This window comes from Indicator indicator, chromosome 10 (assembly GCF_027791375.1).
Source record: "Indicator indicator isolate 239-I01 chromosome 10, UM_Iind_1.1, whole genome shotgun sequence".
Classification (NCBI taxonomy): domain Eukaryota; kingdom Metazoa; phylum Chordata; class Aves; order Piciformes; family Indicatoridae; genus Indicator; species Indicator indicator.
This window is the reverse complement of record NC_072019.1, coordinates 19559469-19703647: the sequence shown is the minus strand read 5'-3', so window position 1 is coordinate 19703647 and position 144179 is coordinate 19559469. Positions and strand designations below refer to the sequence as shown.

The 144179-nt window shown below is 41.6% G+C and overlaps 2 protein-coding genes across 4 annotated transcripts; one reads left to right on the top strand and one right to left on the bottom strand.

The window, feature by feature from the left end:
* Positions 1-37233: 37233 nt before the first annotated feature.
* On the bottom strand, positions 37234-53980 carry NTMT2 (N-terminal Xaa-Pro-Lys N-methyltransferase 2). The gene is made up of 4 exons (XM_054384538.1): positions 53827-53980; positions 46244-46419; positions 40087-40336; positions 37234-37508 (listed from the first exon to the last, which is right to left on the bottom strand). The coding sequence occupies exons 1-4, from the start codon at positions 53978-53980 to the stop codon at positions 37234-37236; spliced, it is 855 nt and encodes a 284-aa protein (XP_054240513.1).
* Positions 53981-71014: 17034 nt separating this feature from the next.
* On the top strand, positions 71015-142314 carry KIFAP3 (kinesin associated protein 3). 3 transcript variants are annotated; one of them, XM_054384096.1, is made up of 21 exons: positions 71015-71046; positions 75640-75771; positions 76922-77076; positions 77351-77353; positions 78273-78328; positions 78883-79024; positions 81274-81373; positions 82111-82235; positions 82690-82788; positions 83557-83735; positions 86042-86204; positions 100543-100643; positions 105097-105205; positions 106503-106615; positions 107560-107725; positions 107954-108079; positions 108459-108557; positions 109708-109793; positions 118636-118825; positions 122945-123044; positions 142167-142314. In XM_054384096.1, the coding sequence occupies exons 1-21, from the start codon at positions 71015-71017 to the stop codon at positions 142273-142275; spliced, it is 2385 nt and encodes a 794-aa protein (XP_054240071.1). In that variant the 3' UTR covers positions 142276-142314. The 3 variants fall into 3 exon arrangements, with proteins under 3 accessions (XP_054240071.1, XP_054240070.1, XP_054240072.1); XM_054384095.1 differs by lacking the exon at positions 77351-77353; XM_054384097.1 differs by lacking the exons at positions 75640-75771; positions 77351-77353.
* Positions 142315-144179: the final 1865 nt, after the last annotated feature.

The window sequence follows — 144179 nt, the reverse complement described above, 5'->3', positions numbered from 1 at the left end:
TTCTGTCTGATCTGTGCAGCCTGGACCCACTGCAGTGATAAAAAGGACATGGAAGCCAACAGGGGAGGAAAGAGAGCCATGGAAAAATTAGAAGCCTTTCTGTGCAAGCCCAGAAGTTAACAGCTATGAGCTAAGGGAACAGGGATATGAGCTGCAGTGATGCAGCTTCCACTCTCTGCTGCTGACTCTAGCACAGCAGTGGCTTTGGGGAGCCAACACAGCACTGCTCTGTTCACTTGACCCTGCATCCCCAGATCAGGGAGCAGAGCCAAGGCTGCAGGCACATTCCCCATGATGATGCTGCCAGTGGCAGCACAGATCCAGGATGGGAATTCTGCTCCAGCAGCTGCAGTGTTAATGCATGGCACAGAAAAAATAATCTTCCTTTTCAATTATTGCTTTGCAGAGGGTGGAGGCCTGGGGGGAGGGTGTCATTGTGCTGGCTCTCGCTTGGCAGGGAAAAGAAGTCTCTGGGCCACAGCTTCCTAGAAAAGTTGAAGCCAAGGTATTATCCAGTGTATCTGACCTCTCCTCCTTTCATGAAAGCCCACTCCCTTCAGTTAATTTGAGTCCTGGAAACTCTTGCCTTCCACTCTGATTTCCCAGCCCCTGGCAAAGTGTCTGACTCAACTCACATCTCTTTCACCACGTCTCTTCTTCTTTACCAGGATGAGTGATTCTTGTTAGCCAGGGAGGACTTTCAGACAGCCTTGTCCTTGCCTCTGCGTTTTTGTGTTTTCATGTGCTTTTGTGCTTTCATGTGCTTTTGTGCTGAGCTGGCACCAAGAGGAGAAGTGGCCTGAAGCTGCAGTTTTTTCTGATTCATCAGACCACTTGGAAATCCAAAATCATCTGAAAGGTCAGAATTAGACACATGATTCCTGGTGCTGCCCCTGGAGCACCAATGGTACAACCTGATAAAATTAGGATCCATTCACAAAACTTCAGCTATCACCTGCTTAGGTTGAGTTCGTCATGGGCTTGGTGTCAAAAAGGGGGTGCAGGATGCCTACATCAGATGGGAATGGCTGCCCAAAACAGCCTTGCAATCACTAGACAGCTGGAGCAAGCACTGAGCTGGCTGGAACTAGCAGACCCACACCGGGCTGAGTGGCAACTCATGATGGCTGTACATAGTGGAGATGGTCTCTGCCTCTCCTGGGTGTTGATGCTCACTAAGGGGCTTCAACACCAAACCAAACCAAAGCTGAAATGGAGCAGGTGAAAGAGGGCTGGATGGGTTTTCAGGCCAGTTTCCTAAGGAAGCACCTCTCTTGCTTACCCTCTACCTGGGTTTTCTAGTCAGTTGGTAAGATTAGTATTGAATGGGTTGGTAAGTTTTCAAATCCACTTGGTCAAAGGGGCAGACACTGCAGAAAGCAGTAAATTAATGACAATATAGCACTCTTATGGGGGAGAGAGATCCAAGCTGGGGGCCTTGTTTGGCTGAGAAGCTGAATAACCTCATAACCTCACTTGTATTAGACACCAGGAGACAGAAAAGCTGGCTTCATCTATTTCACAGACTCATTTCTTTTATAGCTCTGCTTCAGTACAGAGAGGGCGGCTGAGTTTCCAAACTTAGCCATAATAGTAGGTGCAGATTTGGCATGTTGTACCACTCCTATTTTGACCCTAAGCTCATTAGAACAGGGGTCAGAGCTTCCTATGGGTCTGCCAAAAGTTATCTGAGTTGCACAGGAGATGGATCCCTTTCTGCCCTCCTGACAGCCACCCTAGAGTGGTGTGGGAATGTATGCACAAGCCCAAGGAGCAACTGTCCACTGAGGGCAGCTCTTGCTGCTGGGAGTCTTCAGTCCTCTAACTTTAGTTCTGCTCTGGGGTCTACAGTGCTTTCCAATTCAATCTCATTGACTCAGCACAAGCCTGATGAGCTAAACCAAATGGAAGGCAAAGACCCTACATGAGCAGAAGCCAATCGCGCCTACAGCGCATTAGGGTTTTGGTCTGAGGGATCTTTCCGCTTAGGCTTATTTTCCATTTCTCTTGATTGAATACTTGGGGAATTGATACTTGGGGTAGAAATCAGATTTTTAAGAGTTCTTGGTTTTCCTTTTCTATTCCTCAAAGGCCCCCCACTCTTCTGTCAAACTCATGACACCAAGAGCAGGTGGATTTCCTTCCACTTCATAAATCTCAGTGAAACTGATTTCCCAAGACCTGGACATGCCATGGTCTCCAGTTGTTCATCATCCACCCTAAGATTTACCCCCATCACCTTTGATGCCAAGCATATGGAAGATAATTGTGTTTTGGGCCATGATTGGGGAATGAAGACAGCTTCCTCTTTCTGTGCTCGTGACACATCACACCCACACTTACCAGCCCACGAGGTGCATACACCTGCAGTCAGACCCAGATGATGGCACCAGGTCTGTTAAGGGCAACATTCCGCCCTTTTATAAACCCCCTACTGAGAAAATCACAAAGCACTTTGCAAATGCTTGCTTATTAATCTCCACCATGATCCCAGGAAAAAAATAAGAGACACAGGGTAACCACCTCATTTGCTATGGAGAAGGGGCACTTTCTGGGGTGAAACAGAGGCATTTAGGAGTTGAGTGCTGCTCAACAGAACACAACAGCCAGAAATGAAATAAAAGGAATTAAAAACGTGGTGAATGAGGGGAACTTTAGTGTGATTAATCACACTGAAACTTGGCTAAGACAACAGTGAAAGGCGCCATGTGATTTTTATCAGGCTCTGTTAGTGTTTTGTTCATGTCAGTGTGACAGGTAACACAGCATCCCAGGGGAATGGGCTGGAGTGGCAGGATCAGTACTCAGCTTGGGAGAGAAACGGCTGGGCTAAACTTCCAAAAGCAATAGTGTGATCTGGGTTGTTGGACATGACCCACTGCTGCCCATCAGGCCAGATACCTGAGGGCAACACCTCTACTGATTCACTGTCTGTGAAGTTCATGCTCCTTATGACTGCAGGGACATGGGGCTCTCAGCCTACAACCCATGACAACTGCTGTTTGTGCCACATGTACACCTACCACCAGCACTGAGGTACTTTATGCCATTCTTACTATTCAATTAATGTCATTTCAGGCAGACAAGACAAAGTCATGCCTGTTCTTTACGTGCAGCTTTATTTTCTCATTAATCTCTGCACCTTGGACTGCCTGCTTCTCTTCAAACCTACCATTCCTTTAGAAAAGTCCTCAGCTCAGCCATAGCCTCCAGTAAGCTGCACAAAAGCAGAGGCACGCACAGCTGCATAAACCTCACTACTGAAGAATCTCAAGGTGGTTTAGAAATAACTCAGAAACTACATTCATCGAAGTGGGATTAGCTGAAAAACAAACTCTACAGAGTTGCAAGATGTACACTGCCTGGTCACCAATATAGAAAACATCCCAGGATGACAATACTGGCAAGGAAGAAAAGGTTAGTTTGAGCTAGTTTTCACTCCAAGATTTCATGAGACAAGACTTCTCCAATCCTTCCATTCCAGCAACTCATTTCAGAGCAGATTGTACAAGACTGAAGGACCCCAAACTGAACTGGGCACACAGTGTAAATGCAGATCATTTTGCAAATGCTATCAAATCAGCTCTAGGTGATGGCAGAGGTGCAGGATGAGCTTGTATAACTTGAATAGGGTCACAGTCTTTTTTTCTGGACACTAATAGCTCTAGTAATGATCAGTGCCAGCTCTGCCAGCCCTGTGCCTCCATCCAGGCTTTTGTATTCTTATTGCAATGAAGTATTTTAGCCTACTAGGGTTTATTATTCTTTTATAGACTGAAAGGCTTCAGCCTAATCTTTCAACAAACAAAAGGAATCTTTCAACATTTCAATGCTGTTGTAATTGGCTCCAAAAATAGCACCCTCAGAGCCACATTTCTTAAACTTCTCAAATCCTAGGATTAACCTTTATTCTGAAGAAAAATAATAATCCAAAGACCAACTTGTATAGTTTTGATATATCAAGTCAAATAAACAAAAGGCTAAAATTTGAAAGTTAATCTATAGTAGCTTTTATTTCCTCCCATTTTGTTTTCGTGCTTGCTTCTCTGTTGAAGGGGAGGAAAGAGGCTTTGCTATTGTTTCATGAGCCACTACTGCATGTTTTATAGACCACCAAAGGCCATGGATCACAGTCTGAGAAATACTGCTTTAGAGATAAACAGGCTTGTTGCAGGAGGCCCAGGCTCTCTGCTCTGCTTTATGGCTCATGCTGCAGCAGACTGCCACACTCTATCTTCAGCTCCTTTACGCTGCCCACCCAAAGGCACTAGCTGTCTCCTCTGGAGACCAGGTGCTCTGCACTGCTCAGTTCATGCTGCCCTGTCCTTGCAATTACTGTGCATTCCGTTCATACCCTGGATCCATGCCACGCTCCATGTACTCCACCCAGGTCAGCTCCACGGCAAAGTGCCATTGCCCAAGGGATGCAGAATAATGCAAGCTTGTTCTGTATCTTAAAAAAGATAGTATGTGTCCTTTTGGAGAAGATGAGTTGTCCCCACTGCTCCTCTCTTATCACCAGTGACCTTTCCTGCCAGGAAAACTGGCCTCAGTGCAACACCCTCTATGATCCCCACAGCTCTCTCCAAACTTTGCAAGCAGACACCTTGGCACCTCCAGTTGCCTTTAGACTCTGTTAGTGTTGGCTGGCTGGGACTGATAGCTTCCATCTTCTTTCTCCTTATTTCCTTAACTGTCACATTTTGATCTTCCCTGGAATGAAGCCCTACCAAAAGATTTGCTCTACTGTAGTGCTCCATTTCACATCATTACCTGAGAAAGCTGTGCAGCTGGTAACGACCAAGGTAAAGAAACACATTAGAGGCACTCAGGCTATGGCATTCACATATTGTACTTTCATAAAGGTATAGCAATGGAAACATTCCCTACTTTTGATTGTCCCAAAGCCACAGGAAAAAGAGAGTTAAGGGAATTGATATGTCTGGGATAGATGCCAGTTCTGATTTACTCACATTTTTTTACCCTGACCTGAAGTACCTTGGTCAGAGATGGAAAACTTTTATAGGAGACATGAACCAAATCAGACCCTGAAAGTGCTGGTGTCCAGCTAAGAGCTATCTCAGCTGGCAGAGTCTGAGAAACGTGAAAACAAAGGAACTGGGAATCAAATCAGCCACAGCAACTCTGTAAGAAATTTCTTCTCTTCCTACAGAGGGTTTGGACATTCCAGCGTCACCACAGCTAACACCCGCATTTGCAGTCTGCCTTCTGACCACAAAGTGCCTAAGGTACCAGAACACCATGAGTTAGGATATAGGGGTTGGCTTGGCTCCTGGAAAGAGGATGTGCTTTATCATCAAATCTCAGCATGATTTGGTATGGAGAGGCACAGTGGTCAAGGCAGAGTGGTGAGCCCAAAACAGGGTTGCCTTTGGAAGCAGTATAAAAAGAAAATATCCTTGCTAGCATAACCTTGCCTTCTAGTTCAACCTCCACGTTCCCTCAGAGAGTGCAAACATGCCCACACATATTTTAGGCACGGCAACTCACTTAGGAAGATTCAGATGTAGTGTAAGTCCAATTAAAGCAAAATGGAAAGGAAGTCTCAAATTATTTCAATGTGTCAGAGCAAGAAGTTTGCAAATCCACCAGTTACTGCAAAGTTGTGCTGGGAAAAATAACTTCTGCATGGATTCCACCCTAGTTTGCTGAACTCCGTGGAAGTTCACAGGATCACAGGATGTTAGGGGTTGGAAAGGACCTCTGGAGATCATCGAGTCCAATCCCCCTGCCAGAACAGGACCATAAAATCTAGTGTAGGTCATACAGGAATGCATTAGTTTCAATGGGAGAAGGACCAACACATATAAGCATCAATTAATTGTGCTTCATGTCAAACACATTTGCATTTATGCCCAAATCCTGCAATGGATTTCCTGTAGGAAGATTTTTGTCCCTGCAGTGGTGTCTTGTGAACTTGAACCAGCAAGGTCCAGAAGCCCATAGGAACAGGTATCTACATTAATCTTGCTGAGAGCAACATGAGTTCAATCAAGAGCAGAATTTGAGGAAAATATCATATTACATATCAGGTTGGAAGTTAGATAAAAGTCTTTTTTTAGCCCATGAATAAAGCAAAACAGAAATAGCACAGCTGAGGAAGTAGCTTCTTTGTGATAGCTCCATTCTTTGGGAAGGTGAGTGCAGACACCACCAAGTCATTACTGCTAAAATAACCAAACCAAAACACAAACTTGGGCAAATCTTTAATGCAGAATATCACCCAGAATTGTTTCTCTCATTAAAATTCCCAAACACCAGACAGTAAGGAGAACATGTTCTGCCCGCCCACATCACTCATCTCCAACCTCTGTTCAGAGCAAGGGAAAATAGTGAAAGTCTTTTTTGATTTATGAAGTGTGGGATTTTTTTTTTTGCATGTATTTGAATATCAACAAGACCCCTAAAACTTCTGGTGGTGTAAACTAGATTTATGCTCCAAGAATGCATCCATAATTCCTCTGAGGTTGTGCTCTGCAGCTGAGCTCTCTGCTCTCTGTGGCTTTGTAGCGCAGTTACCAAAGGGTAGATACTGGCATGTTTTGTTAAACTTGCTAGAAAGCCATTTGCTCCCTTAAATGTAATTCATGTAATTCAGCTAGAAAGTTTGCTTTCGATGCAAAATACTTTTTAATCACCTCTGTTAAGTCTTTCTACTTCATCTCATCTGGTTCCTATGGAAATCGCAAGTCTTCCAGAACTGCAAATTCTGTTTCCCAGCCAATGATAGGAACACTGATTTTTTTTACCCACTACCTTCTGGGACAGTATTTGCATATAAATACTGTTCACATCTCAGAAAATACACTTGAAATTATTCTTATTATTCATTCTACTGGAGACCTTCCATGTTTCCACAAGCAGCTGTTTTATTTTTCCCCCCTTTCCACGTAAGCAAAAAAAAGATCTCCTGTTTGCTTTTGCATTCATCCTCTGCTCCTCTTCTTTTTTTACATGAAGTTCTTCTTCACCAGAATTCTTTTTATATTAAAAACCAAAACAAAACAAAGAGAAAATAATAAGAATAGGCACATTTATAGCCAAACCAGCTCTTCCCACTCTTGATCCATGTATGGCTGGTGAGGTTATAAAAGAGCTGGGGAACCAACTATTCTTAAAAACTCTCTATTCAAAGTTGAACAATAAAAGTGTAAGTGTTCCAAAAGGCATAAAGAAGGTTGACAGGGTTCTTTGTCATGGTTTGGGAACCTCTATGTTAATCGAGAGAGAAAGAGCATGGAGCTGCATGACTTTTCTACATATGACAAGCTACAGAGAGCAGAACAAGTGACAGATTTTCTTGCCAGGGTGAACATCTCATATGCTAATGACAGGTAAAAGAGCCCTGCTGTTTGAGTCAGAATCAGTAAGGGTCCCCTCTGCTACATACTACACATTTCACAAGCACACATTGTTAGTCCTGCTTATTTACTTACTGAACTTCCTGGGCTTGCTGCTGGTGTTTCCTTACTGCTGTCCCTGGTCCTCATTTGGGGGTTTCACTTCACTGCTGTCTACCTACTTAGGATAGCACTTTCAGGTGTTAAACAAGCCTGAAACATGGGAAGAAACAACACTATCAATTAGGCACTGCAACAGTAGGGCATGACTGCAGATGCATAACTGAACATCAATGAAAGCAATGTGCTTCCAAGTCTTGTGAAGAACCATTCTTCACCCGTACTTGGGAGAAGGATCCAGAAGGGGAGGTGTAGTACAGTCTGATCAGGCTGGGCAAGGGGGAAAACATGCACAGTCTTGCACTCCCCTATACAGATAATTGGTGAAAATCCCACTTCTCCTAAACACTGGCCCAGGCAAGGAGCAGGCAGAACACAGCACCAGATGAGAGCCACATGCTCAGATCAAGTGGTGAAAACCTTTCGTGTGCATCTGCACCTCTCCTGCAGGGCACCTGAATACCCAAGATTTGTGAGACTGCAAAGGATTTACTTTCCCTACATGATCATTCTTGAGATTAGCATAGAAACTTAAGAGTAACATAAATTTCAGCTGTCCCCTTGCCATCTCCTCATGCACCTTGGGATTCTTCTGGAACTTCTCAGCTGTTCACAGAGCCCTTCCTTACCTTTATAAGAGCAGAAAAATACAGTTTGTTACTGTGCTCATGGGGTTGTGAGATACAAAGTATTGTTGAGAAGATCATCACCTTTATCCCTATAAAGGAAGTATAGCACTAGCCAAGATCCGATATCTTTTCCTCTGCTTCGTTAGCTATATTTTGGAATTTTTCAGGGCTTATGCAGCTGGGAGATGGCTAACAGTGCAAAGAAGGGCTGTGAGTCTCTGGTTTTTGCAGCCACAGCACCCATGGAAAGAAGACCTGCTACAGATGCTGGCAGTCATGGGTGAACCTTCTTTCCAAGGAAATGGAGACACACTGGGAACTTCCCAAGACAGCAAAAGAATGCTTCCAGACAGTCAGGTGGAGCAGCCTGCTGGCTCCATCAACCTGATGGACTTGGCAGGTTCTCCTGCTCCAGCTGGCCATGATCCTGAAGTCAGCAAAGCCAAAGGCAGAATTACTGAATTATTGGGAGAAAATAGATAGCTGCATGAGTTTATAAACATTGATGCACACATACATAGATATGTATATATACACCCACACACATACATTTGTACACATCATGGAGTAAGCAGCACCTCCTTTAGCAAGCTTGCAGGATAGATGAGCTCCTAGAAGGACTTAAACCCCTATGCCTTATCCTATAATGACTAAGCTGTCTCTGTGTTGGGCACATTAACTCTGTAGGAGAGCTCTGACATCTTGCTGGAAGACATTAAAGATGTATTTTTATTAGCTTTTGCAGAAGAAACACTGACTAAAATTTCCTATCTGAAGCTTGCCCAACAGCCTCACACTCCCTGGGTTCCTCTAAGTCTGAGACTCAAAGTCTTTCTGTAGCAGAGGCCAAATCCCACTTCCAGCTCCAGTCTATGTGCCAGGCTTGCTTGCTAGGCTCTGACTTCTTCAGCCCAGAGCAGAGTTCCTGCTTACGTCAGCAGTAGTTGGCCAGGAGAAAAAGAGAACAATACAGCCTTTACAGATTAACAATATTTCAATTTAGTAGAAATTATGCAGTATATAACATGGCTCAGAGAAATAATTTGTCATTTTTTTGGACCCTTGTTTTTTTCTATCCTTTCTTATTCTTCTTTCTATTTGCCTCATTTCACTTCTCCCTTCTGTTTCTGTCTCTTTACTTCCTTTCCTCTCTCCTCTCTGTGCTTCCTCCCTTCCAACAAGTCCCACTGTTGCTCTGATGGCTCCACTCCACTCCCTACCTCTACATCATCTGCAAAAATCACTGACAACAGAACATGTGCTTGGAGATTCATTCCAGTGTCCTGGAAAGGAATGCATAGAACAAAGAGGACAGAACTTGAGGGACAGAAGGACAGGGATATGCAAGAAGAGTTACAGGATGGAAAGTCCTGGGGTACATACATTGGCACAGGCAAAGACGAGAGCTCACCTCCAGCACTGGCAGAGAGAATTCCCTAAGCATTTCTGCCTGGAACTGTCAGTCCAAGAAAAATTATATTTCATAGTCAGAAGGAGACAAATAAATAGAGAAGTGTTTCATCTTTGGAGCGTTGGATATTTGATCTTATCTGGAATGAGTGTTTGTGTACATGTGTGCATGCGTCACTGTTGTTATTTTATTACAGAGTGCCATTATGAACCTTCCCTTACCAGTTTTCATAAATCCTCATTTTCAGACATGTGGTCACTGGTTTATGAAATATTTACAGTTAAATGCTTCAGTTCCTGCAGACCCAACTTTTCTCAGTTTCAGTCTCAGGACTACTCAACATAACCAAAGCCTTTGCCACAGATATCCCAGACAGTGCTCTTTAAAAAATTATCCTGACCAAAATTGGTGCTTTGGCCTGTGTGAACTACTAAACATTTTCACAAAGCAGCAATTAGGTTGTAAGTTACTTACAATCTTTGCCTCTTCAAACCTTAATATTTAGATCACATGGAATAGTGTAGATATGGAAAAAAATGCACCACTCACAGGTTGCCATATTTGTTCAAACTCATCTTTGGTTCTTTTCCAAAAGCCAGCCTCCCAGCTGACAGTTGATGTGCTGCTCACCTTACCTGGATGCTTGCTCAAGGAAGAACTATCCATTCTCCATAGTAAGTACAAGCCTTGCTCAGTTCACTCCAGATCTTGAGCCTGCTACACGCAGGAGTCAAATAACTCCAGTGCTGAAAAGGCTCAAGTCCCAGTGAACTGGCCATCTGCACATGAAGGAGATGCCTCTCCCAGGCCAGGAGCCTGAAGATGCCATGCAACCTAATAAAACTTGACCAACCTAGCTACGTTCCTGTTTAGCTACCACAAGGTAGCTCTTGTCTTGTTAAGTTGTTGTCCTGCCAAGGTCACCTGACAAACAAAAACACTTTGAGAAAAGAAAACTTCCTTGAGCTCATTCTGTTCTTGTTACCAATGCCAGCACATTCTCCTTTGCTCTTTCCCAGTCACCAAGGACAATAGTTCTACACTCCCCATTATGCATATTGAAGTGCTTCCAGGTCCCAGAGGCAAGCACAAACACACAGAGACTTCCTAAAATTACAGGTATTCTGCAAAGCACAGAAAACTTTGAAGAGAGTCAGGAGAGATAGCAACAAGGTGAAACCCACACTCTGCAGTCCCAAGGCCTTGAGTGCACCAAAAATCTCTGCAGGCTCTCCCCTCTCCTTGGAATTTGGCCACCTGTGCCACAGGCCAGCTCTGACATGAATCAGCTGCAAGCTGGGATCAGATTGCTGTGAAAAACTATGAATCAGTGTTGGGCAGCCTCTGCATGCCCCTTCCCTGCTTGACTGAGGAGGTGCCTTTAAAATTGTCTTTGCCTCAACTACCTTGCAGGTCTAACTGTGCTCATACACCTTCTTGATCCTGATCCTGGATGTGGTTGAAGAGGTGTTCCCTATTGTCCCCCGAAGCAATCAAATCCAGGAGTTGGTTGCCAAGATCCTCCTTGCTGTGGTACACTAACCCTGCTTGCTGTACACCAGAATGGCTAATTTAAGCAGCTATGCTGGTCCTCATCATAAGCAGGTGATGATCATGTCTTTCAGGCCATCTTCTCAGATTGGAACTGACCCCACATAGAACTGTTCATGATGCAAGACACCTTTTGTCTTCTCCAGGACAGGTGCATGCTGAAGATCAGACCATTGTCTTTTAGAAGAAACAAACACGGAATCATGTCAAAGGGAATCACAGGGAACTTAATTCCACCCTCATTCTTCCTAAAATCACTAGGCTTTTTTTGCCAAAGTTTTATTTTGACATGAATTTTCCTTTCTTTACGTTTTTCTGTTCAGCATAAAGTGATAGGAGAGCACAGAATTCCACTATGAGGACTGGTGATAGTGAAAGCTCTCCTGGATCATCTGTTTCAGAGCAGGTCTCATATCTATCCCCCAGTTTTCACTTGCTGGAAGACTACCCAGCCATGTGTTTGCAATTAAAGTCTCCATTCCTTATGGGCTGATGGCAAATAGTCTGCTTCACCTGGGTCATATCTCTAAAGGGAATTCCCCCAGACAGGATTTGCAGGCCACATTCAGTGGCAGCTCTGACACAGGCATTAGCCAAAATGGAATCCATGTCAATTACGAGTCCATCCATTCGTTTTTCTATCCAGGCCTCCCACTCAAATTTCAGAGATCTCCTTCTAAAATGCAATTTGACCCATTTTGGAATGGAGAGAGTTCCTTAGTCACTCCATTTGAGACCAATTAGGCTGTTTGATTTGGGATCCTTTATCCCTCAGCGCTCTTAGCCTGTCTGTTCCAATAAGCACTGCAACAACTCCCAGGGTCTGAAATCCCTGCATGCTTCATGGACCATATTTCCTACCCAGTAACTGCGTTCCCTTTACTCCTCTTTCACTGACCTGAGTCAATCACAAACCCTGGGGTTACTTTGTGCATACCAGCTCCAGCTCCTTGAACTGCCCTTCAACTTTGAGCCTGTGGAGGCCTTGAGGATGAGGGGGTGGGATTGACTCATCATGCTTTCTCCTGGCTCTTTTGAGGTTAACATACAATGTGAACACTCTCTCAGAGTTCACTTTTAATCAGCTTCACTCCTTTGTTCGAAATATTGATCAAATCATAACTGCTTCCTTTCCAACCATCTACAGACAGTCCAGTCAGCTTGTGAGTTTGGGGAGAATTCCAGCTTTCAAACCAAGGAGCAATCACAGATTTCCAGTGATTACTGGAGTTCAAGGTTTTAATGTGTCATTCCCAGATGTTTCCAGCCCCTCATGTCCCTGTAGAACCAAGTCAATGGTGTGGATTCAAGGCTGATAATGGAAACAAGGTCACAGGCCATGAGAAGACATCTACCTGCTTTAACTCAACAGTCTTTAGAAGTTCTCCACATGTTCCAAACCATAAGAGTCTGCAAGGTTTGTGAAATGAGGGTGCACCCACAGTACAGAAATAATTAAAGCCTATAGAATGTAAACCTTGATTGAGGAATGAGCACATATTTAACTGTCATCACAAAGAGGATGGCTTTCCTCATTAGGGGCCCAGATGAATTGTTACAATAAATCCAAGACCTGTCAGAGGAGAAAGGCTGGAATCAGTTCTTCCCTCCTGAGGCTCTGGGAACGACCCTGAACGTTCAGTCAAGGAGGGTTTTTTTTCAGAATCCAAATCTGAACCTGACTCTGAAGTTGGCCGCTCGCCCCCTCTTGCACACAGCAGACCTAGCTCAGCTGAAGGCCTCCATGGCTTTGTGCTACCCCAGGAGTTCAAAATCCAGCTCTGGATTTTGCAGACTGGAATCATCTCTGACTTTCCCAGCCTCAGAAGTGCAATTCCATTTGCTTTATGTCACTTGTGCAATGCTTTGGGGGAAGAAAAAAAAATTTTAAACCCCCCCCAACCAGTAACATTCCAAAAGACAGCAATGCTGTCCCAGCAACATTCTTCCTCACAAAGCAAGGAAGAAGACAATTAAGCCCAGTAGTACCCACATCCTTAGTCCTTTGGGCCTCACAGCATTTTCTCCCTCTTTCCTCTGCCTTTGTTTTGGGAGTTTTATTTAAATTTTTATCACTTTAACTTGTGCTACCCTGAGCGGCAGAGACCTTGGTGGTGTCCTTGAAGTGTTTACTCAAGATTGGAGTACACCCAAGAGGTAGTTTTCAAGGCCCCTGAAAGCCTCTGAAACCCCACACTGTGTGTGTGTCTTGCAGAGGGGGATGGCTGCTGCTGGCTCTGCAGAACTGCCCTTGGGACAGGTTTGCCTGCCAGTGATGGAGAGCATGTCATCTTCATCCTCCTCCTTTTCTGGTTCCACTCTGGTATTCGGCTGTAGAGAAGTCACTTGCTGCAGACTGGGCTCTGCCCCTATTCTGGATGATCTCCAGACTGCCAGCAGCGCACAGGAATAATGCTCCTTAGGTTTCTTGAGCCTCAGTGCTACCTCTTTGGGGGCTCTCCCTGCACATCCTGAACCCAGGAGCTCTGATACCACCCCACGGAAATCAGACCTCAGTTCCTCTGAGTCTTGCTTATACTATTAATAAAAGAACATGTCTCCGTCCCTGCATCCTCTAAGTTAGGGATCATCTCTTCAGTGACACATGACCGTCAAAAATCGTGATGTGCAGGCTTTGCAAAATTGTTTAGCACTGTTACTTTTTATAGTAGGTTGCATACAACTTATAGACAGATCCAAACAAAGCAATGCAGAGTTCAGTGCACTTCCATCCTCCTCGACATCACCATTCTTGCACAACCTCTTGAACTTGGAGAAAGGCATGTGAACAAACCAGAATCATCATCCTGCACAAGACTTCTCCATACCAGGAAATCTATCCTGGTTCATCCTGCTTTCCTCCATTCTTAACCTGGGTGGTTCTTCACTGAACACCCTTTGTTTCCTTACCAAAGCCTTCTTCTCTGTTTCTCTTCGTTGTCACCTGCCTTCTTCTTTCTGGTCCTCCATCTCATGAGCTTTTTCAATTATTTTGAGTTCCTTTGCTCTTCCAGAGTGAGTAAAAACATTTTACACTGGCGATAGGATAATACTTTGAAAATAAACTTCTCATAGTTAAATGGTATTGATAGATATATATAAGCACACACGTCTCACTGACATCAATTTTCTAACTAAATATATTTCATATTGGAAAATAGGAAATGACCGAACACTCAAAAATCCATGGAGCCAGAACTTTCTTGCATTATAAAAATGTTTCATTTTGGGAAAGACTAGGGGTTTGGTTTGTTGGGTTTGTTTGCTTTTCTCTAGAAAAACCAACCAACCAACCAACCAACCAACCAAACTCAAAACAGGTACTTTTTAATGTTTGCACTAAACAAATAAAGAAACAAATAAATAACATGCCTTGTTTAAAAATCTTCCAATGGAAAATGTCCAGTAGGTCCCATAGCTGGGTTCATTCCATGGTCAGAATCCTTATTGATGGTGGTAAGGTTAGTTATGCTTGGTAAGAGATACAATGAAGAACTAACAAACATCCTGGCTGTTTTGCTTTGTCCTAGCTCTCTTTCACTGCAGGCCCCCTCCTGTGCTCTGATCTCTTGGTAGGAGGGAACGCATTATTTATTATTGGTTTCGCACCAGCCATGGAGTCTCATTTCTTACGCAGCCTCCCAGGACAACCCTGGGTTCTTATGAGCAAATGAAATATGGCTCTGTTGGTGCATGTCGACGGGCCCTCTCCATGGGCAGCTTGCAAGGAAACTCACCCGTGGCATTCTGGCACCATTCTGAGCCCATTACCTCTGCTCCTGCTGCTTCTGCTTCCTCTGGCATTTTCAGCGTTACCGTGGAATGAGGAGTGAGCCCCAGAAGAGACACACATGCCTGAAAACACAGCACTTGTCCCGCTGCTACTAATAACTACTGACACTTGGTTTTCCACACCTCCACATAGGTGAATTAAGCTTTCTTCGTTGCACAGAAATGCTCAAGCCCAACCATCACAGTGCACAGAAACTGAATTCTGGTGATATTTGGACTGGAGGCTGGAGCTGCACCTTTGATACTGCAGCTTAAACCCGTCTGCACAAACAATCTTGGCTCTCTTCCCACTGCAATTTTCTGTGCTGCCAAACTTCAGTATTGAATCAGGAGGCAGACACGAAAGGGAAGAGACAAAAGGAAAAGAGAGAAAAGAACAAGAATTGTGACACATTTTTACTGGATATCTGGTTTTTTTTAGGCTTTCTGGTGCAGTTTGTTCACTGCACTAGAAATGTTCCTGTAACCAGAAGGGCTAGGAATACAGCTCTTGAAAAGCAGAAAACCTGACAGGTTTGAATAATCACACACTACCAGTGTCTTGTGAGTAGCCCTGAGCCTGATAGTGCACCTCTAGTTAGTGACACCAGGATCTGTAATATTTCCTCATAGCATCACTGAAAAACGTTTCGTATTTGCAGAGCAAATTTGCATCCTTGAGGTAAAGAAGCACATCATAACACAAGGGTTGTGAAACATTTGTCAGCCACCTCTCTCTTAAACAGAAATCAGCATGCAGCAGCAAAGGCCATGACCATCTTTCTGAAAACCAAAATGATTACTGACACAATAGGTAATAAGTAAACAATTCTTATTGAAGAAGATTTTGAGGTATTCTTGACTTGGGTATGCTGTTGCCCAGTTGGATGGAAAATCTCTGAGAAGTTCTTTAATGATGCAGCAAGGTACAGGGAGGTCCTGGGCTTTGAATGAGTCTTTATGACTCTCTTGTAACCACAAAACATCACCAAAGTAATCACATCCCAGCAAGAGCTCCAATCTTTTGACCAGAAACACTAAAAATCCTGAGCACTGAGGGTTGAATTTCCGTAGTCACTTTGCATCAGCCAGACTCTGCTCCCACTGCAAGGTCAGGCACTGGCAGTAGGAAAAACAGCCTGTGCTTCTGAACATCCCCTCTCTTGGAGTCATTTCAGATTGCTATAAAATGCTCTTCAACTTGTCCATCAGCCTAAACATCCCTTCTTCAGAGATGGCTTTGTTCTTCATTCAAACTTTGCTTCTCAGCCATCAAATACATAGAAGCAAAGTCTTTGGTCATCCCAGCCAAGAGCTGGGTTCAGAGAAGATCCTTTGCTCCACCACAAGCCCCCAGCAATGTCATCTAACCAAGCCTGAGCTCCTGATCTCACTTACTGGTGCAAGTCATTGGGAGTCCACTGCTTTCCTTGGGGACAGGATTTCACACATTGTATTTAAGCTACTACTGAGTTCAAAGGCACTTCCTCTCGATGTAGGGACTATGGAAACCATGAGTGGCACTAAGGAAATTCAGAACTCTCAGCCTTTGCAAAACAAGTGGAAGATTTTTTGCCTAGCAACAAACGCCACAGTATCTTTTGTTTTGGAAAGTATGAAAATGTTTCCATATAAGTTTTTCCAAAATGCAGCCCTCAGGATTCTCATGTTGCCCTGATGCTGAGAAGTCTCACCCCAGAAAAGAAAAGAAAAAGGAGGACACATGGAGTGTCTGAAAGATGGCAGCATCCTCAAACATCCCTAGCCTTGGGGTAGAAAGCTAAGACTTGTTATCCCTGTTTTGATCCCAGGTTCCCAGGGCTTCTTGCCAGGTTGTTGGGGGTCTGGCATCTCTGGGGGAGAGGGTTGTCTGGATTCTGGGGCAAGACTCTGGGTGTCTGTGGGCTTCCCATCCCACAGCAGGATTGAACAGAGCACAGGGGCCCCAAGCCCTGGAAAACAGTGCAGTGGGCTGGCAGGAGAGCAGGCTGCGGCTCCCGCAGACTCGTGGCTGGAGCTGGGCTCACCATAACAGAACCGCTCTCAAGAGGGATTTCAGCAATGACGAAGGATGAGTTCCTGACAATGAGGAAAGCTTTCAGTTAGAAACGTCCCAGACAGACCCAGTCCAAAAGCAGCATGGTGCTCTGGTGAGATGGTAAAGTCCTCTGTGAAGCCCAGCAGACACACCATGAAAGCACAAGGCTCAAGAGCTTGCCCCAGGTCTGCCACTGGGCAGACTGACACCTTTCCAACCAGCTTAATGCCTACCAAAATTCTGTGGTTAGTTATCAAATTATTCTGGCTCCCTCCATAACTTCTACAGAGATGCTCCTTCCTAGGACATGAGTTACACCTTACCAAAAAGCTGAGAAACCCTCTAGAGGTGCCTGTCTGTGTGTTGACTCAGAAGAAGGAGACTGCCTGTGTCTGGCAACACTAGATGCTTTAACCATGGGCTGCTGGGGTAAGAGGCTTACGCTGTGCTGACCCCAGGTGATCACCTGGTGCCTATCACTGGGTGCCTGGCCCATCCAGTTTTTTTCCCACCTGCCTGTTTGCCTGCACCTCAGCATGTTGCTCACACATAAACAGCACGGATGGGTGGGTCCCCCAATTACAAACAGGGACAGACTCACAGTTTGAGCTCATCACAGATGGCCTCCATGCTCTCCTAAAAACAAGGAGAGCATGTGGGTGGCAGCCACCACATAGGGAAGGGAGTTTGCTTCACAAACCCCATAGCTATCCAACAGCACTTATGCATCCATGAATCCAAGCCTGGGCCTCCAATCCCCAGCTAGAGTAAGAACTTTTTTCTATGTGAAGTCCTAATGTCCATGTCACAAAGCTCTTCTGCACCATACGGTGGGCTCTGCACAATGCCTGACAGAAAGGAATGGTACAAAATCTGTTGATAGATCATCTGTGGAAGGCCTGAACTGCATCCAAGACAGATAAAAATAAAAGAAATTAAAATAGTTGTGTGTGTGTTTTATGAAGGGAACATTTATATTTTTAAACTAGGAGTAATTGTATTCTGTATCTGAAATGGCATCTGAAAGTGATTTAGTGGAACAATGTGGTTTCTGATTGGTGCTTGAACTAGTTCCAGAACATTTTTTATAATAAGCATCATAAAGATCCCAATTATCTGATCCTTTTTCCTAACATGGTCAGAGAGGATGTTTCCAAAGAAACGGCTTTTGGGTTGTTTTCGTCTTCCCTTTGTGGCACTGATCCTGCAAACATTTACATACACACTTAATTTTGTGAGTAGCCTTCAAGAAGTGAACCAAGGCAGCCCTCAGCAGCAAAGCTAATCGGAGAGTAAACTACTAACGTTCAGATTTGATAATCAGGGCAATCCATAGACGTTGAGGGAAAGGTCTGCTTGTTATTCTGAGAGCTGTTCAGGATGCATTTACGATTCAATAAAGGAGGCCCCAGCATTACCAAAATAATTACTTACTCAAACAAGCCTGTAAAACTCAAGGACTGCCCCAAATAAAAGGAGGCTTCCCCCTCTCCAGTTTAATAACATAAATCTAGTGAAATGCATCTTGCTGCCGTAAAATCAGTTCTACATGCCTTAGAAATCACTGATTTACTAAGTGGGCAGGGAGGTCAGATCCTGCTAGAGTCTCAGAGACCTGAACATATAGAGAGAAGTTTTAAATCTGAAAGTTTTTTCCAACGGAAATGAAAAGCAATTTGTATCTTACCTTGTACCTTCACTCTCCAAAATGAGACACACAGAAAAAACAGGCAATGCTACAGATCAAAATGGAGCCATTTTGATGATCACTCAGTAAGGAGGCTAATAATGACCCTAAACCCCACTGTCTATCCCGGGGGGGGATTGTTCCTGCCTGAAAAACTGGCTTTACATTGCCAGTATCCATTCCCCTGGTGCTGCGACCCTGCGGGAGGGCTGACTGTCACATCCTGGGCACTGCCTTTCCCAGGCAGCCCTCACCAGGCTGCAGGCAGGATGCCAGCACCATGCTGTGCACCAGACCTCCTGCCATGAGCACCGCAGAGCAAGGCCAGCCGTGCATCAGGATGGCAGCAGTTACATAAGGCAGCAGGCTGGCAGGAGCAGCAACAGGGCCTGCTACAGAACAGATGATTTCTTCACGACAGAGACAAGAGTCTCTGCCTTCTTTGAAACATCTCTTCCACTTTTTACCCCACAATAAAGAGCCCTTCTTTCCTGAACTAACTGGCTTTGGCTAGGTCCTTCCTGCCACACACCACAACAGGGGAATCACAGGCCACTCTGGGAACCAAATACCTGTTCTCCTTTCAAGCACAACCTCAATTTCCCCATTTTGAGCAATACAGACTTTGATATGCTGCAGAGGACAGCTGATTGCCACCCCAATACCCACACATAGTGACTAAGGACCTTCAGAGGTTCTTGCATTAGAAAGGGCTGGAAATCCTCTCAGATTCCTTTCTCCATTTTGTTCTTGTCTGGAAGAAGAAGACTCTCCTTTATACAGAAAAGAAGAAATACCCAAGAAGAGAGTGAGAGAAATTGCCAGGCAGTTCAGTCTAGCTGTAGTTATGGGAAGGTGTGAGGGATTAAGCAGCCTGCTTAATTCTCACACAGCAGGGCAGCCAGAGCTCCAGCAGTGGGCTTGCACTTGTAGTCAAGAAGAATAGGAAAACAGATTTAAAAAATGCCATCTGACTGTGGCTATGGACTGATAAAGACCTTAAAACATTCCTCACAACACTGTTCCCTGCTCTCTTCAAACTCACGTGGAAGCCTACCGTGGTTTTGTAGCACTTCACCACTATCCCACATCCACCTCACCTATAAAGTGTTGTCAGAACAACCCTGGATGGTGCCCAACCCATGTAGCCCCCAGCACTATGCAAGGCTAATTAGCCTGAGTGTTTGGGTGGACCTGGAAGTGTCACCTAATGGCAGCAGCCACCTTGCTATCAGGCCGCCCCTGGTTGCTTGGATCATGTTCTGATGATGTGTGAACACAGAGGTGGCCAAAAATAAATAATAGAAGATGCCTTACTCTCCTGAGTGCTGAGGCTCCCATGCCAAGAAATATTCTTGCTTCTTGCTGCCTCTTTTTGTGGTGGTTTTCCTGAGACTGAAAATGCTCCTCCACTGTAGAAGATGCAAAAAAATTCCTGCTGACCTCAACATTGAATTTCATCTTTTTGAAGCTTTGTTGCGCCTCTAAGATAATTTATGAGGTGTCAGGATTTTCCGACCACAAATGCCTTGGACGAAAACCGTTTTTACACTACAGATGCCATGAAAGAGAAGCAATTTCAGTCTGTTTTTTCTACAGCACTGTCTGTGTCCACAATGAAGCACGGGTTCAGAGCTCCTGGAGATTATTTGTGTAAGAGCTGTTCGGGCCAGAGCTCCACTGAGACTCAGGCTGGGTCTGATTCCCCACCTTTGCCTCATTGCCCTGATCTTCTCTGTTGGGAGGGGAACTCCCATTTCCTGGTGCTGTGCCACGAAAACATGAGCTTGCCAAGTTATTCTCTCTATGTGTGTATGTGCGTATGTGTTGAACAAGCCAGAAGTACCAGAAGTAAAAAGATCTCTTTACAAACCACATTTTGCAACATCCACAAGGATCTCCAGCTTTTTTTTTTTTTTCTGTGGATTTCTCTTCCCCGTGCTTTAGATTTTCGAGGGGAAAAAGGAAACCAACAAAAACCCCCAAGAACCCATCTCAGCCACCTCTAATCCAGCATGCACCTCAGACTCCATGAAAGTGTTCTTGGGACGACAGCAGTATTTCCCTTGGCTGGGATGCCCAGCCTTCTGGCTCCTCTGCAGCTGCAGAGCTGTAGACATTCCACTGAATAGTTTGCAACCCTGCCTGCCAGGAAAACCCAATGTCTCCATGGAGAAATCTCAGCGGAGGAGTTTGATACTCAATCAGGGATGGAAAAGAAGGGAGTTTATGCCTCCCTGAGACTAAAAAAAGTGTAAAGCAAGAGGGGAAAAAAAAGAGGATCATATTCTTACAGACATGGTCCCAGATATGCCAGTAGCATTGGTGTACAGTGTATTGCTTCGTGTCAGGATGAGCCCAAGTCACAGAGACTTGGGCCAAATGTCTGTTTAGGTCAGTGGGAGACTATCAGCTTTGGATCAGGGCTAATGTTTGGATCTAGAGCTGAACTTCCAAAAGTCTGGGCATGATTGCATCTTCTGGTGTGGGGGACTTGGTTTGGCCTGGCTTTGAGATAGGAACCAGCTGCAAATGTAGGCCTCCAAACATGTTCTAGGAAAGAGGTTATAAAAGAACTCCTTCTTGCTCAACACATTTATTCCCTGTGGGCCAGGCTCCGACATCTTCATTAACACTGAGCAGAACCTTGCTTCAAGAGCAGCTATGTTGATTTGAATGGGACTATTCAAGGAGTTAGCAAGTACCTTATGTCAGCAAGGGTAGCACCATCTAAAGGTCACATCTGTTTGCTTCATTGACATAAATGAGTTTTTCTCTTTCCTGCTATTAGCACACACTGCTAGAGAAAAAGCACATTGGGTTCCCTTCTTCCTGGCACCTCTTCAGTAAAGTGCTGCTTGCAGGATATTCCTTACTGGTAATGTGGAAACAAGCAAAAAGTACAGGAGCTCAGCTTATAGATCCAAGAGCTTAGAAAAATCCTCCTGCTACAAAAGGTAGCTGTGATGGGCTCACAGTTCCTTCCTTCACATTGCTCTAATCACTTCTTTTCTGCTTGTTCTCCCAGACTGAAAAATAGTGCTTGCATGTAATGGCACAAGATGGGCACTACTGCCTACCTAGACCTTTGTGTAGCCATCCCTTCCTAGAGGTCATTCTCCTGCAAACCACAGTCAGTCACTTTAAAGTCGCATAGATGTTGTGCTAAGATGGCAAATTGCATCCTGGGCTGCAGCAAAAGAAGCATGGCCAGCAGATCAAAGTGATTCTGCCACTCTGCTCTGCTGAGACCTCACCTAGAGTGCTATGTCCAGCTCTGGGGCCCTCAACACAAGAAGGACAATGACCTGATCAAGCAGGCCTAGAGAAGGGCCTCGAAAATGACCAGAGGTCTGGAGCACCTCTTCTGCAAAGACAGTCTGAGAATGTTGGGGTTGTTCAGCCTGGAGAAAAGTAGGCCCTGGGAAGACCTTATAGTGGCCTTAAAGTACCTGAAGAAAGCTGCAGAGAGACTGCTTACAAGGGCATGTAGCAACAGAACGAGGGTAAATGGTTTTAAATTAGAGCAGGGTAGATTTAGATCGAACATTACATAGTTCTTTACCATAAGGGTGGTGGAACACTGGAAAAGGTTGCCCAGAGAGGTGGTGGAGATATCCCTGAAGACATTCAAGATCAGGCTTGATGGTGGCTCTGAGCAACCTGATCTAGTTAAAGATGTCTGTGCTTACTGCAGGGGGTTTGCACTAGGTGACCTTTAAAGGGCCCTTCCAATTCAATGCATTCTATGATTCTATGATTCTATGGTTTGGCACCAGATTTGGCGGAGTTAGATAATGGTTGGACTCCATGATCTTAACAGCCTTTTCTGACCAAAACAATTCTGAATACTAAGCTTGCTGTTTTGGATCACTTTGGCAGAACCAGATAAGGGATCACCCCTGTGGTAGCTGATAAAGGCAACCAGTCTTCTAGCATAGTGCCTTTGATGGGCAGGTTGTATCAGCCTCATGAACTGCTTGTCTTGCCACCCCAAGTTCTGAGAGATCTCCAAAAACTGATTCACATGACTTGGAAATTGTGCTCCTAACACACATACATGCTTTTGAAAACCTCATCCAAAAGACCCAACATTTGCACATTTGGTTTTCTTTCTTCCAGGACAGTGATCAGCTCTTGCCCCTAGTTGTTTCAGAGATAAGTAATTGCAAAATCCATCCCCTCTGGAGTCTCAATTTTTTCCATAATCTTATCAGGTTACCCAGTCATGTAACTAAGGTTTATCGCAGGTAGGCTTTCTTTTCTTTCTCCTTTTCCCAGGGAGGTAAGGGTATTTACACTGTGATATTAATATGAATCATCATAACTATCGGCATTATGCTTCCTATGAAACAAGGCTGCTGAAAAAGAGTGGCTGTGTCTGTAAGGACAGGCCAGCCAATGTCAAGGTCTCTTTTCAGTTCTGAAGAATGCTGAATGTGCAGCTCCTGGAGGCTAGCATTTGCAAAACAAATGCACATGATTTTGCTAGTGTCAGCAATGACCTGGTACCTGATAGTTATGTGCAATGCTGCAGTGAGCCCAAGCAATACAATCCATGTTCTCTTTACTGAAAACAAGGGAAAACATCTCCACATTTAATGGTAGTCAGCTTTTCTCATCACTTCCAGCAGTTCGTATGAGTCTTTTAACTCATTTTGTATGTTGGACTTATTCTGCACAGTGTTCTCAGATGTTACAAGCAGGTATACAAGAGTCAGCTGCTTTTCCAGCAGGCACTGCAGGATTTAATGTCTGCAGCAAATTCTCCATTTCCCTGATGTCCCTCAGAAAACTAACCTGACAGTGTAACAAGAGTAGGTGACACTGTTGTTTGTCAAGAAAGACCTTCTAGGAGAGGTCAAGAAGAGGATAACCTCTGGTTTTTTAGGATCAGCTCTGAATGGACAGATGAGCAAAGAACAGTTAGCAGTGCATGGAAGTAAAAGGTCTGAAAGAGGACAGATGAGTTCTGGAAAACTGCTAGCAGCAAACCTGAGATTACTAATTGGGAAGGAACGTAAGGGCAGGACATGGAAGCTGGTAGAATACTTTGTTTGCATACATTTCACATGCAAGGATGGTTTCTGCTTAAGACCCGAAATCTGCCCTGCTTTAGAGGATGTGAAGGGAGGGGATTATGGTGTTAACTCCTGTCCTGACCACTCCCAGAACCTAAAGGCTTTGTGATGTAAGTTCCAAGTGAGCTGAAGACTAATATAAGTAAACATAGGGAGAACTGAAGTGCTTTTGGAGTGCAGGTTAAGCTGTTTTGTAAGATACAGCTGATGAAAGACCATTGTTGCCCTGAGGAGAAAGGAAGGCAATTGTATTATTTATGTATTACAAATGTAAGGCATAAACAAAGCAACTTGCACAAAACCAGACAAAGGAGGCTGCTGCAGAGTCAGCAATTTCAACTCAGGTTTCCTGTGTCCCAAACTAGCACTTTAATCATCTTCCATCTCTGTGAGAGAGAAATGAGTATCAGAGAATGAAGCGAGTCTCCACATTCTTCCAGCCCAAGACAGAACTGTGTCCATTGTTGGGACTAGCCCCCTAGGAGGAATTATTTCTATTCAATTTGTGTGTGTCACAACCAGATAATGCACTGGGTGGTATTTCCCTCTCTTCCCCCAATCTTTCTCTTTTATGACCACATGACTTCACCCCCTCGTGTGAGTGACAGTACCCATTAGACTAGACTCTGATGCAAACCAGCTGTGTGGAGAGAAGGGGAGGAAGGGAGTGGGGAACAGCAATTTAGAAAACAATTAAGAACATCAATTCCAATTCATTTGCTTGGCCAGGATAAGTAATTTCTAAGAGGTAACTTGATCTGTAGCGGACTGAGATTAAAGGCGACCTCCATTATCTCTAGTTTACAGTCTGAAGGAATTTGTTTTAACTGGTTACCAAGGAGGCTGCATGAAAAAAAGAAAAAAAAAGAAAAAAAAAAAAAAGAAAAAAAGGAGAAAAACACCCCAAATTTTGCCTAAAAATGTCAGAAAAAAAATCTTCTTAATGTCTTCTTTTAAAGGGCATGCTTGGATTTATTAACTCTCTGAGAGTACAGTTGCAATGCAAGAGGAATAGTTCAGCTTTTGAAAACAGCATCCCTGCCTTCAAGAGCTTAGAGATGCAGTTTATCAAAGTCAGTTGTGCCAGTTTTATACAGCTGTTAAGATTTTGTTGTAAAGATAGACCAGAAACATGAGGCATGGGGGTCAGAAGCACATTCCACGTTCTGCAGAGGAAGCAGCAGGGTCTGGAGGAGAACTGTGAGCTGAGCACCAGGCAGCCCTAGGTTTTCTTCTGGCTTTGACACTGCTGCACTCCCTGGCTGTGAAAGGCGATCCCCTGCTTTGCGTTACCACTGCCATGAGTTAAACAGTGGTAAAGTACTCGGACATCTCTTAGAGGTGCTGTGGGAATCCATGAATAGATATTCCAGTGTCCCTTGGGATACTGAGTATTAACCCAGGCATGACACAGAGAGGACTTGTGACCTAACAGACACCAAGTTTTCTCCTGTATTCATGCTAGCATGTGAGATGACATCAAAAAGTGAGTAGGTGAGCCATTAATTCTCTGCTGTGGAAACCCCACACTCCAGAGCTCTCCCCTTCCACTTTCCTCAGCTCTCAACAGTTTGCCACAAACCTGTGTCTCAGTCTTTGCCCCAACTCCTGCAGGCCTTGATCATCCTTGTTTTGCAGAAGACTGTGCTGTCAAGAAGCCAAGATGCTCTGCAACTCCAGAGCATCCAAGTGCTTATCAGACCATTGGAGTTATCACTTGGAAAGCCCTGGTAATGATCCTGGGCATTTCTCCTGGGAAACCAGAAACAGCAGCCACTGGCCTTATAGGAACATAGAGGCTGTATGTGTCTCTGGACCTGATGTGAGGAGCCTGAGGGTGGGGTAAAAGCAAACATGGAAAAAAACATCCATGAGCTGGCTCGAAGTTTAGAGTTGGCCTTGGATCTGCATTTCTCTGGCTGGACCCAGACTTCCACCTCTCCTGTGCAACTTTGTGTTAGGGACAAACCACATTGCTGCCATCATGAAATGGCCAGCCTGCGCTTTACTCAGCTGCATCCCTGTTAGCTAGCTAAGGCTCTAGGGTGATGTAATTGCCTCAGTGGAAACAGGATCAGAAAAATGTGATGTGACTAATTTTCCCGGACCACCAAAGAAATTAAGAAGTAGGCTCATAGCCCAGAAAGGTTACCCTCCCAAATAAATACATGCCAGACTCCCTTCCCCACTCTCTTCCACACCAGGAAGCTGAGCTCCTCACAGACTCCATTACAGACCCAGAATGAACAGGTTCTTCCAGCCAGTCAGCATCTCCCATACAGTAATTGCTTTGGTATGGGCATCTGAGAACAAGACAGAACTGTATATACTAGAAATATTCGCTTTGCATAAACTTCTCAGTAGACTTACTTTTGTCTTGTTGCCAGGAAATATATTTGGGGCCTCTTGCTAACTTCACATTTCTTTGATTAGAGGGGCATGGGCAGTTTGTTCAGATAGTTACAGGGAAAGTAGTGAGGAGAAGAACTGAGAAACCAGAAAGCCCTCTAGAAGCACATCAGCTCTGTAACAGCACATGACCACCCTATGCCACACTTCCAAGGGCTGGAAAGAAGTGGGGTCAACCCATCATGAGAATGTGCTTCTCCAGAACAGTGAATGTCATGGTAGATAACTTTACAATCTGAGATCATTTAAGCAACACAATGCAGTGAGCTCCAAGGTGAAAGTGGGGCCATTCCACGACCACCCCCACCAAGCGATTAGTGGAATATCAACAAACAGCCAAAACTGGTTTGTTGGATGGGGCAGGAATTTTAAGAAACAGAGTCAGCCAAACTGGAGTGCAGCCAGGAAAAGTGAGTTAACACCTTTCCTTTGCCAAAGAACACCACTAGATCTGTAGTGACAGCGAAGGGCCAGAGCCTTCGCCTCACAATCTGCTCAAAAACCTGCAAGGTGAGGCATGTACATTCTGTGCCCAGTTCAGGTCATGATTACTGTGGCACCTAGTTTCTCCTGGCCTAAACTCATCTGTGTGCACAGCTCCCTAGGTTAGCACTTTCTCCCCTCCTGAGGGTCTAGTAACAGTTTGTTAAATGCCTGTTTCTCTTAAGAGACAAGGTGATCCAGACAGTGCAAAGTATTTCATTTTGTGTCTTGGAGAAACCAGCCTCCTTCAGAGTCTCACCTATTAAGACAGCAGCAATGGTAATCCAAGCTCCTTTGATGGAAAGGGTAAGTGAGGAGATTGCCAAAGGGAGGATTAGCTGATGGATGTCTTGAGCTGTGAGGGTGTCACACACAGATTTGTGTGGGATTTTCGCCTCAGCCACCCTGGCTGGAGCTCCTGTCCTACCGTACCAAGACACTCTCCTTGCAGACCCTGTTCAGCTTCTAGCAGCAGCAAGGCCCTGACTGAGGGCTGGTTTCTAGCTGTCATTCTCAGCTCCACCATGAAGGAAAAGTGCACACCACACCAAAGAAAACCGAGGCACAGTCTGTGAAAAACATACCTGTTGTACTCAGAGGGAAGTGGCAGCTTTGTCTGGAGACAGCATTGATTCAGGTGGGATTCCCAACTCGGCTACTCAGTTTTCCCAGGCCATTGTCTTCCTTTCTACAGCAGGGAAACTCCTCTCTGCACTGCACCCTTTGAGACCTATGAATGAAACTGCTGTCAGCTGCTTTGTGCTTTTAGGCCTAACTTTAAGTAAAGACATTCAGAAGGTACACTCCCAACACATATTCCTAGACTATGTGAGAGGCAACAAGTCTCTCACTAATGCCCTATCAAAAGGAGTAGCACAACCCCTGGTTTTCTCCAGTCTATGGCTCTGGCTCCTCCTCACTTTGCCTTAATCTTTGATTTCTGCCACTGTGTTTGTGTGGATACGTCACGCTATTTTTGGGCACTCATTGGTATAGGACAATCTGAAGCAGCAGCAGGTTAGACCCATTTCTACATTCTCTGTGCTTGTGTGAGATTTTTCATTTTGAAAGAACAACTTTCTAACTTTCATGGTACAGTTAAGCCTCAAAGGGTGTTAACTACAAACTCAAGATTACTATTTCCTAAAATGTCATTATTTGAAAGCCAGTCTCACAGTGGGTTGTCTGACAGTGAGAATACTCCAGCCTGTCAGCTCTCTTGCTGTCTCTGTCCTTTCCACCACAAGCTTTGCAACTCACACATGACCAGCACAAGGCAACAGCTTCTTTCTGGCTCCTGAAGCCAGGTGCTAGGTGCTGCTTTGTCAATTCTTGTCTGGCAAACAGGGCACAAGGCTGGAGGGGAGAAAAGCATTCTGTGCCTCTCTCTGTGTGCTGCCAGCTGCCCAGTACTGCTTTGCCACACAGGATCACAAAGCCATCTATGGGTGTGTGTCAGCTCTTCTGTCACAAGACAGAGTGGAGCAGGGCAAAAAACTGCTTGTAATGTTATTGTTTAGAGGTTCCCTTGGGCTGTTTTTAGCAGAAATTTGAGTTGCTTGTTTTCCAGCAGAGGATCAGTTACAAAAACAACACCAAGTAGAAAGGCATTTTTGAGAGAGAGGCCTCTGTTTACTATGTTAATTTCAGGGAAAGTTATTTGGCAGGAGGGAGGAAGTAGTTAAATCCTTGTTTACCATGCTGGAAACCCATATCCCCTCAATTTACACAAATAAGAGAGAAAATGGCTCAGTGGTATAAGCACATGGCTCTGACTAAGGCGAGCTGGACTGGTTCCCTGCTCTCTAAGGCCCTGCTTCCCTCAAAGTGAGATTCAACTCATTTTACATTAAGTATATGGTCCCAGCTGAAAACCAGATCACTAATCAGCAGGAACAGACAGGCTATTCCTAATGTCAGAGCATTCCTAATTGCCCAAGAATATCAGGTGGACTGTAAAGTCTTGCAGAGCTACTGGCCTTGCTTTCCTGATGATTAGGCAGTTGTAATAACCAGTTGGACTAAACAGGCAAAGTAAGGCAAGATGAATGTACTATGCTTTCTGGGGTTCCTATACATGCAATGAAGCTAACTATTCCTTCCCCACATGACAGTGGAGTGGAAAGGATCAGTGCACTAATTATTACAACATGCTCTGATGCTGAGATGTTAGAGGCCATACAAGCCTGATTGTAAATAGATCTGTCTGCCTGAGAAGGTAGTGACACAAAATAGCCCACTGGTTCCTTCAATCCTGCTTGTTCATTACATGCACCTGTGCTGGCTATTCCCTGGCTGGTTTATATCACCACAATTATATGCTCAGCCATCTTTCACATACACTAGGGCAAAGGTGGGGTTTGCTTTGTCCATTGAAATCAGAATTACTACATACTGCAAACTGAAAGTGCTATCAGACATCAGCTTGGGGACCTACAAGACTGAAGGGAACAAAATGACAGAGGCTGAAACCTACCTGAGCAGTAAAATGACTTAGTGTAGGGTGAGAACGTAGACATTTGCTGAGAGTCCCTCTGATCACAGGCAGGGAGTAACTCAGACAGCAGAGTGGCTCTACAGACAGTATCCAAACAGAAGCCTCTTCAATGGCCTATGTTTTGCCTTTGGTAAATGGTCAGGGCTGCCTCTCTCACCAAATCAAAGCAGTCCAAATATGGTTCCTTTGGGAACTTTAATGTTTCACTAAATCACTTGCTTCTCTTGACGACTGCTGCTTCAGAGTTTCAGTTCCTGGATCCCAGTGGGGATTTTCTTGATGGGGGTTTATTGACTTCTTGTTACCTTGAAGTTACTGCAGTGGCAGGAGTCACAGGTAACTCCTGGAGTCTGTTTATTTTATGGGTTGGATTTTTAAGAGTTTGCCAATGGTACTCTGATTTTAGGAGAAGCCACTTGTTGATTTAGCAGTGCACTCACATACTGATCCATAAATATAACTAGTGTGTTATTCAATAAGACCCAACAGATGGTCAGCCCTGGCTCATGGGTAAATCTCACTTAAACACCTAAGAATGACTTGTCTGAATGTAAGACTGTCCTGTAGGCTCCTTCTACAGATGAGTGTATGGGATGACCAATTCAGGAAGGAAGATGTTTTATGAGAGAAGCTGATCTCTCTCCAGTGACAATCACGGGAAGTCTTGACATTTACCATTACCTCAGATCAGTGTCTTTTGGACGTCCAAATTAGGTGAGAAGCATCTCATGCCTGGTGTGCCCTGTGATTATATGCAGCCACAGAGAAGGGAGCCACAAGGTCATGTCATCTTAGCCAGTCCTATGTACCACATTACAAAATCCTTGCATGACTAAGAAGCCTAAGATGCAAGCAATGTTAATTCAAAGAGGCTAGGGCAGATCTGAGTAGGTTTTACAAGTGAGACATGGCAGGTGTCACCCAAGAGATCCTGCCATGGAGTGCTGGGATAAAGCCAGGTTGAGCAGATGACATCCAATGCTGATCCAGCCTTGGCAAATGGTGCTGGACCATTTCTTTGTGTGGTTGGAGATCCAGATTACATAGCAGCTCCTGTTCCACTGCAGCAGATGCCTTGTGAAAAGCTGTCAAGGCAGACATATTCCAAGGACCACACAGGTCACCTTGGCCTATACAAGCTGTGTATCATACATAAGTATGTGTAGACATCTGTAAAACTGTTGACTCTGTCAGTACCCACAGGGAGAAACCTTCCAAAGATTTTGAAGCTAGATCTGTGATTTTTGACTTTCTGGGAATGTTGCTGCTGTATGTTTGCTGATCTGTTGTTGGAGGAGTGTGAGAGGATTTTCATGGTGGAAACTAGAAAATGCTGCCCCAGCAGCGGTGGCAGAAGGAACCAAAGCAGCTCCCAGCAGTTTCAGGCTGCATGTGCACACAGAAGGCTACACAAACAGCACTGCACACTGCTTCAGACAGGCTCAGCAGCCCTTGTGGCACGTGTGCCACTCTGGGAATCTCTGCTACAGATCTGGAAGAGACAGGATTTGACATTCACAGGGCATTGTCAGAGGTTAGGCAGCAGGCAAAAATCAGGCATAATGGGCCTACGAATTGGTTCAAGTCGCTGTGAAGTGGTACAGTTGAATGGAACTTTCAGAAGGACTTTGCTTGGATCTTTAATGCATTTGTTGAGAATGGGATGAATGCATAGGCCTGCCATGAATGTCTCCTGCATTGGCTAGATTTTTTCCACTGTCTGCAAAGAAAGCCTAGACAATTATTTCAGATGGGATATCTCTATTTAGGTCTCTCAAATCAAGTGAGATTATTTGTACATAAGATGTTTACATCTCCCTGAGGAGTTTACAAAGACATTCTGATGCCAAGCTTTGACTGAATTGGCTAAATGCTTTAGAAATCCCTCTAGATGGCCTACCTCCAGTGGCAGGCATTCAAACGCTTTCAAATCTGGTCTCCTAGGTAATTCTGAAAATGCAGTCTTGTGTGAAGCTGAGGTTCCTACAAGCCAAATCTTCACAGATTGACAGGCATCCAAAGACACCCACAGGTATCTGCTAAGCCACTCATAGGACTTCTGCATAGTCAGGAGCCTCGAAATACCACAACAGGTTGAAATGCCTGCAAATTCAATGCTTTTGGAAGAGACACACAGGGAAGAGAGACTTTCCAACAATTTTCTGTCTTTATTTGCTGCAGGCATACACCAGGCTGTTCTTCCAACACTTTGGAAGGAACAGAAGCTGTTTATATTCATGAACACTATGTTCAGCCTCAGTCCTCTTCTTGCAGGACCTATCAGCTTGGCCTAATAAGCAGGCTAACCACAACCATGCTGTTTCAATCTGCTCCAAGCATAACCAGAGTAAGTTTATGTCTGCCTGCAAAACACTCTGCAGCTCCTGTAAGCAGCCTGATTTGCGGAGGTGTTAATCACTCACAGCTACCATTTAGGTAAAGCTGTAATGCAGCCCAGATCACTCTTTGGTGCCTCAGTTTCCTTATCCCAAACACAACGATAAAGCATATTTCAAGGTCTAGGCATATATAGTACCATACAAATATTGTTATTTATGGTGATGATGAGAACCTGAGTGTTGTTTGGTATGAAGGTCTGGGAGTGCCTGCTTGGTGTCAATTGAAGGAGATGTGTATTAACCTGTATGTTTGAAATACAGCATGTTGTTATTGCTCTCAGATAAACAGAATTACCTTCTATTAAAAGCAAAGGTAATCTTTTTCCCTTCAGTAGTATGTGGTGATGACCACAGAGAAAAAAAATTGGCAAATGGAAGAGGGATTTTCTTGGCAAGTTGGAAGGAGCATCAAAGGAAGAGGAGAGGGATGAGATGCAACACAACTGGTTTTAATCACATGTAACAGTGAAGTTCCTCTGGACAGGCCTACTGTCTGATGTACCATTGTAAATGCTCTGGGGGCCCTGAATGAAGAGCATGGAAAAAGCAAGTGAATGGCATAAAGGTATTCAGGGCACTCAGTGGAATAACTGGCAAAGCTTCAGTCAGTTGGCACTGTGCAGTGATAAATTGCTCCCATTAATGTAGTGCCCTGGTACCATGACTCTGATTTTTAATGGTGGTTGTTTATCCAAATCCATTCCTTTTTCTGGTTTTGACAGTCACAGCTCCTCAGATCACACTGCACTTCTGTTTGACATTATCAGTGAAGATACTGAATTAATTACAAGGATGCACTTTCATTCCCATTGTACCCCTGCCAGGGAAAGGGGAGACTCTTATTTCAAAACCATTCAGCTCTGAGGTGGTCTGAATTGCTCTGGAGGAGCCAGTTTCTTCTTCTTGCCTGTCACAGAGCCTAAGGTGGCTGCTCCCTAGGTCAGGCACAGTGCGAGCTGCCTGAATGGATGGGATACATCTGGAGAAGGAATAAGTCTTGACAGGACTGTTCCTCTTGAAATGACTGCTCCTCTGGAAATTGCTGACTTGTTCCACTAAATCTGAGGGCAGGGAATGTACTGATTTTATTAGTGTATTTTACAGGAAACCGATGTTTCACTTGAGTTGAGCTATTATGATACTCCATAATGTATTATATCATCATCTCACATAACATGTCAGTTTAGACTAGATTATACAAACAACCAAACAAGAAAGTCAAACTAAAATTATGTAATATGATAATTACAGGATTTCTGAGACTCAACATTTTAGAACATCCATTCAGCAGTATGTTCCAAAGTGATGTCTCTCTCTTCCAATTAGGAATGAAAGGACATTTGTAATGTCTGAGCTGCCTTCAGAACATGAACAGCTTGAGCTTTGATGGTTGCTGGAGCTGCACAGTTGGGATCGTGGTTCAGACTGCTGCAATAATTGTTTCCTTACATTTTGTTTGGGTTGCAGTAGCATTTTGGGGCTTCTGACAGAGCTTGAGGATCTCTATTGCAAGGAACCTCACATTCATATAATAAAGATAATACTACTTGGCCTTCAGTCACACAGGATAGAAGCACTGGACCTGACATGGGGAAACCAAGCATTACCAAGAGCTTTGGTAGTGACATAACAGAAGTGGGCTTGACTGCACTTTGGCTAAGTTTTTACTTGAGTTGCTGGCTGCCTGAGGGAAATATCTGATTGAAGGACTAATTGTGTATTTCACTAATTATCTGTCAGTGATGAATGAAGGCCTAAGGCTGAAAGACCCTGAAGGTTCTGTGAACCTTGCCTTAGCCAGGTTTTAATCGTGGATTAAATTTCTGGCGGTGTTAAGAATCAGGAACATGTTTTAAATGAGCACTAAACTAATGGGATTCAAACTTCCCCTGCAATCTGATGAAGTAAGGACTTCTTTAAATGCATGGCTTAAATATACTTGAAAGCTGAGGCAGAGCAACTGAGCTGATTATCCAGTCACTGAATACCAAAGAGCAACTGATACATAGATGACTTCTAAACAAGAACTTCTGTTTGAAGTTTGTGAATCATTATTATTATTATTGTTACATACTATGGTAAAGTACAGAGAACCTGGAACTTTTAAGCCAAGAATGGCCCTTACCCGAATTCATCAAGTCTTAAGGGTGGCCTTCGCTGGCTGACTGGGAGTTCTTGAATTAAAATATACCTTGGAAAAGGAGGAAAGCAAAATATTATTCAATCTGCAGCAATCTTATGCATTTAAGGCCCCAGAGGGCTTGTGTTTCTTTACTCTTGAGGTTCGTTATGTCACCAGAAAAGCTTTAATATTTTACTGTGGAAGCAACATAGCCATGAAACATTAATTTCCAGGAATGTGGGAACCATGAAATACAAGTTTTTCTACAAAATTAAGATTTTACTTGTCTCTGTTCTCACATAGTTAAGGGAACCAATGTTCATTATATGTTTGCGTGTATGTATTCTGGAATTCAACTCAGAAAGATGCATTAAAGATGGGAAGAATATTTTTACCTTGAAAAAGAAAAATGCATTTCACTGCTACCAATACCAGTCATTTATATTTTACCTTTCATCCTAAAACACTTTGTATTCTACATCCACGTTGGAACCACTCCTCTCATTACTGAACTGCACCTACCCCAGTGTGTAAGTGAACAGCTGATACCTTCCGCCTTGTGAGATGTGGCAGCTGTCCAGATTTGTATAAAATTGCTGTCTGCCCTATTTCCACAATATTTCTCACCCCTGTAGCGACCAACACCATTCAGCCATGCCTGACCCAGACACAATGGCACTAGGATCTCCAGCAGTCCCCAGATATTCTGCACAATGGCAGGTGTCTCTGGCTGGAAGCAAAAATGGCAAAGGACAAATCGACTTGGGATACACAAAAACACCTTTCCAATGTTCTCCCCTGTTATTGCTAACCAGTGTTACTAACTACAGGACTGATGATGCCTCTGTCCTGTAAAACAAATGCCTTCCTGCACATACTCATATGCATCCAAAGACCACAGCAGCTTTTAGCAGCCTCAGCAGAATGAAAGCATTGTGGTGGCTTAAAGAAAATTTGAAGCACGTCGTTCTGGAGACAAATCCAGAATGCAAGTGTTCACCTAGGGACTCTAACAATGTGATATAGTAAATTTATGTCCATCACTCGTTGATTAGAACAGAAGAATTAGCCAAAACATTCCAGAAGCATCTGTGCCATGGGAACTATAGGTTCCTACGTTATATGACAAGCCAGAATATTCACCAAATCACCAGGGTTGTTTTCCTTAATGCTACAGTTAGCAACAACACATTAAGAGGACTGGGTAAGAATTGATGGCAGGAAGCCCTCTACCATGATTTAGAAATTCTCAACATATGCAACGATATTGCTAGAGGAGTTATGCAATTAAAACCAAAACTGGAGATTTGTTATCAAAGGATGGCAGTGTGTGCTACAATCCAGCTGAGAGGTGTCCCAATCTCCTTATCTTCAGGCTCCTGTGTGAGTTAATCTAACACAGCTGACAGTATCTGACACAGACAGTTGTGCCTACAGTCATGTGGAGGATGTTTTATAGAGCCAATTTCCATCAGAATGTGGGTTTTGTCATAATGCAACTCTTTAAAAAGTCTGATAAATCTTGCCAGAACTGCACTGCATGGGGACGAAACACAATAAAGATTCTGATGGATCCAGAAGTGCCCACTCTAACCTTACCACTGATTTGTAAAATTGCAAACAAGCCATATTTAATTTGCTTTTTACTGCATCTAATAACATTTCTAGTGCAAATTATTTTAGAAGTCCAACTCAAAAGAAACATTTGATTTTGACAGAATGAAAAATGTTAATCAACTTGGCAAAATCTATGGTTGTGTGGTTTTCCGTCATAAAAGAATTAAAAAATTCTCTCTTCTCGACCAAATGCAGAATGAAGCAAAACTTTAAAATCTGCCTTTTTTTTCCCCCTTTTTTCCCTGCAAGACAAACTTCTGTACTCCTACAGCACATTTTTTGTGCCTATATCACAGTATCACAGTATATCAGAGGTTGGAAGGGACCTCAAGAGACCATCAGGTCCAACCCCCCTGCCAGAGCAGGATCACTTAGGGTAGTCCACACAGGAATGCATCCAGGTGGGTTTTGAAAGTCTCTAGAGAAGGAGACTCCACAACCCCCCAGGGCAGCCTGTTCCAGTGCTCTGTCACCCTCACTGTAGTTTCTCCTCATGTTGAGGTGAAATCTTCTATGTTTTAGTTTGAACTCATTGTTCCTTGTCTTATCACTATCAACCACTGAAAAGAGCCTGGCCCCCTCCACTTGACACCCACCCCTCACATATCTATAGACAATGATCAGATCCCCTCTCAGTCTTCTCTTCTCAAGACTAAACAGCCTCAGGGATCTCAGTCTCTCTTCATAGGGGAGATGCTCAAGTCCCCTAACCATCCTCGTGGCTCTCCGTTGGATTCTGTCCAGCAGGTCTCTGTCTCTCTTGAATTGGGGAGCCCAAAACTGGACACAGTATTCCAGGTGTGGTCTCACCAGGGCAGAGTACAGAGGCAGAAGAACTTCCCTAGCCCTGCTGGACACACCTTTCTTGATCCATCCCAGGATCCCATTGGCTCTCTTGGCCACAAGAACACATTGTTGTTATATATGTTGTTGTATATGAAGAGGACAAGAAGCTTAATGTATAGTTTTGGTGAGCCTTAAGGAGATGATATGAGTGTTAGTATGCTCAAATCCAGGCTTATCCAGTTGCTGTTGGAATATAAATCATGGATGCTTTTGGGTTACACTAACACCCTCTGCAGTTTAGTACAGTTGTTAATCAATACAATACTGTATTAGTTCTTCTTACAGTCTTACTATTAACACCCCATGAAATCCCATTAGCTCTGCATATGGTGCCAGACTTGTTCTCAATGTGGGAAAGAAAGAAATTTACAGTGGTATGAATAATAAAGAGAAGCTTTCAAGTGGTTTCCACTGTGAACATTTTTAAAAAATATCTTCCAGAGTGTAATTTGTGGGGCAAGCTTTTTCCCAAAATTTCAATGGAAACATGCATGTATTTGTCAGTTAAGTTTTCCCCTGGAGTGCAAAATGCCTTATGCACCACTATTGTTCTATGGCAGAAACATAGGAAGATAAAGCAGTTCCCAAAAATGCAAAATGGACCACGTTGTCTGATTGTCCAAATTGACAGAAAAGAAAAAAAATAAATAAATAAACTGTGTAGCTGATGCCAACAACTAGATAAAACTTCTCTTGACACTTTTGGTTTAACTATTTTAAAGTACAGATAGTGATGACAGTAAAATTTGGTTTAGGTTTTCCAGAAGTTATCTGAATTTCCTGTTTCAGTGATCTGACAGATCCTTCTTAAATTCCAAAGAGATTAAGCACCATAGTGAAAAACAGGCTTACTTGTTAACATCTCATACAGAACACTCCAAAATGTATTAGCCACTACAGAAACTTCAGACCTAATTATTTTCTATTATTTGGCTTTTATCCAGTATGGACTCCTTAATGAAAGAGAGATCTGGCTAGGAGCTGTTAGAAATGCTTTTAAAAATGGAGAGAATGATGAAGCAGGTAGGATTCAGAAAAGATTTTTCCCTGGAGAAGCTGGATCAATTGTGATTCTCTCCTGATCTTTTAGGATTTGCTGTCCCAGAGGTGTAGTAGTAGTGGTGCATGGTTAGGAGGACTCTGATAGCTGTTTTTCTCCTTCCCATTCCTGCAGTTCATCCATAGTCCAGGCCTGCAGTGTCACTACACAATCAGAAATGGCCAGGGCCTTTCTGCATGGCCAGCATCCAGACTGGGACACACTGCTCAGGGAATCCTTCCTGCCTCTCCTCTCGTAGGATAGTGAGTCCACTCATTTCAATGAGGCTGTGGATGATATCCAGGTCTCGGATCACACTGCTATCCAGACAATCCAGGACACAGCCCTCCCTGGCTACATTGTCCTTGAGAATGATGACACCATTATCCCTCAAGCCATTCTGGCATCGGATGAGAAATTCCAGGAGATCTTTATCTGTCAGATATCCTACAGATGAAAAGATGGGAAATAGATCATTGTTAAGCATTCAAACAAACTCCTTCTGTACACATCAGAATGGTCCTTGATCCAAGACTCTATGTCCTGTTTACTGCAGGAGAAGATCTAGTCCTGATATTTAATTATAAAATCTTGGGTAAACCAACAAGACCAACAGTTACAAACAAATCAGTGTTTAGCATCCATATTAGTAGTAGCAACAGATGTGGACAGAAGTCAATGGGAATAGTGGAGAAAATACTGGGTGCTGAAGGGTTCTTTAATCTGGTGGTTAAAGTCGTAATAAGAATCAGTGGTAGGAAGCTGGAGCCAAACAAATTCATATTGGAAATAAGTGACAACTGTTTAACAGTGTAAGCAATTACCCATTGGGAACTACCAGCAGAAGTGCTGCTTACCACCTCTTGAAGTCCTCAAATCAAGCATAGTTGATTTGATTTCTCAAGATATGCTTCAATTGAACACAAACTACTGCTTCAGTGCAAGGGTAAAGGAATGAATATAACATCTTGTGATATAGAGTAGGTCAAACCAGATAATCTTAACTCTCCCTTCTGCCTTTCAATACTACAAATCTCTGTAACTTTATATAAAATGTTATGTACCCATCAAAGAAGTTCTGAACCAAAAATCCAGTGAGGAATGCAAGACCTTCCAAACAGCCAAATAAACTCTTTATTTTATTCCATACTATTGTGATTTCTGAAAAATAGTACTTTTTTCAATATGTTATTGAGATTGTGGTTTTCATCCTTCCTTCTCAATGATCAATACTTCTGTAATGTTGAGATCAGTAGAAATGAAAATTCTCCTATGTTAAACATCTCAAGTGAATTAGCAAGGACAGGTGGTCAGAAACGGAATAAAGAACTTGGAAAAAATTGTTTGTATTTTCTAGTCAAAATATTTAGTTTTCCTGATGGAAGATTTAAACTTTGATTAATGGAAGCTGTCATTTCAAAACCACATTTTGACATATCATGCCAGGTTTCTTTAACCAATGCTCCCCCCCAAAAAAAAAGAACAAGAAAGAAGCCCCAAAGCCTACATCTGAATCCCTTTCAAGCTGAAGGAAAACGGAATTTTTTTATATGAAATGTAAACATACAGTATTATTTTTTCATAAAATAACAGCCTGGGCTTAGAGACTTATGCTTACAAATCAAGATTGCATCAGCAAGATACATTGGAGCTTTGGAACACTTAATTTGGAAAGGAAGGTACTCTTAACTCTCTAGCTTTTAGCCTAGTTTCTTAAGAAAATGAGCTCTTCATAGTGTTGTTCTCTACCAGTCCTGCCCTTGCTTCACCAAAAAGCACTGAGTTTGTTGGCATGTTTCAGCCAAATTCAAAAGAGGGGTAGAATTTTGTTTAACACTTAAGATCACTACATATTTCATAGAAAGGAAGGAGATTCAGATCTGTGTCTATGCTAAAGAAAAGGCACATGTTCTCTTTGTGCAGCCATAGAGCTGATGAGCACAGCCCCTGACCAGTCTTAGCTCATTCAGTCTCATGTTGAGCTGAATTTGCTCAGAAGATGGTACTGCAGTGAGTGGAAATTCAAGAAAAGCAAAAATACAAAAGAAAATGATACCCTTCTGAAGCAATTTGCTGGCACAGTACAAAGATGTGTTCTAAGAAGCTTGTTTTTATTGCTTTTTTAAGACTATGCGTAGAGGACAAGTAAATGTTCCTGAGTAAAACCATCTCCTGTGCTAGTATCTCTGCCTTCATCTTCCCTTTTACCTAGCAAAACCTCTCCAGGGTTTTGGAAAGAAGTATTAGTTTGGGCCTTCTGTTTGCTTTTGATTAACAACTTCTGCACCATGGACACTTGGGTTCAGAGATTCAGAGAAAACCTCTGGAAGTTAGGCAGTTACGCACCACAGTAGGTTTCCTAGGGAAAAAAAATAACCTTTTTCTATTTTGTTTTGTTGGTTTTTTTTGTGAAGAGCACAGCCCACATTATCTGAGTGTCAGTCTTCTGCTCTTAACATTGCAGGGCATTCACTAGGGAGGCTGCAGAAGAAGCAGGTATTTCTTATATGAAGGGGTACTGTGGGATGTAGCTAAGTCAACCTGTTTGATAAGCAACAGTGCATGTATAAGACATGATTTGGTTTATAGGTAGTGGTGTTTTTTTTTTTTTCAGATTGTTTCCTGAAACACCCCCAAGTCTGAATAATCATCAGATTCAGAAATCCCTGCTCACAGGTGAGGCCAACCCTGTGTATCTGGCCACAGCACTGGCAACTAAGGAGGACTGCTGCTCAAGAAACCCCATCTATAAAGCCTACTTCTCAGCTGCACCTTAGCATGCAGGTTACTCTAGAAGAACATGAAACTTCCTCTAGTACATGGCCCGGAAAAAAAACAACTTCACTGGTACCCACTGTGGATGTGGCTTGGGAGAACTCCCAGAAGCCTCTTGTGACATTTTAGGAAGCAGTCCCAAAGAGCTGAGAACCTTCTTTTACAGCTGTATCATTCTTTTTACATAAATTTTAGCACAGGCTGCATAATTCTCTGAGATGTTTGGATGGATGAATCATGCTGAACTAACCTGAAACCCACTGAATCCAGATGACATCATATCTTTGTGGGGCTGGAGTGAATTCCTGGAGGCTTTTACAATAATACATCTCTACTCTGTCCTCCTTGCCCTGCAGGTAGTTTGGGACCTCAGCCAGAAAATTCTCCATCATATCCACCAGTTCCACGCTCTTGAAAACTGGCAACAGGACATGCTTGCTGATACGACCTATCCCAGAGCCGCAGTCCAGGGCACGGCTGGTGCCAGCTTTCCCCACTCCCTGTGGGGATACAAGAAAATAATTTGAAAGCTGAACAATACCACCTGAGAGATTATAGCAACTGTGTTACCCCTATGGCCTTTAGTCCATCAAGCTTAGTGTCTTGTCTCCTTATTTGTGCAGGGCAGGTGATTCTGCCAATTTACTCTGCTCTGGTGAGACCTCATCTGGAGTACTACGTCCAGCCCTGGAGCCCTCATTTCAGGAAGGACATGGACCTGATGGAGAGGGTCCAGAGAATGGCCATGAAAATGATCAGGGGTTGGAGCACCTCTCCTACGAAGAGAGGCTAAGGGAGCTGGCGTTGTTCAGCCTGGAGACAGGACTCCAGGAAGACCTATTAGCATCTTTCCAGTACCTGAAAGGAGCCTACAAGAAGGATAGAGAAAGACTGTTTACAAAGGCCTGCAGTGATAGGACAAGGGGCAATGGATAGAAATTAGAGAAGAGTAGATTTAGGTTGGATGTTGGGAAGAAGCTCTTTACTGTGAGAGTAGTGGAACGCTGGAGCAGGTTGCCCAGGGAGATGGTTGAGGCCCCATCCCTGGAGATATTCAAATTGAGGCTTTACAGGGCTCTAGGCAACCTGGTATAGTTGAGGATGCCCCTGCTGACTGCAGAGGGGGTTGGACTAGACGACCTTTGGAGGACCCTTCCAACCCAGACCATTCTATGATTCTATGAACTGTTCTGGACCTGGGACAGTATCAGTATAGCTTTAGGTACCTATGTGTGAGCTGAGCTCTCTGTTCCTAGGCTGTTGGTGATTCGACTTCCTCATTGCAGCCCTGCATTTATTGCTATAAGATACAATTTTTTTTCTTGGTATAAAAAAGGGACAATTCTTCATAAGCTCCTAGCTTTCTCAGAAGATCCACTGGTCTTTGTGAAGCCCTTGCAACTTCATCTGTTGAATATTCATGTCTCACAGCCTCACATGTTGCTAGATAAGCCTCATTCTGAGCTTTGTAAAACAGGCATGTAACAAATACCACATGCAAGAAGTAACTTCTGCAGCTCAGAACTCCCACGGTGTCCACAGACATCTCTGCAGGTACACAATATCCATGTTTGAAGGAAGATCTTGGAGTTGTAGGTAACTTATGACAAACTGCAGAAGTTTGGACCGGAACACATACAGAATTTTGGTTTTAGGCATAGAGACAGGAAAGATGGTTGAGTAGATTTTGCTTAACTTTCCTTTTTTTCTTCACAAATACCATCCCTGGACAGAGATCAGACATGAACAAACGTGGTACAAAGGCTACATCTATGAGAAAGTAATGAGTCACTGTAAAAGGAGCTTTATAATGACAGCTTTTTTTTCACCGCTGAAGCTTCCATTCTAGCTATAAAAAGGCTCTTAAGGCTGATGCTGTTCTGTAAAACAGAAATTCTAAATCTGTACATGCACTGACTGTGGGATTGGAGCTTCTGTGGCCAAAGTTATCTATTAAAGAAAGATATTAAAAGCAAATGTAAACACCTTTTCCCTGTCCCCTGGAAATGAGTAGTGAAGTGGATGCTATGGACCAAAGTTGCTGCCTCAGCTCTTAAAGGAAGTAAACCCAAGAAAAGCCTTGCTCTTCCTGCATATTGGGAGACTCCTTCTGTCATGGCCAAATATAAATCATGTAACTCACCACTTTTTTGGCCTTGCTTCAGTGAGTAATTCAGCAGATTATTAAGGTCAAAGGACAGCACTGTCAATGACATGACTATGAATAGCCTGGCGGAGCATCTGGTTACACGGAGTAACTATAGAAAGAGCACAAGGATCTCAACGGCTCTCACCAATCTCCAGGGCTGCTGGTCCCAATTTGTATACCTAGGAAGATTAATTTCCCAATGTGTGCAAGAGTCCACAAGCCTCCAACCCTATGGGACTCTGGAGACTACCTGCTTGTAGTTAGCCAGAAAATGTGAGCCATTCTTCATTCACGGGCTGCACTTAGGAGCATGTGGCTTTTACTGAGGACCAGAACAAGTTGTAACAAGGAGTTTGTGAAACGAGAAGGAACTGTGTCTTGGATCTCTACAAGGTGGATTTCCATACTGTTTGCTGGCAGATACATAGTCTACACTGATGTGATTAAATAAAAACATTTGAGGGAGCTAGTGAGCAAATCCAGGATGATCTACTGCAATAACTAACAGAATTCAACAAAAAGTCATATAACTTCTTTGACAGTTGTGTTTCAGAGAACCTATAGTCACAGTACCTCACTCCAAATAAGGAATTCATCTCCCATGATGTGTCATGGTAAGGACCTCTGATGACACATCTCCATTTGCCATCAAGAAGAAGGAAAGGAAACAATCATGGGAGATGAAGCTTGATCCCACACTTCACTGAACAGGAGCAAGAGCACCGAGCAGTCAGTTGAGAAGCCCTGTGAAGCACCACAGCTCCATTTGTAATGAAAATGTTGACATATTTCCATGTTCAGCTAATATATTTTCAGTTTGGAAGTGCTCAGAGCTTTGACAGAGTATTAACATTTTCTTTGGAAGGCAATCATTTTCCCAAAAGTCTGAGTTGAAAATCAAGCTCCTTATTAAAAAAAATAGTATAAGTGAACATTTTAAGCAAGAACAGGCTTTGAAATTTAAGATTGACTGCTCTTCTGATTACTCGCTTCCCATTTCTCAGAATCACTCTCTGTTATGACACATACACACCCAAAAATTCCTTAAGGAGGGCACTAACAAATTTCCTTAGGGATAAAAGAGATGTGGAATATGTTCTTGATGCTACTTTAGGTCTTGGAAGGGCAGGAAGGTAGTGTAGATATGTACGATAAAAAAGCAATCAGAGTTCAAGAAACATTAAAAATCACAGTGATTTTCTTTCTAAATTTAAAAATAAAATAATCAAGTTTTCAATAACATCTCTTCTACCCCTCTGATCAAGCAGGAGAAAAATTCCTTTTGAGATGCTTTTCATTCAGCAAGTAACCAACCAGGCAGGTGAAGCAAGGGCAAGGAAGGGAGAAAGCATTTAGAGGAAAAATGGAACTACAAAATTAATATAATCTCTGTCTGTATTATTTCATACACCTACAGCTCACAACTGCTCCTGAATTAATGGTTTCTTTGTTTCCTTTATTTCCTTTTTTACATCTTACCTCTGGATTAGGCACTTGAAAATATAGTGTCTGTGAACATAAAATCTTTAACTGGCATTAACACATTGCCATAAATATGCAGTGCTATTGCTCTGCTGATAACCCTTCAAATATGACTGTACCTAAGACAGTCTCTAGCTTGTCTGTACAGCTCTGTTGGCTCAGGTAATGTTGCTCTTGGTTTGAGTTCTGCCCACACACACATAAAACCTCTTAACTTGAGCACAGTGGCACTTTTAACTCAGTTTGACTTGCCTGGGAAGGAGACAGGCTAAAACATAAGTGAAGTCGTTAGTCCTTTCTCTAATTCCTTCCATGTGCCCAGGCAAGATAAATTCTCTAATGGTAAAGAAATCTGTAGCTCAGTTTACAGTGGTGCTAAGAATCATGCTAAGAAATGCCATACATGAAGGTATGCAACATCAGTCATGTAAGGAAAATGTCACTGTGTGGCATTTCCACACCAGCCAAACTAACTCCAGAGGGGTAACTTGAGTGAAACTGGGCAACTGTTTTTTAAGGAGCTTTAGTTTTGCCAGAAAATAAAGTTTTGGAAGAATGAAACTCTCTATGAAATTGATACTTCAAATCTAGAAAGCAGTTATACCCAAAAAACATGGGAAAGAATGTTGAAAATGTCAAGATACTCCTTTTCCACAACTCTCAAGGAAAAAAAGAAAAAGTCAACTTTTCATTTCTAAACAGCGTTTTTCATTTTGGAACTGGCTTGGACCCTTGAAAGCGAAGGGAGAAATTTTGAAGAGGGTAAAACAATTTTTAAAAATTATGTGAAATATATTCAGTTGATCTGAAACTAATTTTCCTACTTTTGGATTTCGTTAAGCTTCTCTTTAAAAATAAAGTGTAGTTTATACTAGGGTGAAATAATTTGCCTTCTTTTATCTTGAACATCCTATTACATCTATTACTTGTAAAGCCATAAATGGGGAAGACATAACTCAAATTAGCTGCACAATAAAGTCACTACTATAAGAAAGCCAGTAAATATCTGTATCTGGTTGAGTAGGATTCAAATTGCAGTGGTAAGAAAGGAAAATAAACCACAAATACTATAACCAATTGACTGTATCTCAACAGAGGACAAGCCAGAGCAAACTCAAAATGAGCAAACATGCAGATTTCTTTCTGTGCCTTTTTTTAATCTTGTTTGATCTCGGCCATTCAGAGTATCTTTTCTATCCCCAGCTATTAATAGGAGCAGGAACTCTGCTCTGGAGTATTTTGTATCTGTCATCACACCTGATGTATTGGGTATGATTTCTTTTTGGCATGTGAAATTCTGCCACTGACTGTACTTTCCTTCTGGGGTCTTGGAGATGAGAAAATGTAACAGTGTGATACAAATCTGCTGTTCAGGAAACTGAATCTATATGATGTCTAGGAAGTGTAAAATCTTTCCCTGAGCACACCCTTGTGTACCACTTGCATTCCACAAAAGTCCTTTAAACAAAACTCAAGTCACATTTAAGGAATACGCCTTGAGCTGGCTCTATGCTTGTCAGGCATTTTTTTCTGAAAATGCCATTGTACCACTGGGTTCAGCTGCTGCTTAGCTTCCTCTGCATCTTGTTATTTTGTCTTTGTAGGAAGCCCAATACAGCAAGGTTTTGAAATGCTGTGAAGCCTTTTTGCATTAACCCAAATGACTGTTCATAACAAACCTGTATCTGTTCACTTGTGTTTTACTGCACCCAAATCTCCCCTCTATCAGGTACAGCAAATTTTGCCATCAGTTGCTCTTTACTGCTGTACAGGATTTGTATCTGTGGTTGAGCCACGCTCATTTCCCCTTACAAACCATTCAAACTGTGCCCTTTTCTGTATGCAACATCTAATTAACATATTGAGCTCCCCCCCCCCCCAGTAGATCATTAAGACTAATAAAAGGTCATACAGCTATCCCAAATTTATACAAATGAGCAGAAAATAACAGATCTATGATAGCATTATACAGAACTAGTCATTATGGGAGCAGGAGAACTGAAAGAAGTTTTTTGGTAGCTTTGTGGATTCTTTAGCATCTAATACTGTTGTTGAGCTAATTTCATGGACTTTTTTCCTGGGAGGAGGGGAAGGGCAGACAGAAAACTATCAGGCCACACTTTTAAATATCTGCAGATTCCCCAAAACACATTTAGGCATCAACAGGATTTCAGAAACCTAAGTGCCAAAGTAATGTTGGTTGCTATTGTAGGTGCTTTTAGAATCCCACTTGGCATCTCTTTGCATCTCAGGTCAAAGCAGAGCTTTGAAGATGTTTACAGACCTTTAGAAATCTGCATGCATAGGGCCCCAGTGACACTGGAATGTTAAAGAAAAAAATGTTTTTCCTAAACAGAAACTCAGCTTTTAGTCCCCCTACTTTCCCAAATGTCCCACAGGAATTTACATATGTAGACAAATCTCCCACTGAAGCCAGCAAGAACTTTATCGTGAAAGGTCCCAGTCCTGCACTGAGAATTAATCTCACACCCAAACACAGCTGTAAGAACTCCTTGCACAATCCTCTTTGTGGCTTTGGAGTGCAAGAAAAGGAGGTAAACCAGGTAAATAATGAGACATGGCCAGGCAAAATGTGTGCTCATGATGATGCATGACCTGGCAGAATATGTTACTAGACCCAGTGACAGTCAGACCTGTGACTGCATGTCAAATATGACATCTGGAGCCATTTAAAATCTATGTGACTGGGCACAGTGCATGTCATTTATGACACATCACCACTGTTTCTTGCAGAAGATGGGATTAAATGACTCACCCCAACAAACTTCCTGAGAAACTCCCGGGAGGATTCAATGTCTGTATTGGAGAGCTCAATGTAGTCTCCCATCATGCCCTCTTCTGTGGCTGGCACCCCCTGGTAGAAGTGTTTGGCCCTGGCGTAGAACTGCATCTCCCCATTGATAACTTGACTTGTCAATGCGTAAAGTTTCACTGCAAGCAGATAAATCACTATTTTATTGTTAATGACAGATATTTCTGGTTTAGTTTACTGCTCTGGAGGCATGATGTTGGAGATAACTTGACCTGAGCCTTCAACTCACCAAACTTCTGTTTCTAAAGCAAAGGTGGAAGGAAAGGTGTTGGATTAAATCCTGCAAGACCTTGAAGGGATATAGCCCACCTTGGCTAAATTCAGTGCCTTGCAGGCTCTGTTTTTGTCATCACACTGTGTTTTCACATCACATCTTTTCAAGTCTGAAGTGAACATGCAATGCCAAATAGAGTGAGGGGTTTGATGTGCTCCCAGAAAAGTTGTGGGTGGCATTTAGTACTATGTAGGGTCATCACTTCCACTATCACAAACCTAACTGCTCTGAAGATTTCCAGCTATGCTTTCTAGCCATTGGCAGCTGCACTGTACAGAATGTGCACCAAGAAGAAAGTGGATGAATTAGGACCTTGCTCTGGTTTATTTTTAGTGATACTGTACAGCCTGTGGCACAGCAAGTAAGTTGAACCAAAGAGCAGATGGTAGTCTAGGCCTAAATGAGTATGCAGAGGGGAAAACAATTTAGAAGACACAGTCCTAAATTCTCATCTGTCACAGATCAAGGAGTGAGTGGGTGATATACTAGAAAGCTTCTGTGTGCCAGAGGCTTGGACGTTTAATCCCATTGCTTGGCTATTTTGCTGGTAGTTCTAAGTCTGAGGTTGTTTTATTACAGCTTGTGAGCTTTGCTCAGTAAAGGACTATTTCCCCCTATTTTAAAAAAAAACAGAGGTCTGTCCTCTGCATCCTGGGTTTTGCTTACTCAATGTGGATTGGCCTATCAAAAGCAGTGATGTTTTGCAGTTCCAAATTTCGGCTGAGGCAGGCCACAAACAGTTTGTTTGAACACCAGCACCTCTCATTGTCTCATAAGCACATAGAAGCGTCCCAACATTTCCCTGTGTGTATAACACATTCTAAGCAAACACAGCCACCAGCCTGCCTGTGACAGATAAGCAATAAAGAGGGAGGGAATTACATTGGGAATATGCCTTCCTTGCGAGCATCACCTTGCAGTCTCAGACCAATTCTGTTGCAGATTTCCAGCACATTCAAGTAAGTGGAAACAATCCAGCAGTGAACACCTTTTGGGTTACAGAGAGCTCCCTGCCTGTTGCATAAACAGAAGGACCAGGCAGCAGCAGTGCTTTGTCACCGCATCTTTAAACTGTCACTGGAGCTGCTGCTGGGAAGGGTCTGAACAGGCCATGTCTGGCTTACACCAGCTGCAGAACGGGAATTATGCCTTCCACACAGAGGATGAGAGCTAGGCCAGAGGCCCTGAATATAAGCCTGGAATGTATTCATTGAGGGCAAGCAAGCTCAGCAGGGAATGATAAGTGTGTGCCTGCCCATCCTCAGCAGGAGAATGACATTTTGGAGGCAAATTAGGAGGGGATAAAGGAAGTAGGATGGGGAATAATTACCACCAAGGACCACTCAAAACAGAATAGTGCTATTGAGTTACACATAAGCAGCATGCCCAGCATATCCTTCATCCAACAAAAGCAGCATTACCAGCCCCTCTTGTCATCACCTGCTTAAGTCAACTGCCGAATGGATACTATTAAAGCTTTAATCCATTACACATTTATGTTATGCCTGAGAAATTTATACCACAAGAAGCACTGAGCCCAGCAAGGGTCAAACCTGGGAGTTTTACACACTCCACTGATTGTATTCACATACTCAGAAGAAACCATTTAGCTGAAGAAATTAACATGAAGGGAGCAGCAGCCAATCCCCAGCACATGTTGGTCAGGGTGTTTCCCAGGGCCTGGGAAGAACACTCCACCAGTGTCTGTGATTCTTCCAGTAAATGATTTCCATCTTCCCCCAGGAGTGGCACCATCTTGTTTTCTCTATGTCTCTTCTTTTCTCCATTTCAAGATGCCAGCTTGCCTGGTGAGCAGAAATGAATCCCTGTATGCTGGCTTTGCAAGGCCTACCATGTAACAGTCCAGTGATGATTTCTAGGGCTTAATGGACACATCAAGGGACAGTGAACTATCCCATTCTGATAGATTGAAGGGAAAGGCATTTGCAGGCTTTAGGCACACTAGGAGAGGGTATTGCAGGCAGCTGGCAGCATGAGCAGCAAATATTCAGAGTCCTTCTACTCAAAATATGAACCTGACCCAAGGCAACACATGGGGATGATATGCTGTTCAGGATATCAGATCTGTAGTGTATGCTCTCAGATTTCTCACTCAGAACCAGTATCAGCCTTGCAGAATGCCTGCTGGGACTTGCATGTGCATACACCAGCTGACTGTGGCTCCTCCCAGACCAGCTGTGGCCCCAGAGCTCTGCCTGACGTGCTGGCATCCCAAACCAGCCCTGGGCTTAGCATCCAAACAGTCTTCTCTATGCATCAAACTTTGCAAAGACATTTTTAAGCAAGTCTCCCACTGGAGGGCATGTAAAGACACAGGCTAAAGGGTATCACTGTACCCCAAGTCTTCTCCTGTGAACCCACAGTGTCACTCATGCAGTGTCATGATCTACAGAGATACTTCCACCTCTTGCTCCCTCAGCCTTACTGCTCCCTCTTGTGAATCTGCAACGCTGCCAACTCTCCCAATGCACAACCCAATTTTCCAGACACAGCCAATCATCCTCACCTCCGATCTGCCTCACAGCTGTGCCTGGCATGCAGGCTCCAGCAGCAGAACCAGAGGGAGAAGCTAGCTTGCTAGCTTGCAAGAATCTACCCCAGTAGGGAAGTGTGAGGAGGCACGCATGTCCTTGGTGGCAGTTAGTGTTGCAGCTCTGCTCCCCGGTACCACCCCTCACCACAGGACATGCCTAGCCAGAGGCATCTCCTTTCTATGATCCATGTGGGACCACCTTGTGCATCAGGAAATGAAATACTTGTGAGGTCAGTTACAGATGCACAGCCTGATTTCAGTGAACTTTGTAAAGTAGGGCATAGGCAGGATAGGATGATGGAGGCTGCAACTCTCAGACACTGGGCAGGGGGGTCTTTCATAGACAAGGTTTTCAGTGTTAGGGTAGGTAAATTCTAAGGTTTAAGGTTAGAAATGTGTCTCTAGTAATATACCAAGAAACTTTTTTTCATGGGTGCCTCAGCAGAATCTGCTGGCAAGTCCCCCAAGTGGAGATGGCTAAAACAAGTGTCCTGCAAAAGCAGGCTAGGAACAGGAACTGGTTCCCTAAAGGTCACTCCACAGTCATGAGACCTCAGTAATTTTCAGTCACTGCAAACAGTCTGGATGCAAGAGTGGTGCTCTGCAGCTGAATGCCAACCCCTAGACTAAACAGAAAGTTTCTACCTAAATTGGTTTTCCCCTGCAAAGTTCAACACTTTATCTCTAATATTTTCTTACGAATCAGTTCAAAATTTTGTTTCCCAGTGCATCTGATCTGAATCTCCAGAGAAATTGACCACTTAATATGTAAGCCAAGGTGCAATCCCAGCCTGCAGTTATACTGCCCTGTAGTTCTTGGTTGAAGGGCTTACTCAGCTAAATTTCACTGGCAGAGGCTATGTTGCAAGTAATTTTTAAGAAGTTTTTATTTGTGAACATTATTTTGTGGCTCCAACTGCTTTCTGCAAGATACTGAACTAATTTCAGTTTGGCTGACTATTCCCTTTTAAATGCAACATCTGCTTTGTGCATCAGTTGAAAAAGAGTTATCTGGGTGCAGGGTAGAATTCACCTCTCCACTGAGGTCTGAGAACCACTTAAATTCTGTTTTATAGAGGATTAACACCAGCCCACCCCCAAAATAGATTTTACTTACAGACACGTGCCTCACACAAGGGAATATTTGTCTCTATGGACCAATCATTTAAGTTTTCCACTGCAGATCTCACCCTACTGGGACTGAGTCCCACAGCCCACGTAAACATGTGCATAATTTCCAGCATCTGAGTAGCTCCATTAAAGTCCAGTGGGCTTAAGGGCATTCACACACATCTAAGTACATTGTTGGATCAGGGCCTAAAGTTACTCATGTCTTTTATTTATAAATGCTACCCTGGTCTGTAAAAGTTGACATGCTTAAGAGGCTGTGATACCAGATATGCCCAGCTCCTAAATAAACATGCCTAAAAGTGCTCTACTACTGAACCTAGTAATGGAGTGGGGAGAGTGTGAAGTTAGTGGAGCATGAAGCAAGCTTTCCACCTTGCTGACCCCAGGCAGCACTGCAAGTTTCAGTGTGAGGCTTGATTTTAGTGTTATTATTCATGTTTAGAGTTAAGCTCACACTGACTACCCTCCTAGGTCACTGTCTTAGTGTTGCTTTAGTTGTTCAGTGCTGTTTACACAGAGATATCTGCATCTACTCTTGAAGCTTGAGAAGTTTTCTGCTCAGTTCTGCTCTTGAAAATGTCATTCTGCAGAGATGTTCAGATCCACCACATTTTGTGCTCTCTATCCCAGACAGCACTGGATCACAGAATAATCCAGGTTGGAAGGGACCTAAGGAGGTCTCTAGTCCAAACTTGTTCAAAACAGGGACAGATATGAGGTCAGATGAAGTTCATAAGGACTTTCTTCAGCTAAGCTTTGAAAGCTTCCAGTGACAGAGAATTACATGACCCCTCTGGTCAACCTGTTCCAATGCCTGACTGCCCTCACAGGGCAAGAGTTTTTCCTTATACCCAGCCTGAACTTCCTTTGTCTCCATTTACGGCCACTGCCTCTTGTCCTCCTGCCTCACATCACTGTGCAGAGCTCAGCTCCATCTTTTTAATGATCTTGTAGGTACTGGCAGGCTGATATGTGGTCTCCCTGAAGCTGTCTCTTCTGGCTAAATTCCCTTAGACTCTCTTTACAGGGCATGTGCTACTGTCCCCTCAAGGACCCTGGAGGTCTTCCAACTCACTTCATGTAATTTCCTGCGCTGGAGATTCAAGACTTCATGCATATGGTGCAATGACTGCTGTACAAAAGGGGATAATCACTTCCCTCCATCAGCTAGCTATGCTTTTATTAATACAGCTACATTTGCTGCCAGGACACACAGCTGGTTGATAATTCAGTTGTTGTCTACCAAAACTATCAGCAGCGCTGATCCCCAGATAGCCACTACTCAGATTGTGTTGTTATTGCCAAAGGTTCTTCCTTTCCAGGTACAGGACTTGGCATTTGCCTTTGAATTTCGGTGAATGTGAATTTTGCTAGGTTCCCACTGTCTCTTTCCTCCAGTCGACCTAAGTGCCTCTGGATGGCAGTCCTGACCTAGAGCTTGTACATGAGTCCTGCCAGTTGGCTTCAGTCTGAAACTGTGATGAGCAATGAGTCCTTTACCTCCACCAGGTTATTGATCAAAGTATTAAGCAGGACAGGTGCCAGGACAGACCCTCGCAGTACTGCAATGACACTGAGATTTGACCACAACTTTCCGACCCAAATCACCCAACTACTTTTACTCATTCATCCAGACCACGACAACCTACAAGGCTGTGAAGCTTCTTGGATGTGTACTTACAGCACACAAGCTAAACCCAGTACCTGTCCTTATGTATGCTTTTACTTTATGACCGTAACCACAGAATAAGAGACATGATGCATGTTCACATGAAGGCTGGACTCACAGTACCTTTTCTGTAAGTTAAATTGATTTGGATAGGTGGCAACAAGCTTGTCAGCTCTTCAGTGATGTTTTAATGATTCAGGTCATGAAAAGCCCGGCAGAGAGGATCTTTAGTCTGATAGAAACATATTACAAAGCTAGGATAGGCTAGGCTAGGAATGAAAATTCAAATAAAATTCAGTCAAGAAATAAAATAGAGTTTTACAAGAATGAAGCAGTTATGCCTGGAAGCAGCTTAACAATGGACTGATGGGTTCTCAGCTATTTGCAGTCTTTAAACCAAGGTATTTTTGTCTTCATAAATATATACTGTGACCCAGTCATAGGGTACAAGCACGACACAGGAGCTTTTTACACGAAATTCTAAGCTTGATGTTCATAATGGTATCTTCTAGCCTGAAAATGTTCTATCGGATGTGGCACTTGGTGGCATGGTTTAGCTGATGTCGTGGTGTTAGGTCATAGGCTGGATCTGATGATCTCAGAGGTCTTTTGTGTGATTCTATTAGTACTTACATTAACAGTAACACTGTAGGAAATCCTGTTCAGTTTCTAATGTGCTGTGTTTATTTTCAAAACAAATGAAAGAATAACATTTTCATAGACTTCTTGAGATTCCATCGACCTATAACTGACTTTCCTTCCTTTCCATCTTTCCTTCCTTTCCATCGTTCACAGCTACCTACCACTAGGGAGAGGAGTATTTATCTTCCACATTTCATTTTAAATAATTGCAGGTTTTGCTGCATTTGAAAAGCTGGATCAAAATACTAAGATAACACAGAAATGCTTTTTCTCTTTATAGGACTCATGAATTCTACCATCTAAGCAGGGCTCTGACTGGGGTCTGTATAGTTTCACGCAATCAGGTACAACAATCTGCTCACTTAAATGGATCATTCAGTTAGGAAGGAGCCCTCAAAAATTCCTTATGAAGACTAGTTGAACAGGCTGCACAGACAAATCCTTTCCATCTTGAATTCCTGCAGTTCTGACACTGAGGGGAAGCTGAATAATTCTGCTCACAAAGTCACATGCTAACGTAATGCAGACTCTCATCAAATCTACGATTTAGCTATGTTCTCCTGGGGAAATTTTGTTTCTTACTCAGGGTCAAATTTTCATAAAAAATGAACATTACTTTTCTGCATTAAAAAAAAAAAGAAAAAAAGAAGTTTTGGCATCCTGTACCAGAGGCTTTCACTGAAATGTGGTTACAAAGAAACGTTTTGAAAGCATTTTCCTCCCAGATAGCTAACAGTAGGTTAGATACCCTGCTGCACAGATTGGGATTACAAAGACCCTTGAAAAAAAAAATTTAAAATCATTACCTTCGAAACAATACAAATGACAAAGCTAAGGACACATTGAATGACAACAACACAGGTATCCAGCAACAGGAAGTGAGGCCTGTCAGCTCTACCAGTCTTGCATTTGTCCTTCTAAAGTCCCAAACAGGTCAATGCATGTTTTACTTAAATGGTGACAAAAAAAGAACCATTAGCCAGAAACCAAACTTCCTTTCACTCTTGTGGTCTTTCCCTTGTTCCCCTCTAGCCATCTGTGGGGTATTTAGGTAAAACAACGTGACACTGAACTAGAGGGAGCTGAGGGAGAGAGAGTACTGAACAGTTTAGCTAGCACTGAGGTCTCTCTAGCAGGGCTCTCAAAACTACTGCTTATTGTCATTAATGCATCTGCACTCTACCATCTAACACGATTTATCTTTCTGGAGCATGGTCACACATGCACACAGATGCTCCTGCCCACCAGCTACTCACCCAGGGGAAGCTTTTCCAGCAGATAAAGGTAACTCTGGAAGAAGTCATTTCGGATGGCCTTATGCAAGATGAAGGACATACTGTGCCGACAGAGTTCTTCATCTGTCTTGTGCCAGCGTGACTTAAAGGCCAAATGTGCTGCTTTATAAGCCATGATGAAGATGTTTTTTGCAAGGGTGGACAGTTGCTGTGGCTGCTGCTGTCTGGAGGACCTGTCTTTGCGAAGAGGTGGAGACAGTGTCATTTAAATTGTGGCAATGTGCTGTCATTCTATATTGGGGTGTGTGTCTGGAGCAGCGCAGGGTGGAGGCGGGTGAGAGGGGAGTAAAAAATGCTGGCTGTTGGCACTGGCTCAGAGTAATCTCTGGAGTGTCGCCCTCTGAAATGAGCAGGTGCTGCAAAGTGATAAAAAACTCAACCAGAAAATTGCTTAGCCAGGGTAAAGGTATATCTACTTCAAAAACTGAGTGGCTCTAATTCAATTACACTTTTTCTAATCTATTCTGCCTTCATTTCAAAGGAACTCAGATATTATCCAGGGTCTTCCATCTCCCTCTTTTATATCTCACAGGGTGATTTTGTTTCTCTGTTTCTCCTTTACTATTTGTATTTTATTCTGGAGCACCCAAGAGGAAGGCAAGAAGACAGAACATGGACATGCCTGTACACAAACTGGATGTCCTAATAAACTGTAATTATAGCAAGCAACAGATTTAAATTCATGCTTTCCCACTGTGTACAGCAGGGCAAGCTACTCTCTGTGTACAAAATCAGCTGAGGTTCCTTGAATCTGTTTAAATGGTACAAACTATGTCATCAGCTGAGGCCAGCTGGAAGAAACTGCTGTCTGGAAACATGGGAATGATAAAGCCAGGGAAGGGTAAGAGCTTCTTGATTTAGCTAACAAAATACACAGAAGAACAAAAGGAGATAAACTGGCTGGAAAAGAGAATCCAGAGGTTCAGGCAATTACAGTGGGCAAAATTCTAGAAGAGGGAGGAGTACAGTGAGAAGCTGAAGTGCTTCAGAGATGGAGAATGCTAAGCTTCTGAAGAGGGCTGTATATCATAAACATGACCCATCCCAGAGGACTATCAGGCCCTCATGGGATGAGGAGAGAGAGAGACTGCTTCAAAACCTTGTTTGCCCTTTGGTAGTTAGGCACTTGGTACAGCACACCTTCAAGCTTCCTATGCTGCAAAGGGGATGGGGCCTTTGCACTGACCTCCACATGATGGGCCCACAAGGGTTTCTCCTTCCCAAGCAGTTTCTTCTAGCTGTCTGCAGTTTAAGCACGCTCATGTGATCAGAAAGCTGGGTGTTTCCAACACAAAAGGGCTGCCATGCGTCCTGAGCACTTCTGCCACTCCCAACAAACACCTGATCAAGCCTCTGAGAGCAGAACAAAGGAGACCTATCCTTTACCAAGGAAAATCAGAACAAAGGAGACCTATCCTTTACCAAGGAAAATCACTAGTAATTCAGATGCTAGTAATGCAGATGATGCTAAGAATTGTTTAGCAACGCATCAATTAAAGCATATTTTCCAACATGACTTGCTGCCTTGGAGCAGTCAATCTCTGTATCTCTGCTTTGACAGTACTTATTAAAAGTGTTTAGGGGAAAAACCAGCCCAGTGTATTACTGCCTTTCTTGTTTCCCCAACTGCCAGCCTGTACTGCTCATTCTCACCTAACTGCACTTGCATGCTGCTCCCCAAGATCTTCCTTTCTACGTGACTTTGCAAACCTGCTGTGAACAGATCAGGGAAAAAATCTTATTCAGAAAAATAGAATTATTTTTCTTTGAAGTGGAATCAGTTCCAAATCCAGCCCACAGCTGACACAAGGGAATGTGTCATGTGCTACAGTACGGGGGCTATAGCAGCCACCCAGAATGGTGGTGTGGAGGAGGCAGCCATACAGCCACACTGTACAGTGGCCCTAACAATTATGGAGACCTTCTCCCTGTGTCCTGACAGAGATGTGTGCTGGAAGGGGTTCCACAACAGCCAAAGGTAATCTATACTGCAAGATGTTTCTATACTCCCACCCCTCCCTGCTCATGCATTCCCATTGTTGGAGTCAGTGGGAAGTGCAAGAAGGGAGGCAGTAACGTGCAGCTGAAGATGGGGGGAGGATCATGGCAGTGGTTAAATCATCTCTAGTGCCACTGCACTAAAGACAGTCCTTCCTTGAACTGAGGGCAACATTCCTCATGCAGCCTTAGAAATTTTAGCCATCCCTTGAAATAATTCAGTCTCAAATATCTTCCTGGTTATGGTTACATATCTATCAGAGAAAAAACAGCCTCTCTCCAACTAATTTAGAAACATCTGGGTCCAGACACAATCCGTGTGTACGTCTTGGTATTCTCACAAATCTGGCCCTTTCTCTTTGCTTATCTATTTTCAGCGACTCACCAGTTTCTGTGCCAGGAAGGGATGAGTCAAGACAGCATGTTAATCCTTTGGAAAGAAGTTGCATAAGCTCACTTTGTCACCCACAAAAGACACCCCTAGGAACACAGAGCCCACCTGTCCACATTTGACACTGTGTTTCGCATTCGGCGTGGCTGTAGTTTTGGCAATGCCCATTGTGTAGCAAAGTGACCCCTGTGCTTAGAGAAAGCAGGAAACCTAAGCCCTGACTTGTCCTAGGGGAGTCAAATGCTGGAACTGCACTGTGGAGGGTGCTGGGACTGCAGCCCCAGGGTTCCCCATAGCTTTGATGCTTATGAGGTCTACAGGGGCCTAGGCTTTTACACTCCCTAGGAGGATGTGAACTGCAAATGCAGAAAAGGGCACTGTTTTTCTGTCCTTCTGTGAACATGTGGGGCTTAACTCTCTCTTTGGAGCAGCACATTTGGGTTCCCCAGTGCCTACAAAGTGCCCCAGACACTGATTTACACCCTCTGAGAATCTGGCCAGTTATGATAGTGAACACATACATGTGGGGAACAGGGCATATTTCAGAGTCACTCCCTATCATTTGAATGCCCTGCTAGAGATCTCATAGCATACTCCTAGCTCACATTCCTTGGGTAAAAAAAAGATATGTGCAATCATGTTGTGCATGTCTCTGACTTTTATTACTTCATCACCAAACAATGTTTAAACCTATCCATCTCAAATAAAGCCCAAAACTATTTCAAACTGGCATTAAAACAGTAGATGGGGTAGAGAGACAATTCTCACCCCACTATCACTCAGCAAAGTGAGCTCTCCTCTTCTGAGACACTATAGAACCATTAAGAAGGGACAGGCATAGGTACATCTGCACCTCTCTTTCCAAGGTACCATTCTCAGCCATCCAACACAAATGTGTTAGAAGCAACAGTTCACAGGATTAGTTTTTCAGGTTGAATGTTGATTATCACTCCTTTAGATAAATTAGTGGTGGGTTTGACTTACATTAGTTCTGCTCCACATAAAAAGAGTGAAGATCTACAGAAGGATGCATAAACACTAACTTTATTTTATTTGCATAAGATCAAGACTAAGTCCCTGTTTCAAATAGTTCTATATTCTAAGACTGAGAACACACACTCAGTCCTCAGATACTAGTGCAGCTAAGCAAATGAACCACAACAGCATCACGCCCTTTAAAGAACTTTCAAAGCACTTCCTATTGCTGTCAAAGGTTAGGCAGAAACACAGATTTGTGCCCAGAAGTGCCTAAAAAGAGATCACAGAAATTGCAAGTTTTAGTCAAAAAGTGGATGCTATATTCTCTGCCTATTGCTCAACATCAGCATCTTAATGTCTTCCCCCAAGACCAATTCATAGCTGCTTCACACTCTCTCCTAACCCCGTATGCTTAACAGTATTGGTCTACCCAGAAGCCGCAAACAATTCAAGCACTATTTTATGCCCTGTATCTTCATTGACAAGAAGTGTTACTGTGGGGCTTGAATATGGACACCACGGTGCCCATACTACTTTTAGGATCACTGCTGAAGTGTGAGTTAACCCATTTCTCCACTTCAGTTCCATTGCTCAAATGGCCACTTGACTCTTTCTGAAGCTGAAGCCAGCTAGCCAGCTTTTTTCTTGGTGGTAGAGACATTGGAGAATCTGGACAAACTGAAGCCCTACACCAAAATAACTCAGTCATTGCACCAAACAGCTTCTGGTCTAAAATAAGAATATGTTTATAGTTATGTGGGAAAATACCTAGTTCTTCCATGTGTCTTCTTCCTCTCCATGAGACAGGGCAGTTCCGGGACATCAGGTTTATAACAGATTAAAATGAAGAATCAGCTGGAGCAGCCTCTTATTAAAATACCTGCAGCTGATCTCTGCCCGAGGGTAGCACATTTAAAATAAGGTATCAGATGGCTTATGATGAATCACTGCAAGATCCAAGGCAGATCTGTTTGATGGAGCATCAGAATATCTAAAGAGAAGGTCGACTGATATTAATAGGTAACTAGACCTCTGTGGATCTGAGCGGTGCACACTACTTCTGAAACACATCAGCTGCACAGAAGAGACAAAGAAAAACATGTGCATTAGCTCCACATATCATGCAGATCACAAAGGGTCAATTTTACCTTTAAATTACTGTGTTCTGCTTACAAAACACCTGGTATGCAATCTGATTTCCACACAGACAAGCCATTAGGGTTGCTGTAAGATGTCTCTTTATCTTAAAAAGGCCTCTATATTAATTCTTCTCCCTCAACCTTACACCTGGCATATGCTGTCAGGAATGGATGCGGTTAAAGCAAGTAATTTTTGTTTTATCTTTGACAACAAGTTTTTTAAAGTTCCTGAAAACCACAGGATCATGTTGCTGGAAGAGGCACAGGCGGAGAGCACACGTGCAGTTATGAGGGCAGTGGAGAGCAGCTGCAGTTTGGATGGCAGGTGGTCACCTTTACAACTGACTGCTGCAGCCAAAAAAAGCAACTTCCTGTGTTGTTCTGACTGCAGCTTCAGTGGCTTATGCAGAGCAACAGTGTACACAACAGTCAAGCTGGGAAATAATATGACAACGGATGCACTAATTGTCTGACTTGTTGAAGTCTAGAACTCTTATTCACAATCCTCACCCACCTAAAATCCACTCAATGGGTTCAATTAGACTCAGCAGTCTTCAGGAGTATTACTGTGAAAATAATTGGGGTTTGAATTAAGTGTGGAATTGAGAAAAAAAGAGGCTTGGGTTGATGAGAAACTGAAATATTTCTCTGTTCTCACTCAGAAGAAAGAAATCTGTATCAGGCCAAGCAAAATGGTTTGGTTTGTTTGCAGGGCAGTTTTCCGTCTTTATTTGTAATTAACTGCAGGTAAATTTGGTTTCAGTATATACTTTACAAGTGCAAACAATAACAATGTTATTGTCACCAGCAGACTAGTCAGCCTTGCAAAATCACTCTGTGGCAAAAGGACCCAAGGAAGTGAAGATCAAAACAGGTCCCTGGGCAATGACCCAACCTTGGGATAGCACTTCTGATCTCTCACGAGAAACCCTTGCTTTGAACCACATTTCCAAAGCAGAGTTCACTGCCTGTAGGTCAGGATGACTCATGCCCTTCAGGGCATATTCGGCACAATTCCCATGCGCTGCTTTCCCGGGTGCAGTCTCAGCAGCAATCTGCTATCATTTATACAATTGGAATTTAGCAATCTGGAATTCCATCTAAAGCAACAAAACACAGCATGTGAGCCCTATGGGTAAATACGTTATAATTCATGTAAATTAAATTGGCCAGAGCTTTAGCCCTATGGAGGGAATACACAGTTCTTTCTCTTTAATCCTTCCAGCTCTGGAGCCAACACTAAATTACATTTTCAAGGGAGTGAATGAAGCCACTCTTAGGTAGGAGTGGGAGCCAGTCTCATCATGTCTCAAGCACTTGGGCAGTCACAGCCGGACCCTGGTTTGGAGATCCATAAACAGTATGCTAATATAAATAGCAATATTTGGGGAGGACTCCTGCATGCTTTGGCTGTGAGGATTTTATTTGGTTCTGGTTAGGGACTCTCAGTAGTGTTGGGGCTGAAGGGAAGGAAGGGCAGGGTTCTTGATGGAACTGCAGCAGGGGCTGCTTAGTTGTTCTTGATAAGAAGCATGACAGCTGTGCCCACAACATCTGGTTTTCATTGAACCCTAGTGAGAGTTCCTTGCTGAGTCTCTTCCACCCCATATGTGGTGGTTTAATTGATGGAGCCTGAGAAGGTTTTTAGGTCCAGCGTGGAATGCCGCCTTTCGCTGTGATATGTGACTCCAGATACAGTATGGGCTGGGCTGTTCAGAGTTGTCTTTTAAAAGCATTTCTTCTCAATATTGAATTTTGTGTCTATTGCCCTCTGTTGGCTCAAGTGCATGATAAGTCTCTTTCCTAGGTGGAAACTAACAAAAATCTCTTTTTCTCTGAGTGGCAGGGTTTGTGGGGTTTGGAAAATGCAGGATCGAGCTAGCCGTAGCCTCGTGCATGTGGAGCTCAGATCCCCCCACAGCTCTGCATTTAAGCTCTTGAACCAAGGAGGAAGGGGGTCTGGAGACTGCCTGTCTCAGCCATTGTGGGATGCACATGAGAGCTTTAAGAAGTGACCAGGGGACAGTGGTTTGGTGAGCCAGCATAAAGAGGATGTTGCACACTCAGGAAACAGCACAAAAACTGCTACAGAGAAGCTTGTGAGAGAGCTGTGCAAGTAGGATATGTTAGTCTTAATGTCTGTCAGCTTGGGCACACAACTGCCAGAAACGCTTTGGTAAAAAGTCTCTCAAGGCTTTATTTTCAATTCCAAAGCAAAAGAAAGGTGGAAAGCCACACCATCAAAGCTCCTCCTGCACAGAACACTGCCAGAAAAACTTGCCTTCCCACTTCCTCTCAGCTGGAGCCTTCCTACCTAAGGAATATGACTGACCCATCTGGTCAGACCAAAAAGCATCCTGCCCAGTTATCTTGTCTCTGACAGCAAACAGCAGCAGTGCCCTGGGAAACAGTCTAAACCCATTAGCCAGGAAATGTGCTTTGGCTGGTGCTTAGCACTGACATGCTGCTCCTGCACAGAGCCAGATTATGTGTTTTCCTGAACTCTTAGAAGACCAAGGCATGAGGGCCCCCATCCTGGGCATACCACATGCTATTGATGTGACATGAGAGTGGTGATGCCAGGAGAGGAAAACCTCTTTCTGGAGTGTGAACATCATGGTGAAACAGCAACTCCAATCTGAGGAAGTAGAGACTGCAATGGATAAAAAACAGATCTGTAGAAAGAATTGATGTGAGCAGACTGTGGGTTAGAAAGTTCATTTGACCTTCCCCAATATGTAAAGAGATGTAAAGGTCCAGGCTTTCACACTGGAGCTCCGTGGACGCCTCACTGCTGCTGGCTAGGGTGGCCAACATCAGACTGGAATTTGCCTGATCTGGTACAACAGCACATTTCATAGGAGTGCAGGAGAGCATCCTTTTTGCTAAGGCATTTAAAATGAGACTGGAAAAATATGTTGTTCTGTGCACCACAGAGCAATATGACAGTTTCTTTCATATTTGTGTATCACTGCATCTACTTGAAATAAACCCCATCCCTCCTCTCACTTGCCATCTATCACGAAAGATCCATGCTGGACAAGAATCTGCCTGTGCTGCAGCCAGTCTAGAGTTGCTCTGGGACAGCTTGGCCAGCCCATTCATCTGTGCTATCTGTCTGGCTAGTGTGCACAGAGTCACTGACCTCTTGCTGCTGCCAAAGAGCTGAACTCTGCTTAAATCTCCCTCAGTGCAGTCCCTATCACGGGTCTCTCTCATCTACCTGGCAGCCAGAGCACACAAACCTCTAGAAACTTAATTAACTTTCAAACTCTGTGCATATCTTTCAGTGGTGATTGCACTTGGCCAACATGTCATGAAGTCGTTAGAGGGAGGAAGAAGAGACATGATGAATGCATGGATAGGTAAAGCAAGATAAAGCTAATTTCCTGAGGAAGCCAAAGGAAAACAAGACGAAAGGAAAAAACAAAAGTTGACTGTAGGGAACAAATCCAACAAGTGACCTTGAAAGGCCTCCTCTACCTTTAGCTCTTGAGAAGGAGCAACCTGGCAAACATTCTGTGTGTGTGTGTGCGGAGCAGGGAAATGAGAGGGGGTCCTGATCTGTAAGCAGCATTTATAGTGGACGTGTAAAAGTATCACAATTATTCTCTCCCCTGCACTTCAGACAACGTGTCTCTGTGACATTGCTGGCTTGGAGAGCTTTCATCCTTAACTTGTCTCTGAGTGTGTTGAGTCTCCCAATACCAGGAACTGTGCAGTTAAATCCTGTGGATGCCTTCGAACATTCAACTTGGTTTCTGGAAAACTTAAGTGGTAAGTATCAAGGGACAAAAAAAACTAGATTAAGCTGAACTCCTGGACAGCATAAACACACAGGAACATGGATTGCAGAGACCATAAACACACCTCTTCTTGTGAAATACTGCTCTTACACAGAGGAGTGGCTCAAAGTTTGCAGAACGCCTCCTTTATTCAGAACTGGAAGTAGAAACCTAAATGATCAAGACTGGAAACCGCTTGCTGTGCATGAACACTTTCTCTCTGAGCTCTGAGACTAGAAACATTCAAAAGCCAAGTGTATGTGTTTTGTCCTTTGGAACCAAAAAATAATCAAGACATGAAAAGGTTGAGATGGTTAAATGTTTCCTCCAGAGGCTAAGGATTAGAAGTCTGGGCAAGTAGCAGAGGAAGAAAAAAAAAAAAAAGGAGTAAAATAAAAGAAGAAACTCTTAAGTGACCTGACAAGGGAAACTTAAATCTTATTTTTAAGGGGTTATGTTGTACTAACGCTTGAAAAATTAAATCCACAGCTGTCTCCTGAGGACTATATCTCACTAAGAAAGCTTCAAGCAAGTTTATCATGTATCCAACACCTAGACATTGGACCTCAGGGACCACTAGGATAATATTTCCTCTGGATTAGCAAGAAAGCTAGGAAGTGACATTTGTTTGAGACTAACTTTAAGTTTAAGGAGTTTTCTTATTATAAAATGATAAATGGAGAATGATCATACTGGGAAGGAAAATCCATGCAGTTTGTAAATCTAACACATTCCCAGTATTTGTTTTAAAGTGCACTGTTATCTTTTAAATTAGTTTTATTTGGTGACATCAGTAATTTGATGGCTTTACATCGATCATCCTCCCAGTGAGGATCCACGTGTTCTTTATGAGCAATAATTTTAATCTTATAATCCCCTTTACGAGGAATGCTTTTCATTTCAGAGACCGAGAGCACTGGCATTGAGACAATATAGTACGTATGAAAAAAGTTCAAGAACTAAACTACAGAAAACACAGTATGGAACTGGTACAATTACAGAGCTTACTTCTCTGGGATTCTGGGATATGTTGGAATGCCATTAACTAACTCACCTGGCTGTGCCTTGCCACAACAACTGATATGCCCCGGGTTGCAGGGAAATCTTACAAACCATATGAGATGCAATACTTAGCTGGAGCTGGATGAACTAAGGACAACTTTAGTATCTTGCAATCTGAAATCCAGCAGCGAATTGTTTTTTGTACAGAAGGCATAAGATAAAACCAAAGACATCTATACAAACACCAGTGTTGGAGTTTCATAGGGTAAAGCACATTTTATTTATGCATTTTGCACTCTCTGCATCTGTCTAAAATACACTGGTGTGAAGAACAGGCCACAGGTGCCCATAGGAGCAGCCTGTGGATGGGCTACTGTATCACAGAATCACAGAATTAACTAGGCTGGAAAAGATCTTCAAGATCATCAAGTCCAACCTATCACCCAACACCAATCAACTAAACCATGGCACTAATGCCTTATCCAGTCTTATTTTAAACATTCCCAGGGATGGTGACTCCATCACCTCCCTGGGCAGCCCATTCCAATGGGCAATCACTCTTTTTGTTCTTCCTAACATCCAGCCTAAATCTCCCCTGGCGCAGCTTGATACTGAGTCCTCTCGTCCTGTCACTGGTTGCCTGGGAGAAGAGACCAACCCCCACGTGGCTACAGCCTCCCTTCAGGTAGTTGTAGATGGCAATAAGGTCTCCCCTGCGCCTCCTGTTCTCCAGGATAAACAATCCCAGCTCCCTCAGCTGCTCCTCAGAAGGTTTGTGATCTCACATTGTCCCAGTCTGCCTACAAAGTGCATCAGTGATCCTGAATTACACACCTACGTGGTATTCTGTACCCGTACAGATGTGTATGTAGGAGGTGTAACGAGGAAAAGGCATTCATAGCAAAATTAAATGGGGAAAGTGAAATGAGGGAAATCACCTAAACAGCTTACAGATGGTAACTAAATTAGTTGAAAGCTGATGGATTGTTTTTTCAACACACAGCTCAACAGTGCTGTAAAACTTCCATTATTGTAACCCAGAAGCTCATGAGAAATAGTAATTACCAGAGCTGAACTCCTGGGCTCTTGCATTTTCTTACCCATGGGTCAGCCAGACCAGCCCCATATGCCCCCTTCCCCCAGTCCTTTCCAGACTCCTGGAAAGTACAGCTGGGACGGAGAAGAAAAATATTCTCCACCCCATGTTCCCTGCCACCTCTCAAGTTTCCTGCTGTGTCCCCCCATACACCTCGTTTTGAACATCATCACCTTTCTCTTCTGACAGTCTCTTCTTGATGCCCCATACACTCTCCTGCCATTCCTTCGCTGTGTTTCACAGCCAGAAATCCTTCTGGCTGTCTCTATGCTGAGCCACCTAGGGCAGCATGACTGTTCCAGAGCTCAGGGCACCAGCAGGTTCTCTGGCAAAGATACCCTGCCTGATATAATCCCATCCAGAACTGATGGCCTAGTTGGAATATGAGGTGGGGTCTAGGCAGCAAGTAAGCACAGCCCTAAGCCTTTCCTAACTATGAGGAAAATGCAGACACAGCCTTCCTGACAAGCCTTTGTTCTCCTGCATCCTGTTTGTCACCGTCTCCCAGCTGACTGTCACATGAGTTACATTTTTTCTTACAGCTGTTTCTGTTGCAAACATTCTTCCGGTTTCCACTCCAGCCATGCTGCCACAGATAGTTCTGGAAAGATGAAATAGGATGAAAGGGCAAGTGTACTAAATCAGGTTCTTGATGAGTCCAAAACTGATTCCTCACCTCTCCTACCAGTAGATTAGTTCCTCTATTACTATCAACCATGATGTAAATAAAACAAATTGGCATAAGGACAGAACCTGTGAAAGAATGTACCACATACTCATCATCCACACTCTTAGATTTAAGGCCAGGAGAGACTTCTGTGACCATCTAGCAGGCCCTTCAGTACACTACACACAAAGACCCCAATCCATTGATATCTCTGCATCAAGACCAGCCTTAATCACAACCAAGCAGAAGGATTACTTCATCCCTATAAACAATCGTAAGTCATCCTTCTTACCTACTCAGCACTGGACAGACTTAACTGAAGTACTCTAGCCAAGTCTGGGCACAGCTCTTCAACAAAAACATGGGCTGAGCATCTTTGATAGAACAAAGGAATGGTTTTCTTCCCATAACAGCAATTCAGTCCTTGAACAGATTTCCCACAAAGACATCACTGGAGGTGATATTACTGATAGGAGTAATATGGGTACAAGTTATTTGGTTTGGGACAGGAGGATAGGCTGAGAGAGGTTGAGCACAAGTTGCTCTGAACCTGTGAGTCTGTTGAAGCTGGAGCATTTGTTTCTCAAAGGCATCTGCTTCTGGCATAAGTCAGACTGGTAATAATCTGGATGCACCCAGTCATAAATCCTAAAGTAAGTCATTCCACTGGTTAAGTGCTATCCTATAAAAATTGTATGCTTGAATTCAAGTATGAATTCATCTAGCATAAATGACTCTCCTTCTGCTTACATTTCTCATTTGCTTTGGTTAAAATTAAGTGGAAACAAATACACAAATGCTGCTATCTGTGAAAGGGGCAGGATTTGCCCTCATATGAGGAACAAGGCTAGTGCTGTCCAGGATAGTTCAAAAACTTAAGAGAAAAAGATTTTGGCTGTAGAGCATTGTGCAAAACCTTCACCTTTCCTAAGGAAACAGACATTGTCCAAGATATTTATAACAAACTTTGAAATGGAAATTTTCCTTTTGAATCTCTTTAAAATTAGTAACTTGTTTTAAATCAAACGTCACCTGAGCAAAATCACTTCAGCCAACATACTCATTTTTACTCTCTCTTTCCTTTTTTCACATAACCAGGGAAAAAAAAGACAATTAATTTTGAGCAAAGTAGAAAGAATTTGATGATTGCATGTAGAATCCTTTTGGGTTGTTGGTGGGTTTTTTTGGTTTGTTTTTTTTTTTTTTTTTGGAAGGGAGGGATAAGGAAGAGGGGGAATTCCTGATTTATGATCAAATATAGACTCATTCAAGTGTAAAGGAGACCCCTTCTTGAAAACACTTAGGCTGGCACTTAACTTTATTACTGTGGCAAAATTAAGCATGTGCTTGAGTGGTTGCAGAGTCAGAACCATAAAATGTCATAGCCTTTATAGCTATGAGTCTGCTTTCTGCCTGCTGCATCTAATAAACATTAAGAGGTGAAATCTGTCCCCATTGGGGTCAATGGTAAAACTCGCATTGAATTCAGTAGCCCAGGATTTTGTACAAGAAATCTTGACCATTGTCAGTGGGGCCCACGCAGTGACAGAGGCCATCTGCTTGCTTATGTAATGGTCACTTTTGTATTTAATTTTCCTGTGTTTTCCTTAGTCCAGTTAAAATTAACCCAAACTGAAAGCACATCATTGGGTCCTTGAATAGGGATACTGCATTTCACGTTGTTTGTCAGAAAATTAGTAGAAATGAAACACACAAAATGTAGTGTACCACACACACTGAACGTACACACACAGAACTTACCAATCTAAGGGACATGGGTTTGTGATGGACTTGATAGTGTTAGGGTAATGGTTGGGCTTAAAGGATGGATGATCTTCAAGGTTTTTTGCCAACTAGATGATTCTATGAAAATACACAACATGCTGTTCTGTGTCCCTCACACCAAAATTCCTTCTTAAAGGGTTGATCCCTTACGGAAGAATAAGTTAATGTAGCACCACTGCAGTACATTTTATATCTTCCAACACTTCTTAGATCAGCCTTGCTTAGGACATGAATAAACTGGTATTTTTTTCGTACGTAGCAACTGTGAAGTCTCAAGTCAGGCACTGAAAGTCTGTGCGGATGGTTGCTTTGCCACACCAACAGCTGCAGCTGAGCTTGGGTGGTGTGTTCCTAGCTTGCAAGTCTGCACACATGGAGTCTGTAACACTCCAGCTGCTGAGGAGCACTGGGGCACAAGATGGTGGAAGTCAGTTTAGCACCAGCTGGATGTACTCATTTAGCCAAGTGAATGAGTGCACAAGGCCATCAAACGTGATCACTGGCACAGAAGTGAGTAGTTCTGATATGACTAAGCTGAGGGAGAAAACAGTAAGCTCTTTGCTTAAAGAAGTTAAAAGAAAGCTTTGCTTCTCTAGGAAAAGGTCTGCTTCTTTTCACATCTTTACATTTTTACTTGTGCATCTGAAGCAATGAAAACCTACAGCTAATTTTCTTCACTGGTCTGAATGAGCTGCAAATTGATGCATTTATGTAGGTCAGAGTTGAATTAGCTACACTATAAACCACAAATCAAGCTCTCCATAGAGAGTCCTGTTTCCATTTTTTGTGAATGCTCCTGTTCAAGGGTAACAAGAGCACCCAGTATTTACCAGCATAATCATGTGCCACATTGAAACCACTCTTCTTTTGTGCAGATGTCCCTGTCACTGCTGATCAAAAAGGCCCTCAAGAATCACCTTCATCTGTGTCCCAAGATTAATTTCAGCCAGAAGAGGTAAGCCAGACTTTCCCTTTGCATATCAAATTTTGCTTTACCTCATCTCACTTCTTCCTCCCAATATAAACTTTTAAGCCTAGGGTTTATTACCTCCGTACCTCAATCACTTACTATGACAGCACATCAGAACAACATCATCTCCATCCCCCACTGAGCAGCCCAGTCTAACCACTTAAAATGTTTCTCTGAACATCATGCTTTCAGATTGCTGTACTTTATTTTAGCTAATAAAAGGCCTTAAGGGATTTATATATCGTTCATTTTGATAAGGGAAACATCCCATATTCACTGCTCTTCCCTTGAAATCCACCCATGTTCTTTTTTCCTAAGAGCAAGAGACAGTCTTTAATGTAGAGATTACAAATATAAGGGTTGCTTTGGTTTCTTAATTCCACAAGGCAGAAATTAATCTATTACATCTTAACAATTCAATTTGCTAAAGAAAAGCAATGTTGGTTTTTTGTTTTGTTTTGTTTTGCCCAACAATGTAAAACGATCTGTGTAGGATTCAATGGAACTTTGAAGAAATCAGACCCCAAGGCATTTTCAACATGCAGCCTCATGGTTATACACCAAAGACTGGTATAAAGCTCACTGAAGACAATGGAAACATCTTTTGATTTCAAAATCAGGCTTAGCATCAGTACTTCTCAGTCATAATGAATTTGTTTCATACTAAGAGAGCAAGTAGGAAGAAATAAACCTAAGTTACCATGAGACAGTATGGTGGGTGTTGCTCCAGTGTCACAGAGTGTATTCTGTCTGTCTGGTTAAGAACATCTGGCCACATCTTGAGATGAAAAAAAAAATTCAAGGTTTTTTTTTTTTTTTTCCATAAAAGCTTGCTTTCTCGATGACATTTAGATGAGTTTTCAGTTTTTAATTGCAAACAAAGAAAAAATGCTCTTTTATTCACCTACACTTTACAAAAATTTTGCTGTACACCTTCCTCTCTTATTCTGTATTTGAGAACACCCATGTCTTCCCTTGTTTGCCCAACTGCTTTATTCTCTCAGCTTACTTGTCCTCATATGCTTTCTTCCTATTTTGTTTTTCCCTGTAGCTCCCATGCTCTTTTCCACTCTTCTTTGCATTTCCTCACTAAAAAAATTCTTTTCTTCTACCTCACTCTAGAACAGTACTTCTTACAATTGCTCTATGAAAGAAACCCAAATCCCCAGACAACCCAATAAAACAAAAAACAAACAAAACACAAACAAAAAAACAATCAAACAAACAAAAAAAGGAGAAACCCTGAAATCTGACACATTCCACCTTCTCTTTGCAACTTGATTACCCTTCTGCCACAAATACCACTCTTTCCTTCTCCTTGTGTATGCTTCTAACATGGCAGTGAGGGGAATCTCGAAAGTCCCATGGTAATGTCATAGAATCTTCATAGGATCATAGAATGGCTTAGGTTGGAAGGGATCATTTACTCCAAGCTCCCTATCATAGGCAAGGATGGCTCTCTACTAGACTCAGATGCTCAGGGCCTCATCCAACCCAGCCTCAGGGTGGAGGCATCCACAATCTCCATGGGCAACCTATTCCAGAATCCCACCACCCTTGTATTGAAGAACTTCTTCATAAGATCTAGTCTCTCCCTCATCTTAAAACCATTTCCCCTTGTCCTATTGCCAGACACCCTTATGAAAGGTCCCCTGCCTGTAGGACCTCTTCAGGTACTGGAAGGCAGCTATAGTATCTCCTACAGTCTTCACTTCTCTAGGCTGAACTACCACAGCTCCCTCAGCCTATCCTCATAGCAGAGGTGTTCCAGCCCTTTGATCATCTCTGTGGCTCTCCTCTGGACTCGCTCCAACAGCTCTGTGTCCTTCTTATGACGGGGCCACCAGAACTGGATGGAGTATTTAAGGCAGGGTCTCACAAGAGCAGAGTAAAGGGGATAAATTCCCTCCTTTGCCTTTCTGGCCACACTCCTCTTGATTCATCCCGCTATAACAAACAAGATATAAGAAATAGTGCAGAACAACATCAACAGCTCAGGGGAAGGCAGTAGAAACAGACCTTGGGAGGCATTTTTTTTTACAGTTTTTACAGTTTAATTTTAAAAGAATCTACCATGTGATGCAAGGTTTTTAGTGTTTGCACCACATGGTTTTCTAAACCCAGCATCAATTGTTAGTTACTGACCAACAAAATTATCAGATCTTGGTACAGCTCACAGCTCAGTTGCTACAAAGCCAAGATATTTTCACTTAGACTCTGTTAGGCTGAGGCTGAGACAGGTTCTGACAGACAATTACAGCCCAAGCACTGTGGCATGCCTCACTGCAATAAATACTCCTTTTCTCATGCACAACACCAAGTAGAAAAGAAAATCCTACTCCGAGTACAAAGAGTTCAAAAAACCATCAAGACACTACTGCCTCTGATTCTACCTGTTAGACATTAATTTATAACCGTGTAAGAATGGTAGGGGTTGGAAGGGACCTCTGCAGATCATCAAGTCTCTGCCAAAGCAAGCTCACCTAGGGGAGGTCACACAGGAATGCATCGAGTTGGGTCTTGAAAGTCGCTCAGAGAAGAAGACTCCACAACCTCTCTGGGCAGATGTTCCAGTGCTCTGTCATCCTTACAGTACAGTAACAGGTATGAAACAGATATAAAACTTTCTTGACTCCCTTAGGGCTCAAGGACCTGTCGCCATGCCCTACCCAGACCCTTGCTTTCCTCAGCATCCCATAACTTTGCTGGAGGATCAGCCTCAGCAGGCCTACTCTGTGCAGGCCTGCAGACTGCCATGTCCCACTGTCACTCTCATGAAGGAGCAGGACATCCTGAGGCAGCAGTGGGGTTTGGTAATGGTCCTGCAGGGGTGCTGATGCCGTCATGTTCCATCCTGAAGCAGCAGTGAATTTTGTAACAGCCCCATGGGGGTGCTGAGGCCTGTGGCGTCACCTGCATCCCTGGTCTGTGAGGGCTGGCTGTTTACCTAGTATGGTGGGCAGAGGCTGTTGTCCAGCTATTGCACCTTGAGGTGTCAGAGGACTCTTGACACGACATGACATGGCATGGCATGGCATGGCATGGCACGGCACGACACCTTCATGGGTACCAGCAAGGTTCATGCTCCGGCCTTTGAGTAAGGCGAGGACAAGGCGACAAAGCCACATTCCGCCTCCCGCTTCAGGCTGGGGACAGCGCCTCCCCCGCGCCTCCAGGGGGCGCCATGCGTGCGGGGTGCGTAGTACGCATGCGCGTTGGTAGTCGAGGGGCTGTGGCTGCGGCGCGTGCGCGCTAGAAGGCCGCGGGGCGGGGTTGGTGCTCTCCCTGGTAACGGCAGCGCTGCGGGGCCGCGCCCTGCCAGGCCTCCCCCCGCCGCCATGCAGGGCGAGGACGCCCGGTACCTGAAGAGGTAACCGGGGGAGGCTGGCTGGAGTGTGTGTGTGTGTAGGAGACACGGCTGTTGCGGGGCTGAGGGCGCGGCACGTTGTGGTGGGGATGTGAGGGGGAAGGGGACCATGGGGCTGAGGCGCGGCAGGTTGTGATGTATGGATGGAAGGGGGCTCTGAGGCGGCAGGTTGTTCTGAGGTGAGACTTGGTGTCAGGTGGGGCAGTGGGGACGGTGCACCGTTGAGGGATGGGAAGCAGGTGTTGCGGGGTGCTGCAGGGGGATGGATGGGAAGGTGTGTGGTAGCAAAGCAAGAAGAGGTTGTGGGGGGGTGATGGAATGTGGGGTGAGGCATTGTGGGTTGTTGGTGGCTGGATGGGTGTCAGAGATGAGAATGGAGAGTGTTTTGAGAGGGGAGATCCTGAGGTGGGTGGAGGGTTTGAGATTTGAGGAGTGACAGGTTTGGAAAATGGCATGTGGTTGTGGCATGGAGGAAAGATGAGTGGGAGTCTTTGGGGTGAGTGGTTTGGGAGTGGGAAAGAGATTTTTTGAGGGCAGGCTGAGGGTTAGCTGCCTAGTCTAGCGGGCAGGGGACTGGGAGTGAAGATTATAAATTGGTTTTAGGGTAGTCTGAGAGATGGGATGGGTGGCTTGCTGCTGGTAATGGGTTGCAGGAAAGTGGTGGTTTGAAGAGATGCAGTGGTTTGGGGATGGCTTTGGTGGAATTTTATGCTGAACATTTGGGATGAAGTACTGGGGTAGCAAGTTGAGAAAATAAATGCTCTAAGGAAATGAGTGGGAAACATCAGGTGGATCTTAGGAGGTGAGATGGGGCAGGTGGTTGCTTTGGCTAACAGGCAGACTGGTGACTGGGGAGGGGATGTTAGGCAGTAAGAGCAGGTTCAGGGTGCAGCTGAGAGGTGAACTGATTTGAGAAGATGTTAGCGTAAGGCAAGGCAGATTAGGAGGGAACAGGTGGGATAAATGCAATGGTTTGGGAGTTGGGATGGACCTGAGAGAGAACCACAGTATCTGAAGTGGGTCACCTTGGTTTGATGTTAAAGATGTGATGAACAAATGGTGCCATTGACTATTTGGCAGTGAGTCCAGTCAGCCTGAAACACAGGGTTTGAGTAGGTAACTGATCTCCATCAAAACTTCATCATTTGTTTCAGAGCAAAAGTACTATCAATCCCAGAAGATGTCAGACCACCTAGGCATATGTTAAGATACAATGTGTGAATGGTGTAATTTCCTACGACGTGGATGATTTTGTCCATCACATCTTGAATCCTATGGAGTTCCTGAGTTTGTTTTCTGTTTTTTTTTTTTAATTTTTTTTTATTTTTTTTTTAAGCTTACTTTAGCGTTTGCAAAACTTCAAGTTTAGGCTGAGGTTTGGTTTTTTTTTTTCCATCTCCTTGTGTGCCACATAATAAAACCCATAATTAGAAACAGTGAGGAAAAAAAACCCTCTTGATAGTCTTTGAATGTTAACTCTATCATATAAAATGATAGATGACTACCTGTGATTTAATAAAAATCTGTAACTTTAGAGCAGCACCTAATTTTAGCCTTGCATATTCTGTTTGTGCCATCTTATGTGATGATTCTTTATCTTACCGTCATCGTGAAACAAGTGTAGTGTTATCTCTTTTTAGAGAGCACAAAGCAAAAAACCCTTCCCTTGTGCTGTTTAATGTGACTAGGTTTGTGTGCAAGTCTGGTACTCTGATCCTTGTTTCCCTTTGTCATCCTTCATGAGCAGTCATCCTCCCACCAGGTCTGACTTGCTAGGAATTGTTATTGGATTTTCAGCCTTATCCACGCATGCGATTTGTGCCACGTGTAATTAAGGTAGTTTGGTTTTGGTTTTTCACCCCAAAGGAATTGGTTACTAAAGGGTATTTACACACCAGCTTTGGTTATGTGAGCTCAGCTAGCACAGCTTTTGTCTGTAGAAAAGGCCTTCCTCTTATAAAGCTTTAATAGAGCAGGATTCTTGTTGACAAAGCAGGCAGTGAAGTGAAAGGACAGACTGGTGTGTGTGAGAGCTCCCCAGTGCATTGCTGCTTCTACCAGTTGCAAGAATGGCTCTGTTTTAAAATGTTTTATGACTTGACTGGATGCTTAGAAAGTCAAAATGGATAGAAAATCAGTAAAGTAGGTGCTTGTTGATTTGGGGAGGGTTTTGTTTTTCTCAAAATAAAATTGTGGGGTTTTTTGGTTGGTTGGTTTTGTTCTTTTTTTTTATGGTGGCAGTCTGAATGTTGCATTTTACAAATGGGAAACAACTTTAGGGGCTGGGTAGTGCATTTTTGTGTAGGTCTTCAAGCAGTTCACAAGATAAGATTTTTCAGAGGGAGAACTTGAAAGTGAATTGATTTGTGACTCCATTAGGAAATAGCTCAAATAGTGATGATGGTTAGCAGTGTGAGAGGGCAGACAATCTCTGCATCTGTGAGTTCTTCAGTTTACCCATCTGCCACTCTTAAGGAAAAAATTAAATATGGGAAATGCTTAAACTGTTTAAGCAGTCTTAGGCTGAGGATTTGTGGGTCACTAAGCTCATCAGTGGCTTACTGCTGCCAAAAGGAGGAGGTCTCACTCCTTGCTGTTTATCCCCACTCATAGATAGGAAGTGTTATTTCCTTTCTATTGAAAAACTGCTCCTGTCCAAAACATGAAGAGATTCCTATTGGATCTCTGAAAGTGGCTGTGGAAAGGATTGAAGAGTCCTCAGAGTGAACCAAGGTGACTGCCAGGAGCAGGGAAAACATGAAAAAGATCTAATCTCTTGGCAATGATGAGCTGTTAGTTCAGATTAGTTCTTGTGAAACTATAACAAACTCCTCCAGGCCTGCTTGTTCTCTACCCATTATTTTCTCTATATCTGTAGATATTGCCAACCTGTCACTTAACAGAAGTTTGACTGTTGGGAAGAGCATTTGTAGATCTCCTGGTAGAACTAAATATGGGAAAAGTATATTTGGGGTGAGGAGTGACAACTGGTTTCTTTTGAAATGAATTTTGCTGTAAGCTTGCTGCCTTGCACAGCTGGATCTTGTGAGAAGAGAGGACAGACTGTAATGAAGCATCTGCTTTGAAGTACTGTTAAAGGAAAAAAGACTTAAAAAAAAAACTGCTATGGGGGCACTGCTACAATCTCATCAAGGAAGATGTTATTCTTCAGCAGTGAGCTAGATGTGTTTGTCTTGTAGATCTACATCCTTGTAAGGCTGGTAGTTGAACTTGACTCTTCACTTCCCACAGCAGACCATTCTGTGGTTTGTGGGTTTTTTGGGCAGTTGTATCTCAAGGAAAACGTATCTTTTGCAGAAGGGAAAGCAACCACCATAGTACCTGGGTAGATGGAAGTACGTGTTTCAGACTTTTTCTGAAGGGAGTGGTTACTCTAAGGACTGCATCTGGATTTGTCAGCATTTCCAGCTTTGTGAGGCTGAAGAAGTTTTCTCTGGTTTAACTGCCCCAATGCCCTAGCTAGCAGCTCTCTCATTTATGCTGGGACAGCTACTGGCAAAGTCACCTGTAAATCTGCTTATTGACATGATCTGTCTGAAGAAAACTCCAACACTCAAACAAAACCCCAAAGCAAACAAACAAAAAACCCACCCACACACCAAAGCCCAAACCCACATTAGGGAGTTGCTTGTAATCTACAGTGATTTAGAAGCCTGGTTTATGGTGTGATTCTACATACTCTTGCCAGTCTCTAGAGGAAAAGCTTTTCCACCAAAGACAGAAGTCTGTAACTCTTCTTGGGATGTGGTTCTGCCATCATTTGAAAACAGAAATGATGTTCTGGCTTCATGGCTCTTGTGTCTCTGTGTGGACACAGAGTTGCTGACGCTAAGCAAGAGAGAGCAAGATAGGCCCGTTTGGCAGTGACATACGCAGAGAGCTTTCCTGGAGAAAGTTTTTCCAAAATAGCTGTAGATGTAGTAAAGCAAGTATGCCTACATCATTTGTACCTGTTGATGGTAGCTCTTGATCTGGTAATCCCCTGGCAACAGATATAATGAGGTGAAGAATAGTAGCAAGGTGGTTTGTGCTTCAGGAGAGGGTAGTTAATTTGAAATTGAAATTATTTGTGATTAATTCTTGGTAGATTTTTAACTGTTAATATTTAGCCAAGAGAGTTTTTGAGGAAAGTTTGTTTTCCATTGTAAGTGGCCGCTCTAGATCAATACCATTAGCAAAAGATTTCTCAATACTGACAATGTAACAGGGAATCAATGGGAAAATTCTCCTTCTTTGTGAAATGCATCTTTCTTTCTGTTGTAATTCCTTAAAAGAGCTGAGAGACACAGAAATCCAAGTTTTATCCTGTTTATTCCTTGCTTGACTTCTGTGACTAAGGCTTGAGTCATGGCTTGGGTGTTTTTGTATGTACTAGAGATAATAGTCAAGAATATGTCACTAGCACTAAGCTTTGGTATTGCTCTGTGACATGAAATGTGGCATGGAAGGAGAGTACTGCTTGAGGTTAGAGTCTGAACAAAACAGGAGACAGGTCATTGTTCCTGGTGTATGCTCTGGTGTGTTTTCTGAGCTTTTCAGTTAATGAGTAATTTATTTTATTTTTCTTCACGGCAGGAAGGTAAAAGGAGGCAACATAGATGTACATCCATCTGAGAAGGCCCTCATTGTTCACTATGAAGTGGAAGCAACAATTCTGGGAGAGATGGGAGACCCCGTGCTGGGGGAACGCAAGGAATGTCAGAAAATGTAAGGTCATAGTCATAAATACAATAACTCAAAGCATCAACAGCCTGTGAGAAATAATGTGTTCTAATCTTTATAAACCTTAGTGCTAGATTAACAGAGGGTTTCAAAACCAGGAAGTAACATAGTTAACATCTACAACACCTTATAAACTGCTTTTTACCACATGCTTTAAGGTGTTTTGTCAAGAAAACTGATTATTTCCATTTTATATGATGGGACATTGAGGTAAAGTGAAGTGATTGGTTCCTACTCAAACGGTGGTTGATGCTGGAACAAGTAGTTCTGTCAAACCTTCTGATAGTCTTATGCTCTAGCTAGTGGCTTGGATTTGCCAGCCCACTAATGATTTCACTACAGTATCTGCATTTTAGTTTTGCCTGATATTTTTCTTTAAAGAGCATTAAAACATTCCCTATTTGAAAAGCCCAAAAAAGTTATCATAACTATAACTTTAGTTTCCAAGCTGCAGATGTGGACCTTTCCTATGTTTGTTTTATCTCTAAACTGAACTCTTTTTGAAATTTTAAGCTGCAGTGGCTACCTGTGTGAGTGCTTGTAAGAAGAATAATAGTGGAAGAAAAAGAATTCTCAAATTGTCTCAAGTTTTGAAGATATTAGAAATGTTCATCTGTTTTCAGATGCATCAACATAGCTTGTATCTGCAACATGGTGGAATTCCTCTTTGATCCATTCTATTGTTAATGCCTGCAATGATGTCGTACTGCTTGTTGCTTGTAGATCTGCCAGAGCTATGGGAGATTCCTGGCACTGCATGTGCAGGCAGAAGAACCTTCCTGTGTGGTCAACACCCATAGTTGTTTCTCAGTTTGGATTTTTTGTGCATGTAGTGCTCCTTTGTTGTTGTGTGCAGTATTTTTGGGTGCATTGCAAATAAATTACTGGCTGATGTGACTAAGAGTTAAGAGATCTGTTCATCCATCTGCATTTAGAGTTGTTGCTTGTCAGCTGGTGGAGAAGAGTGAGTTGTTGTTTGGAGTTGTAGAAAGCCACTGCTTTGACATTACCTTTGTAATCCATGGCACAGGCACTGAGAGTATCGGGATCATTTCTGCTTCAAGGAATGCAATGTAAATGAAAAGATTGAAAATACAAAAAATTAAACACTGTAAGAGACCTTTTTGTGTTGCAGCATTCGGCTAAAGAGTCTTAATGCAAATACAGACATTGCTTCCCTGGCTCGAAAGGTGGTTGAAGAATGCAAGCTCATTCACCCCTCCAAGCTTGCAGAAGTAGAACAGCTGCTATACTACCTGCAGAACCGGAGAGATGCCTCAGCAGGAAAAGGTAAATAACACAGGAGCAAAGTAGCTTGGGACTGGGCTGCTTTAACATTCAGTAACTGCTGTCTGAGGTTTTTCTAGCTGAGGCTTTTACTTGCTTGATGTATGAATTCTTTAGAGATGATGGGAATGGGGACGATGTATAGCTGAATGTCACTTAGAAAAACATTACTGTCTTGGTGTGGGATTGGGGGGGATTATCTTTTTAACAATCAAAGTTTATTTTTTTGGCTAGTTGAAGTTAGTATTGATCCTTTCCTGGCTGCCTTGTGCTTTAGCAGGTCATAAGAGGAACAGATTCCACTCTTTGGTGCAGCCTCTTCTTATAGCATAAGCACTTGCAGTGGCATCAAAAGACTGTATGAGGATCTTCCTAGAAAAATCTCAGTCATCACCTGTCACAAGGGTGGATAGTGTTCCTAGGCTTAATTTGCTGTCTGGAGTGAAAAGTTTCAGAATCTGACAAGCTTTGGTACAGTGTAGCAGACGGCTTCTGGTAGTTCTCTTGTCTTCTGAAGTTCCTAGTTAACAAGTTACTGGGATCAGTAACTCTCTGCTCTACAAAGCATTTTGCTGGTACCGTGTATGTCTTAAGTTCATCTTAAAATTCCTTCTCAGGGTAAAATTTCATTTTTAACATCTGATCCTGCATTACCTTGTGTTTAGCAGGGTTTCTTGCAATCATGAATTCTGGTAAACTTTCTTCTCCAGTTGGATACTTGTCTTAATGGGATGAGTTCAAAACAAATATTGTTATTTATATGGTTTTTTTATTGCTTTGATTTGAACTTATTTGGATGTTTTACCCTCTTTTATTCTGTATGTATGTATTTGGTATATCCCAGAGCAGCTTGGCCACAGTGTACAAGCAGAATTGAAGCTGCTAAGGTACCTCACTGTGGAAGTGAGTTTTGTCACTCTGGGCTTGCACTCTGTCTCCTGCTGGCTCGGCTGTAACTGGTCATTCAGACTGAAGAGCCAAAAGGCATCTGAGGGTTTATTTTGCTCCCTGTGGGTTGCTCAGCTTCAGAAACCTGACACACCTTAGCTGTGTTAGTCTGACAGGTCAGCTGAACACAAAAGGACTTTGGCCTTGATTTAGCTGGAATGTTTACTGTGAAACTACTGGGTATGGTGATTTTTTTTTGTGTGTCTGTGAATATGCTTAACTTAACTACAACCATATCTTTTTCTTTATAGAAAAGAAAGAAAAACCCAGTAAGCCAAAAGATCCACCCCCATTTGAAGGAATGGAGGTAAATATTGATGTTAGAAGGGAAATGCAAAGCCCAGTTCCTTCTTAAGTAAGCAGTTATATAAGGGGAGTGAGGAGAGGAAATGCTAAAATCTGTTGGTTTGTTGGGGGTTTTTTTGTTCTGTTTTGGTTTTGTGTTTTTTTTTTTTCTTAAACCCAACAACAAAACAAACAAAATACTTGGTTTGGAAATATACCCAGTGGAATAAAAATCATCTCCATAAAGGGTAAAATATTTGACTTGTATACTTCCCCCTCCAACTGTAGCATGCAGCAGGACAGCAAGTGAGGTCTGGAACGTCGGACAGGACACAGGGAGTTGTGTCTGAGTATCCTTTGTTTTTTGTAATTAAATCTTCTTGGATTTCCTGGGGTTCATTGGCAGTGGTTCTGAATGTGTTGATTTATTTATTTTTCCCCCCTTGTATTTTGTTTTCCCCTAAGATCTTAACTCAAAGCTATGTACTCTTTGTCTTATGACTGAACAACATCATGATTGTCTTGAGTTGACATCTCTCTTTCTCTGTGCATCCCCTGCTTTATGGCTGCCTTCAGATTGATGAAGTTGCCAACATCAATGATTTGGATGAGTACATTGAGTTACTGTATGAGGACATTCCTGACAAGGTGCGTGGCTCTGCCCTCATCCTGCAGCTGGCTAGGAATCCTGACAATTTGGAAGAACTGCTTATCAATGGTAACTTTCAAACCCAGTGGTAGCTTCACTTCATGTTGTGCTACTTATTTGTGGTGCTTTCTTTTTAGGGGAAAAGCAGTTCACCATCAGTTTGGGATTTTCTCCAGTTTGCTAGGCTTTGTTTCTCAGTACATAATAGGCTGTCTCTCAAAGCCCAGTTGGATCTCTCTACAAAAGGATGCTCCTTAGGATGTTCTTAGGTGGGCCTAACACAGAAATCTTTCTAGCCTCAGTAGGCTTCAGTTATTTTTTTTCTGATCCTAGTTATCATACTAAATGAACTTCAGTTGGCATTGCTGCTGGAGATGAGAGTGTAAAGTTGCATCCTGGAGATCAGGATTTAAAAATGGAATTTGCAGGCTGACATAAGTGCCCAGTGGATGGATGTGGAGGGATTACCAAAGTGTTTCACAAGTACGCAATACTCTTTCTGCTTGTATGGATCCATTTAAAAGTTATATCAGAATGCATAGTATGATGTTCACATTCCTGTAATTTTGTGTCTGCATATGTGTGTGTTGTGCCATGTGCGTTTTGAGAACTGCACCAGTGTGGAATAGTGTGTGTAAATACATAGGTGTACATGTATAACATTCCTGTTTCCCATTGCCCTCTGAGAGCATAAAGGTCTGTAAAGGTGTCAGGCAAGCAAAATATAAGGACAATCCAAACCACACTGCCAAAGTGATGGTAGGTTCATGTCTTGTTAATTTAGTAAATTTTTTGCCTGCCTTCTTTGTCTTTTTTACTGAGCCCTTATTACCTCCATGTTCCTCAAGTAAATCATAGAATCATAGAATCAGTCAGGGTTGGAAGGGACCACAAGGATCATCTAGTTCCAACCCCCCTGCCATGGGCAGGGACACCTCACACTAGATCAGGTTGCTCAGAGCCACATCCAGCCTGGCCTTAAACACCTCCAGGGCCCCAACCACCTCCCTGGACAACCCATTCCAGGCTCTCACCACTCTCATGGTGAAGAACTTCCTCACTTCCAGCCTGAATCTCCCCACTTCCAGCTTTATTCCATTCCCCTAGTCCTATCACTACCTAAAAAGTCCCTCCCCAGCTTTGTTGTAGGCCCCCTTCAGATATTGAAAGGCCACAATAAGGTCACCTCGGAGCCTTCTCTTCTCCAGACTGAACAGCCCCAACTCTTTCAGTCTGTCCTCATAGGAGAGGTGCTCCAGCCCTCTGATCATCCTGGAAGCCCTTCTCTGGCCATGTTCCAGCATGTCCATATCCCTCTTGTAATAGGGGCTCCAGAACTGGACAACAGTACTCCAGGTGGGGTCTCAGCAGAGCGGAGCAGAGGGGGAGAATCACCTCCCTTGACCTGCTGGCCACACTTCTCCTGATGCAGCCCAGGCTCTGGTTGGCTTTCTGGGCTGCAAGTGCACATTGACATCTTATGTCGAGCTTCTTGTCCACTAGCACCTCCAAGTCCCTCTCCTCAGGGCTGCTTTCCAGCCAGTCACTGCCCAGCCTGTATTTGTGCTTGGGATTGCCTCGACCCAGATGCAGGACCTTGCATTTTGTCGTCTTGAACCTCATGATGAATCCAGTGTGTACTCTACCCACCTGCCTTATCAGCAAGCAAGATTATTGTAAGAATTAGAATGGGTGAGGAACAGTAAGCTATCAAATAACGGCTTGTCCCTGTGAGTAGTTGAGAATATTCTAGTGCTTGAAATTGCTGGTTGCTGCTTTTCTCATTCTGATCGTAACATGGTATTGTGAAGAGGGACTAGATAGGGGAAAGTGAATGGAAAAGAGAGAAGTAAGCTGAAGTATGACAAAAAGAAATACAAACCAAATTATTAATACAAAGATGCTACAGGGAAGAAAAAGAAGGAAGTGGATGAGTTGTCAAAGGAGAATTTAAAGGGGATTTTGAAGTGAAAATGCTGACGTTCTAGGTAGAGGTCACAGTGTAGTATGGAACATACAGCTGACACAGGCCATGAGATGTTAATGTTTGTGGAGGTTTTAAGGTGACCTTAGTTGCAGTTTCCTTGCATGTTGCCTCTTCTTAACGTTTGTGCCTGGATGACCAGGTTACTCTGTTTTAGTACCATCTCCAAACAGAACTTGTGAGCAGTGTTACACCTTAAAAGTGGGATGCCTCTGAAAATCTGTCTTTAGAAAACTGAGAGATGTAGGAGAAGGTATATCCAGATTCTGAGTCTGGTAGGACAAAAGGAAGGAGGTGACATGCTGATGATCATCTAAATTTGGTTTCATTTCAGAAACTGCCCTGGGTGCATTGGCTAGAGTGCTGAGGGAAGACTGGAAACAAAGTGTGGAGCTTGCTACCAATATAATTTATATTTTCTTCTGCTTTTCAAGGTGAGTGCAGAGTTCCTCTGTACTATACAGATATAACAAATTTTTCTCTGCTTAGTGGCCTTTAATTTGTTTTCTGCATTGCGCTACAAAGCCTCACTGAAACAGGAGAAAAATTTGCTAAGATGGAAACACACTTGTGAATAACAAAACTGAGGCACAAAAAGAACCTGCGTGATGAAACAGTATGTAATAGAGGTGGGAAGAAACTAGTAAGGATTCTGACCCATGGCTTATAGGCTGAGATGCAAGTGTCAGTGTTCCTGCAGTATTCAAAACTGGAGTGAGTGTTTGCTCTTATTCAGGTCTGTCAGTGTTTCAGCATACACTGCTTAGAAGGAGCTTAAAAAGAATTTGCATTGCAACTTGATTTTAGAAGTCTGTTTATATTTCTGGTGAGTAGAGGGTCCTCTGAAGCACTTAAAACACAAAAAGCGAGCTGACTGGAAAACACTTTACGTACGAAAACAGGGATATGCTTTTATTTTAACTTGGAACAACAAACTGTTGCTTGTTCTTCAAGTTTAGAAAAAAATATTCATGTTTTCAGGACTTGTTTTTGTTTTGAAATAATTTGTGTAGAGACGAGTTTTATAATGGGACACAGAGTAAATACATGTTTAATACTTCACGTGGTGCAGTGTTGGGATGTTGCTGCCATAGATGTCAAAACAGATTTGGGATTGTTTGCATTTATTTTTTTCCTCACAGATTTTAATTTTTTTTTCCCTTCAATGTAGTTTTTCTCAATTTCATGGAATAATCACACACTACAAAATTGGAGCTCTCTGCATGAATATTATAGACCATGAACTGAAGAGACATGAGCTTTGGCAGGAAGAACTTGCTAAAAAGAAAAAAGCTGATATCCTTTTGAAATATTGGGATAGGTTGATGGCTTCTGACTCTTCCTGATAGCTGTTAAGTTATATGAGATAAGGATACAGCAACTTCTCTGAAAACAGTAGAATTTACTAGAAAGTGCAAAATATAATTGCAGGTATGAAAAATACCAACAGTGAAAAGTTTGGGCTGCTGAAGAGATTAAGCTGAAGCTACTAAAACAAGGGGGAAAAAGTTTTGTTTTATTAGAGTAATGATGTCTTAGGAACGTTTTTGCTGAATATTATGATATAATAAATCCAAGACTAGGAGAAGGAAAAAAGGATGCTGTAGGTTATAGGTGTTGCAAGCTATTGGCTGAGGTAGTGTCTTTGCACTGGCTGTTCCATAGATCTAGTGTTTGAATAACACCTTTGAGGATAATAGTCATCAAAATGGTGTAACTTTTATCCAACTCCTTAACTTCTGCTGTTTACGTGATGAAGATCCTGAAAATCAAACTCTCAAAAAGGACTATGAGAAAACTTACAAGAAATACCAAGGGTTGGTTGTCAAGCAGGAACAGCTACTGAGAGGTACCAAATCCAAACCAGCAAATTATTTTCTTGTTGGGGCACATGGGTAGAGGGTTCTAGTGGACACATAGTATAAGCAGGGTGTCTTAAATGTATTCAATGTGCTGATGAATATAGAAGAGCATTGCCACAGAACAGGGGAGAATGAGATTGTTTGACAGTGCACTAATGATTTTTAAAGTGATCTGTCAGTCTTAGAGGAAAAATAGCAAAAGTGATCCACTTTTCTTTGCCCATGATACTGGTTTGGGTGGAGTTGGGTATTTTGGTTTTGTACATTTGATTTTAATTTTTTTAACTTAGCGTAACCTAACATGTATCTGACCCAGGCTGAAAAGCTTTTACACTCAAGTTTTCTACTAAAATACACTGAAAGTTAGATGGAAATGAGGCAAAGCTTTTGTGAGAAGGGCTTTTAATGGCCCCCATTGGAATTGATAGGGAAAAAAAAAAGTATGAGAAGTTTCTAGTGATAATTGTTGGGGTGTTTTGATTCTATGGGCAGGTTTGTTTATTTGTTTGTTTTTCTGTTTTGTCGTTGTTTGTGGGGTTTTCTTTTTTTTAATTCCAAAGCCACTCTAAATTAATCTTATTAATGCTTTCTAAGAAGGAATAAAAAGCATTCATAGTCAGTTTCCTTGAAAAGGCATTAGGGGAGGAGCAGAATGCTTCTGAAAGTCTTCTCATGAGCTCTTAATGTGTGTGTAGAGACTTGTTTAGTTCTGTTGTCTTTGATCTGTTGGTATGATTTTTATTGGACTTTGTTAGTTGCACTTTACCTGCTCCTGAATCTTGCTGAGGACACTCGCACTGAGCTGAAGATGAGAAACAAGAATATTGTCCATATGTTAGTGAAAGCACTGGACCGTGATAATTTTGAGCTGCTTATCCTGGTTGTATCTTTCTTGAAGAAACTCAGCATTTTTATGGAGAACAAAAATGATATGGTAAGGCTCATAGCACTCTACTGCTGCAATACTGGAAAGGTGTGAACTCTGAAAACTTTGTGTGTTTGGAGAGAAGGAGACATACCAGTCCCCACCCTAAACATTCATAGCAATAATTATCCTCTTTTGTTATTAGTAAAATGAGTAAAAGAAAAGAACTACAATATCTAGCTGTAAGAATTCTTCAAAATGTTTTGCAGTATTTCTTCCCAAACAGTGAAGCTAGATCAAAATAGGGTACCTGAAATTCCTAATTTTGAACTCATCACCCCAAAGTCTTGTCATACTCCCACTTCTGGAAATACCTGTGAGCTGTCTCCCAAACTAGACTCTTCTGATTGTCTCTGCCATGTCTTGGAAAGAGGTAATTATCCTTCTACAGTTTGCTAGACTAGTTTACTTATTTCTTAGTCAGGTTTGTCTTCTTGACATCTCACAAGAGGTTCTTTGCCAGTGATGCCTAAGAACTGGATGAAGCTTCCCCCCTCCCCCCCCCTTCATAATCTTTTGTGAGGTGAAGTCTCAAACTTCTGAAGTTGTAGCATTGGTGTTTTTTGTGACTTTCAGCTCCAGCCAGGTATCTCCCTCAGTGGTATCCAAATGACTTTTAATAATTACATGCCTTCACTTCTGTGCCTCTATGCCAATTTGTTAAATGAAAACCATACATTTTCCTTATCCAAGAGGTAATCTGAGATTAATGTTACACTTAGATTGTGAGATGAAAACGTTTGTGTAAATGCAATGGGAAATTAATTGCATCTTTGTTACTGGAACTGTCATTCTCATGCATATGCACGGAACACTGCAAACAAGGTATCTTCCCTATTTATATAGGAGTATCTTATTTCTTAACAAAAATCAAGCACCAAGCATGCATTTTGGGGGAAATGTAGACTGTTTATTAGGAGATTGGTCATTGATTTAGTTTATATTTTTGTAGTGTCCTGAAGGGCTTTATTAGGAGAATAAGGATTAGCTCTCCAGCCCACTGATTTGCTGGCACATGTTGTGTTTGATGTGGTGGAAAAACAGATGAAACAAAATTGTTGAATTGATTGTATTCTAGAGTGTTTTAACAATTTTGAGAAGACTTGAAATAGCTTGAGGTCAGCTGTCTGAGCATTTCTTATTACTAATAAAGACGATACATTTTCTCCACAGTGGTATTAAGCAAGGCTACCAGTGAAGGTGTTCTAATACTTGTATCAAGCAATGACAAAAAAATGAACTAAGATTAGTTGTGCAATGCCTGATTCTAAGTAAAACTGAATAATCCATGTATATTTATAGCACATTCTTTCCTTTGGTACTCAAGTGCCATATTAAATTCAAAGCAGTGAAGTGGGAGTTTGTGCTCTCTGATTGGTTTTGATCAAAGGTATCCAGCCAGTTGTTTGATTATTGCACTATGCTGTGTGGGGAGAGCTTTATTTTTTTTGTGTTCACTCTGTGTCTATTTATAACTGGAAGGCTAGTTACATACATGCAGAAGTTTGAAGAATGCAAAGTAATTTTATGTGCCTCCTTTTAGCCAAAGAAGGTTCTGGGAAACGACAAATGAATGCATTCAAAAGATTGTGTCAAATAAAAGCAGAGAAATGTTACTTAAAAGATGACAAAAACTTTCTGAAGTCTTGCCAGTCAATGCTCAGATGTCTTCTCTGGCTGGTAAAGTGAGCATGATCTCAGGAACTGATACCCCACTTTTCTCAGTTCCTGGATTCCACTTTTTAATTTGAAAGTGATACATGTTTCAAGATGACTTTCATGCTTTCATTAAATTAACATAGAGGATGGCATGCCTCTTCTGAGTGCACATGCACTGTTCTGTCTAGGGGTTCATTTGAAATTCATAATGAAAGGCCTAAAATTCTTTAGGATGCCAATTTTCTGTCTTTCTTCATTGGGTATCTCTTTGACTGTAATGTCAGTTGCTTTGGGGTTGCTTGTGTTTAAGTTTAAATAAGTTACCCCCCCAATCTAGTCTTGAAAGTGGTGTCTTGACCACATTCTTGCAGTATTCCAACTGTGAGGAACATTTCCAAGACATTTGAACTGTTGGGTTCAAAAAAACTATTTTAATCAGCATTACCCAGTAACCCAGTCTAGAAGGCTTTAACTACAAAGACTTAAGCAAAGCTGCTTCAGATGAAAATGCATTGACAGTCACTACTATGTGTACAAATTGGATATGTATTTGCATACACATGCATGTGAATTTATAAAACACTGAGGAGGCTTTCACATGGAAGATAAAGCTAAGTTTGAATGGATTATGGATTTTTATTTTTCTTGATTTGCAGGTTGAAATGGATATTGTTGAAAAACTTGTGAAAATGGTACCCTGTGAACATGAAGACCTGCTGAACATCACTCTTCGACTCTTACTAAATCTCTCCTTTGATACAGGCCTGAGAAATAAAATGGTACAAGTTGGTCTGCTTCCCAAACTCACTGCACTTCTAGGTATGGGTTGTTGTTTTGCTTTTTTTTTTTTTTTTTCTAATATAGACATTTCAGCAAGGACAGTGAAGCTGGTTGTATTAGTGTGCCTAGAAGTTGCTATACCACTTTTTCACAGAGAAACTCTTCACTACCCCCAACTTGTTATCATTCAAATCATGTTTTGAGATGGAGCTTTAAATTGAAGGTTAAAATAATGTGGTTTCCAGCCGACTTTTGTTCCTAGGTTCTCTTAAACTGTTGAATGAGTCTTCTGGTCTTTAAAAATAACTTTGATATCTACCTGAAAAATCCTGTGAGCTGACACTTGTAATTTAAATAGCCCCCAGATTCACAGAATTGAAGGTAATGTACCTTCCAATTACCTCTCTATGAAGCTTGATATACCTGCTGCCTCTGTCTCCAGATAAAGGATTCAAACATTTCCCAGCATTGTAGATTCAGCTTTTTTTAGACTTTCAGCTTGTCAGTCTGTAACATGTGTTAAGGTTATGTGAGTACTTCAGGTGCAAGGGAAATTTTATGCATAGGGAAAAGCCAGGGAGGCATTAGGGAGTTCGGAAAAAGCAGAAGATTATCTAATACCATCATTCTCAGGAGGGAGTTTTTATTACCCTTTGTGTGTTCTCTGGCTGATACTATCTAGAGGCTGCTCTGGTAGGTATACTAAATGTTTACCAGGATTTAGCCATAAGAATTTTTGAGTGTTCATTTTTATGTAAGAGTTGAGGATCTTGTATTGTGGAGCCCTAAATGCATGAAACACTGATGCAAGACATTATTAAAGTTGAGATATGTTGAGTTTGGGATGTACTAGATCCAGTGCAGCTGATGTATCCGAACGTGATCGGAACCAGTGGAATGCAGCGCTGGATCTGAGCTTTCTTTCCTGGCTTTGTAGAGTCTCTTAGGATTGTTTGTCATCTCAGTTTTGCATTCCATTTCAGCATGGCCTTATTGCTGCTTAATACAGAAGCCATGACTCTTGCTTTGAAAACCTTAATCTTGTTGGTTATTAATACAACAGCTACCTGATGTATCCTGAAATACCTTAAGGTTTTCTATGCATTCTGCCCCACAACCATGTTTGCACTTGGTATCCTCCTCTGAGCTGAGCTAGGTAGAAGAAGAAAATGGCATTTGGAATTCCTCTTCTTTGTACTTTCTTCCTCAAGACGTCATTTGGCAGTGAACTGAGAAGTGGAAACTGGTCAGGAAATGTATTTTTCTCTTGTTTGAGAGAGGAACTGTCTAGGTAGTCAGGTTCAGCTTCTGACTGTAAGCTTTTTGGTGTAGGAACTTGTCTCTTATTTGTAAAGTAGCTAGTGGTGTGGACTAAGGCTGGGGCTTCTGGGTGCTTGTCACCCCAAGCAAAGGCATGATACCAGTTACTGGGAAGTCCCTGCTCCCAGAAATTCCCTATTTAATATTAGAGTGAGACTAAACTCATCAGTTAAGTATCCGCTTTCTGAATCCAACATGGAATCAGAGAAAAAGAATTTCTTTTCAAATGCCATGTTTTTAGACTTGTAAGTAGAACTGTGTAGAAGGCTGTTCAGCCTAGAAGTGGCTGCTAAAATTGCTGTCTGTTCCTGAAGTGGCTATTAGGGTCATCTACAGCAAGTTCTGCAAGTACTTCCAGAAGCTTCACTGTCTGGTCACACAACCACTTGTCACAGGTGGTGGTTCTTCACTTAGAAGTGTTTGACTTTTTTTTTTTTTTTTTTTTTTGTGTAAAGGCATGTGCTGTTAGCCCTAACTCCTCACTGTAGAATTGCTTATTTTACAATGTGCTGGTTAGAAAATGTGGGTAGGAATATAGTCTGTTATTTGTCTCTTAATCTAGCTCTGTGACTCGTGAGACTCTTCTTGATAATGGTGATTCAAATAATCCTCAAGTACATTACTTTGTGTATCCTGTCCCAGGGAAGCCTGCAGCCTTAATAATAAAATAGTCATGTGCCAGATGCCCCTTTTATACAGGTTGCTTGGATATTAAACACACATTATTCAAGTCACTACCCTTCGGCTTGCGTTTGCAGGTCACTTTAAAGTGCTAACACACCTCAACAGCTGCTGACAAGTTACCATGCAGCTCCTAATGCTGAGAGGTCATGGTTGTTGACTCAGTCCACTGAAATGTAACAAGTGTGTGCTATGCCTTCCAGTCTCCAGCACGGGGTTTGAGATGAGTATAAATTAAATGCAGTAGGCGTTTAAGAGGAGAGTTGAAATTGCAAAGAACTAAAGGATAGGATTTGTCATGCAGTGGTTTAAAGCTGAGTACTGAGGAGGCTGCAGTGTACAGTTCTGGAAGATGGGATGCTTAGTGCCTTGGGTGCAGGAAGAACCCAAATGTAGGTGAAGGCTGGAAGTGGAGAGGATGGCTTCAACTGTGCTATCAGGAACAGGCTAAGTATGGCATGGCTGTATTGGAGAAGAACCATCTTCCTTCTTTCTTTCTCACTCCAGAGCGTTGAGGCTGCTGTTGAAAGTGTCACCATGAGTCGTTCTGCTTAGTCTTGGCTTCCATTTTAATTAGCCTTTTCTTTTTAACAGTGCCAGTGCCTGCTTTGCCAGTCAACACCATTTGCTAGTTTTCGTGGCTTCTCTTCACAAGTCTAAAGTCTTGTATATGGCAAGACTCCTCTTGCACCCTCCAGGCACCCAAGTTAATCAACTACAGCTGACCTTTGTTATGCTCTGAATCTCACAGAACTGGGTGCAGCTGAGGGAAATTTGGCTTCAGACTTGATCAGAAGCTGGAGCAGAGCTGTGGAGGCTTGTGAGGGATAGCCTGCTGTGTTCAAGCTTCTTCACATACAAGCGGCTTGAAGACATATGAGAAAAGATTTTGTTGATTTGTGTGACTTCAGTTCTTTAAGAAAAAAGACACCTTGTAGCTGTTGAGTCGTCAGGGCCCTGTGGAGAACGTTTTCTGTACTGGTGGCTTTACTGTAATACTTAGAAATTATGTTTAGAGTGATCTGTTTTTTTAGTGCATGCTCTTTATAAGCAGCATGCTATAGACTGTTGTGTAGAGGTTTGGTTCGCTCTTACAGTACTCTCATTCTGCTTTTCATGGCATGATTCAAGTAAAGCACAGCAGAGGAATTTGGTGGTCAGTGTATTTCCTTGTGGAAAGTATTCTCACTGAAAGAGGGAAACATATAGCTGAACTTTAAAAAAGCTTATTCACATCCTTCCTTTATCCCTGGGAATGCTCTTCCACTGTTGGATGGAAGGGAAATGTTACCATTTTTCATAATTATTCTGTTGGCTCTGTGATTAGTTTCTAAAGTAAATGCCCTGGCAGCAAACACAACAAAACATTGTCTACAAGGAAGAATAAAACCCCTTCACTTCTTGTTTGGACCAAATCCACTTTATTTTTCAGTTAACTGTCCAAGCCAAATACAAAACTTTTAGTACAGCTCTCTTAAATACATGCACAGCTTGTGATACACATTCTTCTAATAAGGGTGCTATTTTGTGCTGTGTCTGAGTGGTTTCTTAGCCTTTGTGAAGTAGACAAATAGTTCTCCGTTCTCCATCAGAACAACAGGCAGCTTGTACTGCAGAACCAGCCGAGTGCTATGGTGTGGCTTACGGCAGGCTGTGAGCTCGTCTTGGTGGAGCCCTGTTCAGAAGGACCCCAGCTTCTGGCAGTGTGAGGGTGTGGCAGGCAGTACTGGGTTTCTGTGTCTGCCCACCAGTGAGTTATTCCTCTCAAAAGGATATAAATGATAGGGAATGGTGCAAAAGCTGTTACAGAGGAACTGTGTTGCTGCTCAGAGGATAAAAGGAGTAGATCAGGCTGCATTTGAGATAAAAAACATTTTTGCTATGATGTGTGTGTTCATCCCTTTGAGCTGCTGGATGTTTTTTAGGTGTACCGATTGCATATTATCTTGAAATGTCATTTTCTTTTCAATTTCTAGTGCAAGCCATGCTCATGCAAATGAGAACCCGTTATGCTTGGAAGTCAGACTAAAGCGGCTCTATTTGGTTGCTCAAAAATTACTGTCTACTTTTAAAAATCGAGGGCTGATTGAACACAATTAGTGAGCAGGTTACAAAACAGTGCCAGTTACAAACTGGGCCTAAATGGGACATGGAGTGCAGAAGGATTGTGCATGTAGCTCTGAAAGCGTTACATAGTGCCAAGATGTTCAGTCTCAAACCTTGTAGGTGGTGTGGGTTGTGATTTGAACTACAGATTACAGTGACTGAAAGGAAATTGGCTTTGTGGATTTGCATTCAGCCAAGTAGATGAGTGTTTGTTATATAGAATCATAGAATCAGTCAGGGTTGGAAGGGACCACAAGGATCATCTAGTTCCAACCCCCCTGCCATGGGCAGGGACACCTCACACTACATCAGGCTGGCCAGAGCCTCATCCAGCCTGGCTGCAAACACCTCCAGGGATGGGCCCTCAACCACCTCCCTGGACAACCCATTCCAGGCTCTCACCACTCTCATGGTGAAGAACTTCTTCCTCACTTCCAGCCTGAATCTCCCCACTTCCAGCTTTGTTCCATTCCCCCTAGTCCTATCACTACCTGATATCCTAAAAAGCCCCTCCCCAGCTTTCCTGTAGGCTCCCTTCAGATACTGGAAAGCTACAATAAGGTCACCTCGGAGCCTTCTCTTCTCCAGACTGAACAGCCCCAACTCTTTCAGTCTGTCCTCATAGGAGAGGTGCTCCAGCCCTCTGCTCATCCTGGTGGCCCTTCTCTGGACACATTCCAGCATGTCCATATCCCTCTTGTAATAGGGGCTCCAGAACTGGACACAGTACTCCAGGTGGGGTCTCAGCAGAGCTGAATAGAGGGGGAGAATCACCTCCCTTGACCTGCTGGCCACACTTCTCTTGCTGCAGCCCAGGTTCTGGTTGGCTTTCTGGGCTGCAAGTGCATATTGACAGCTCAAGTTGAGCTTCTTGTCCACTAGCACCCCCAAGTCCCTCTCCTCAGGGCTGCTTGCTCAGCCAGTCACTGCCCAGCCTGTATTTGTGCTTTGCACTATATGAAATAGTGTGGTCAGTCCCAAGCAGCAATAGTCTGCTTTTGTCAGTTGCAGTGTGTCAAGCCTGTATGCCTTATTGATTTGAGCATCCTGACCTGATGGTGTTAATTTCTCAGTGTTCCAAAGCTCACTGAGAATGTAGCAGCCACCTGATCTTATGTAGAAGTCTAAGGACTGTGCAATAGCTTGCAAATTCCAAAGGACAGTGTTTTCTATGATGAGTTCTTTATTGAAGCTGGAGGTAATCAGAGCAGAGGGTAACTTTGAGAGTGTGATTTAGTCTTCAAGGAAGAGTCTGTCTTCACTAGGTTCATTAACAGAATTTGAGAGTTTTATTATCTAAAATATTTTCTGCAAACTGCTGAAATTCCTCTGATATTTTTCTTTTCTTTAATGAGCAATCAAAGAATCACCCAACAATTGTTATGTTGGATTTCTTAACAATCAGGTCTTGACACAGTGTGCAGCCAAGCTGGTTTGTATGTTGACTGCTGTTTAAAAACCTAAGAAGTACTTTGCTCTCTAATTAACGGAGTGCTGTGGGTTTTTAATGTTCTGCTCCTTTTATGAAAGTTTCTTTTAAGACAGCTTAAAGTCAATGTGTTCTCTTTATGAGTTCACTTGGCCTTTTTGTAATGAACTTATTATGGAGCTTCACACATCTGTTGAAAAATAGAGCTTCTTATAGGCTACTGCAGTGTTTTTTCAGACTTTAATAGGCCTCGTTTATCCTATAAAGAAACATACATTTTCTTACCTGATCAAGTGAGCAAACAATAGGGGTCAGATGTGGCAGAGACCCTAACAAAAAGCATATGTCTAGCCATCAGGGTGAGGTAAAGTCATATCGGGATTGCTTGAAGTTATTAATGGCAGTAAAATTTATGCTTCCTCCTGTTTTCCCAATTAAATGGAGAAACCTTTTTTTCCTAAGGTGATTCTGCAGCAGCTGGTTCCAATACTTGTTGTGTGAATATTGCCTGAGGTGTCTCCATTCCTTTATAGAAGAGGCTGGCTGAAGCACATTAAGCAACAGTTCAACTACAGGGACCAGTCTGTTGGAAAGCAGTAATTATTAAGGGATTTATTTTAATGGTAGTTTTTTTAGCATTTGTGGTGAGTATGACCCAGGCTTAAAAAGACCCCAACACAACAAACAAAAAAACAGACTAGAAGAAACACAATGCAAAAAAAAAAAAAAATCTCTTCAGCATTCAACTTCTAAATCCTTATTAGAAGTGCAAATAAACATAGCATGCAGACTTAAGGAGAGTGGTGGCTACACAATGTGCTTTATAACCCAGCACTTAGATAGTGTAAGTATAGAGTAGACAGCAAAATTTAGTGTTATTGAAAAAAATTGACTTCTGATGTTTAAAAGTAGAGAATGTGGAAAGATGTCAGTATTGCTAACATCGTGTTTGAAGCAGAAATAGAATCCCAGCTACCTTTAAGGCAAAATCCTTCACCATATCTCTGGTTCATACTACCGGTAAATTGTAGGGAATGATCAGGAAAGAGGAACTGAAACACATAGCATCATATTTTAAATAAACAAACAGCTTTTTTAAGTCTGTTATCTTAGTTTTCTGGCTCCTTTAACACTGTCCAGAGTTGGAAGCAGTGTTTTTCCATTTTGTACCTATTATTGGAGGATCGTTGCTAAGCTGAGCAGTCAGCTTTTGACTGTTTGGGCGAGTGAGCGCTCATTGCTGTGATGTGCTGCTCACAAGTGCATGTGTGTGTTTAGCTGTGCGTGTTACTAGCTTTTTTTTAATGAAGAGGAGAACTTTGGTGTAGCACAAATTAACTGCATGAGTGTTGACTGAAAATAAACTGCTTATGGCAGCAGTAAGGGTGGGAGTGGATAGATGGCAGCAAGCTAAAGATGAGGGAATTGTGTTGTTGGAAATTCACCAAACTGATGAATTGGAAGGATCTCCTGACCCGGTATTTCTACTGTGGGGCTTACAATAAGTGATTGTGTAATTGTATTCTTTTAATTGTTTCTTTGCATATTGCAAGAGAAAATTAATACTTGCCTGTAAAAAGTAAATCTAGTCGTCTTCATGAACTGTTGACATCTGAAAGCTTTACAGGGCATAACTTGGGTGCCTAAAGCATGACAGAACAGAAACAACCAGCTCTAGTTTCTTGGAAAATCTCCATAAAGAAAGGGTGGAGCACTCCTAGTCTTAATCTATGGTAACATCTTCATAAAGCCTGTATGAGGGCCAAGGTAGGAGACAGAGGAGTGCCTTTTTCAGAGCCCTAGTGAAGCCTGCACGCAGAGGGATGGTCTCAGAGGATCACATGGAACAATTTTGCAGATGGAATAGTCCTGTAAATCCTGAGGCTTTTACAAGTTCAGATGTAAGAGGGATGGTTACAATCTATTTACTCTTTTGGAAATGTGGAAACATCTTAACTCACAAGTTTCTGCTGGTTATCTAAGAGTTTCTCAGATGATCTTCTCCAGGAAGATCCCCATGTCTGTAGCTGCTAAGTTAAAAAACTGTTTGTCGGTTGATAGTATTATCTTCAGATCTTTTGAGCTGGTAGGAGAAGAAATATGCTAACGTAAAAATTTATTGCTCTGTAGTGAGTATAGAGCTGGTATATCTCTACACAGTATAACCAGTTTCTCCTCTTTGCATGATGGGTTACAATTTTACATACTTGAACAGTCTCATTTTGTAAAGCAAAATATTTGAAGCCGAGGCTTTCATTTATTCTTTTCAGAAAAGCAATCATATCTTGGAGAAACTTGTAGATCCTCAGCACACGACCTTTTAAATTTAAAACTGATGTTTTCACAATAAGAAAAATGCAATTGAATTGTTTACCTTTGTGCCAGGACTGTGCTATTGCTTGCACAGCAACAGTGTCTCTTGACTAATACAGAGGTTAATTCTTGCTGTCTAGAAGACTCAAAAGCTCGATTTATAAGTTTAACTCCACTGTTTGGATTTAACTTTAGCTTTGTACTTCATCAGCTCTGAAGTATGGATAAAACCAGTTCCCATTTTAGTGCAGTGAATCATCCCTTTCTCAGAGTGGAAGGTAGTGTCCTGCATTGTTTTTTTCCCCCTCCTTCCAGCAGGAGCATTTTGAAATACAGCTGTACCATCCATTAGAACTGAGGTTGCTCTGCTATGGAGCTGTGCACACAGAGCCAGAAAAACCCCAGCGTGGAAAACCTCCATGTATTTCCATTCCCAGTGAATTCTGAACAAGAAGATTGGAAGGGATTTTTTAGAGCAGAGAAGTCTGAGTATTTTCTAGTAACTGCAGTTGGAGCAGTTGTTGTAGTTTAATGAAATGTAGTACATATATGGCAAAAAAAAAAGCATAGCCTATAAATCTCCACTTAATTGTGTAGCATTTAATCTGTGTAGCTTGGTGGAAACTTCTAAAGAAACAGCTTTGCATGGAATTTTTTCCACTTATTTTGGAAGTTAATGTTTTCCTAGTTTGATTCAAACTAAGAACCATCTCTTAATTTCCAGTCTATTGTAATAATGGTAGTTAGTTCTTTTTCTATTCCTTGGTTTCTTCCCTGGTCATAGTCTGACCCAAAACATGTAAGTTTTGTGGAGAAAAAAGATTGACTTTATCTTCTTCCTTCAGGATAATCCTGTTGCCTCATATTTTCTTTCTAACCTGAACTTCTAACTGTCTTATCTCTGTTTTTTGCAGTGTATGGTATATTAAAGCTAAATTGGCTTCCAATTTCTATGAGGATTCACATGGGTTCCTAAATTACAAAAATAGGCATTATTTTTCTGTAAGATTAAGTTTCAAAAAAGGGTGTATCTAAATTTAGCAGCATGATGTCTACCCAGTGGCTATGGTTTATTGTCTTTTATGAGTAGCAATACTGCAGTGATGTAATTGCTGTATATTTTTCAGTCTGTCTTGCATAGAGCTCCAGGCAAAGAAACTGAGCCTGGGGCTCCAGATGCACAGCTTCATTTTTGTCCATAGCTGTAACATTAAATAACTGAACCCAAATTCATCTTTTATTAGTCCTTTGGTTTGAGATTCATCATTACAATTCCTTCTCTGTTTCATAGGGGAAAAAAAATGGTATCCATGTTTCAGATGTGGCATGCACTTAGTTCTTTGGGGGGAGGAAAAAAACCAACCTAATGACAACAAAAACAAAAAAAGGTAACAATAAAAAACCCAACAACAACTCAACACCGAAAAAACCAAAACAAAAATCATGAAGCAACAACAACAAGAAAAAACAACCACAGCAAAACCAGGACTTTAAGTAAGGCTTAAGGTATGAAGCCAATTTCAGATAACAAAGATGGCACAAGACGAGTTATTAGTATGTAATTAATATCACAATGTATTATTTACAATGCTGAGTCTCCTTGAGTATGAGCAGATTTGAAAATTCTTTCAGGTTCTCTTGATAAAATAAACTGATCTATCCAATGTGATTTGTATTTACATATATAAATCAAACCAATATGTCTAAACCACACATGGAGTAATTTAGTCCAACTGTTTCAGAGCAGGTTCCAAGGAATCATATGGGTTAGAGGTAAGGAGAGATACCTTTCTATCACTTTTTTTTTCTCTAAGATCACTGCTAGTTGTGATACATGTTACTGAACTACATGATTTCGATGCTTTCTGACAGTGTGAGACAGCATAGAAATCTGATACTCAGTTTGTGACATTCTTATCCATCTAGCTTTCTTCTTTGTCTAATTCTGCAGCAGATTTGACTTGAGAGTCAGGGTTTGAAACTGAAATGAAGCTTCACTCTGCCATTTTAATAGGTATTTACCTTGGTTTGTGTTCTGGTTTTGATTTAGCATAGTTAATGTTTTGCACATGAGCTGGATAAGGGTATACTTTGTATCTGATGTGGAGACATTGATGATTCCATTAGAAATGATGGGTACTTGAATTACTGATAGTGTTACATTTCAATAATTTAGTCCATAATTTATATTCTCATTTTCACTTTAGCATTTGAAACCTGAATGCTGCTGCTCTAACTTAAATTAGCATTTCAGTTTTACAGCTTTAGAGCTTCTTTTTTATTACTGTGGAGCTAATGGAGGATTTTTTTTTTTTTTTCATTTTAAGCTCACAGACTCAACCAAACTGCAGGGCCTGATCTCAAGATCCAGAAACTTTTTTTCTTTAGCCTCTGCTACTAGAACCATTTAGATCATTAACCTTAGTAAGAACTAGACATGGAATTCAGGCATTGCTCCACAGAACGGGCACATGGCTTCTTATTAATGTTCAAAGGCAAAAAATCTGAAGCCATTTTGAACCCAGAACCCATCATGTATTTATTTCCCTCTCTAATTTGCAGAAAACTAGTTGTGAAAACAGCCCGAGGGACCTGATATTTTTCCATCCCAGCTGCTCCAGCTGAACTACAGCTGCAAAAAAAATCTGAGTATTGTTTCTATAAACTGTTGAGTGTATTTTATAACACAATATTTCCCACAAAATCAGTAACTGCAGTTAATGACCGGTTTGTTAAGGCATTAACTGCACTCAGCTGGGAATGACCAATTTCTCTGGAATGACTATAAGAGCTAGGGATAATTCAGTAACACTTTCAAATAATTATATGATTAATTAATGGTAAATTCTTGTGGAAATCCTATCAAAGTATTTGTGACCCCCACATTTAATATCCAATGAGTTCATTATGATTCATGTTTTATTGCCATAAATACCAGAAGAATCCATAATGACTAGGCCATTATTTTCCAGGGCTGCCCTTACTGCTCTAGGCCATTTGGCTATTCCACCTTTAGCCATAAAAAGCTTGATCTCAAAAACATCAGCATTTGTAGGCCACAACTTTCTGGCATCCCACCAAAACTTTTGTAATTTTTATGAACATGCTTAGAGATCTGGTTTTTCTTTTCTTTCTGTTGCTTTTTCTAGTTAGTGGAATAATTGATGCCTACTTTACCAAGTCAAAATGAAGTCTTCCTTGCAGTTTGCTTTTTCTTATGTGGCCTTCAGCAGTGGTCAAAAATAGCAGTTAAGCTTCGGAAAGCTTTTCTCCAGCCAGGTACTGGGCAGGATTTGAAATGTTTACAGCCAAATCTCTAAACAGTGACTGGCTTAGGGTTTTATTCGTTAGCATTCAGATAAGTATAAACTGATCGTGGACAAGTAAGCTTGGTGATGGCATGTTCAAATAATAGTCAGTAGCTGCCAGTTGTATTTTTGGGAGTGAAGTCTCTATGTAGAAGGATGGCAGTTAGCTGGAATTTTCAAACAGTATGTCACTTATTACCTTTTATACACTTTTCAGCCTGAAAGATGATGCTTAGTGTTGGAAATGCTGTAGCTGTTGAGTCTATTCCCTTAACTAATTTTCCACAATCTGGTTTTGCATTATTTCCAGTCAGCTTTCTAATAGGCTGCATGCTTCCTAATTGAGCACAAGATTTACAATTGCATTAAATCGCATTGGTTGTGCTTTGGAACAGCAGCCTCCTCTTGATTTTCCTGAAGCATTTGATTCTTTGGATCGTGAGCTGCCACTGTTCTAGTCAACTGAACTGAAAAAAAAAATTACAAGGTTTCACTTTTTCTCCACCAAGGTGCTTCTATAGGGAAAGTGGGACAGTGAAACGTTCAGGCATCAGCCTGAAATTTGGTCCTTTCTGGGAAATTAAAATGAAATTAAACTTAAAATGCGTACAAAAATATTAAAAGCTGGTTTAGTTGCATACTGTTTTATTTTAGCTTTAATTCTATAGTTTGTTTCCATCTTCAAATTAGTGGAATTCAGGATCTTTTTTCTGTTTAGTCACAATTAAAAAATACTTCCTTGCTGAGCCTGTGCAATCAGTGCCTGTGACTTAAATTCTCTGAACTCTTCTCTGTTCCCTGTGTTGACAATAGGACAGGGAAATTCAAGGAAAATGGTTCAGTTAACTGCACAGCAAGAAGGCACTTAAATTGAACTCTTCTATTTGAAACTGTAGCTGTCTTTGCCTTTTGTGTGCCATGAAATCTGCCTACAGAACATACTTCAGGAAAATGATTTAAGTGCCAGAGTCATTAAAACCCAACTCTTCAAGAGTTCATTCAGATACAATCAATTTATTTTAATTCTAATAGTTCTTCACATGTTACATGGAGTATCTAGGTTGTCTTAATTATTTTTAGTAGTTTAGAAACTGAGACAGTATTGTCATTTACCACTGATACCCAAGGTGTTCTTCAGGCTTCAAAAAAGTTGTGCTCTCTGGAAAAAGAGAAGAGAAGATTATGCAAAGAGTTTCTTCTCAAAAATCAGGTGGCCTTTGCTGCTGTAGTAGTGTGTTGTGCTTGAAAATAAGCTACAAGTATTGCCGAATACCAGGAAATTGGTCTTGCTACCAAATATAAGACTTGTGTCTTAGAAGTAATGAAGCTTGTAGAAATAAGGAGGAAAAAATATTCATGGAGGACAGAGATTAAACAGCTATAAGATAGCATCATTCTTGTTGACTGCCTGCCAGTTCTGAAGGTCTGGTCCAACTTCACTTTGGTTTCTTTTTCCTGTTGCTGTTCTGGGAAGCCAGGTTTCCTCCCTTTTATACTGGCTCACCCTTTGCTTCACATAGTTTCCTGCATTATCCAGGAAAGTGTAATTGTAATTTTAGTCTTAAATTTGAGCTTCTGTAAGACTGAGTCTTAAATAGAGGCACAGAAAGAAGTGTTAGGAACAGTGTAAACAGTTCTTTTCCTAGCCTCATGAAATTTTAAGGCATAATTTACTCTAAATTTTTATATTTGCATAGAAGAAGCCTTTAGCTGTATGCCTGGGAAGCTTATTTCATGTAATTGTTGGGTTTATAGCATCACCGCAAGTGAACAGGTAGATAAGAGGACTGGCCACAAGAGAAGCACCAAAGTTAATAAACATTTTGTTTGCTTAAAACAGAGTGCCTATTACTTTAGCAACTTTAGTGCTGTCTGTGCTTTTGTTTTGATACTAGCCAGAGTGGCTTACAGATTTGGGCATTATCTTTTGTCCTGCTGTGAGGTGTGTGGAAGTTTGTCAATACAGGTCATGTTTTTGCAAACAGGTAAGAATCCAGAAGAATCTGGAAGGTCAGCTGGGTTTTAGGTTTGGTATGGGAAAGATTACTTCACTTTTGTATGGCAACTGCTAGGAAGGTTTCATGAGGTCTGTTTTTGGTAATTTTATCTGGAAAAAAGTGCAAACATGCATTCTTAGGATAAAGGCATCATATCCTTGCTGCTTAAAGGAAATTTCAGCTCTCAATGGTGTATGCAGAAGAAAAAGCACTGTGTTGGTTGCTGTTTGAGGTCTCGATGCTTTACCAAGGTGTTAACCAGATATGTTCTATCTTAGCTTAAATAGAAGTGGGAGGTAGGATAGTTTTGATCAGTTGTATAAGAACAGTGAATAAACTGAGTTGATGATCTTATTATATCCTGATCTAACTAATATGAATGTTCAGATGAATGCTTTATCTCATATATAGCCAGTATCCTGCTAATGCAGGGCTAGAGGAGAGCTCAAGAGAATGCTCAGTCCAGATTTCAGTAGTGAGTCAGAATCAAATTCGTCTGTGTTGTTCTTAAACATTTGTATGTTTGTCTAAGGTTTTATAGAACCTTTCAGTTAAATATTTCACAGACTACTCACATTAACTGCTCCAGATTTTCTTGACAATATTTTTCTCTTTGGTAAGTATTAACGTGAAAATCTACGGATGTTGACTTTGAAATGTATGAACACAAAGGGCACCCATAGGACAATATTATCATTCAGGTTAATAAAACAATCAGTTTGTGACTTACTTGAAAGGCACTGGATTCCTTCTACAACACTTTTTAGTGGTTTTTCTTATTTTTCTCTGGCAGTGGTACATTCTTTATAATTTCATTTTGAGGCAAGCTTGTTGTTTCATCAGGAATATTCACAGCTGAATTGATATTACCTGTGATATTTAATTTCATATCTGGAAACTGATGAAAGCTTTACCTGCATGGCCTGTCGTTGTTGAGTGTTTCTTTCACAAAATAGATCCCCTGTGGAGTTAAAGAACAGTGAAGTGTTTTGAGGTGCTGGGGAGAGGGGGAGTAGTTAATGTTGGCTTTGTTGCCTCTTTGTACAAACTTGTGGTTTGTTTGGGCAGGCCAGGTAAGACCCTTTCATTAATGTTGCATTTCTGATTTAATTTTTCTCTCTGGTAGGTAGGACTTCCATGCTTTGAATTTTCCCCTTTTAAGCATTTAAAACAGCTAAAATACCAGGCTTCTATTAATAAGGATTTTTTTTCCCCCTTTCTAGCAAATGAAAACTACAAACAAGTAGCAATGTGTATTCTGTATCACATAAGCATGGATGACCGCTTTAAGTCAATGTTTGCATACACAGACTGTATCCCACAGGTACGTGCATAATTTTATGGATGACGAGGTGGTCAATGCAGTTTTCCCTATGCCCTCGCTCTCCTCACTCGTAGCACAGCGCGCACTGACACCCACAGGTGAAACTGGGAACAACCATGATGATGCCGAGTCGGTAATGAACCACCTACCATCGGCCACGCTGACTGCTCTTGCAGTCCCCAGCGTGGAGAGATGACATTCTCTGCAAGTGCTGCTAATGCTTGAGCTGCATCAATGAATTGGTAAAAATGCAGATGACCTGATGAATTTCTACAGAAGATTGGGAATGCTTGAAAGAGATTAAAGCTCGTGCACAGCAGGGAACACTGTGGAAAGTATTTCCTTTATGGTTTTAGGAGGCATTCTTTTGTGATCCCATTGGGTATCAAAATTTCAACGTCTCCAGTATTACAGGATATGAACTGGAAACCAGCCAAGCAGTGTTACGTTGCTACATGACAATTCCTTTTCCAACTGCATGCATATACAACAGGGGAGACTTGAAGACTATGGAAGGCTCTTCTTCACTGGTCATTCAGGCTGCTTTATGTTCCATAATATTTTGTCTCCAGTCATGGGCTTTGATCCAAGCACAGACAATGTAATGTGGTTTTGTGTGCTTGGGTTTTGTGTGTTTTGTTGTGTTTTGTGGTTGGTTTTGTTTTTTTCAACGAGCACCAAATTTTCTTTTCCTGATCTTTTTCTCGATCCTGAGGAGGCTGGAGTTGAGAATGCCTGTGCTGCAGAAATGTAAAAGCTCTTTGGTAGCTTTTTCAGATTTGTACCACGATAGCTTCTTTCCTGCCAAACATGTTTTTGACATCAAATATATCCAGAATGGGAAGTTGCCATGGAAAGTTTTTAAGAATGTTTCTGGTCATTATCTCATGACAAAAGTGGTGATGTTTTTCCAAATACAGGAGGATTCTGCAGAATGAAGTGGGGAGAAGTAGTGGGAATAACTTGTCTGTGTTACAAAATGGTCATGTAAACATCCTGCTGACTGCTTTTTCTGCCACAAGAAGCAACTATATCTTAAGGCATTTCCATGATAAAAGGTACCTCCTTTGTTCTGAGCAGTTACCAGCCAAACCAGAATTGATGCACTGTGTTTCTGGGCTCACATATTAAGTGCTTTCAGGGGGTCTTGGCATGTTTTTTTAGATGTCCAGTGCCAAATGTGAGGAACTGTGGAAACTTCAGTGATATCATACTCTGAACTTTGGAGAATGTCATTGTTCTGACAGGCAGTGAGTGCTCAAATAGTGCTTACAGAGCTGTATCCGAAGACTAGTGGAGCAGGAAACAAGTCTGCTGCCTCCACTGGGCTTTGGCTTAAGCTACAAAATTGATAGGATACCTGTAGCTATTGATGTTTTAGTGGTCAGTGTGATATTTGCTGCCAGCACTTCTAAAAGCACAAGCTGGAGAACCAGAGCTTACACTTTAGCAATGAATGTTCAAAATTAGGATGATTAATAAGGAAGACAAAGGTGGCAGAAAACATGGGGAAGTGGAGAAGAAAACAACCTCTTTGAAAGGATTCCCTGCCATCTTATTCCACCCAGAAAACCAAATTCTGTTTTTAATAGTAGTATGTGCCCTTCTGTGGGTTTGCCTTTTGAGCAAAGGTGTATGTGTGAACGGGCAAATACTTGGTAATGAACTTTGAGCTGCTGCAGAAAGCGATGGAAAAATCAGTCCCCTGCTGTCACTTGGAACAGGCGAAGCGCTTGACGAGGGCTAGCGCGTGCTGTCCTGGGTACACATCCTCGTGGATTGCAGGAGTTAGTGGGTGCTATTCTAGTAACAGTTAAAAGTGAGTATTAACAGTTCATTCTTGTTTAGACCTCAGCAATGCGTGTTTTGTTTAAATAGGTGCAAATGCCATCCAGATGCTTATAAAAGCCTTTATTGGTAATAACCTGGCCAATCAAAGGGCATGGTTAGGCAGTGATGTCATGGTGATATTTAATATTTTACCGCAGAGCAGTGTGCAAGGTCCTCTGCAGCTACCCACATGTTTTCCACCACAGTTGTCCTGTTTGGCCCCTCTTTGATCTATAAGCTTCTTTTCAGCTTAATGCTGGTAAACGTCCTCTCTTGACAGCACCCTTTGCTCCTGTCCGCCATTATCTGCTGAAGTTCAGAAACCAGAGCATCACTTCAAACAGAAGAGTTAGGGAGTAGCCAGTCAGGAGAGATTCCTGAGGCATGCAGTTCTGGCATAATCATTCAAAGATGTTTGAGCTGGGCTTGGGGAGGGGGTTGGACAGAGGTGTATGTGAACAGAGAGCTGTGGGGGTTGGCCTCTGGTCACTGGTAAATAAGTGAAGGCAGGTGCCAGAGAGTCTAGACACAGTGATTTCAGTCCTGGTCTGTGGTATCTGATACTCAATATGGGACTTGTCTGATTGAACACTACTGCCTCTTCATTGCACATGCTGCAGTCTTTTTACTGCCTTCCTGTTAAATCAGTAAAAGATGACAATGGACATAGTAAAAGCAGAACAAATTTAATTTTAATATTTCCTATTTGGCAGCAATTACTCTTCCTTTTGAAGTGGCACAAGAAGCAATCAAATTAAATGAAGACATAATGGGAAACATGGAGCTCGTACGAAACTATTATTTTAAAATTTGAACGGCTTTAATTGAAACTGGATATATTTTTTCTTTTTATAGAGAAGCAGTTCAGTAATTAACAGTGTAATCCCATCTTGTTAAACATCTAATTTCCACAGATTTTTGTATTGTGTAAGTAATGAGAATGTTTCCCTTCGAATTATTTGAAGGGTTTAAAAAAAATCTGGTTTTAAAGGTTTTGTAACAGAAGAGTTGCAGGGGGTGGCTTTTGAATGCTCATGCTCTACTCGTTAAGTGGCAGCTTTCTTCTCTGGTTAATTCACTCTTATATGGTTGTCAGGCTTACGGATTTAATAAACTAGGGATTTTATAAGTTCTTGAGGCATCCCAGGAAAATCTGATTATACCTTTTTAAGAAAGGGAGGAAGAAATCAATGACAGCTTTTAAATCAGTACATGAAAGTCTCAGGAAAAAAAAAGAGATGACTAACTGTTGTAACACCATTATTTTTTAAAAAATTTGGTCTGTTTGGAACGACAGTCTGCTATCTGATAATAGAAAAACATACAGAATTACTCTAGTAAAATACTTTGGAGTGAAATTCCTGCAATCCTATTCTTCCCTGCTTTCTCCCCTTCACCACTGTCCACCCCCCTCCCATCCTCAAATGGGTTGCTCACCCACTTAAAATTTTCAGTCCATTACAAACTATCTTTCCACCAGGGGGCAAGCACACAAATACTTAGACATTAGCTGTTCCTTTCTTCTCCCCCCACCTCTTTCTGACACAAACCAAGCTATGTTTTTTTCTCTCTCCCCACCCCCTTCTTCTTCTTTTTTTTTTTTTAACCTTATGCCCCTCTTATCTTTTGGTTCAGTTGTTTCTATTTCCAGTAATCTCAGTCTTGTCATCACACTGCTTGGTATTACAAACTTGTCTTATGGACTAAGCAGGTTTTAGGAGCAAATAGGATGACGTCCTGCGGCCCCTCAGTGAGGAAGCCCTGCAACCTGTTTGCTGTGGTTGGAAATGGAGCAAAATAAATGGATGTATTTGAATCATGTTTGTATGTTCTGCATGCCTTTTGAAAAAAATGTTCATGTTGAACAGACTGGAGACTAGGCAGCCTGTTATGTCATGGACAGTAGAGGTGCCAAGGTGTATAAAATGAGGGCAGTCCATTATGTTACTTGCCTAAGGAACCATCTGGGAATTCACTGACACTTATTAAGTGGTTGGAGCAGGATTACAGGCAATTGTCTGCTTGTATTAACCCAGGTTGTCCTGTCCTGTCCTGTCCTCTTAGCAAAAGAATAGGACTGATACTGAGAAGTCTTTGTTATATGGCAGGGTTCAGCTCAAGCAATGGAAGCTGCAAAGATAAAGCACATGGCTGCAGATACAGCTGATTTAGCTATAAACAGAGTAATCTCACAGCAAAATAGTGGCAGAGTTTTTCTGCAATTTAGTAATCTGTTTAGAGGCATAATTTTATTAAACAACAAATTATTGATCTGACTTCCTGTCATTTTCTATCTATTCCTTCATGACTTAAAAAAAAAAAAGGCAAGCAACCCAATAAAATAAAAAATGTAGCAGTAGCATTAGAATGTAACTGACCCAAGTTAATTTACGGTGATGCGTGGCTGCTCTTTTTGGTATCTTAATAAGCACTGTTGTCCCCAAAGAATGGAATTATGCATCTTGTGCCCTTGAACTTTATAACTTTACTGTTCCTGTGGAAATGCTGAATATTAATTTAAAAAAATGTTTTTATTTTTTAAAAAGCTTCTGTAGTTGCCGTAACATTTTTTTAAATGCTTTGGAAAGATTAATGACTTAAGTGTGCCTGTGTTTCTTGGCAGTTAATGAAGATGCTTTTTGAATGTCCTGATGAGCGAGTTGACCTGGAACTTATTTCTTTCTGTATTAACCTTGCTGCTAACAAAAGAAACGTACAACTCATCTGTGAAGGTAAGTGTGCTGAGATGTTGCTGTGTTCTTGGAGATGATAACACTTTATCCAAGTATTTTTGTAAATTCTTACCTGTATAAGTAATGTATATTCGAGTTCTTTATAAATGTATGTATGTATATGTACTTTTCAAATATATCATGCACCTTTTTGGGTAATGATTGTAAGCAAATGGCTGTATCCTCCCCAAAACTGGCCTTGGTGGCAGGAGTGACACTGAGTAGCCACATATCTCTTTATATGTACACATAGTCAGAATCATAAAATGGTCTGGTTTGGAAGTGCCCTCTGAAAGTCACTCTGCAGTAAGCAGGGGCATCCTCAACTCCATCAGGTTGCCCCAAGGCCCTGCCAAGCCTCACTTCAAATATCTCCAGGAAGTTATTTAAAGCACACAGAGGACATCACTACATCACTGTGGAAAACTGTGGAGAGATCAGGATTTTGTTTTGCTTGATGCTAAAGTTCATTTTCACTTAATTGGTGTTTCATCTGCCAGTACCAAATGAAGAGCCTAAGTGATGTAATTTAATTGCATCCTTCTATTTGCTTTTTCTTTTTTTTTTTTTTTTTTAAACTGAGTGCCTTTAGTGTTCTGGTATTTGTTACATGGCATAGGTGGGTTCTGCCTTTCAGTAGCTCTCTAGATTGCTTTTTGAATTTCATTATTTTAATACTAGCCATTTTAAGTTGATTATTGTTATTCAGTAGCTCAGATTTTAATTTGTGCTCAATTTTTTCACTGTGAACTACTGCAAGAAATTAGTAGAGTTTTAAAGGGACATTTGCAATCAACAGATTCAGTGGCCAGCATGCTCTGTTTTGTATACTCCCACATAATGATCTCCATGACTGGTAAACAGTCTTTTAAAACCATAACAATGTGTTTGTTCCATGTGGTGGAGAGAGAAGTTTCTAAGCTAGTACCCTCACCTGAGCAGCATCTCCACTGACTGCACTGGATTGTAGGTTCACATCTAGAACCTTTCTTGGTCTGAATAAATAACTAAGCCCACCTGAAACAGTTATCCTCCTTTTTAAACGTCCCACCAGTGCATATGGTTATGGTAGTTGTTTTAGAGAGAAGCTACAGAATTTAATGCAGAGCACGTCTTTTCAAATGAAACTTGGAAGAAGAAATAGGTCCTGTTTAAGGGCTTTAGAAGGAAAATCTTTTAAAAAGTTAAAGATGTTTCTTTGTGCCATATATATTGGGTTTTTGATCAACTAGTATTTTCCTTGGGTTTATGATCTTTTGTTACTTGGAAGATTGCTTAATTGCTTGTTTCTTTTTAGGAAATGGTTTGAAATTGTTAATGAAGCGGGCTTTGAAATTTAAGGACCCATTGTTAATGAAGATGATCAGGAATATTTCACAACATGATGGGCCAACTAAAAGCCTGTTTATTGTAAGTATAGTCTGTTACCTAATGGGATCTCTGATTCTTCCTATTGGAAAAGATTGGCTTTGAAGAGCTGCTGTGTTTTGTCTTTACAGAGTATGCATTTAAATTTCTTGCCTGTCATGGGTTGATTTGTGGTTGCTTGCTTGTTTTATTTTTTTTTTCTAAGGCTATCTCAGTTCATAGATCAGGGTTTGGATCCCTTACTACAAGGGAAACAGATCTTACTCTGTATCCCTGCTCCAAAACAAACAATACACAAACAAGAAAACAAACCCCCAACCCAAACTGTACATTGTAACAATTAACAGTTATCCTAAATCTCTGCTTCTAGAGCTAGAGGGCAAAATTAAACAGAGTGGTTTTTTTTCACTGTGCCAAGTGGTTTTTTTTTTTTATAAATGCATATTTTGGGTACTCCCTATTTAGTTAACCATGTAAAGCTGCCCTTTCAAAAGAAGGGAGGGGAAAACATCCTATTTCTGGAAATTTTAAACATACTTTTAAAATGGGGATTGCACATCAAATTGTCTTAAAGCACTATGGAATTAGTAAGTAGAATTCATGATTGCCCTGTTCATGTCCCCGGAAAATCTTGTTGTTATCCCTTAAAAATCTTTAGGAGGAGTTGTCCATCACTGACGCTAATGCAGTATGATGTTAACTATCTTCTTCCCCTGTTCTGCAACAACTTGTTCAAACCGTGTAGGCTACTTTTGGAACATCTGAAAACATTGTCTGCATCTCTTGAAAGTGAAAAGGCAGAGAGGAAGAATGCTGAAATGTTTTCTTGGATTATTCCTAAAATAGGAACTACCTCATTAGCTCTCATTTCAGGAGAAAAGTCTCTTTACTCTTCTTTTGAGAACTAGTTTTGATCTGAGCAAGTTGTGAGTTCTTCACACCTCCGGGTTGTTGACCTGTACTGTTTATTGTTGTGTTTTCTTTAGGATTATGTTGGTGATTTAGCAGCTCAAATATCAAATGATGAAGAGGAGGAATTTGTGATTGAATGCCTGGGAACACTTGCAAATTTGACCTTACCGGATCTGGACTGGGAACTTGTGCTGAAAGAATACAAGCTGGTTCCATACCTCAAGGACAAACTAAAACCAGGTCTGTACAAAGTTTGGTTAGACTTTTGAAATAGTGTCTTAAAGAGTGGTTAGAGTGCTCATTCATAGGAGAGTCTGCTTACCTTTACAATTTTTGACTTTGGGGAAACATAACAATTTTGTTTGGGGAAACATAACATTGAAGAACAGGGTCATATGTAAAGATAAATATACGACTGCCACAAGATAAAGAATTTCTAAGAGGTAATACTGCCTTATGACTTACCAGGTTCTGCAGAAGATGACCTCATTTTGGAAGTGGTGATAATGATTGGAACAGTTTCTATGGATGACTCTTGTGCTGCTCTGCTGGCTAAATCTGGAATCATCCCTGCACTCATTGAGCTTCTGAATGGTATATTGCCATGTTTGACTTGTTTTTCAGAGAAGTTTAGCTAATATAGCTGTGCTGTGACTGAGTGCACCAGTCATATCCTCTTGTGATGCTGGGGTGGATGTTTTGTATATGAAAGGAGAAGCAATTGCTCAGTTATTAACAGAGAGATACCGATGAGTGATCTCATAAATCTTTTTTTCCACACCTCCACAAGTCTTGCTGCAATCTGTGGTCTTTCTGCTTGACTGGAGCAGTCATTTTGTGTGGTCATGAGATGAAATCTCATGCATACCACTAAACTGTCTAGCTGATAGGTAAGAGCTAACTAAACATCAAGAGTTTATCACTGTGAGATCTGAAATTGTGGGGTGTTTGTTTTTGTGTTTTTTCCTTGCAGCTCAGCAGGAGGATGATGAGTTTGTCTGCCAGATCATCTATGTATTTTATCAGATGGTGTTCCACCAAGCCACCAGAGATGTCATTATCAAGGAAACCCGTATCTTTTCAATTATTAAACATCTAGAATTACAGGACTTAATTTACCATCACTGATATTAGGCCCATATTTCTCTTACATAAACCTCCTGATCTCAGAGGTTTCTTTGTAAATGGTTTATTTCAGCTGAAGGAAAAAAAAATCCAAGCAGCCTAGACATGTTGAAGGACTGCAAGATTAATAGTAAAGATTAAAATTTAGTTAGCTTTGAAACAGGGAGGAGGCTCACTGAACCAGTTCCTATCTAATATGAATTACTGTGTGAATTTATTTTGTAAAACGTAGTCAAAATCATAGAAATTTCTGTAGAAAAATTTACATAGAGCACAAATCAATTTTTGCACTGCACCATTATACATGAATGCTGGATAGTCTGAAGTTGTGTGCAGTAAAATACTTTAATAGCATTCTCTCTGTGGGAAAAGGGTGCTAGCTGTCTTTGTGGGCCTTAACTGAATGTTAAATTTTACTGAAACAAAGACTAGGTTGAATGGAGTCCTTGTAGGCCATGATGATGACTTTGTGAACAATACAAGGACCACTTCTTAATGTTCTTTTTCCTTTCAGCTCTGTGGAGTATCCAAGAAGCCATTTGGGATGTTGTCCTTTGTCTCCTGTTTGGACTGCTAGGTGGCTGGCTTCTAGAAAAAGAAATAAATCTCATCTCTCTTTATATTTGTCATGATAAAGCACCAACATTTGAACAGGACAAGTATTAATTCTGTCACTTGCACAATTAGAATATCTTCAATATTTTTGAAAAATATATTGGAAACTTTTTTTTTTTTTACCAAGAAAACTCACTGAAGGTCATAAAAGTCAGTCTCAAATGACTAAACCATTCCACAGAGTCTTTGTCTTTTAGACTAACATATTAGATGCATGGGTTTTCTATAACAGAGCAGAATGTATTTTCTCTGTAAGGGGCATAAAATTTTTCTTCTTTAGCAATTTTGAATAATATTTGGGTATCTTAAAATGTGATTTAAAAACCCCAGTAGTTGGGGGAAGGCTGCCTAACTTCACATGTGATGGAAAGTTTCTCGACTATGGTTCTTAAGGTAATTTGCAGTTTGAATAACTCCGGGCTTTGGCGGGGGGGGGGAAAAAAAAAAAAAAAAAGCTTTTATCCTTAACAGTTTCTTTTCAGAGGCTCCAGCATATCTTATAGACCTCATGCATGATAAAAACGCTGAGATTTGCAAAGTTTGTGACAACACTCTGGATATTATAGCGGTAGGTCTGATTTTTTTTTTTTTTTTATTTTATCAGCTGTCCTTCAGGAATATCTTTACATGAGATATATCTGAAATAATGAAGTAGCAGTAAGGAGAATATTTTTCATGGCATGGGTAAAAATTCTGCTTTTGTGAAACAATGACAGTCACTTACCTAGGCTGTGTACCAGGCTTCCAGAAAGTGTGTATATATTTTTAAAGTTCATACTTTACTCTACAGACACTTTGTAAAGAGTACTTCTTATGCTTAAATTAATCACATTACATTTAATTATTTCTTAATTCTCTAAAAAATGGCTCTTGTTATCCAGCAGCTTTTACTCAGCTTTTCTACAACACCTGATGCTAATATTTGTTTCAAAAAGAAAATATGAGCAGTGATCCTGAAGCTGATTGTTTTCTGCTGGCAGAACAACCAGTGTAATATTGAACTTTTTCATAGTGTTCAGCTCTTGGATAGATTTTATTTAGCTGCATGACTTGGTTTGTCCAGCTGTCCATTGATCACAATAAACTTTTGGGGCAGTTGTTTTATATTGAACAGCTAACTTGGAAAAAAGAAGGAATGCCAAATTATGAAGTGTTGTTGCTCTGTCAGCTCTTACAGCACATACAGTGTGCATAATCTCCTTCAGGGTATCCTTAACTTATGAGCATTGCTCTTTCTCTGGTGTTCTTTATCGAAGTAAAGACATTGCAAAACTGATTCCACTTAAAAGTTACATTTCATTGTTAAAATTCCTCCTGGCCTCTGGAACTGAATTAACTTCATTAGTCAAAAAAGAAATGTAGTGTCTTAGGATGGTACAGACTGTGCAGCCCCTGGATGTAGAGTAGCTATCATGAAATTAAATCCCATACACAGAAAGGACTTGAACTGTGAGTTGAGAGTAGTGTCTTTGACTACCTTAATGCTTTTTTTCCTAATGTATCTAGCTTGTTCTTTAGTTGAGTTACAGATATTGCAACTTATTCTCTCAAACATATAGAGCAAAAGACCTAATTTACACTGCACAATAGCCTGTTTTGTCTTTTGCTGTTATGGTCGTTAATAATGCCTTCAAATTTAATATTAATCTTAAAAAAAGAAGTAAAATGACATTTTCTGTGTTGGAATTCTTTTTATCTGGCTTTGGCTTTACTTCATGGGTGTATGGAATGAAAGTCATTAGTGACAGAGTTGTTGATGTTAAGGGCAAGATATCAACTAAGATTAATTTGACCTCAGTACTTAAGGTGGGCGCTACGTTCAACTTACCAAGATCAATTATGTCCAGTGGAAACAGTAGAAATATTTTTATCTCATGGCTGATGCTGCACCATCAGTGCTTCCAGCACTTGTTTTATCTTGGGGCTAGTGCAATTTCCAAATGTCTTGGGCATTGATTGGTTCATAAAGGCGAGCTTTACAATACGCACATAGTAGTATCTAGTTACTGAAAAAATTGTTACCATAAAATAAGTGTTGCTTAGTAATATTAGTATCTGGAAGAGTTAATACAATAAAACAGCTTCATTGTCAATATTAACATCTGAGTAAAATGTGCTTGGCTTTTTTCCTTCCTAAAATGTAATCTTTATGCTAGCTGTGAGTGACAGGGGATTGCGATGATAAAAGATGGGAAAGACTTCTCAACTTGCAAGAAGCACTGGGCAGAACTTCTAGGGCCCTGAGGAAGAATAGAGGGAGGAAATGGTGTGGCACTGCTGTTATTTGGACTAGAAGAGAAAATGCCAAGCACAGAGAGTAGTTTGTGTGGTGGAAAATGATTTTTTTTTTCTTTGATTGTGGAGCAGTGCCACACTTGCAGTGGTGTCCACTGGTAAGTTAAGAGTTTGCTTTCTGCAAAGAGCTGTTTAGCTTTATTAGCTAGCTGTTGGGTTTTAAGCTGTGTAAACCCTAACAAACACCATGCCCCTGTGAGGAGCACAAAGCACAAGGTGTCTTCTTTTCAGGAAGAGAGAGAGAGAACGAGTCATTGATTGCCTTCTTGGCAGTGTTGTAAGTTGATTATGCTTTGTCTCCCAGTACCAAAACTCACAGGCAAAAAAGGCAACACATCTAGATGGTGATGGGAGAAAACATGAAAGTGTTATCAGAACCTCAGATCTTGATAGGTGTTTTGCCATTCAGTTCAGAAGATACAGCAAGGGAGCCTGTAAACACTGAGGTGTTTGGTTGTGTGACCTTTTTACACCAGTGCCTTCTGAGGTGTCTGAACAGACGTAGTCTCAAGATTGGTGAAACTCCTTATCTGTGCTAAATCCACAACAAGAAAAGCTTAAGTTTTCAGTCTTGTTGTTCCACACATGCTGACAGGATTAAGTTCCTCTGATGATAGAAATCAGAAACTGAATGTTGGGGAAGAGAGATTCAAAAGTAATTTCTTCACAGAAAGACAAATTCTTCTTTCACTCATCAATAAGCTCTATATGCTGTGATTGAAATAACACTGAAGAAAATCAGATGCCTTATAAGCCTTAGGGGAGAGATACTTTCTGTAGTAAAGTAATTGTCACAGAAATTATGGAAATGTTACACTAGTGATGATTTGTTTAATATAGCTTGGCTGGACTGTGCTATTGATGAACTGAAACAGATGTGCTGCTTTAGCACAGTATGTACTGGGGAATCTCAGCTTTGCACTGCTAGATGTAGGATAATCCCCTTTGTGAAAAAGAAAGTCTGTGTTGATCATGTAGGAATGCTTTAGTCTCCTGTCATATGCAGAGTCTTGACACCAAGCAGCTAGTTTAGTGGACTTGTACACTTAAAGTAGGACAGGTTTCATGGCTCAGATGAAAGCCTGGAATCAGCAGCTGGTATAGGAGTCTCAAGCAACTGAAGTTCCTTTTTAACTCTGCTTCAGAAGCCTGGACACCTGCAACTCAAAGCTTTTGAAAAGAAATGTCATCTTGAGATGGTTTTACTCTTCAGCTCAGATAAAATACTATGAAGATCTGAGGGGATTATTAATCCCTCATCTTTCTTTTTCTGCTCCTAGCACAGTCTTACTTCAGTTAAATGATTTCTTATAATTTATTCAAAGCATATTTAATTAACCAGATCCTTGAACTGTGTAGTCTGAGCTTTCCCCCTCCCCCATGTCCTCCATTTTCCTACTCTGTGTTTTTACAGCTTTAAATGAAGGCCTGTTGTACCATCCTGTTTCTCTTATGATCAAGGGTGGATCATTATGCTTCCTATAGAAGTAAGCATCCTTCTAGATAGCTACAGCATTGTCCATGTGATTTAGGAAGGGCCTCATGCCTAAGGTGTTTTTCCAGCTCTCGTTCTTTGCCCCACATATTTGTAATGAATGCCAAATAACATTTGCCTCACATGAAAAGCTGTGTTAATGAATGACTTGCATCTTGACATGTTAGCTAAAAGCCTTGACACACATCCTCCATGTTGGGAATGCTGGAATTTCACATGAGAAGCAGGAATGTGCTGTGAACCTTAGTGCTCTGGGATTTGGGGCCAGCTGTGCAAGATGTTGGCCAGCTCTCTTAGAATCAAGGAAAAGCAGACCACAGGGATTTGATGTTGGCTTCATTTGAATAGGCAGCATACTCCAAGAATAGATAACCTTTGACTCCAGCTTGGTGTCCTCTTTCCACAAAGAGTGCAGTAGTCACTTCAGGAAAAAAGGTTCTCCCTTCACTTATCAAGACCCTCCCCTTTCTATGGTATCTCTTGTTCCCCTTTTATCTTTGAACAGTCTTGCATATGGAGAGTAGGCAGAAGAGCAGGTAGGGTGTGGAGCTACAGGCTGAACTATTGACATGTTTCTGCATTGTTAAATTTGCAGTAAGTCTGCTTTGATGCTGGTAGATTTTGTGACAGAGAGCATGCACCCAGCAAGAAAGGCTTTGCCTGCACTAGAAGAATAACCACCTGCAGGCAGCATTAGATAGCCAGGCATGTCCTGGTTGCTCTTCATTTTCACATGAACCTATTGTGGACAGATTTCCTTCTAGCATTGGTGCTTGCTCTTTGTAAGACTAAAGGTGAGCCAAACCATTGCCCTTTGTTGCTTTCACAACAGCTTGCCAATGAGAGGACTTACATTCCTCCAAAGGAAAGAAAAAGAGTTCCTCTCTTCAGCTGTTAACAATATAGGATCCCTGTGAATGCATTTTATATAGGGACCTAAATTCAGAGGGTGTGAATGTTTGCGCTTTGTATCACAGGTTTCTATTAGCTTTCCATCCAAATATATTTAGTGATGAACCTGATTGCAAAGAGGTGACCCAGGGTTGTACAGGTGTAAGTGGTAGAAGGATATTTTTGGCCTGTGAATGAATTGCCCTCTGGTGATACTTACCCTAAGGTAGGTGTTGCAGACACCTGTAGAAGGTGATCCATAACATCTGTTTCTCGGTTTATAGAGGCACGTGGTTTAAATGACGTGCCTAACTTTTGGATAGCTAGGCAAGATAAATTTTTGCTTTCTGAATGAATGTTTTAGATATAGTTAAATAATGAAGAATGCAACATATCACCAAGTATAGCCTTTAACACAACGAGAATTCTACTTACTGTATAGCGGTTTTAGCTTAGTATGAGGAATCACATCAAATGAACCCTATTACAGACCCAATTAAAGGGCAACCACATTAAAGTGAAAAGGAAAATCTGTTTTTCATCAGCTGTGAGGGAACACAAAGCAGATCTGTGTAGCTCTATGTTATCCTATAGTGTGTTAATCAGATACAAGGTGTGACGGAAGCCAGTGACAAAGGGGACCCCTGATAGGGAACAGACACGCTCTGATAATAGGCCAGTTAACGCTTCATAATATTTCAGTGGTTCAGTAGTAAACAAAGTTGGAAGCAGAACTTCAAAAAGGATGGCACATTCCTTGCAGAGTCAAACCATACATCTTCTATGACACTTCTGGATTTATGGAAACCGAATGTTAAAACCAGTGATGTCAAGGAGCTCCAAAGAGAATAAAATCAACCTTTGGGATTCCTCCTTTTATGTTTCTGAACACAGAATATTAAGGGGGGCTGCAGGAGCTTGGAGAATAGACATATTCTGTCCACCTTATTTTCGTTCCCCACTCATTGCTTTGCTAGTAACCTCAGATTTAAAAGGACTGGAGGACACAAAGCTGTGTTTGCATCTCCTTGATGTATAGTTTTCTGTTTCCATTTTTGCAGGAAGTCCTTAGTAAAGGTGTGCTTTGTGTGTCTGCAGAACAAAGCCCAACCAAAAAAAAAACCCCACAAAATAAAAGTAATTTTTAAAGAAAGGTTTTAATAGCTCAGAATATAATTACTGGAAGACTTACTATGTTTTAAGGAATTGTTTTGCTCTAAACTTCTTTAATTTGGTTTCTTTGTGCGTTTTGGCTGTAGTGCTGCATTTACAGATTTTCTTCCCTTCTGATGTTACTCCATTAATCATTTGCCTAGTGGTGTTTCTGTGGAATATCAACAGACATATTCCTGATCTAGCAGTATTTAAATGAACTGGGTTTTGTGCTGAGGTTATGGAAAACCTTACAGATTATTGCAAATTGTCCTTTTCTAGCGTTGTTGCCAGAATGAAACTCCTGACAAGACTGATCATTGGTCTGACTCTGGAGCTGTCACTTCTTTGTTCTTGATGCTCATAGGTAGTAAAATTAAAGGTATCAATGTAAGAAAGTATCCAAGCTGCTTGGACAGATGACTTCTAATTTTAAAGTACTATGCAGATATGATCAGTCTAGCAGCTGCTAATTTGTCATTGGGTCACTAAACCTGTTTTCCAAAACGTAGATGAACGATTGAAGTAAAATACCTGGGAGTTTTAAGCCTCTTTATAAGATGAGAAGTGTAGAATACATAGGGATATTCTGCCCTGCTATCATAGTCTGAAGAAAAATGAGAAATGTTAACTGATGTTTTTAGGAGGATGTAAGAAGTTCATGTCTACTTGTGACGCAAGTTCAGCCTGTTCAGATGGTGGTGTGGAATGGAACAGTGATGTTGGGCAGGTGGGATCAATTTGAGGTTGTAACTGTGGGAAGATTAAAATGTTTTCAAGTGCATTTACATTAAATGTTAATTAAGTAATTTAACTGCCGGCCTTTCTGCTTTTGAGAACTTTCAAAAGTAAACAAAGGTAGGTAAAAAGGATTCAACTTTCCCACAGATAACTAATTTGCTGTTTGCTAAATTGTTTGTTTTCCCCCACTTCTTTGGAATCACAATTTCTGGGAATAGTTGTCTCAAGACTGCAGTAAGATTTCTGGCAGTTACAAGGTGTTTCTCTAAAGCTTGTAATTCACAGCTACTGGAGGCTGACATAATAGATAGCCTATAGTTTAGCTCTGGCAGATGGAGCAAAGGAGATGTTTCCAAGATGCTGGTCAAATGTCATCACTGAAAGTCATGCCCTTTCATTTTTATGTGTTGTTTTATAAATCTGAGATGAGCTTGCTTTTTCCAGAGGAATTCTTGTTTTGCAGAGTTTTTTCTGCTCTAGCAAGGGTGTTGGACTAGGTATCTTCAGAAGTTGCTTCCAAATCCTAGGGTGATTCTATGAAAGTCACTCTGGCTGGAAATGATGTGGCATGTTTCATGGCCAGCATTGGTAGGTCACAGCAGTGAAAAACATGGGTCTGACAGATGATGGTTGGACTCAATGATCTGAAGGGTCTTTTCCAACCGAAACAATTCTATGATTCTAGCCTTTCCTTTTAATTGAGAGTGGAAGATGGAGATATCAAGAGGCACAAACAGCACAAGTTGTTCTTTCTCCAGTTGGTATGAGGCATAGGTGTGTGTTTGCTGGGTTTTGTTATTTTGGGTGTATTGATTTTTCCTTTTTCCCCTAAGGTTGCTGCATTATTGTATGGCTGACAGAAACCTGGAATTTTGGTAGAGTCCCCTAGGAACTACAAGTATGTGTAAATCCCACAGGTGGTATCTGCTCTGTCTGTGGAGGTTATGCAGGAAATCGGGTTTTGAACTGGGCCACTCATGTGCCAGGATGGTGTGAAGGGGACTTAGAAAAGTCTAGTGATTAGTGCTGATCAGAGATGAAATTAGAGAAATTTAGATCAGAGCCCCAGATCTGCAGATACTTGAATGGACATTCCCTCAAAACAGAACTTACACTCTGCTTTAAGTCAAGAGAAATAAACTTGCCATTTCTCCAAGTAAAACAAAGCTCTTTCCTCTACTGTAGAATAAGGGTTTGTGGTTGCCCAATGCAACATGCTTCCCCATGAAGTCTTGGATGCTGTAGGTACTCATTATCAATGTCAGAGGAGTCTCTGTTAAAATGACAGGGTGATCTGGTTTTTGTGCTGTCTACCAGTCAGAGGGGTGAAAAAGGAATAAAGTGTCTGTTACCTGTGTCAGGTTAATAGCAGTGAAGACAAAGTAAGTTGACTTTTAAGTCAGTTTAAAAGCTCAGGCTTAGTCTATAAGGGTTTTCAGAGGTTTAACCTGAGTTACTGTAGCAAACTTATTCTATATACACTGCTAGTTTTTGACCTTTAGTTATAGCCAGATCTACTTCTGAATATCTAGCTAGAGTGGTTTAAGCTACTACCAATTCTGGAGGCAAGACGTGTTGCTAAATGTGTGAATGCTTTTCATCCCCTTTAGGGCTAAGTAAAACAGGCATTAAAAACCTTAAACTACTCCAGCTAGATCTCCAAGGAAAGTCTGTCTAGATCACATGCTAACCAACATGAGAATTAAGAAATTATTTTATGTCCTTTCTAGTTGGTGAAGCAGAACTGTTTCATGAGGGTATTTCTTCCCACAAGGAGAAACGTTCTCGTTCTGAATGTTACTCTTGTTCACGGTTGTTTGACTGAGAAAGTACTAACCATGCTGCATTGTTTGTGAATCTTCCCAAATGGATAACACCTGCAGATTCCATATGTTGATGAGTTTCCTATAGTTAGCTGTGCCCTACTATTGAGAAACTGAGTATTATCCACAGGTCTGTATTCCCTCAGTGGTAATCAACAGCCCACATAGTCTGGTCTGTTTAGAAAATGCTTCTAAACAACTGATTGCAGTGACCATAGGTATGGCACTTCTTTGTGATGCTTCTCTGTGTTGAATATTGTCTCACTTGGGTGCAATTAGGCTGGGGTCCAGGTGGAAATTTCATGCCAATATTTTGTTTCCATGGTGACTGGAAGCTAGATGCTGTTTTCCTCAGCCTTCTGGAGAAGTTCCTCTTGGATTTTGGTTTTGTATCTTGGATTCTCATATCCTCTTCATTATACACATTGTGTAACCTTTTGAACACCATCGTGGCTGTTCAATATTATATGTAGAAAGCCATTATAATTTAGAAAAGCCGTTAGAATATTTAACAAGAAGTTGAAAATCAAATCCTGAGTTCTTGCTGAAGCTCATGAAACAAAGATTCAGTGCTTTTATCACAACTTGGTTTTTTTATTGAACTTTCTACTAACCAGTTGTCCCAGTGAACGTTCATCTAATGAGGATGTACAGGGTATTTGGCGAGTGTTAGTAACTAATTACTGAAATTACAGTAATTGGCTGCTCTTAATAAACCAAATGAGGAGACTGTGATGATGGAACTTCCCTGCTCAGGAATTTTTTCTGGATGGTGTAAAGTTACAAACCACGAAGAGAAGATTGTACTACTGCATGTAGAAAATCAGAATAATGCCTAGTGCTTGCAAAATCATTCCTTTGTTTGCCTAAAGCACTCTGAATAGAAGTTTCTGAGTCACCGAGATCTGAGACTTGCATCTTTCACTGGCATTAAATTCCTTTGCCACTTCCTGTTCAAGCAAACAGCTTCGTTTATAGCTCATCATAAAGTATTGCCTGGTGGTTTTTAACAGGAATATGATGAGGAATGGGCTAAAAAAATCCAGAGTGAGAAGTTTCGATGGCACAACTCTCAGTGGCTGGATATGGTGGGCAGTCGGCAGATGGATGACAGTGAGCAGTACCTGTATGGTGATGACCGTATTGAGCCCTACATCCATGAAGGGGATATTCTGGAAAGACCTGACCTCTACTACAATGCAGGTAAGGCAGCGTGTACTAGTATTCAGGACTGGGATTGCATCCTCGTGGTTGGAGCAGGAGCTTGGCCTGGGGCTGTAGAGAGAATCCACTTACTCAAACCAGTGAGACAGTTACTCTTTTGTGTCCCTGGGAGCACACCAGTGCTTGTCCTTGTTAGGGTATTAATGGTGGATTGAGTACTGTATATCAGTGATCTTCTGAAGCATTATGGATCTGCAGAACCATCATTCTGTGACTTTCAGCTAATCTATTTGTATGATTTTTTTTTTTCTGTCATATATCTAGGGAAGCATGTGAATCTCTTAAGTACCTTTTTCCTTTTTAGTTCCTCAAATTGAAAAGACTTATTACTTGACAATTTGACAAAGTTAGTTAAAAAAAGCGCCAAAATTATTCTCAAGTAGAGTCAGTTGGACTTAATGATCTTAGAGGTCTTTCCCAGCCTTTGTGATTTTATGTTCTTATTTAAGATTAATACATTTTCTAAAGGAAAAAAAGAAAGATTTCTCATAATTTGGCTTGATCCTATTAATGGTGCGAAGTGGCACAGTTCTGGGGGGATCTCAGGTGGAATCTGCTCTGTCTCTCTCTTTCCATAAAGATTTTGCAGTTACTAAGAAAACAGAAGTTGCCATACTGGATTAAGGCACTCGATGTATCTAGATCAGTATTGCCAGCTGTTTCAGAGAAAGGTTCAGAAAACTGCAGGAGACAATGATGAAATTATTTGTCCATTGGATAAATGTCTTTGTAACATTTCATAACTAGGAGCTGGCTTATGCTTTCAAGCTTGTGGTTTATATCCTTTTCAAACTCCTGGATGACTATGTGCACATAGGATTTTTTAGTTATTATTTAATTTATTTTAATTACTGGGCTTGAGACAGTGGTTTTTTATTTTCCACATGAAGTGTCCAATCCTTTGCTATGAAGCATGGGTCACAAAACTCTGACTCTGGATGAATTTGCAGGAATGGTAATAACAAAAACAAAACCACTAAAACCCATCAGCTTTACTTGCAGTTACTGTGGGAAAAATAATTGTGCAAGATTTCAGTAGCATCTCAAAATGTATTCTCGAAGTCTATCAGAAATTAAGGATGATTTTGATTACATGAGTCAGCCACAGCAACTTCCCTTTTTAGGGGTAGGCTTTCTCTTTTGAATTGTGTGCTGTTACCTTGCTCTGCTAGACCTACAAGGTTAGTGTGAGCCTTGTGCTGTATGGTACCTGGCTCTTTTGTTACATCAAGTCTCCTTTGGGCTTCCTCAGTTAAAGATGTGGCAGCATTCCTGTTGTAGTCTCCCCTTTACAGGTGTTGCTAATAAACCTTTGCTTATTTCATAGGGCCTTTTCTTTTCCCTAATAGTGTGAGCTTAGAGATGGAGTTGCACCAGTAACACTGCATTTCCTGGATTTTAATCATTTGTGTTACAGGTTTAATGTTATTTGAACAAAGATTTTTGTGTTGGAATTGATATTTGACCACGAAGGAGAGGCAGGTTTCCAGTGATACGTTCTGCAGATGTTTGAAAAGTGCTTTTGTTTTTAAAGGTATAAGAGTAGGTGATTATATTCAAAATACAGATTCGCTTCTCAGATTCCTTCTGACAAGTGCCAGTAATGGTGTGCTTCTGAAGTCTACTAGATTTATACTTTTGAGATATGGCCAAAGGAGACATAATACGGCTTTGAAAAAGCTACAGGACCAGTTGGAGTAGGAATTTGGGTTTCTGAAGAACAGAGCATTACTATGTAAAAAAAAAACAAAACAAACAAACAAACAAAAAAACCCAACCAACCAAACAAAAAAACACAACAAATCTTCATGCAGTCAGAAATTCAATGCTTGTATTTTAATATGGTATATTTAGAAATTACTGATGGGTGATGCCTAACACAAGTTCCCCTTCATCCATAACAGTGCTTCAGTTCACTGGTGGCAAGATGAGTTCCTTATTGCAATGATACTGCAACATCTCTCTTGCTTAGCAATTTAAACCTTCATGAAAAACTTGGTAGAATCTCTGAAGCTACTTTCATGAGCTGGGTGTCTCTCTTTCTCTGAAAGTACATAACCCTAACTTATCTGAAATGTACGTAGCAACAGATGTCCTTTAACTGTGTAATCATATCATATGCACCTGATGCTCTCCATGTGCTTTCATTTTCCTATAAATTCATGTGAGCCATAACTCTGAGTGTTATGGTTTGAATGTTAACACTCTTGATTGAAGACACTTTAAGTAGTGGTAGCTCTAGCCTCAGTTAAAATGTAGTGCTTGCTCTATCAGTATAAAGATGGATGTTATTTTGAAGCCTCTCTGCTTTCAAATAAGTTTTAACCAAATCTGACTGTTTAAAATACAGTCTTTGTAACTGATTGCTTTTGATCTGAAGTGCTGCAGGTATGAAAGTGCTAATGTTCCCCCTAATTCCTGTTCTGTGAAAAATACAGACGAGGTGGTGAGTCAGGAAAATGTGCCCTAGGTGTTGTTTATGGCCATTTCAACTTATGTTCCTCTTCTTTGGTCATTTGACAGCCAAAGGATAGCACAGGGCACTCATGTCTGGCTGAACTTGCTGAAAGACAGCAATATTGAGCTGTGCCATGTTACTTGCCTGTCAAGTAATACTCTTTCGCATACTGTGTGCACATGTATGCAATTAGAATACAGCCATGTACGCCTTACACTGCTAAAATGTCATCTGACCATGGCTAGCATTTTTCTTTTACAGTTCTGTTTGGTCGTATTCAGTCACTTTCCCATGAGGTATTATCTTTTAACTGAATCTCTGCAGCACCTCATCAAATGTCTGTTAGAAATTTAAATGTGTCAATTCTATTCCTTTTATCATTTGTCACTATATTATCTTCAAAAAACATCAGGTAAATTCATAAAGCACAGGGAGATTTGTTTGAATGCTTGAGTCGTCATCTCTAAGCCCTTGTGTCTGTAAGTAACTTTCCACTGCTTCCTGCACAGGCAGTTTTAGTAGTTTTGAAACCACAGAGGTTAAGCTAAGTGGCCTGTGACTCCTTGGATCTTATCTCTCTTTCTTTAAAGTGGACTGGCATTTGTAACTTCCTGGTCATTAGGAATCTCTCTCTTCTCTGTTAAACTATTAAAGTATCAGTCTACGTGTACCTGTTTCTGCCCTGTTTTATTGGGATGATTTCTGCACTGGAAGGCTGTGATTGTTTTCCTGAAGTAACGGAGACAAACTGATGTAGGATCTGTTTTAATGAAATAGCTCATTTTGTCTGATTACAGCCTAAGTAATTCCCAAATAAGAACTGTGCCCTTAATATTAACAAGAAATGTGTTTTGTGAGTGGGGACAGGAGAGAGTTAAGCTCGGCTCTGATTCAGCTGGGGTCAGTTCACTGACTTTACTTCAAAGGCACTCTGGATTTACACTGATGTAACAGAAGGGAAATGTTAGCCTCTGATTTTCTTCCTTTCCTTATAAAGCAAGCAGAGACTGTGAAGGCGGTAAGGAATAATATTGGCTCTACAAATGCCTGCATCTTTGTATGTCAGGAAGCAAAAGAAAACTGTAACCTATGTTCTTGAGATGATATCATGTGACAAGATCACCTTTTTGGGAAATAGCTGGAAGGCATTAAAATATGGAGGGGATGAAATAAGTTTGAAGTTGCTTTCCTGTCTGTCTTAACCTGTTTTGTGAGAGAGAGAGAGTGATGAAGGGCAGAGTCGGAACAACTAAGAACGTTTGCTGCTTTTCCATTTTTATGCTGCTGGCCTTTATTGATGTTTTACTCTTCTCATTACTTTTTCTCTGGGCTTACCTTCATGAAGGGGCAGACAATATGGGTCTTGATGTAATCTTTACAGGCCTGAGTAAGAAGAGGTAAGAGAATATTTCTTAGGTACAGCTTTTTTCAGACCAGTAGGCTGAGCTCCTTGGAGTTCCAGTAAGGTTTTTTTATAATTTGGGTTGCTGTTTTTCAGTATTGCTGTTGCTTGACATTCCTCCCAGAAGCAGTGCAAGTTGCTAATGAACTCATAGGAGAGACCAGCACAGGTTGTGTTGCCCGCTTGCCCTGAAGTCATGCTCCTTCATACATTCACTGTATCTTTCTTCTTTTTATAGATGGCCTCATAGCCCCTGATGGAGCAGTCAGTCCAGATTTCTTTGGAGATTACCATCTTCAGAATGGAGACCTGGTTGGGCAGCATCCCTTCTCTAGCAGGTGAATTGCTGTTTGTTTGTAAAGAGACATATAATCCAACAGTGGCTATTCCAGTTTCTTTATAGGGCTTCTTCATGTGTGTCTTTCAAGAATTTTTTTGCTCTCATTGCTGTAGGAATGGGTTATACTGAAAAAGAATTCTAGTCTGTCTTCTGAATTCCATGTTTCTTTTAACATTAACATGTGTGTTACAATACATCGTAGCTTCCCAAAAGCTGTAGAATAGAAAAACAAAACTAAAACACAGGGCTAACAACACATCATGCCAATGACTGAAATGCTGTTCAGACATAGCTCTTGGGAAATATCTAGAGAGAGGCTTGAGCAGCTGATTACCTAGAAGGCTTTAGTTTCAAATATTCTTAAATTATTAAAAATAAATTTCTCAGCTGCCAAAAACTATTTCTGTGGGTTTGGATTTTTGGCTTTTGGTTGTTTCTGTTTTGTTTGGATTTTTTTCCTTCCCTTAACCTAAGCCTTCCCAAGGTATGTTCAGCTAGATTACTGATGGCACTTTGAAAATCTGCCAGATGAGGAAAAGATGTTGGCTTGACTCTTGGGAGATGTTTCTCTGAATTCCCCTTCTGGTCAATGACCTCTCCTCTGAATGTTAGCAAGCTGTTCCAGTTTGAATTTCTGAGTAGACATCTCTCACGAGTTCAGAGCAGAAAAGACTCATTTCAAAGAATGAAATCTTCATGGATTTAGGAAATGCTTGTTGTAGAACACGAATTATGTGTGCTCATTAGCAGGAAATACTTCAAACACTTTACAGACAAGGTACAGAATTCACTTTAACAGTAACAGTACTGTCTGGACATGCCCACCTCATATGTAGAAGTTGTATCTTTCCAAAAGAATAATGGTATTTTCACAACATTAGTCACCATTTCTAATCCACAATATATACAGCTGAAGCAAAACCAATATTTACTCCCTTACTTTGACTTCTTGTAATTGTTAAAGGGCAGTGGACAGTTAGACTTGTGTGATTATTCTACCTGTGATGCACCAGAAAGCTGAATATTTAGCAAGGGTGGAGTAGTGCTGACATTTTAGAGAGCAAACTAAAACAATCAAAATATCTCTATCAAGAAAAGAAATAGGACTTGAGGTGAATCCTCTTTCAAAAAATGAAGTATTTATACTCAGTAAGGACCAAGTTTAGACTAGCATGTAATGCTTTGCACAGAGCCTGTGTTTGAGCAGTTGATATTGGCAGTGATCGTTTCCAAACGCACAACCTTTGTTTTGGAGCATGCAGTTGATGGCTGATACTTCCCTCAGTTTCTTTATATGCTACTCTTGGAGTCTTACTGTGTGACTTACTCTCTTCAGCTTTCAAAATAGACAAGCCAGGAGATGAGAGATTTCTGTATTAACCCAAATGTTGTATGTCCCAACAGTCTTCATGGCCTGCTGGAGGTCAGAGGAAAGGTGTGTAGGGTAAAGCTTGCAGACTCCTTTGTTTACAGTGAACTTAGATATAGCCCCAGTCAAGATGCTCTTGTTTTGCCAGAAAGCTTTCAACTGGGGGGGAAAAAAAAATCCTTAAGTGTGCTTGGGTAGAAGTTAAAGTAGATTACTGAAACTCAAATTTCAGTCCCTTATCAGGGAGCTACATTAGTAAACTGCTTTTTAGTCTGATTGGATTCCAACTAAAATAAGTAGCAAAATACATCTGGTGTGTACCTAGTTAAATAAAGTATTTGTAGAATTCTCTTGTAATATTTCAAGCCATTTTGGAGGCTCACCTCAAGAAGGAAAACAGAAGAACTGGAGTTTGGCTAATGACAAACTCTGTAATTGCTCATTGATGATAGCCTCTCTAAATATTCGTGTTTCTCAGTAGAATCCTGTTTTCTAGGAAGACTTTTTGCAATATGATTGCTCCATGGATTTATCTGCAGTCCAGACACACAGTCTAATTGGAAACAGTGTGAGCTGCTGCAAATGTTTTATCCTATTTGTAACAGAGTGGGGCTGAATTGTTTGATAGAATAGATACTGGCAGTCGAGCAGCGAATCCCAGTTTTCAGATGTGTGTCATTACCGTTTTGAACTTCTTGGCGCCAGGAGCCTGGAGTTCCTGATGCTTAGAGCTAATGTAAAATGCATTAGTGCTCCAAGGCATGAATGAGCCATGGAATTGTCAGTCCCATGAGTTTGGAGAGTCAGACCCTCCCTTTTCCCCAATCTGAATTGGTGTTGGAAGGTAAAACCATACGTGCTAGAGAGCCTAATTAAAAATAATAGCAGCAAGTCAAGGCTCTTTTTATGTGTTATATAGTGTACATTTCATCCATACCAAAACATAATTCTAGGGTATTTTTATGCTTGCAGTTTAAAACTAACAAGAACCTTATGTCAAGGATTTATTTATAACCAGTTCCAGCTTTTAATAAATCAAGATTTTTATTATAAAAAATGGTTCAGTTTTCTATTATTAATTTTTGAAAATGCTTTCAGAATTATTTTTTTTTAAACAAACTGGGTTATGATTTGCATAGACAACTAACAAGCCCGTTAATAGTAATGTGGTTTGTGAGTTCAAAGTGAGATGGGCTAATAATGAGTAGAAGCATAGTTTTGGTCTTTTAATTTGTTACACCATTTTGGTTTTTTGTGGCACATTTGTTATGCTTGTGCCTTCTGGTCTTGGCCTTCTACCTTAGGCTTTTTAATTCTGTAACAGAATTAGTTTTTTGCTAAGCAATGGGATGAGTTCTGAAGGAGTCTTTTCCTTCATTTAAGACCACCCTGTGAAATTTGAGGTAGGTGGCAACCATGAGCTGACTTCTTACTACTCAACTTTGAATAATCTAATCCTTTCTTCTACTTTCTGCATTCCTGTGAGGAAGGTTTAGGATATGTTACCTCTTTAATTTCTCTGAGGTGATTTCCTATCTTTTCAATGTGCTCAGACTGGATCAGAGTTTCCCATTGCCTATAGGAAAGCCTAACAAGTCAGCCAGAAAGACCATTTTGGTGCCTGCACGTCACTGAGAAGCTGAGCCAGTGCTGAATTAGTGTTGGTGCCCTCGGTGCATTACCAGGGCTTAACTGTATTCTGATTGCCAGCTCATATTTTTGGAGGCAAAAAATGGGGTCTATGAGGAGTGGTTTTCAAGGACCACAATCAAATTGAAGTGGCTGTGAAGATTTTCACTGTGCGCAATGTTTAATAGTACCAGTGCAAGGGGGCTCAACACACAGCAGCTGCCATCAAATTGTTATACCAGTTACTCCGAGCAGACAGTGAAACCCATGTGCTTCCCTGGCTGCAGGATGCTAGTTCTAGCAGAGGTCTGGGGCAACATCTGCCATTGCAGTTCCATGATGCAGTCAGGAAAATTCAGGAGAATTGGAGAAGCAGCTGTATCCAGATGTGCAGTTGATGAAGTGGTTGACTCCCCTGTAGCCCATCAGGAAAACTAAAACCATCTACTGTCAAGTCCCTGTCCCAGGAGACATGGGGCTTACATACCTAGAGCTGCTGCACAGTCTTAGGTGGGTAGGAAAGTCGTTTTTCCAGCCCCAGAGGAAAACAGGATTTTTGAAAACTTAAGATGTTAATAGACACCTGCACTTAGTGGTTTAGCACGTGGGGTTTTTTCCCTCCATATTTTTTTGAGAGAAATATGAAGTAATAGTATTAGGAGTAAGAGCATCTACAGATGTGGAGTGTCTTAGAGGCTGCATTTTTCAAAGACATGGCCTTCCCTTCCCAGGGTTTCTTGGGCATCCTTTGAAACCTGGAGTACTGACTACTGCCAAGAGTTGAGAAAGCTACCATGCATGATCAGTTCCTGCATCATAAAGTACAGAACTACTTTGAAGGGAATTTAAGAGTATCTAGCCCTAAATTCAGTTTGTGGGTTTCTTGCATGCTTGCTGTTCTGGGTATATCCCACAGCAAGCAGGAATGATTGGTGTTTCTGTTGATGGTCAGCATAAAAGAGACACGGCACATAATGAAGACCTGGAAACCTGCCATTTTTCTAACCTGCCACCATCACTTTAGGGACTCAAGGTATTGTTAGAACTAAAAATGCTTTGTTTCTGCTAATCTAGCTTGTGCATTTTGCAGCTTTAGCCTTTGCAGCTCTTACTTCTGAACTATATTCTTAGTGGCATTGTACTGTTGTGTATGATGTCTATAAATAGGATTACTTCAGAATGTAATGTGCACAGAAGCAGTGATAAAATACATAAACAGCATCTCTTGTTTTCCTCAAAGGTTTGGAGCAGAACACAAACAGATTGTAAGGTATGTTTTCCATTCAGCAGAAAATGCGTGGCTGCGGAGGTTGTTTTGACAGCTTGCATCCAGGTTTTTTTCATTGACTAGGAAAAGATTTTTGTGATTAGATTACCAGCTTTGAATCATCTTACTGTCCTTCAGAAGCAGATGGGCATTAGGCATAGATTTGAAATTTTCATCTGTTATTAAAATGTGTATTCGAAGCTTCTGGTTCTGATAACTCTTAATACAGAGTGAACGTTTTATGATTGTAGCAGACAAAAAAATCCCTCACCTTAGGCTAATGTGATGACAGCTTAGTGTCTGAGCTGTAAGGGATAAAGACCAGCTGAAAGACATCTCCAAGAATCTATGGCCATTTATCAAATTTTAATCATCAGCAACCAATTACTGTAAGACACAAACATCATAGTAACAGCTAAATATTTTGAGAGATGTCCACAGTATTTTTCTTACCCTTCAGGGAAGAGACCACTTTTTAAACTTTCCTAGCTATAACCAGATACAGCGTAAACTTTAGGTGCAAAAGCCAATTTTTTGTTAATATCTTCATCAGGGCTCCCAAATTCTCTCTGTAGCTTTAGAAAGATTAATAGTTAGGAATGCTGGAGCTAACCAAAGCTGTTTTCCTTCCCGAGGAAGTTTTCTGCAGCACAGAATCTACGAACCTCGTTATAAAATGTAGCAGAGCTGCCATTGCACAATCTTCATTTTCCCTGAGTCAAGGCATTTCTGGGTGTGTGCTGCCCCCAGGGTGTGCACTCGCATCTCCTCTCAACAGAGATCCGATTGAACCTTCTTCCCAGGAAGCAGTGAGGTTTGGCATGTCAAGCAAAACCAATTTTATGGGGTGACTGTCTGTCTCTGTCCTTGGTGGAATATCTTTTCTCTTGCCTGGATTTACAACCTAAAACTGTAGCTGCATTTCTTCTCTTGCCATGGCAGGTCATTGTGATATTTTGTGATCTAAGTATGTAGAGCCAGGACCTTGCAGGCTGCTCTGTGTTGACTTCAGTTAAGCTGTGTCTGTTGGCAAGTACAGGCATGCATAACCAAGCTGTTGTGTCTTCAGTTGATGGAAACTGTGGTGATGTGGGCTTCAGTGACTTAATACATGGCTGTAAGTCCTGGTGGGAGTGGGGGGGAAGACTGTTACTGTGACTTAGCCTGTCTCTAGCTAAGCTACCCACGTGCTAAAAGTCCACAGTCAATGGCAAAAGTCGTCATATCCACAGGCTTTTCTGCTTGGGTACCCTGATGAAAATCAGATGTGAGTTTCCATGGAGGAAAGACCTAGGTCTGTTGCCTTCTGTTCATGTTGACTCTTGCAATGTGGTGTGAACTCCCAGCTGTGAGTCAACAGCTGAGTAGCTCCTGTTCTGGCCAGGTACAGGAACTGCATCAGATGCTGGCAAATGCTCACTGTATGGATATTTATCAATATGTTTTTAAATGATTGTCCCTGTAATTTATATTCTGCATCAATATATATAGTTACCTTCTGTATAGATTCTTCAATTAGATTTGCTAAAAGCAGTCACAAGTTGGACTTCTCAAGCATTGAAGTTGAGATTTCATCACTTCTTGCTTTCATGTCTAAATTCTATAGGATATACTGGTGATAAAAAGAACCTTCTTTCCTGAGGAGAGGAACAAAGGAGTTGGTGACCCAGCTGTGGAATACTTCTCATCCATGTTGGATTTTCAGTAATAACTACACAGTTTATTTATAAGTTTGAAGTTAGCCTTCAGCAGCTAAATGCCATCTCTGAAGGAGAAAAACCAATACCTTAGTAGATGTAAAAGTGAGCTTCCTCAGGCAACCTTCACAGCCATCAGGAGCAGAAAAAACTTTGTTTCATGGTACTTGGAAAGATTAGCTTAGATAAAAAATGTCATCTGTAGTCTTTGCTACAGCAGAATTGAAAGTATCCACATCTCTTTCTTCATCCATTGAATAGAGGCAATCATGCTTTCCTGTCTTAGAGGTGGACAAGTTAGCGTAAAATATTTTAATTAACAGAAAGAAAAGCTAATATGGTGGAAATTACCGTTGGGATATGATTCAACTTTCAAACATTGTACTGCAGTGATATTTCTTACAGTTCTGTGCATTGCTTTTTCTTTTCCTTACTTAAGTTTTGTTTTAAAAATAAAACCAAGAAACTTTTTTTTCTTTTTCTTTTTTTTTTTTTTTTTGCCTTTGCAGTGTGTTTAGCAGTGTTTTACTCAGCTTTTACCATTTGGACACTATTTAATTTGCATTTCCCAAGAGGATTGAATTAGGTTTTATTAGTAAATTGGGCCTATAACTTTGTAGGCAGGTTTTATTAGTTTATCACACATCAGTATTAGCAAATTGTAAATCCCACTGAAACGAATTTGAAAAGGTCTTAAAGAGAAGCCCAGAACCGATGAAGTTCCTGGGTTGGGCTTGGTTTCATTTTACTTGGTTTATTTTTGTTTGTTTTTTTAATCCCACAAAAATGTTGTTAGTGGTAGCAGAGTCATATATCTTATCATATTCTGTTGTCCTAACTGCCTACATGTTTAGTTTTAAAGAAGTTAAACTGGATATGGTCAGAAAGATTTCACTAAACGCCTGATGTGGCTTAATATAGTAACAGAGATAAAGCACGCATCTCATTTGGACCATACAGCAGTTACTGACTAGTCATGTAAAACAGGCAGGTAAGTTTCTTTTTGTTCATCAGTGCCTAGTCAGGCAGTACATATGCTTGGAATTAAGGTCTTGCATCCAAAAGATCATAATAAGCAAGCAGAAATTGCTGTCTTTTGCAGGAATTTGATCACAGTCTAGGACAAGCTTATTGAAAGACTTGACTTGATTTCTTGAGATCCTGGATCATGGCCTAAATCAAAATTCACTGTGTGGTTGTTTTCCTTCACTACTTAAATGTGGGAGTGATGCTTCTAGAACATGAGTGCTTCATTGCTAAGAGCTTTTGAATGTGAGCTTGAATTTCTCTGTGTCTAGTCTAAAATAATTTGTTTCTATACCAGTACTGAAATACAGTTCTCTCTTTTCTATCCCCTGATTTTTTTAAGTAGTGGTCATGTTTTCTTCTAGTTTTCACTTTATAACGTTTTTTTCATACTGTCTTTTCAAAGCCATGTTTACAGAAATTCAATACTGCAGCTTGATCATATTATAACCCAGTTGAGTTGTCACTAATATGTATTTGACTGAGTTATGCTGTTAGATGTGGACAGTTATTGTGGCATTTTTGAAGACCAGGAGTCTGATTATTCAAAGGGAGGAAAATTTTTCTCTGTGACCCATACTCAGCAGTAAGATTTTCCCAGGGTTTGGAGTGGAGATCTGTGCATACCGCACCATTACAGGATTAGGACCCATCACTGTCTATAATCTGGGAATATTCAAGATGTGGACAATATTCTTCATATCAAGTATTCCATACATAGCAACTTCTTTTATGTGCTTGGGTGCTTATTTATTATTATTCTATTCTCACACTGTATCAGGAGCAGCTTCCAAGCAACTCTCCTTGTATCTCCCAACACACAGACATGTCCACAGTGCAACGTACAGTTCTTGCTCCAAAGAGCTGACACTTAAGACATGAAGGGAACCAAAGGCAAGAAGAGAAGTTACTCATCCAGAGTCAGGTGCCAGAGCCTGGAGTAGAGCAGTGCTCTCCTGATGTCTCTTGCAGTGCCTGATGACCAGACCACACCACCTCTCCAAGGTGTGTGGTCCGTCATCATGAAGGATCGTGTTGCACTTCTTTCATTGACTGTAAGAGCTGTTTAATTGCTCTGAACAATTACACCACTATGCTGAGAGATGAAATAGCTTGCTTGGGAATATTTTAAAGGTGCAATTTTTTCAGCAAGTTGCAGATGCCATTTGGGAAGAGAGTTTGCATTGAGGTTTTAATGTTCTTTAGCTCTTTTGGAATATAGGATGCTTGGGCCTCCTTCACTTGCAGTTACTTCTTTTAAATTTCTTCTTGTTAGTTGCTTTCTATTTTACTATATTCCACCTGCAGTTGGCCTCATTTAACTGACATGGTTTAGGTGGCTATTAAGAATTTTAAAAGAATACTAAAATGCTGTAGCAGTTAGCTCAAGTCCTTTGGAATGTCTTACCAAAAAGTTCCCTAAACCTGGGTCCGTCTCTTCTGAAATGTAACATTAATTAATTCCCACGTTCTGTCTGCTGCTCTTAGTCCCTCCAGATGTGCTACTAGGAATAGACTGGCTCCCTGGTTACAAGCCATCTGGGCTCTGTAAACTGATTTGCACTTATATTAAACAATAAGTGAACAGAATGCGGAAGAGTTATTAAAGCAAATGTACATTGCTTATAAATCTCAAAGTAAAATATTAAAATGCAGTAAATGGGAATGGAATGTGCAAATGAAGACCTGCTTGTTTTTAATGAGTTTAGCTGTGACCTTCTCGATTTCAAGCAAAAGAAAAGAATTTTATTTTTCTCTTTAAAAAAGAAAAAGAAACTATAAAACTGCTTACAGAAGTATCTGAGACAAAAACAAGGAAATATAATGTTCTAAACTTGACTGGTCCAAACCACTCAAGCTGCTGTGACAGCTCATAAAACTGAGAGTAGTTTTTAACTGGACTCTGTTTTACATTGCCAGAGTGAATTTTCCTTGCAGGAAGTAGCCAGAAGGTTTATTTAGTTTCCAGACTGCTGCTTTGATCTTTCCATTCTGTCACTTCTCAGGTTACATAGCCCTTTTTCACTGCAGTAAATCTGCAACAGTTAATGAGAATAAAATTTCCTCCTTCTCACTGATCACATGCTGTTAAATGCCAAACCACAGCCAGCAGCATATTTGCAGAATTCAGCTGCACTGTACAAAAACAGCACAATCAGTTTAATCTTGTTGGTTTTGTAATTCATTTTATTGAGCTTTCCTTTTTCAAGCGACCTATTTTATCAAGACAAGCAGTTGCAAAGCCAGACCTGGAAGAAAGATTTAAAACTGTAATAAAGTGAAGGGTGTTTTGTATGCAATGGATAAGCAATGCTCACAGGATTCAAAATGAAACCTACAATGAGGAGTTTCTAAAAGTGGGGTATTTCTTATGGCTATTATCTGAATTGGATGTGTGCTGCAAACAAGTCCCTAATATAAAAATTAACATATCCAATTAAATTTTTTGTTGAATTGTTTCAATTCTAAAATTTGTCTCTACAAATCTGCATTTACCAGCTTCAGCCATTCAAGTGTGATGACCAATCCACCATTTTCTCTCCCCTCTGGAAAACTTAGACCTTTTTTGACCATGAGATTTTTAAAAATAACGAATAAATTTAGATTTTATTTGCCTTCTGGGTTTTGAGTCTTTTAAGTTTTATTTTTTCCCAAGACTCCCTGCCCAGCCCTTGTCCTGGAAATATCTTATTTTTTTATTCACTTAATTAAAGTTGATTGTTTTTGTTTTTGTTTTTTTTAAATGATAGTGGTATTCCAAGGTATAGCTCTCCAAGAAAATGTTCCGGGCCTCTATTTGTATCTCATTTATTCCCTAAAATATATCCAGTGTTAGTCTTAAGACAGAAAGCAGTAGGAGACATTGAGTTTTACTTCCTTCTTGGTTTATACTAAAATCATCACTGATTTGAGATGGATTTTGACAAGATTTCACTAGAGCACTGTAGTTGAAATCTGGACTATCGTCTACACTGGTAAAAATGTATTTAAAGTTTATTCATCACTAATATTGTCCTGAATGCAATTGCTGTGTGCACTCCAATGAACACTGCAAATCCCGTAGTAATGTTAACTTTCAGAAAGGACTTTGAAAGCTTTTTATTGCCTGCAGCTGTAAGTCAAAGCAGAACAGATGTTTTGTCCCTCCCTCCAGCATCTGGATTTTCATCCACATTGAGTTGCCCAGTTCTTGGTGCTGAGCCCTGGAGACAGCACAACTGTCAGCCCATAGACTATTTGCACGGCTTTTCTGGACATTTCTGCACAAGAAGGAACATTCTCCCCACTTGTATTGAAGCACAGAGCTGAGTGGCTGTGCTTGGACTTGGGAAGCTTGTATAAATATTTAAAGGAACAATTCTTCAGCTTCTCAATGCAAGGCACTGAAGACTTGCATTTCTGCTTCAAGTGCTTCTCTCCCAGCACGTTTTCACAGTGCCCCTGCTCTGTAACCTAGCACAAGAAACAAGAAGCACTTCCCATCTGGTAATGGGAATGCTGGTGAAAGACAGGACCAGACCCTGAGCTGATCTAGTCAATGAGACCTGTCACCTCTATGAAGTTGCCACTTCAGGATCTTATTTTGCTCAGGTTGATGGTTGAAGCTTCTGTGCCCAACATAACACTGATACTGCTGGAGCTCAGTGAAAGAGATGCTTGAAACTGTCCCAAGCCAGGCATTCTACTGGTCTAAGGCAAGGTTCTCCGCAAGTTAGGGAGATGACAGAAATACTTGAGACTGTGCAAGGAGAGAGGGAGAGGAAAAGATGTTTTGCTTTTTATTGCCTGCTCCTCAGGGCTTTTTTATTTGTTTTAATTCTAATTAGTTTTTAAGAAATGGATGTATCTAATCAGTGGGTTTGGCCAGTTGTTGAGCCAAACACACAGGAGATGTTCCCGTCAGGCTTATAATGGGAATTCAGAACTCTTGGTTTCCATTCCAGCTCTGACTGTGCACTTGACCTTTTAACAAATTCTGTAGAGAATAGCTGACAAACTTCCCATTCATGTGCCTGAGGTGTGAGCCTGGGTCAGAGAATGTTGGGGGAGTTAGCCTGATTGATACCCTTCAAAGAAGCAAGATGACTTTAGGAAACAACTTGAATTAATGAGTGGCTGTTTTGCCCTTTGGCCATATTCTGGATTGATTGCTTTTTCTAGCACATCAGAAATACTCTTTCCCCCCCACCCCCGCCCCCTGCTTTAAGGGGTGTTAATAAGCAAAAGTCTTTTCTATCTACGTCAGTCTGTGTGAGTCTTCTTATTACTGCAGTTTGTCCTTTGCTGTCTTTAATGTCTGGGGTGTTTTTTCTTTCAATACTCCAATGGGAAACTGAGGTCATGGAGAAAAGGAGCAGCTTGTCCAGGATCACACAGCAGGTAACTGGCAGAGCAAGAAACTGAGTCCAGGTCTCGGGCTGCTTTCACAGAGCTAGGATGGCAAGCTCTACCGCTTTCAAGCAAGGCTCTTACTGAATTTGGCTAAGCAAGGTCATTTGTTTTGAGTTCATTGCTTGCTTACTATTCAGCTGGGATTTTTTTTTTTTTAAGTGCTGCCTCCCCACCACTGAATTTTGGCACGCTTATTGCTTGGTGCATAGCTGGAGCCTGACACACAAGACACAGTGCTCATTTTTCCACAATTGTCAGAGTTGCATTTGTTTATAATTAAATGGCAGAAACAGCAGCATTGTGCCAAGATACAACTGGGCACCAACTCCAGAAGCAACTGGAAACTCTAAGTCATTAAATGTGCTGAAGAAAGCTGAATCACATGAAAGGAGAGATGTGATCATATCCATAAAAGCTGTATCATGATGCACAGAGGAGCTATAATATAATTGCACAGGTTCACTCTGGCATTTTTTATCATTTGAGCAGATAAAGAACTATTACTTAAGGAACGTGAATATTCAGTGCTAATGTAGAGATACATACGGTATTTGATGCAGCAAACCCAGTCACAGTCCCTGCCACAAAGCTCCCCTCCCACTTGAGCTTGAGGGAGAGAAAGCATGGGAAAAAAAAGCTTTGCAGATAGCAGGAGAAAAAATTGGGGCCACAAGAGACAGAATTTAAGAGACTTGTGGTTTATAGTTTAACGTCATTACCAGTAGTGGGAGAATCTACAGTTACAGGACATTATATAAAGAAACATTGTTTTCTCTAAGGCTTCTCAGTTGTGTGCTGTTTCTCCATAACCCATATTTGTGCTCTTACTCTGGAGGACAGAAAATTTATGGTCAGTGAAGCAAAGCCAGAGGTAGCTGGCACATAGGATCTTCTTCTCAATCACTAGGCTCTAAGCAAGGGAAAAGGCAGACAGCTTTATGCCAGTTTCTTATGCCCTTCACTCTTTCATGACTGGTTTTAGGAAAATGGTATCCCATTCAGTGTTTAGCTGTCAGTATCAGCAGAAAGCCCAAAGAGTCCATGGGCTTCATGAGCTTTGAGCCTTGGTTAAAATATGGTGGTTAGCTGGTACCTGCTGAGGATTGGCTAAATCGTAGAATCACAGAATGGTGTGGGTTGGAAGTGACCTCCAATGGTGATCCAGTCCTTTTCCCTGAAGAGAATTTTAGAAGCTAAAGGAATTCAGAAATGTTTCCTACCTCTGATGCTTGGATGCATGCCATGCCTGATTCCCCATGCCTGAACAATGGGTCAAGGCCTGGATGCCACCAGTTCCCCCTGCCTCTTTGTACCCTTCTCCCTGTGGTGGGAGGGAGGTTGCTGCAGTGTTTGCTAACTAGTCTCCTAATGGGGCTAGCAGGGCTGCAGTCTCTGCAGCACCCCATATGTGATTGTACTGCCCTGCACTGTAACCGTTGTTTCAGGTCTACAGTCTAGCACTTTCATCAGTGCTTTAAAAAGCCTCCACCAAACAAAAAGCCCTAGGAGAAGAGAAGAAACTACAGACCTTACTGCTGGCAAACTCATGTGTCTCTTGCTGGCAAGTACTATAAACAAACTGCATCTTGGTTGTACAGGTTATAATACTGTGCTTGTCTGGAGGTAAGAGACTGATGTGCCACTTGCATGGCTTAGGTACCTCCTGAGGGTAAAATACCCCTTCAATCTTCATCTGAACATCATTTGTCTTGTCTGTTATACACAGGCATTTGATAGAGCTTTGTGGATTACAGAGATTTGTGGCATAAGAGTTTATAAGGCAATGTAGGATAGCTACTGTGCTGTATGTTATCAATGGTGCTGTCACAGCTTCACAGAAGGGAAAACACCAGTATCTCAAGGATGTACTGTACAGAATTCTAAATGCCTGCCTGGGCTGAGGTGGGGAAGGCTGGAAGGTGAAGATGATTGCTTTTTAGAAGCAATAAGATAAGGTATATAAAGGAGAAAGGTGCAGAGGAAACAGCAGGGTTGCTATTAACTGTACTGATGTCAGACTTCTGAAGGATGCTCAGAAATCTTGGGGTTCAAACCCCATTCTCTGGTACTCAGGAGTGGTGGTGCATAGCTGCAGCAGCAAGAACTCATGTCACGTGTGAACAGGGGCTGCCTACTTGTGTCTGCAATTAAACCTTCTCAGCAGCTCAGTTGAGTACATGGAGAACTTTAGGTATGATTCCTTCATTAGGATTTGGCAGAGTTGGTGATCAGTTGAGCTGTAAGTAGTGGTTGCTTGGTCCTACCAAGGGCAGAGGACCTAGTGAATTGTAAATTTAGGTACTTCTTAATGAATAGATTTAATTTTAAATAAATTTACTTTTAATAAAATGTATAAAGTTCTATCTCCAGTGAGCAGCTGAGCCTGTCACATGAGGTTGGCGTGAGCCATGTTGGTGCAGAGTAAGGAGGGAGGATTGGCAGGGGTTTAGAACAGACTCAGGATGAAAAGGAATGTATCTGAAATGATTCTGGTGGAAGCTCCATAGTTATTTAGCTTGGATTTCAGTTGTAGTGAGCAGTGATTTCATGCCAGTTTAATTTTCTGTTACTAACCATGAAACTGACAGGCAGAAAAAGATGAAATTTGGGCCCTAAAGTGTACATTTCTAAACTGATGTTTCACTCTCTAAGGTGAAACCTCTTCCTGGGCCACCTTTGCCTGTGCACCCAGTCAGTCTGTTACCATACAGTCTGACACAGTTTCTGCCATACTGCTTCATGCCTCCTTCCCAAGCATGCAGCCTGTTTCCCAAACAGTGTTTCTTACTGAGATCGCTCTGAGAGCCATACATCCTACTGGAGGCTTTCCAGTAGGACTTCAAGGGGTCAGCTTTGACCAAGAATTTACCCAGTGAGCCCTTCTGAGGCCCTGCTGATGCCGGAGGAATTAGTACCCATTTTAGAGCCCCTTGTCAGCACCCGCAGAAGTAACAGTGTGAATGCTGGTGTGGACAGGCTCAGGTGTCTATCGCATCAGGAAGGCTTACAGAAAGCAGCCCTGCTCTGTGGCCAGTCTGCACCCAGCTGCTAACTGCCTTACTTCAGACCAAGCTCAAGAACTCCTCTCTCTCTTCTTGTACCATGCACTCCCCAGCAGCACAGGCACCTGAAGGGGAACCCCAGCAGAGGCTTGCTGGAAGAAGGCTCCCTGTCTGAGCCTGCCAGCTCTCCCAGCCATGCCGCAAAGCCTGTCTGGTCTCTGAGGCTCTGGCTGCAGGGGGCAGTTAAGGAAAGTAAATAATCTGTGGGCATGGCAGGATGCTGGCTGGAATTTCCTGCAGTGAGGAGGGACACATTTTAAATTGTCAAGGCACCTAGGATCCTAGATGGGCATATCAATTTGGATATTATGAATCAGAGTAAGTATCAATAAGCAGAGCTGTTAAGAAATCTCTCTTCACTCATGCACATCAGGAACGTTTTCATCTTCGGCATGTGTTCTTCAGTTCCCCAGCAGTACAAGCAAACTGGAAAGTTCAGCTGTCATTTGGGGAAGGTCATAGATCACACTAGCAGCCCGAGTAATCCAAGAGGTTTTAAGTATCATAGCATTTAGTTTAAAGTGAAATTTGCTCTGACAGGGGCTGGCAGACCAATAGGAAAAAGAAATATTTGTGCTTGGAGAAGTGCATGTGTAGAGACCATGAGTATAACTGATGGCTGGAAGTGATTTCAGTCTAAAAAAAACAAATCATTAAGAGAGTGCGTAGGGGTAAAATACACAGTTCATATTTTAAAGGGTCTCAAAATGAACCAGCAACTGAGGTTAGCAGTACACAGTAATTAACTCTGCTGTTCACTGTTTAACTCCGTCAGCTCCAGGCCTGGTGGTAAACTTTGCACAAGAAGACAGTTGTGCTTGGACAGCCTGCTCAGCAGGCACCAATGTCTCTCTGCGTATGTGTGCAGTTTTGTGAGAGAAAACTGCCTTAAATAACTTGAGATGAAGGCCACAGTATCAGTCATTTATATGGGGAGTTCCTCGTAGTGCTGTGTGATCTGTACCTGCTATCCAGCTACAGGAGTTGACTACACTTGCAGGACCGTAGTTGAGCAGGGCTGATGACTAACGGCAGGAGAAAATACCAGTTCAGGGATGAGCTTTGCTGCCTTGATGGCATCGTTGTGTCCCTAGTTCTGGGAGGACAGGCTGATGCTTGGCTGCATAAGTAAGGCCAACAACACATTTATCCTAGGAGCAAGTTTTGAAGCTGATTGCTGGTATAAATCTAAGAACACATAGGCACAAATCATGAGCTCAGGCCAATCGTTATCCAACAAGTGTTTATGGCCAAAAAGCTGCCATCCTTCCTGGCTCTGCCCTTCTGCTGTTCTTAGCAAAAGTGGCAAGGATTCATCAGGACCCCTGTCTCCTCCTCCACAGGTTATACTTTTGGAGTTGTTGCCCTTGGCCTGCCAGCCTCATGAGTAAGCCAGACTTCAGCCCACAGACTTGTGTTTGCTGTTTTGTTGCCCCACCACTTGGTTACCTCCTGGGTTCAGTGGCGTTTCCTTAAGTAAGAGGATGAGATTCTTCCTAGGCACTGCCAGTGCAAACAGTCAGATAGGCAAAGCTGGTACCTTTCAAGAGCACTAAAATGTCAAAACGAAGCCAGCTTCTTTTTTTGAAGCATGGACAAGCCTTCATTTACTTAAGGGAAATATTTAGATAGGAGGGAGTGGTGATTGCATCAAGGTGTTTTAATGTGATTTTCTTTCCCTTTTAATTTTTTTTTTTAACTATCCTTAGCAGTTATCAGCTGATCCATCTCTTCCAGTTTTCTTCAGGACACTAACATACGTCTAAACCATTTGGAAATAACTGATACTCCTCAAAGTTTAAACTCTAGGGATCTTTACCTAATTACTTACACATTTATAAAAAAAAAAAAAAAAGATTTGCTGAGAATGTGATTGAAACCATATTTTCCTTGTTCTCGTTATCAATTTAAATATATTTAAAAGTCCTTTGAATGAGGATGACTGAACTGGGAGTAGCTGAGACGGCTCTGCCTGTAGTGATAGATACTTACTGCCACCGTGTGGCCCACTGTCGTCATTACACCTCACCCCAAACCCCAGTGGTGTTTTGCTTCGGTGGTGTATAACATAGTGAGAAGTTCTCTTGATTCTGCACCATCAAGAGAAGCCACAAGAAGAAAGTCCTGCTTTGTGATGGGTGTCTCAGGCTACTATATTTGTGGTGTCCCTCTCTGCCACAATAAACCTGAGGATGGCTACTGCTGTCTTCCCTGAAGCCAAGGCATAAGCCCCTATTAACTTGACTTGCAGTCAACAGCATCCCTCCATAGAGAATTCACAGCCCACAGTACCCACACCTGCTCACTCACCTGCCACAGCATTCCACAATGATGTTTTCAATAGTTAGCAGAAATGCAAAGAGGGAGCTCATGTAACTAATAAAAACAATTTCTTCACAACTATTGCTGTTATAGTTACAGAAATAAAGCACTGAAAGATAAACCCAGAAAAATGTTTTCTGTTAAAATGTTTTTTTAATTATAAATCAACCTTAGATGCTTCAAGGATCTTTGGAAGAAAACAATGGAATTCCTAAGTTTAAAAGTAGCTTAAAGGGTCTTGCTTCTTTGCAGTGTTACATCTGTATGCTATCACTTGTAGCAGCATGACAGAAGTGGACTCTACACTTTGAAATCCCACTGTATCTTCTTTTAGTATGTTATTATCTCATAGTACTAACAGGAACTCCTAATTTAAGAACTCATTTAAAGATTTGGCATTGTTTTATAGCAGTTATTCAACATGTTTGATTTCTGAACTGCTACATTGGTCATCTTCCTGCTAGGTCCTTGTTGACATGTTCAGAACTCCTCTGTGGCCTGTATTCTGAAAGCTACACCTAACCACAGCCCATGTGAAGTTGGTTTGTGTGTCTAATGTCTCTGCATACTGCAAATCAGTAACAGTGGTAGAAGCAGGGCCCATCTTCTAAGGTGAGTGCAGGGTTTGGTGTTGCTGGACACAAGAGTTAAATAGAGATAAAGTAACAGGGTTCCTTTTAATCCGTTCTTTCAGGAGTCTTTTAAGTCTTCAAACCTGCTAATAAGAAAACTGCAGGTGCAAAGGAGGGACCTGGAGAAGATGTCTCAGAGGTCACCAGTTCATTGGCTAATGGGCTTGAGGAAGAGTAACTGGACTTTGGAGTGGATGCAGTAAGGAATAGGTGGTCAGAGGAAGACATGGATCCAGAAGCATGCATTCACATAGCTTTGCACCACTACAGGCTACACCAGGGCTGCTCTGTGCTGAGGGGGCTTGATGGGTTGTTAAGGTCAGAGTGACAGCTCCTTGTATGAGTTAGGAGACAGGGGTGTGGCCATTTGAAACACAGGCAGGCAGATGTGGAAATAGAAAAGCACTTTTGGGGTGCTGCATTTTTCAAGATGCATTCAGGTGCAACAGAATGATTTTCTCTGCAGTTCAGCTTGTTGACTGTCTGTTCCCACCCTTTTAGCCTTAGACCTTCCATCTTCACCTGGTTATCAGAATATCACATGAATGAACACCTGAGAAACCAAGCACGAAGGATCATTGTCTAGGACCTCACAGAGGTACAGTCTGAGGAAAGTGTCTTTGCAGAGACAGAGTGATGGACGTGGTCTCCCAGAACTTCAGCTGAGCCTTTTCAGTCCAACTGATTCAGCAGTGCCAGCTTTTGGCTGAGTCAGGGCCTGGGGCCCACCCATTGTACATCTTCTGGATGGGTGATTCTTTCCCAGGCTCAATTGTTGCATAACCCATGTGCCATATGCATAATTGGCACTAATGAGCTTCAGCTTTTCCCCACTCCAAAAGCACTTCGGTTCTTTGTGTTTTGACAGTCTTCAGAGGGCAAGTTCAACTCCTTTCAATGCATCTTTAGTCAGACAATAAATCAGGATCCTTTTCCATTTGTCCTTCTACTGAAGTGGAAGTTAAGAAGTGCTGTAACTATGAACAGGCACTAATCCAGTATCTTAGGCAATGTTCATTTTCCCTCTACCTCCTGCATGAGAGTTATTGTTGAGCATGAAATATGTGCCACTTTTCCCAGCGCAGTCCTTGTGCTTGAATATCTAATTCATTGCCTTGGGACTTTTTAGGTGTAAAAGATGCTGCTCTGTATGAAAAATGAATTATTGTGTCTCATTAGTACATAGCCTTTCAGTATATGATGAATTATTTCTGCTACTTGGCTGCCAATCTTGTGTCCCACCAGAAACTGTCCTTTACTGAACTATGTTGCTGTGCCAGATATTCTCACTTCCTCGTTTCTAGCTGGTGTTTTCCCAGGGCTTCAGAAATGTAGCAAAGGAAGAAATAAAGCTGTTCAGGTGTGCAGGGCAGGGCTACCAGTGGGCTCTGCAAGAAGCATGCTTGAAGCCTTTTCTGAAATACATGTTAATGTACAGAGAGAGGAACTGAGTCAGAGAAGTAAAGTGCTATGCCAGTAAATCTATAAAAGCGTGGAAGACTTCTGCCTCTTCTGGGATTTCTGTTTCACCTGAAAGCCTTTTGTGTTGATTTCTCTGCAGCATTTCTCTTTCCACCAAGAGAAGAGGAGGCGGAGCAACGCTAGCCAGAAGGGAAAGATGGCTGGCTAAGTTGCCTGACAAAAGAGCTGGAGACACCAGCACTAGCTCACCTTCCCTACCATATACAAAGCCACAGTTTGTCTCTTCTCTCTTTTTTTTGTAGTGTGGGAGTTGATGGATTTGGTCAGTCACCAGGGATTCCTGGCCGCCCAGCCACCGCGTACGGATACCGCCCGGACGAGCCTTACTACTACAGCTACGGGGCGCGATAAGGCAGCCCGCTCTGCAGCCCTGCAGCAAGCAGTGTGTGCATAGCCAGCAGTAGAGCTGTCCCTTGGTAATGCATGATTGTACTACAACGGGCCCAGCATTATGTATCCTTTGGCGTGTGTAGCTCCAGATAACCCTAAACCTTTCTGGGTCCAGTGTTGTTGTGACAGTGTTTGCTCTTTGTTAGCATTTTTGTACAGTATTTGCGCTGTGACTTGAAAGCAGGAATTGGAGAGCTACTGGACTGGAAAGTGTCACATTGTGTATATTAAGCTACTAATTTAATTTCTATTAAATATAAAAACCTGTGTGGTCAGCAGTGGTGAATGTGTTCCTAACCAATGTTGGGTTTTTTTTACAAGGTATTTAAGTGTGTTGAACATGGACTGTTTCCCGCTAACACTTAAGTAAAAGGAACACTGTTAAGCCCCAGCATCTCCTGGCACTGCCCTGACACATGGTTACCAAAGTCCAGTCCTGGGTCTGAAGACTAATAATGGAAAGATGGCACAGATTCATTCCCCTGGAGCTTCACAGAATCAGTCAGGGTTGGAAGGGACCACAAGGATCATCTAGTTCCAACCCCCCTGCCATGGGCAGGGACACCTCACATTTCAAACATTTACCATCTAGTTTAAATGCTTGAAAACACTTAAAATTAGAAACTACAACAGAATACCTTTAGCATAATGTTTAAATAAGAGTTCTGTGGGTTCAGAGAAGAGAGCCACATCCTGAGGACTAGCAAGAGAAAACAACACTGTAACTTGGCTCAGAATCCAGCTGCAGAGCCTTTCCCCCACCTTCCACATCTAAAATACAGACACATCCTGTCCTACTTGTTCACAGGGTTTAAGTCAAATCTAAGCAGTCACCACTGACCAAGCAGCAGAGACAGGCCAAGACACCTTCGTGTTGGTCTTGCACTGTGGTGGTTGCATTAAGAAGTGTTTTGAAACATGCTATGTGCAGAGTTCTGGCTAAAGCTACTTGTGAGTTGTGTACCCACACCCATAACAGACAGGAGAAAACCACAACCACCCAGACAGCAGTTCAGGTTTCCACTTTTTAAAAGAAAAGCTACCTCCACCTCCTTATTGTTTTGTAAATGGCTGTTGATTTCAGGAATGGTTCATCTCCTCTTTTCTCCCTCATTTCTGGCTCAAACGAAAAACGGGCTTGTATCAGAGGCTGATGCCACTAAAGCCAGTAATCCCCTAAGACTGGTCTGGGTGCTAGGAAGGTGATCTTCAGAGTCATGGGGTTGTTTAGGAAATTGACAGGCTGTTAGTCTTACACTTTAAAAATACCTCTGAAGTCCAGACTGTTTGGAAAGCATGCCTTATCTCCTGCAGGTACTGTATTAAGCCTTGTTGCTCTCTGTGTTCTATGCTGCATGGCTGGACAGGATTCTAAAATTAGCCTTGGTATTTCTTACCAGTTTTCAGCCTCCTCCCCGTGCTGGCTTTGTGTTCACGACTTCATTTCCTGGAGGTAGGTGGAAGAACAGTGTTGTCAAGATTAGTAGTTTTAAAAATCGTTTTCTATACAATTTTTAACTTAATTATTTTGCAATTCCTTAGAACATGTAAGATCTTATACTGTAGAAAACTGGAATTAAACTCATGGGTTTCCAGTGCTGTACCTTTCTAGATTCTTTCCCTTGGCCTGAGCCCACGCTCTATCTGCCTAACAGTTGTGTCACATTTAGTCAAAGGCTTTCAGATATTTTTATAGTTATTGCTGTGAGAGAAATTACCCAAACTACATATTCACACACAGGCTTTTCTTCTGAGGCTGGCACTCACTCATCAGGCTTTCCCAGAAAATTAGTGAGAAGTTATTTAAAGCAGTTGCCCTTCTTGTGGAATGTGTTTTGGAGGAAAGGAAAAAAAAAAGTGAGTCC

Coding starts and splice junctions, on each gene's coding strand:
- KIFAP3 (XM_054384096.1), top strand. CDS start 71,015: ATGCAGGGCGAGGACGCCCGGTACCTGAAGAG. Junction 79,025..81,273: donor GGAAGAACTGCTTATCAATG/GTAACTTTCAAA, acceptor GTTTCATTTCAG/AAACTGCCCTGGGTGCATTG. Junction 86,205..100,542: donor CAAACTCACTGCACTTCTAG/GTATGGGTTGTT, acceptor CCCCCTTTCTAG/CAAATGAAAACTACAAACAA.
- NTMT2 (XM_054384538.1), bottom strand. CDS start 53,980: ATGGCTTATAAAGCAGCACATTTGGCCTTTAAGTCACGCTGGCACAAG. Junction 46,420..53,826: donor GCTGGAAAAGCTTCCCCTGG/GTGAGTAGCTGG, acceptor ATCTGCTTGCAG/TGAAACTTTACGCATTGACA. Junction 37,509..40,086: donor CTGGATTCAGTGGGTTTCAG/GTTAGTTCAGCA, acceptor TTTCATCTGTAG/GATATCTGACAGATAAAGAT.